This window comes from Hemicordylus capensis, chromosome 4, assembly GCF_027244095.1.
Source record: "Hemicordylus capensis ecotype Gifberg chromosome 4, rHemCap1.1.pri, whole genome shotgun sequence".
Taxonomy (NCBI): Eukaryota; Metazoa; Chordata; class Lepidosauria; order Squamata; family Cordylidae; genus Hemicordylus; species Hemicordylus capensis.
In genome coordinates, this window is record NC_069660.1 from 271409611 (window position 1) to 271547752 (window position 138142).

General features: G+C 44.6%; 1 protein-coding gene across 3 annotated transcripts; it reads left to right on the top strand.

Moving 5' to 3' along the window:
- The first annotated feature begins 30377 nt into the window (after positions 1–30377).
- Positions 30378–121213, top strand: HNF4G (hepatocyte nuclear factor 4 gamma). Of its 3 annotated transcripts, none has more exons than XM_053244336.1 (10): positions 30378–30530; positions 83123–83294; positions 91762–91856; positions 97905–98011; positions 99835–99990; positions 101568–101655; positions 105933–106085; positions 110405–110641; positions 115878–115997; positions 117223–121213. In XM_053244336.1, the coding sequence occupies exons 2-10, from the start codon at positions 83149–83151 to the stop codon at positions 117339–117341; spliced, it is 1221 nt and encodes a 406-aa protein (XP_053100311.1). In that variant the 5' UTR covers positions 30378–30530; positions 83123–83148; the 3' UTR covers positions 117342–121213. The 3 variants fall into 3 exon arrangements, with proteins under 3 accessions (XP_053100311.1, XP_053100310.1, XP_053100312.1); XM_053244335.1 differs by lacking the exon at positions 30378–30530 and adding an exon at positions 39100–39212; XM_053244337.1 differs by lacking the exons at positions 30378–30530; positions 83123–83294 and adding an exon at positions 90119–90258.
- The last annotated feature ends 16929 nt before the right edge of the window (positions 121214–138142 follow it).

Below are 138142 nucleotides of genomic sequence, written 5' to 3' on the forward strand. Positions count from 1 at the left end.
TGGGGTGTGGTGTGTGTGTCCATCCAAGTTCAAATCCCCATTCAGCCATGAAACACACTGGGTGACTCTGGGCCAGTTGCTTATCTCTCAGCCCAGCCTACCTCACAGGGTTGTTGTGAGGATGAACATAACCATGTAAAGTACCTTGGGCTTGAAGAAAGGGCTCGCTGGGAGCTGCAGAAAGGCAGTGAGGCCCCTCTTTCCAATAGTGGCCACACCCCTGCGCATGACATCATCTGCGGGGGCGTGGCTGGCATGTGCTCATGCGTGCACACAACAATATGAGGGAGGGGGGCGCAGCAAGAGTGTTGGTGAGCTCCCTATAGCTGTGGGTCTGATGCAGTAGTAGGCAGCTTCCTAGGTTCCACTACAGGAATGACAATAAAAACATGTTGTGCAACATCCAGAGCCTTTGGATGGAGCGGTGTAGAAATGTAATAAATAAACAAACAAACAAATTTTAAAACATGTAAGAGATAGTTCAGTTGAATAAGTCCCAAAATTAGAGGTGTTGAGGCTCGAGCCTGTTTGAAGGCCAGACTGACAGTTCTGCCCCAATTACAGTGGTTGTGACAACTTGACACAAAAAAGAAAGAGGCATTTTGAACATGCTCAAAAGCACCCTCTTCATCATTCACGTGTGTGTTCCGTAGCTGAGCTCTGACACTGAAAACAGGCCTTGTTTTAAGGCCTGTCTCCAACTGAGTCCAGAGTTTGCAGTGGTTTCTCTTCATATTTACTCTCACAGTGTTAGGAATTTTTAAAATATATGTTTCATTACTTTCTCCCCTTCAGAGACAGCCATCCTTATTTTTAACTCCCTTTTTCCATTTGGAATTTATGTGTATTTGGTTTTCATTCACTCTGTGTAGGTCAAATGTCACCTTTATTCTTATCCTCAAAGGGAGGGGAGGTTTTCTGACCCACTTGGGTAATTCTGGCCTTCACAGTAAGACAATGTGCCAAGGGACTCACAGTTTTAAGGGGAATCCTGTTGGCAACCCCAGCATTTGCAGTCTTGTCAGTACTGGAGATCCTCAGCGTTGTTCTCCACATAGTGGGCAATCCATCAACCTCTCTCCTTCCTGACTATTGTCTTACCCTTTTTCACATTCTGATGTTCATGTTACATTCTGGTACCGGCAGAATGCAACACTATGAGGCTATTCACACGCACGTGCAAAAACAAGCGAAAAGAGCCTAGCCCAGTTTTGCATGATTCTGGTGGCATGACAGCAAACCCACCTCCAACGCCTACCCTCAAAATGGAGTTAGGAGAGCGAGCGTTTTCCTAACCCCGTTTTTTGGTTCATGTGTCATCGGTGGCTGCTTGCAGCTGTACACTCACACATTGGAGCTCTGGGGGGCAGGGCAGCGTGTCCTGGCATCCTGACCCTCGGAGCTGCCAGCAGCAGCTGATGCTCGACTAGGGAGGCAATCTTCCCGCCAAGGAACAGCGGAACAATCATCTGTGGGGAGGTGAGCGCTTTCACGGTGCCTCCCTGCAAACCAGGTAGCCCTTTCTCCCTGCCTGTGAGAAAAGGTTCTGTGTATATTTTAAAGTAACTCTCGCAATTCTCACAGACTAGGGCAGCCCAGCCTGGGTTAGGCTGCTCGTGTGGAGCACCAGGATCGCTCCCGGTGCTCCACTAACTAACCCGTGCTGAGTGAACAAAGAGGCACCTTTTTAAAGTGTTGATTCTCTATATTTAGCAGCGGTAGAGCAACTGGCCTATTCCAACCCCAGCACAGCATCCCTCCAGTGGCTGCTGCTGGGGTCTCTTATGTTTCTTTTTTAGATTGTGAGCCCTTTGGGGACAGGGAGCCATCTTATTTATTTGTATCTATGTAAACCACTTTGGGGACTTTTATTGGGAAACGGTATATAAATATTTGTTAGATTCATATTCCTTAACCCGGCCTTCCTGCCTTGCCTAACCCTACTTTTTGCCCTGGCCTTTAGCTAGGGTTAAGGGCATGAACGTACCCTTAACCCTGCCTCTGGGCTCACGTATGGTCCCTGAGCATGCACCGAGCCAGGCGGCAGGAGCGCCCAGATGAGAGAGGATCCCTCAATGCACTGTGCTCCTGGCATGGTGCACCCAGGGATGCTGTAAGACTTCCTCCTCCAGCTCCCTGCTCTCTGCTCTGCCACTCATCCTGGTGTTGCTTGTGTGGCAGAGTCAACGAGGGAGGGAGATTGTGTGTCCTGCTCCTGCCTGCCATCCCACCAGCTCTCCCCCACTGATGGCGATTTGGGTCATGAGTATGACCTCATTGAGGCGGGTCTCATGATCCGTGAAACCTGCTTTTGTAACAACTGTGGGGAGAGCGGGCTAAGCCCGTTCTCCCCGCAGACGAGCAGGCAGGGAGCCCTGGGCAGCCAGATTAGCCGCCCACACAGTTGCCAGCTCCATGACAGAACCAGTGGGGGGGGGAGTGGGAGCCGCACGGCCCCCGCAAGCCCCAGTATGCCCTGTGCAAGCATACTGTTTCCGGGTCCAATTCAAGGTGCTGGTTTTGACCTTTAAAGCCCTAAACGGTTTGGACCCGGGATACCTGAGGGACCGCCTGCTCCCAAGGGTTGCTGCCCACTTGACAAGGTCATCTGAGGGGGCCGACAAAGAGGGAGGCTCGGTTGTCATGCACGTGGGACAGGGCCTTCTCTGTTGCTGCCCCCAGACTCTGGAATGCTCTCCCGGTGGCTATTCACTCCTCGGTTTCCATCACAGCTTTTAGAAAAAACGTAAAATCTTGGCTTTTTGCCCAGGCATTTATTTGATTCTCTGCTGCTGCTTCTTATAATCTTTATTGCTTTTATGCATTTTGTTTTATTTTTTTTAATCAGATTTGTTTAATATTTTTCCCCCACTTAATATTTTAATTGTGTCTTTTTTACCATCTTGTGTTAATTTTTTTTTTGCTGTAAACCGCCTTGGGATTGCTTTAATGAAAGGCGGTATATAAATTTAACAATAAATAAATAAATAAAATACCGGGGAGACCCCCAGAGCCGGAAGGCGGCTTTTCGCCTCCGGGCCGGGGGGTCTACTTGTGAGTAGGTGCAGCACGAAAGCACGACGGGGTTACTCACGATCCTAAAAAGCAGGTGTGCTGGAGCACTCGCTCCGCAAACCTGTTTTTTAGCAGGGGTTCTCGAGTGGGTTACCCGCTCAAGAACCACCGGGCTCAGCTGCAAGCCCGATGGTTCTTACGGTCAACAAAAATCGGGCTAGCCTCTGCTAGCCCGCTTTTTGTTGATCGTGAGAATCTCCCCATTGTCTTGTCTAAGGACCAGCTTTTCCCATATGAACCTGTGGAGTTTATGATCTACCACAGGAGCCCAACTTTCTGGCCTGCCATTGACAGAAACAGGGTCTTTTCAGGTATAGCAACACAATTGTGAAATCCCTTCCCTGGAAAATTAGGTTGTCTTTTCTTTGGTCTTCTTCAGATGGGAACAAGTATTTTAGCCTACTTTCCAGTAGGCTTATGAGATCACCCAGCATTCTCTGTGTGTCCCCTGCTATCAACTTCTCAACGTCTGGACCAATATGAACCCAATCGGGTACAGTTGTAGGGACACAAGGGGGCACTTCAATGTCATACACCCCAATCCAAGATGGTGGACGTGTAAACTTGTGAGATGCAAGTGGGCTAACTTGTGAACTGCCTAACTGATTTGAACCAAATTGCAATGACCATGGTGTAGCTCATGGGATGATGGAAGTTGTAGTCCAACCACATCTGGGGACCCAGTCTTGAAAGCCCCTGCTCTTTGGTTTGAAGTTATTGTAATGTTATCAATGATAAATGGTTTAAAGAAGAATGCAATACAAACTAGAACTGTTCTAGTTTTTATTGCATTGTTATTCTTTAAACCATTTATCATTGATTTAGAAAATGGGGCACCGATAAGTAAAATAATTATATACAGACCCTGACCCATCATTGTGGCATGCCTTGCCTGTCAACAGAGCAGCATGCTCTATAAAAAGTTAAATCTTATCAGTTTAAGTAGAGCATATACAATCCTTTTAGCAACCATCAGTGACATTTTTAATGTAGCACTGTTTATTCAGATCACTGTTATTTATCCGTGTCATCTCAATAATAGATTTTCAATGGCACAAGAATTTAAAGCTTATATTGCCACCTTGTGTTGGCTGAGGAGAATCACAGTTGGTTTTTTTCTTCTCTGTATCACCACTAAAGGTAAAGTTGTGCCTCGAGTCGGTGTTGAGTCGCTGTGGACTTCTGGTGACCACAGAGCCATGTGGTTTTCTTTGGTAGAATAAAAGAGGTGTTTACCATTGCCTCCTCCCGTGCAGTAGGAGTTTATGCCTTTCAGCACCTTCCTATATGGCTGCTGCCCGATACAGGTCTTTCCCATAGTCTGGGAAACATACCAGCAACCTCTTGCTTCCTAGGCAAGTTACTTCCCGCTGCACCATTAGGTGGTTACGTATCACCACTAGCTATGTAATATATATTTTGAGGGTGTACTCTCTCTGTTAAAATACTTCAGAGCTAAACTATATTTTTTTCTGCTGCCATTAAAGGTTAATTATGTCTGTGATTATGGGATTCAGTGCAAATGCTCAGAACTTGGTCTACAATCGCAGAATGAATGGTGGAATACTGAAGTAAAAGGCTGAATGGGGAAAGACATCATTTTCATACACTCACTCTTAATCCCCCCCCCATTTTTTCTGGTAAGTTTTTTTTTTTTTAACCACATCAGAGAGATGGCTTGTAGCTTAGCTTGTTCCCTGCTGTGATCATCTTCTAGTCACAGGGAGATTTTCATGTGGAGCAGCATTCAAATATAGTATCTCCCATCTGTTTCCTGAAGTAGAAGAGTCTCTTTTACCACCTCAATCTGCTCAATGCATTAACAGGCCTTATTAATGCTTGTGAGTGCTAATCGCTTTCTTAGTATTACACTTATCCTGCAGCAGCTTCACTGGTTCCCAGTTTGCTTCTGGCCCAGATTTAAAGTGTTGGTTTTGACTTTTAAAGCTCTACACAGTTTGAGGCCAGTGTATTTGTCAGACTCCATTCAGCCATAGGAATCTGTCAGGGCCATCCATTCTACATCACAGGCCCTGCTGTCAGTACCACCACCAGTGTGTTCTCTCTCTTTTTTTCTCTCCATCTGTGTGCGGAATGATATTTGTTCTGGAGAACAGTATCAAGGCAGTGTGTGCACACATGTATTCAGAGTGGGGCCTTCCTGATTCAACCTGAGTGGGATCTAAAATTAACTGAGCAGACATCAGAGAACATGTGAATGCACACCTTAGAGGGAACAGTGCCCACCACTGAATTGGATTTGGTTAGCAGGGACTAGGGACAAGGCCTTTTCAGTTGTGGCCCCTCAGCTTTGCAACACCCTTCCAGAGAAACTTCACTGAGCCTCCTCTCTTAGGATTTTTAGAAAGCGCTTGAAGACCCTAGATGGAGGGATCCTTTAATGTTTTTATCTGCTGGCTTATATGCTGGGTTTTTAATGTGGTTTTAACTGGGATGTCAGGGTTTTTTAAAAACTGAATTTTAGACTGCTCTGCTGCCTGTTTGTTTTGAGCATTATGTTGTTTTTATTTGTATAGCTTGTGAGCTGCCCCAAGCAGTACTGTGCTGGAGGGGCAGGAGATCAATATTTTAAATATATAAATTATGAACAGAAGCAGTTATAAGAATTTCCAGATATAAGAAGCAGCTATAGGAATGTGGGTGCACAGGAGAATTTTGTACAATGCTTGGATTTGCACTATTTATTCATGCATTTTTCCAGATCTGAAGCCTGACCTATCTCGAAGACCCTGGGTGAGTAATATCCTGAAGGCATACCAAATGGCATCAAATCATCTTAAATTCATTCTGATTCGCTCTTAAGCATGGCTTGCAAAAGGCAGCCCAAACTGGCAATGCTTTGAAAAGGTGTTCAGGCTTGGACTTCGGTGCATCCCTAAAAGGACAGAGGGCCAGTCTGGATGATCCTTCACATGATTAGGAACTGAAGATTTCAGAGCCACAGCTAAGGCCTTGATAATGGCAACTGAGGTGACTTGCCTGCATGGTGACTTGCCTGCCTGGTGCGAAGGTTGCGGACATCACGCAGCATCTAGATAGACTCTTAGGCAGTGCTGGGGAGGAGTCAGCTGTCGTGGTGCACATTGGCACCAACGATGTAGGGAAATGTAGTCGGGAGGTCCTGGAAGCCGAATTCAGGCTGATAGGTAGCGTATTGAAGTCCAGGACCCCCAAGGTAGCATTCTCACAAATGCTACCTGTTCCATGCGCAGGTACAGTGAGACAGGCAGAGCTGAGGGGTTTCAATGCACGGAGGAGACACTGGTGCTGGGAGGAGGGGTTTAAATTTGTTAGGCACTGAGATACATTTTGGGGCAAGCAAGGCCTGTACAAAAGGGACAGGCTGCACTTGAACCAAGATGGAACCAGACTGCTGGCGCTTAAAATCAAAAAGGTTGGAGAGCAGCTTTTAAATGATGCCTGGGGAACAGCTGATGGGAGCTGGGCAGTATCCCATTCGGCAAAAGCCATCCTTTAAAGTGTGAGGGGGCAAAGGATGCAGATAAAACAGAAGGGGACAGAGCAGAACCACATAAAGAGCATACAGAAGCCTGTGCCAGCTGGTCAAAGAGTCAAAAGAAAGACAGCATACACCAGGGAAGAGATTCAGTGTATAGGTGCTTATATGCCAATGCCAGAAGCCTCTAAGACAAGATGAGTGAGCTGGAGTGCTTGGTTGCTAACGCAGAAATAAATATAGTGGGTGGAACATGGTGGAACAGTCAGAACCAGTGGGACACTGTTATCCCTGGATATAAACTCTATAGAAAGGACAGAGAGGGATGCCTTGGAAGTGGAATAGCACTGTATGTTAAAGAAGGGATGGAATCTAACAAGCTAGAAAACCTAGGTGGACCAGAGTCCTCCACAGAAACCCTGTGGGTGACAATACAAGGCCTGAAAGGGAATGTGCTACTGGGGACGTGCTGTCGCCCTCTGGATCAAAACACTGATAGTGACTGGGAGTTGCAGGAGGAAATCAGGGAGGCGTCAAGGAGAGGCAGGGCTGTAATAATAGGTGACTTCAATTACCAACACATAGACTGGGTAAATTCACAGTCAGGTAATGACAAAGAGGTCAGATTTCTAGATACGCTAAATGACTGTGCCCTAGAACAGTTGGTCTTGGAACCAATCAGAGAGAAAGCGACATTGGACTTAATCTGAGTGGCACCCAGGACCTGGTGCATGATGTCAGCGCCATCAACCCTTTAGGGAACAGTGACCATAGTGCTATCAAATTCAGCATACATGTGGGGAGAGAATCACCAAGGAAGTCTAACACAGAAATTTTGAATTTCAGAAGAGGAAACTTCTCCAAAATGAGGAGTATGGTAAAAAGAAAGCTGAAAGGGAAAATCAGGAGAGTTACTTCGCTCCAGAGTGCATGGAGTTTACTCAAAACCACAATACTAGAAGCCCAGTTAGATTGCATGCCCAAAAGGAGGAAAGGTACCACTAATTCCAGGAGGATGCCTGCATGGCTAATGGGTAACGTCAAGCAAGCCATAAAAGGGAAGAAGACTTCCTTCCGAAATGGGAAGGCCTGTCCAAATGAAGAGAACAGAAAGGAACACAAACTCGGGCAAAAGAAATGCAAGGGAGGCAAAAAGAGAGTTTGAGGAACATTTAGCCAAAAGCATCAAGGGGAATAACAAAAACTTTGTTAAATACATCAGAAGCAGGAAACCTGCAAGGGAGGCGGTTGGACCATTAGTCAATGAGGGAGTGAATGGATTATTCAGGAGGATATGGAGGTTGCAGAGAAGCTAAATGAGTTCTTTGCATTTGTCTCCATGGCAGAGGATACTGAGCATATACCTCTTCCTGAACCAGGCTTTTTAGGGATGGAGGCTAAAGAACTGAGTCAGATAGAAGTGACAAGAAATGATGTTCTAAACTGTCTGGAAAAACTGGAAACTAACAAATCCCCAGGGCCAGATAGCATCCATCCAAGAGTCCTCAAAGAACTCAAATGTGAAATTGCTGACCTCCTTGACAAAATATATAACTTATCCCTGAAATCGGGCTCTGTACCAGAGGACTGGAAAGTAACAAATGTAACACCGATTTTCAAAAAAGGATCCAGGGGCAATCCGGGAAATTACAGGCTGGTTAGCTTAACATCCGTTCCAGGCAAATTGATGGAAAGCATCCTCAAGGATAGAATTGTAAAGCATATAGAAGAACAGGCCCTGCTGGGAGAGAACCAGCATGGCTTCTGCAAAGGGAAATCTTGCCTCACAAACCTTTTGGAGTTCTTTGAGAGTGTCAACAAGTGTGTGGATCAAGGTGATCCAGTTGACATAGTATACTTGGACTTCTAAAAAGCTTTTGACAAAGTTCCCCATCAAAGACTCCTGAGGAAACTTAGCAGTCATGGGATAAGGGGACAAGTACATGTGTGGATTGCTAACTGGTTGAAAGACAGGAAACAAAGGGTAGGTACAAATTGATAGTTTTCACAATGGAGGGAAATAGGGTCCCCAAGGGATCTGTACTGGGACTGCTGCTTTTTAATGTGTTCATAAATGATCTAGAAGTAGGGGTAAGCAGTGAGGTGACCAGATTTGCAAATGATACCAAACTCTTTTGGATAGTGAAATCCAAAATGGATTGTGGGGAGCTCCAAAAGGATCTCTCCAAGCTGGGGGAGTGGGCAACAAAATGGCAAATGCAGTTCAATATTGGCAAGTGTAAAGTGATGCACATTGGGACGAAAAACCCCAACTTCAAGTATACACTGATGGGATCTGAGCTGTCAGTGAATGACCAGGAGAGGGATCTTGCAGTCGTGGTGGACAGCTCGTTGAAAGTGTCAACTCAATATGCGGCAGCTGTGGAAAAAGTGGCCAATTCCATGCTAGGGATCATTAAGAAGGGGACTGAAAATAAAATGGCTAATATTATAATGCCCTTATACAAAACTATGGTGTGACCACACTTGGAGTACTGTGTACAATTCTGGTCACCACATCTAAAAAAGGACATTGTAGAACTGGGAAAGATGCAGAAGAGAGCAACCAAGATGATCAGGGGCCTAGAGCACCTTTCTTATGAGGTAAGACACCTGGGGTTTTTGAGTTTAGGAAAAAGATGACTGCGGGGAGACATGATAGAGGTCTATAAAATCATGCATGATGTGGAGAAAGTGGATAGAGAGAAATTCTTTTCCCTCTCACATAACACTAGAACCAGGGGTCATCCCATGAAATTGATTGCCGGGAAATCTAGGACCAACAAACAGAAGTACTTTTTCACACAATGCATAATCAACTTGTGGAATTCCTTGCCACAAGATGTGGTGACAGCCAACAACCTGGATGGCTTTAAGAAGGGTTTGGATAACTTGGAGGAGGAGAGGTCCATGGAGGAGAGGTCTATCAACAGCTACTAGTTGGAGGGCTATAGGCCACCTCCAGCCTCAAAGGCAGGATGCCTTTGAGTACCAGTTGTAGTGGGGAGTAAGAGCAGAAGAGAGGGCACGCCCTCAACTCCTCCCTGTGGCTTCCAGCAGCATCTGGGGGGCCACTGTGCGAAACAGGATAGTGGACTAGATTCGGCCTGATTCAGCAGGGCTGTTCTTATGTTCTTATGAGGCTTGGCACAGAGGATCTGTTGACCTCTTAGTTGTGAATGCACATATCATCATTGGGGTGGAGACTGGCAGGGTGATTGGCATAAAGGTTAGTGAGTGGAATAAGAACAGCCCTGCTGGATCAGGCTCAAGGCCTATCTAGTCCAGCATCCTGTATCAAACAGTGGCCCACCAGATGCCACTGGGAAGCCCACAGGCAAAAGGTATGTGCATGCCCTCTCTCCTGCTATTGATCCCCTGCAACTCGTATTTAGAGGCATTGTGTCTCTGAGGCTGGAGGTGGCCTATAGACACCAGACTAGTAGCCATTGATAGACGCGTCCTCCATGAATTTGTCTAAGCCCCTTTTAAAGCCATCCAAGCTGGTGGCCATCACCACATCCCCTGGCAAAGAATTCCATAGATTAATTATGCACTGTGTGAAAAAGTATTTCCTTTTGCCGGTCCTACATTTCCCGACCTTCAGTTTCATAGGATGACCCCTGGCTCTAGTGTTGTGTGTGAGAGAGAAAAGGTTTTCTATATCCACTCGCTCCACTCCATGCATAATTTTTACACCTCTATCACGTCTCCCCGTAGTCACCTCTTCTCCAAACTAAAGAGCTGTAGATGCTCTTTAGAATAAACTAAGCCTTATTTTACATCCACATCCTTTAAAAACATCAGCTTCAGTACCCATGAAGGCTCGCCAGATGAGCAGTATGGAGAGCCAGAAGGGTTTGGGTGGGGAGAGAAGGCTTGACCCTCTCGCCCCACACACCAGCATCCAGCCCTTCCTGGGTGTCTGGATTGGCCACCCAAATGATTACTGGCTTCGTCACAGAGCTGGCTGAGGTGGTGGGGATCATGGGCCGCCTGGCCCCCAGAAGTCCCAGAATGCCCCATGCAAGTGTACTGGGCATTCTGGGGAACCTCCCAGTCAGGGGTCTCCTTGTGATTCGCCGTGGCACAGAGCCACACTGCAGCAGCACACAATCGTTGAAACGTGGTCAGCAGAGTGCTCCATCCCCCACCTCATTTGGGGGGTGGGATTAAGTGGGCTTACCACCAGGAGCGCGCAATTCCCAGTGGTTCACACACGCGCAGGAAACTGGTTCACACACGCGCAGGAAACACACGCGCAGGAAACTCTCTTAGCCCGGTTTCCTGCGTGTGTGAGAATAGCCTCAATATCTGTATATAACCGCTGAAAGGAAAATCCTAAGTTTTCAATACAACTTATCTTTTAAGTAATATAATTACAAAATAATTGCACAACAATGATTTGTTTTGTGTTAAATCTTACCAAGTTCCTGGTTGGTACTTCCAGGCCTAAAGCCAAAACCATCCACTAATTGTTGGAAATTCTCTGTGGTGATAGAATCCCTTTCTCAATATAGCAGAGTGCACAGAGGCACAACACAGCGGTAGATTAGTTAGGCATGCGTGTGTGCTGAGAGTAAAGTAACTTGGAGCCAACTCATAGTTTCAAATCAATATAAAAGGCATTTATTAAGGAACTCCATTAGGATCTCAAATCTATCTATCTATCTGGATGCAGATGGATTCTGCATCCTCTCTGCACATATGGTGCAGGGAGAGGAACTTGCCATGTTGTAAGGTAGACGGCCAGGTAGCAAGAGAGAGAGAGAAGGAAGGAAGTTGAATCCCCTAAGATTAGCAATCTACATTTCAAAGGGATAGCATCAGAGCAGTGGAGAAGGGATGACAAATATCTTGACCCTCTAGCCCTCTGACTAGTCTGTCCTCCACTGTCTGAGGCAAGAGACAGTGCAAAAGTCCTTTAACTTCCAACACTAATAAGGCTGAGAGGGTTGTAGTTATCCTAAACTAAAGGAATTGTGGCAGTGGCGGGACATGTTGTTAGGATTTAGTGGGTTCCAAACGTTTCCCAACCTTGCTCAAATGCTATGCTTTACCCTTTGCTAGGTAACTACTTTCTTTGACTTCTATATAGGTGCAGGCTTACATCAAAGCACTAAGAACCTTGCAAGGGAATACCATGTCCATTTTTTTTAACCTGTAGCACACATTAAGGTTATTCACATGACCAGGAGGCAGGGAGGGCGGGCAGGCAGGGGAAAGGCTGTGCAGAACCTACCTTCCCCACCCTGCAGACAATCTGGAGAATGCTGCTGGGAGTGGCGTGGCTCATGCTCCAGATCAAGGGTTCTCAACCTTGGGTCCCCAGATGTTGATAGACTTCAATTCCCATAATCCCCAACCAAAGGCCATTGGGGCTGGGGATTATGGGAGTTGAAGTCCAATGACATCTGGGGAACCCAAGGTTGAGAATCTCTGCTCCAGATGATCTGCACTGCTCTAAAGAGCATGGATCTCGAGAGGCTGGGATGATGCATCCCGGCTTCAGCCCAGCCTGGGATGAGCGTGGTGCATTGGGGGATACCCCCATGAGATGGGCACTCTAGGCGCTCGTCTCTGTGTCTGCTCGGGCAGCCTGCGGCCCGAGCAAACACATGATCCTGGCCTCAGGGTTAAGGGAGCTCTTGCACCCTTAACCCTGGCTGTTGGCCAGGTACAAAAGCCGGGTTAGGAGGGCTGGCAGCACCGGGGTCTGTGCTGATCTCAGCATTTCACATGCATAGCCTAACCCAGGCTAGGCTGCCCTGCGTTAGGCTATGCGTGTGAAGAGTCTTCCTGTGGCTGCTAGAAATGGCCTCTGCATGATTAACCAGGTTAGGGGTCATGAGCTGTTTATCAGAGGGAGCCTGGCCACCCTCCTTTTCAAGAGCCTCACAAGCTGTGACAGGAAGATACTCTTCGGGGGCATGTCTTGGCAGGAGCAGCCCAAGATCTTTGGAGGACTGAGGCAAGGTGCCAGTTGCTTCCCCTCTTCTTGGCTCTGACAGCATTGCCTTATCTGTTCTCTGCCACTGCCTCATTCATTGCAAAGAGCCACACCATTTTCTTTGCAAAGAGCCCCACCAAAGAGCCACTCCTTGGTGCACTGTATTTAAAAATGAGGAGGAGGAGGAAGAAGGGTTCTCCTCCACAGTACCTCTTCTGCTCCACCTTCCCTCATTTTCAAACACAGTGTGCTGAGGAGGAGAACATGGTGGCTCTTCACACAATGTGGCCAAGCCAGCTGGTGATAGATGGGAGGGCAGGTGAGGCACCTGTGGTTGCAGGCTGGGGGTGAGGGGCACAGCAGCCTCTGTCCCCATCCTTGATAATCATCCTTGATAACCTGAAATGATACCTCAGTTCATCTCATTATGTGGCAAGCCCTATGCCTTAGAACAGGGATTCTCAACATTGGGTGCCCGGATGTTATTGGACTTCAACTCCCATAATCCCCAGCCAAATGCCACTGGGCCTGGGGAATATAGGAGCTGAAGTCCAATAACATCTAGGGGGACCCAATGCTGAGAATCCATGTCTTCAAAGACAGACACAGCTACTAATCCTTTATGGATTGCTTTGGTCCTCTGAGGTAGAGGACGCCCTTGGGAGGAAGATAGAGGACTCAGGAAAGGATCCAGTCAGGCAGCTCTGTAAACACAAACACCTACCTACCTCTTTCTTGGTATTGGGGTTTTCCATCCTTTCTGGCATCCACCTATTTGGATCAGAGCTGTCACAGAGCAGCCAGGCGCTCAGGTTTATTGTGAAGTGCAGTTTAACACCAGACAAAGCATTTAAGTCAGTGATATTTTTATTGGCAGAACACAGAGACATAAGCATCTCAAACAGGCAATTCAGAATCGCGTGAGAAGGCTACCCTCTTTTGTGGGGAGGAAACCCGAAAGTGCTTACCTCCCTGCAGACGATCATAGCCAGGGCTTGCCTCATCTGGCAGCTCCGGGGATCAGATGAAGGGAAGGTTCACCGCATGGCCCCCAGCAATGCACCGCATGAGTGTGCAGAGCATTTCTGGGACCCCCCCTCCCCAAGTATGCCTGCCGTGGCTGCAATCAGACACACGATCCCGTAACCCATTTTTTTAGCACTCTCGTGCCCAGAGCCCGGATTAAGCGGCAGGCTCCGTAGAAACTGGGCTGGGCTCCCTTAGCCTGGTTTCTGCTGCTCATGAGAACAGTTTCAAAAGATAAAATTTCATTCTCCCCTCTCGTCTAGCTATGCATTGGTGCTAATTTGGAGCACTGACCTTCAGACAGTAAGTTGGTGGGAAACTGCATACTCACATCTGTTTATTGATGGATGATATTCTCCATGTGTCTTCCATGAACTTGTGTAGAGTCTTGAGAGAGCACCTTGCACCCTATGTCCTGACCTAGACCTTAAGATCTTCTTTGGATGTAAGTTTGGGGCAGTATAGAAATATTTTATATACATACATACATTGATACATACATACAGTATCCCTGCCAAATGAGGTGAGGTGGGTGGCTACTAGGGAGAGGGCCTTTTTGGTGGTGACAACCCATTTATGGAATAGCCTCCCTGGGGAGGCTCACCTGGGACTGCCAGTTTGTTCTTTTATATGCCAGGTGCCTTTTTGTTCACTCAGGCTTTCTAAAATGTTTTTTTTTAATTATTCTGTTTTGTTTTGGTTTTTAGTTTTTTCCTTGTGATTTGTTTGTTGAGTTTTATGTGTTATTATTCTTTTTTTTTTAAAATGTTGCATTGTGAGCCACCCAAAGAACAATTTGTTATGGGATGGCTAACAAATAAAGTTCATTATTACATGATGTGCCCCTCCTCTCCATTTCTGCTGAGGGTGCTCTAGCTCAGTCCATGACAAGTATCTTGGTGGGGGAGCGGGGGCAAAGACAAGAAGTCTTTTCCTACTACAGAACCTCCAGGCCTGGCCTAAGCTAAGCCCCACTGGCAACCAAGATTGCTCTTAGACCATCCTTAACCCTGTGACTTGCAATAAAAGTAAAGTGTGCCGTCAAGTAGATTTTGACTCCCAGTGCCCACAGAGCCCTGTGTACAGCACCAAAATTCCCATCTGCCATGATCTGCATTCCTCCCACTAAGCCCCTGCCCCTTGCCTTCCTAGAGCCTCTGCCACCTTTGCAAAGCCCTCACTCACCTGAACTACCCCCTGTCCATCCTTGCAAAAGCCCCTGCTTCACCCTTAGTTGGTGGCAACAGCTGCTCCTCTGCTGCTCTCTTTGCTCCTCCAGTCCCACCTTACCTGCCTTTTTGAAAGGCAGGAAGTAGGACACATAGCAGAAGGAAGTGTGGGCTCCTCTTCTCTACACACTGCTTTCTACTCCATGTCCTCCTGCCTTGCCTTGCAGGGAGAGCAGGACTGCAGGCAGAGGAGGAGCAGAAGCACTGCTAACAGTGCTGGGCAAGGCAAGGCAGGCATCAGAGGTGGTGATCTGGCAGAGGTGGCAAATTCACTGCCTACACCAGTCATGAAAACTTCATCACCAGTTCTCATGAACAGGGTGACTCTGAGAGCCTCACATAGCTTCAGACAAGCAAAGTGCTCATCAGTGTGCCACTGCTCCTATGTCAGAATACACAAAGTGTTGCATTTAATTTCTCTCACAGAAGTCAATGGCAGATTCACTTCCATGGGCTACAGTTAAGAGGCTGCAGTTAGGAACACTAGTTAGTTGTGCGTTAAGCCTGCCCTCTAACTCTGACATAGTGATGTGCATGGATTTTTTGATTCGATTTGTGCCAAAATCAGTTCACCCCTGATTTGTGTTGTGTGCAAATCTGTCCCCCTGAATCACCCCAGATTTGATTTGTATTTGATTTGATTTCAATTTGAATTGATACGAGCCACTTATAAAGGTCCTAGGGGCACCAAATTTGGATGCTGGATAGGTCCCCATGGCTGCTGCCTACCACCCAAATTTCAAGGCATTGGGGCACTTGGTTGATATTTAATGATTTTTTTTTTTAATTTTTACTGATCTTGTATATTTCCACCATAGGAAATAATGGGGATTTGAAGATGCCCTATCCTAGCCTTAACATGGATCCTCAGCTTTAATTTTTCTTTTTTAAAGTTAAGCTCCAGCCCTTGTAGAAGTGGAGTTATGTAACAAAATGTGTGGTCATTATTTTTCACGTTTGGATTCTTTGGTGTCTAATTATCTTTCCTCATAATGAATCCCTATGAGGATTCATTGCACACCTTCATTTCTTCTGTTCATTTTGACTGTCATTGGACAGTGCCAGCTGTCAACTGCCATGTGTCAACAACACCCCCCCCACACACACACACACTGGGGTACTCAGTTTACTTTTTAGCAATTTTTGAGGTGTTTAGATACTTTGGTGTGTAATGAATCCTCATCTGGATTCATTATGAGGAAAGGTTATTAGTCACCAAAGTCTAAACACTTGAAAAAAATCCTAGAACATAAACTGAGCAGTGCCCCACTGCTTTGGGAGGGGAGTATAGCTGGCACATGGCAGTTGACAATTGGTACAGTCCAAAGACAGTCAATATGAATAGAAGAAATGAAGGTATGTAATGAATCCTCATAAGGATTCATTGAGGAAAAGTTATTATACACCAAAGAATCCAAACACTTGAAAAATAGTGACCACGCATTTTGTTCCGTAACTCCACTTCTACAAGGGTTAGAGCTTAGCTTTTTTTTTTTTTTTTTAATGAAAGCTGGGAATCTGGGGAAATTCATAGGAGGAATCTGAATCTTGAATCGATTTGAATGGAATCTGGCGTGATTCGATTTCGACCTGAATCTAGCCAATGGACCACATGGGGTGATTTGTTCTGTCTCCAAATCACCCGAATCAGCTAGATTTGGGTACAAATTGATTTGTACCCAGATTGATTCACACATCTCTAGAGTCTCAGGATCTGTGGCTAGGGTCAGGATAATGTTACACCTAAAGGGGATGAGGCACTGCCGAGTAGGGATGTGAGAACTGATTCCAATTAGAACCAGTTTGCACTCAAACCACCTCAGTTTGAGTGGTTCAACCTTGAACCAAACCGAACCCGAAATCGAACCAAAACTCTCAGGCCAGTTTGGGCCCAGTTCGAGGATGGGGTGTGTGTCAATTTTTTCTTTTTTTCAATTTTTAGTTTTAAAAAAATGACTTACCGCCTGGCAAATGCAGCAGTGGCCTTTGGGAGGTGCTGTGGCAGCCAGGGGGGAATATCTCCAGTGACTCCCCCTCCCCCAACTGGCCTGTACTGGGGCCTTCAGCCCTCTATGAGCGCGCAGCAGCCTCTAAAATGGTTTGGGGAAGCCTGGTGGGGAGAGGCCGGCGGGGAGAGGGGGAGACATCAGAGACACCCCCCATGGCCACCACAGCACCCCCCCAAAAAAGGCCACCACTACCCTTGCCAGGCAGTGAGTCATTTTAAAAAACTAAACATTGAATACACACACACCCATCAAACCGGGCCCAAACTAGTTCTAATTTGAACCAAACTGGGCCCTATTCGAGGGGGATCAAAACTAAACAAACCGGTTTTGTGCACATCCCTACTGCCAGGCATTTGGCATCTTGAGGCGACGTGGCATTTAGCATCTTGCCTCGGGTGTCCCAAAAAATCGTGAGTTACCACTGATCCAGGGTTTCAGACAAGGTGTCTTTCCCAGCCCTAAGTGGAGAGGCCAGAGATTGAATCAGAGGAATTCTTCATACAAAGCATATAGGTACGAGCCCCACCCCCAAGAAATACAATAATTGTAATATAAAGAGCTGGTTCAGATTATCCTTTTCCAGCCCATGTGATTAAATGGAGCCTAGGCAGAGAGCACACCCATCCTGACACCTTTCGCAGACGTTCTGGTGTCCTCCCAGCATAGTCTTTTTATGGCTTGGTGGGGGGAGTGAGTTTTGTCTAAGCCACCACTCTGCGTGGGATCCAAATGGTTGTTTAAACTTTTAATCATGTACTAGAAAAGTACTGTCCAAAGTGGCCCCCAAATTATTGTACAGTAGAATAATAATTGTAACTACATTAGTATTCCTGAAGAAAATCTGTGTAGGGCTGCTACCTTTTCAAAAAGGAGTACGCAAGAGGAATTCAGACATTGCTCACTCGCCCGTTATGATATTTGATAACTCATGTGTATATGCACACATTTTAAACTGTCTGGCAGGGAGACTGAGCCACAAAAGGCAGGTGCAGAAACATGATTGTGTACCCGTATCGGCATACACACCAGAGAGTCTGAATTAGCAATGGATCTCTGATGGCATAGATTAATCAGCCGCAATGTAAACATGTGAACTGCCCCATGAGACACAAATATGACAGCTAAGAACAGTTACTTGGAAGTGCTCCTACTGAACGGCTGGGTGAGCCATTAAAGAAACAGCTTTTAATGGAACTGTTTCGCATTCACCCCCATTTTACATGCAGAAGACTGTGTATATAGAGCCCTGGGGACAAGGCAAAATATTAATCCAAGCGAACACAGGAAGTTGCCATATACTGAGTCAGACTCTTGGTCCATCTAGGTCAGTATTGTCTACTCTGACTGGCAGCAGCTCTCCAAGGTTTCAGGCAGGAGTCTTTCTTTCCCAGCCCTACCTGGAGTTGCCAAGGACTGAATGTGCAACCTTCTGCAAACAAAGCAGATGCTGTACTACAGATCTATTCCCAATAGGAACATAGGAAACTGCCATATACTGAGTCAGGCTATTGGTCTACCTAGCTTAGTATTGTCTTCACAGACTGGCAGCAGCTTCTCCAAGGTTGCAGGCAGGAATCTGAAAGCTAGTGACACAGGGGAGAGGGGGCCTGTGTTCATCTCTCTCTCTGGAGGCCCCCCAGAGTGTGGGAGATAATGAGAAAATAGGGAGGGGTGGAGCTCAGGGGCCTTCAGGAGCTGGGGGGGGCCGTGTTCTTTGAACCCTTATGCAGAATTATAGCTACACCCCTGCTAGTGAGCGAGGTAAAACATTCAGGGAAACCCACTCACATTTCTTAAAAGAGTGTGTGGTAGCCAAAAGAGTGTGGCAGGGAGTAAGCAAGCTGTTAGAGTGGCCCGATTTGGAAAAACAGACTTGGGAAGAACTAACCTCGGGTTTGAGCGATAGAACCTCTTTTCGAGGTCCCAGAAAGAAACCTTCAAGGAAACGGGACGGAACGGGTGCCCTCATACTAGGGAATTGGAACGTTCCCCTTCTCGTAATCAGGTTAGTAAACCTGTATGTCATTTATGCAAAGCTCCTGCATAGGAATAGGGAGGGAAGACGCGACCAAGAGGTTCATGCAGATGAGACAGTAAATCTCTTCTGGAAAAGTTTGTATGGTTATGTGCAAAAAGACAAGAGTATCTCTTCTAAACAGCAATGGGACAAATTGTGGAAATGGACGTTGGACGTAACCCCCCCCCCCGCCCGATTACCTGATGTGCCTTGAGTTACAGTGCTGCCTGCATATACTTACCCACCCTTGAGTTACAGTGCTGCCTGCATATACTTCATAACCTTGTGGGTTTCCAAATCCTTGTGTGTAAATCTTTGTAGATATATCATGTACAAACAACCACTTTGTATATAATTGTGCTTTGGCAACGTACTGTATGCTTTGGTAGTTTGTTAAAAAAAACTTGTCCTATCAAAAAAAAATCTTGTCCTATCTTGGACAAGCCAGGGAGGGAATTTGAAACTGTCTGCTCTTCCCAGAGCAGCTCCATCCCCTGAGGGGAATATCTTACAGCTCTCACACTTCTAGTCTCCCTTTCATATGCAACTAGGGTGGACCCTGCTTAGCTAAGGGGACAAGTCAGGCTTGCTACTACAAGACCAGCTCTCTAAAACCAATGGCTTGGTTTGACAGATCTCTTATATATGGCATTGCCTCTGTGTTCTTTAACTTGTGTAGTGTGATCCTAGCAAGTTTACACAAGAGGAAGTGCTATTGTTTAATGGGACTTCTAGTAAATATGAATAGGATTGTAGCAGCCTCTCCCACTGAATGCAGTGGGGTATTGTCAAGCAAACATGCATCAGATCCTGCTGCATGAGGGCAAACATACATGCTTACCTGGGAGTAAGCCCACTGAACCCAATGAGGCTTCATGCAGAAGACCTGGCACTGTTTCACTATGTTATTCATTGGACTCTTAAACAAGAGGCAAAAGAAGAAAAGAAAAATCAATGAGAAGACCAGCCAATGCCGCCATAAATACATGATTTCCATTCGAATGCGCAAGCTACTGATGGGTGTCTTCGAAAGGATCAACAAAGCAGCCCAGGGGGCGGTTTAAGAAAAACAGGCTTGTCGTTTCCCAAAGTGTCCACTAGATGGCATGGCTAGGTTTTCGAATACCCTGGATGTAGTGGGACATTTTGCTTCCCTGGCTGCTGTCACACACTTGAACTTACTGCTTTCAGGCTGATGAACTGCTTCGTGACGGTTACAACTCTCGAAGTTCACGTAAGAGATTGAGATTCGCTCTTCCCTTTCCCGAGCAGCTGCCAGCGATAGAAAATAGAGGCAGCAACTCTTTCCAATATATCTTAGGTACAAGGTGTACATAAAAATGTTCTGGAGAAGGAATCTCCCTTTCCGTCCCTGCTAAAATATTCCGCATCCAATATTAGAGCCCTATGCAAATACAGCTCTCCATCCATCGCGATCCGAATCGCGTTCACCTGTAATAAGTCTTGATCTCAGTGTACAGAATTTACATGCATGAGATGTGCTTATATTCAGAGACATTAATCTACAACATAGTTAATACTGGGGATATTAACTTGTTTTACCTAAAAGTAAGCCTTGATTAAATGAAGGTTTTTATCTCCATAGAAGGGTGTGAACTTAAGCTCACGTTTGCAGAAGTAAATGCCACTTAAACCAAGAGGGTTTACTTGCAAGTAAGTAGAAGGGTTTTTTTCCCCACATTACACAAAAGAAGGTCGTATAATTCTGGACCGGATCTGTTCAGATTGCAGGCGAGGGTAATATATTTGAGTATGTAACATTATATAAATATCAGCCCCCTGCATGTAGTAAAGAAGCGCCTCAGGGAGGGACCTGTGCTAACTATTTCTCTTTGATCAGCTTGCTTATGTTCGTGTGGTTTGTTTTTTAAACAAAGGGACCTTCAAAACTATGCTTCCACACGTGCCGCCTGTAGAGGCCAGGATACGAACCACCACGCAACTGATTTCTTCAAACTGCAATAAATGTGTAAAACAGTGTATTTCAAAGCAGGAGCGTCTCACCTCCGTCCTTTCCCTGTTTGCTGGGAGATTCGACTTGAATACAATGGGCAGGATCTAGACTAAATTAGCCACAAGCCGGCCAGTGAAAATGAATGGGACTTAAACGAATCGTGACTAACTTGCCTCATTTAGTTCAGTGGTGGTGCTTAGTCCTGATTACGCTCGTCTCGTGCCTGTCCGACCGACTTCTTCCCGACTCCCGAGTGTACGTTGCAAACTAGCATTCGGCTTAACTAGGTTAGGGAACGCACCGTTACAAGAGATCACATCCTGAAAATATTCCCAAGAACCAAGGGGATATTTAAGGAGATTCAGGAGAAAGAAGCCCACTGCCGGTTGCGAGGCGAACTACACCCAGCAAAACGCAAAAGCCGCCGTCACGGGGGTTTGCGCTGGAGTCCCGACCCTAACCCTATCCGCGGCGGGGTAGCGAGTCTCCTAACCACGTGACTTCCTGCCCAACCGAGCCGAGGCAGGGTTTGGAGCAGAAGCCACAACGCCCACAGATAGTTGCCTAGGCACCTCCGGGTGCCTTGAACCAGCCTGCTCCTGCTTGCTTTATTGCCCCTGCTATAAATGGTCGTAAAAGCTGAAAGGCTTGCCCGCGGCCCGGCAATTAATACTTTCCGCAGGTGGAAGGCGGTTTCCATCCAGTATACTGAAGCGGTTCAGGGGCTACACGCTGCAGGGCGGGGGCCTTGTCCGGGACGGGGAGAGAGGACACTAAACCCTTTACCAAAAACGCCCTTCCAGAGAGATCTCACTCAGCGCCTTTCCTGATGGAGTGGGGTCAGTGCGGGAAACGACGGCCCTGGGCGTGAGCTGCCCACCCCGTCGCCCCCGCCCCATTTCCCACCACTGCCGCCCGATCCTGTCCACATTCACTGGGAAGCAAATCCCACCAGAGTTCAAAGTCAGTGTGCGCATAGAACTGTAGCCCTAACCTTGTCACTCAGTAGCGCTTAGGAGGAGGGAAAGATGCATCCACACTTGTGTAGACTAGAGAATGTCAAGACGGTCAAGTAAGAAAAGTGATAACAGTTTCCAAGAAAACAGCCCTGGAACATAGGAAACTGCCATATACTGAGTCAGGCCATTGGTCTATCTAACTCAGCATTGTCTACACAGACTGGCAGCAGCTTCTCCAAGGTTGCAGGCAGGCATCTCTCTCAGCCCTATCTTGGAGATATATCATGCACAAACAACCACTTTGTATATAATTGTGCTTTGGCAACGTACTGTATGCTTTGGTAGTTTGTTGGTTCAATTAAAAAATCTTGTCCTATTAAAAAAAAATTTAAAAAACCTTGTACTATCTTGCAGAAGCCAGGGAGGGAACTTGAATCCTTCTGCTCTTCCCAGAGCGGCTCCATCCTCTGAAGGGAATTTCTTACAGTGCTCACACTTCTAGTCTCCCGTTCATATGCAGCCAGGGTGGACCCTGCTTAGCTAAGGGGACAAGTCATGCTTGCTACCACAAGACCAGCTCTCCTCCCTGAGAATTCCTCCTCCTGCCAATTCTTTTCACCCCGACCCACCTTTGCAAATGGTGGCTTGATCTCTCTCTCTTTGGGCGAGTGAACATCTGGCTGGCTGGAAAGGTGCTCCCTTTCTGCCGACCCTTTCCACGTTTACATCCTGTGCAGTCATGTGCGATGGACTCCAAGTAAGTGTGCCTGGGATTGTGGCCTTAGCCTTTCTGTCGGGTCTTAAACTGGTTTCCTGGAATTAAACCCTGATTAACTCGATGGCACTAAGGCTTGCTAAATCGGGTCTTCTGGATTCCTACCTATACGGTGATAGTAGTAATAGTGACCGAATGGTGAGTGCAATCCAGACCGAGACCCAGTTTGCAAATGTAAAGTGTTCCGCAAATTGTAGGAATGAACATGGTCCCAGTTCCCAATTGTAGGAATGAACATGGTCCAGGAGGAGAACAACAACACGGGACATTATTTGATCATATTCGGTGTTGTCGATCGAGTTCAATTTCTTATCCAAAGCGGCTGCGATTGCCTCCTGTCGTTTACAGGTGTTTAGGAAACAGATCCATTTAGTGGAAATTAATCCTTAGTAGTCAGATACCAACAAAATAAATTCGGTGTAATTACGGTCTAAGCGTATTTATCTGGAAATAGGGAAAATCAGACGGACTGAGTTTCACTTAGCTGTTTTAAGATTAATTTGGATTAATTGGCCGTCTTAATTTCACTGCTGGTCTGATTACCGAGATCAGTTTATTGAGAGAACGGGGACAACACAGCAAGAGAAGAAAACGCTCTTGCTTGGAATTCCTTTGTAATCCATGGGGTTTACTTCCAAGTAAACACAGTCCGCAGCTCCCACTGATTTCAATGGGCGTTTAGTCAGTTTTAAGGCAAGAGATTAGTAGATACTACGCTGCCCGATACACCTTTTTGAAACATGTGTCCTGCCCAAGGAGAAGTGAAGAGACTCGCAGTCTCGTTTCTAGCAAACTATTAAGCCAGGGAGTTCTCAAGCTTGACTCCCAAGATGGTGTTGGACTACAAATCCCATTATCCCCAGTCACTATTTCAAGAGTACAACTCCAAACCCTGACTTTTCTTTCTTCGCTTGCAGCTAGGTGTTATTTTAAAATAATAGTTTAAAAATATATGTCTGGAAATAAAAGGACAAGACCTGATCAATGGCCCCGGATTCTGACCTCTGTCATTTAGCAGCTCTTCTTCCTTCCTTAAAGCGCCCGATAACATAACACACTTTTTTTTAATGTTCTTGTATCCTTGCAGCCTGAATCTATGCCGTAGTAAGCCCCACGAACTGCACTGGGATTTATTTTTCAGGTAAATGTGGACAGGATTGCAACCTTAAACCGCTGTTCTCGAACCTATGGAATTAATACTGCAATCCTTTGCCCACGTAAAATCCTACTGGAGGCTTCCTGCTTTGATTTATAGTTTTCCTTCTGAGTCAATGTGGATTATAAATTCGGCCTCAACAGCGCTGGGATGCTCGGTTTAAGACGCTTCACAAACCGTTTGGAATCGGGTCTTTGATCTGGAAGCGGTCTGCACCCCACTGAAAGCAAGTCCCATCTGGGGAGATTTATTTCCATCTTTATTTAGGGTCGTGGTGTCATGCGGTTCCACTGGCATCCTTATCCTAAAGCAGGCTTCTACCACCAATAGGACACCTTCCAAGTAAGCCTGGTTTAAGAGTGATATATAAATCTGCTGAAGTCGTGCTTTCAAGTTGGCCGTGCTGCAGAAAAGATAAAAATGGTTGCCACTGGTGGGTCCCCCACCCCGCAAGTGCTTTTAAGAGCTGCCTGGTAGACAAAATGAAACAGGGAAAGATGTAGCGTCTGAGAAGAGATGAACCTCACCTCTTGAGTTTCTGCCTGCCGTACAGTGCCTCGAAAATGGCATGTGTAAGGACAAAATAATTGGGCAGCATCCAGACTACGTTGGTCATGACTAAGCCCCCCTGAAATTAATGGGACTTCATGACTAAACTTGTCTCGTTGGTTGCAGTGGTACATAGCCGTGACTAATGTCGTCTCGTCTGGATGCTACCCGTTGGACTTCAATAGAGATCTTACTGCTTGGAATGGAGTCGTGAAACAGCGCGGGATTTCGCGTGGAAAGAAGCAAGCCCCATTGTCAGGAACGCGACTTTTCTTCCAAGTCAGTCTGTTGGCACCGCAAGCCTACACACATTTCCTTGCTAGTGAAGTCCAATTGATGTTAGCGGAATTTCCTTAAAAGGGGGGGCTTAGAACCCCCGTATTTCCATCTAAAAGGGTTAGGATTAGGGGGGCAGGCTGAGCCATAATAAATGCCTCTGAACATGTGCAGTATGCCAAACTTCTGCACCCCTGAGATCTCTGGGACGCAGAAGGAGCGTGTTTCCCAGAGGCTTGAGCAAGTGGCCACCTCGTTGACCCTGCAGTTTTGTGCAGTTACATGGGAGGAAGGCCCTGCTTCTGAGTAAGCACGCCTAAAGACTGCGCGGCTAAAGAAATGAATCAGAGCTCCACCATGAAAGCGTTTCCTTAAAGGGAACCGTCTGGTTGATTCTCCCCACAGCTTGACTGCCCAGTGGTCCCTCCGAGGCTCGGACTAAGCGAAACTCGTTCTTTGAAGTAGGAGGGTTTTCGCGAGAACGCACAGCTGCGCGTTTAGGATCGGTGCCAATAACGCCAGGCTTGCCTGGGATTTGTTTTAAGCCGTTTTGCAGCTGCCTGGAGGCGTGTTTACTAGAAAGTAAATCCGACGGAATCAAATGGGACTTCTTCCTAAGGATTGTGGAGTGGATTGCCGCCCACTGAAGTCAGCGGAAATACCTTGCAAGACGAGAGGACGGCGACACACACACGCATTTTGATTCTCATGGGGACGGATCCCTTAGCAGGGCGATCCATAGGATGCACTTAATGGCAAACTATCCTATGGCGAGTCGAGAGGGACGCGTTATGGCAGTAGTTCTAAAGCAGGGGTTTAGTGCAAGGAGGAACTCAGCCTGTTTAAACAGGAGGAACTGCCGCTTTTGTCCATCTTTCCTTAAAGTAGCAAAGCCAGTTTGGGGTGTAATTTGTCTAAAAGCTAATCGCTGGCATTCAACAGGATTTAGCAAAGCTGTGATGCAAGAGAGGAAACATGACACGCCACCGGTAAGCACAGAATGAGCACGCCATCCTAAAACCCCGTCGCGGGAAGAATAGGAAGGCGGAGAGTGGGTGGGGAAACCTCGGGAGATCAAATAGCTGTTTACTTCCAGTTCATTCCTGCTCCCACCCGTCGATAGGGCTGTTGTGAGGTATGTTCAACAACACGAAATGAGTAAGTGGGGCTGTTTTATTTGGAGTTAGCTAGCTTGTCAGCGACACAGCAGTACCAAATACAGGGGGAGAATCCTGATGAGGAGCTCTGTAAGACTCAAAACTTGCATACTGCTCTGCACAAACAAAAATGGATAAGCTGTTCCAAATGAACGAAGTATTCTTCTGCTTAGTTTTCTGGGCAATACAAGTAAACGGTATAGCAAACAGTGAAACCATGCATATATTGGTTTCCTACAACATGCTCCAGTCAGATGCATCTTTTCTGGGAATAATGCCTTCCTTCCCAAGTTCGAGAATACTTACCTAAGGACGACAAATCATTCTGCCATTAGGCACTTGTGCGGATCTTCAGCACTTTCATTGCTCACCAAGTTTTCTTGGAAACTTAAAACTGATGCAGAAACAGCAGTCCCGAGGGACCTCAAGGACACTTATTTGTGGCATAAGCTTTCTTTGGGAATCTTGCCATCCAGCTATCTGCACAAAAATGTGGGGTGTGTGTGACATTCATTTTAATAAAATTGTAGCCATGCTCTTGTCCTGCACATATTTCCCCTCACTTCCTTCTGTCTCCTCGCTCTTCATATAAGCACAAATGGCAGATAAAGGCAGAAAGAAAGTTTGTGTGTGTGTGATTTGTTGCCACCTCGTTTTTATCCAGTTCTTTGTATCATTGGAAAGTGAGGCTAGAAAGCCCAGCAGGCTGGTTCAAGCCCTAATGGTGCTGAGGTGGTTTAGTGAGCCATCTCCCCAGTGTTACACAAGAACAGCCCTGCTGGATCAGGCACAAGGCCCATCTAGTCCAGCATCCTGTTCCACACAGTGGCCCACCAGATGCCTCTGGAAGCCTACAGGCAAGAGCTGAGGACATGCTGTCTCTCCTGCTGTTGCTCACCTGCAACTGGTATTGAAAGGCATCTTGCCTCTGAGGCCTAGTCTTTGAATCTGTCCAAGTCCCTTTTAAAGTGGCCATCGCCAGATCCCATGGCAGAGAATTCCATAGATTAACTGTATACTGTATGAAAAAGTACTTCCTTTTTTGATCCTAAATTTCCCAGCCTTCACTTCACATCAGGTAACCCCTGGTTCTAGTGTTGTGAGAGAGGGAGAAAAATTTTTCTCTGTCCACTCTCTACTCCATGCATAATTTTATACACCTCTATCATGCCTCCAGGGGTGCTTTTACCTCTGGATTTCGGGGTCATCTTCTGCACTTTTTTCAGTTCTACAATGTCCTTCTTAAGATACAGTGACCAGAATTGCACACACTACTCCAAATGTGCTTGCACCATAGATTTGTATTGAGGTATTAAAATATTAGCAATTTTTATTTTCAACACCCTTCCTAATTATCCATAGCATGGCATTGGCCTTTTTTGCAGCTTTCACACACAGAGTTGACACTTTCAAGGAGCTGTTGACCATGGCTCCAAGATCTCTCTCCTGGTCAATCACTGATAACTCAAACCCAATCAGTGTATATGTGAAGTTGGGCTTTTTGCCTCAATATGCACCACTTTACACTTGCTTACATTGAACCACAGTTGCCATTTTGTCACCCAATCACCCAATTTGGAGAGATCCTTTTGCAGTTCCATACAATCGGTTTTGGATTTTGCTACCCATTTAGTGTCATCTGCAATTTTGGCCTCTTGACTGGTTTCCCCAGTGTCTAGATCATTTATCGACAAGTTCGAGAGCACTGGACCCACTTCTTACCTCACTCCATTGTGAAAACTGTCAATTTATTCCTACCCTCTGTTTCCTGTCCTTCAGTCCACACACAGATCTGTTCCCTTATCTCATTACTGCTAAGTTTAGTCAAGAGCCTTTGGTGGGGAACTTTGTCAAAAGCTCTTTGTAAGTCCATACTGTCAACCGGATCACCTTTATCCACATGCCTGTTGACACTCTCAAAGAACTCAAAAAGGTTAGTGAGGCAAGACTTGCCCTTGCAGAAGCCATGCTGGTTCTCCCTCAGCAAGGCTTGTTGTTCTATATACTTAACAATTTTGTCCTTAAGTATGCTTTCCATCTATTTACCCAGCACAGAAGTTAAACATGCAACATGAGAAGTGTTGCACCAAATTGTCCCCTACAGCTATCCCAACCCGCCAACCTGAACTTAACACACACACACGCCTTTGCAACCCTCTCATGAGCCCTTGCAATCCCACCACCCTTCCTAGCCATGGGGATGGTCCATCATAGCAGAGCATCTGCTTTGCATGCAGAAGGTCCAATGTCCAATCCCTGGCATGTCCAGGTAGGGTTGCAAAAGACTCCTGTTGGTGAGCTGCTGCATCAGTACTGAGCTAGACGGACCAATGGCCTGACTGACTCTGTATAATAAGGCAGTTTCCTGTGTCCCTTGTAGCCCCTGTATGCACCCTTTCATGCAACCTTTCCCCAGCCCCTAACTTGGCGGCAGTAACAAGATTTGAAAAGGTAGGTGCACGGAGACGACCCCACACTTCCTGACCTGTAGGACTCCAGAGAGGGGGAAAGAGTAGCAGATATACTTCTGTCACGGCAGGCACTGAGCCATCAGAGATGGCCTTTTCACCACCTGGGATGGCTGCCTCACCAAACTCCATTAGCAGGCCAGCTCTGAGCCCAGTAAGACAAGAATCTGGTGTCCGTTCCTATGCAGGTCACAGCAGCGTCACAGAAACAGGAGTCCTTCTACCATGCAGAACACAAATGGAAACAAGTTTCTGTCCAAAGAGGAAAAGATCCAGTTGGAGTGGGTGAATTAGTAAAGCAGAAGGAATAGTGTACATATATGCCTGAAGAGTAACTATTCATTTCCGGATGTAAACTAGGCCCTCCTAGCCTACAGCGAGTCCATGACTGATAGTGTCCAATCTGGAAATGAATTCCAACTCAGCAGCCTTCACGCTATAATCAGCCCTTTTGATACTTCTCCCTCTTTTTTGCTGTTTCAAGCCTATTACAGAATGTGCAGCAAACTGAAATGCTCCCCCTTGGTTCCTGAGTCCTCCTGTTTCTAAAGGGCCATTTCTTCTCAGAAAAAGCTCAGTTTGGCCAATGTATATGGCACGTTTGAACATACAGAGTTGCTTTATACTGATTCAGTATAAAAAGTGGACCATCTAGTTCCCTATGTGTACATTGCATGTGCAGTGCTTCATGTGCTCTCTGCTTCATGCGCTTGAAGCTACAATCACTCCCCCATGGATGTAGACATTAGCCAGCCTTAGAGTTCATAGAATTCTTCAGCCACTTTGTTTTTATTTGCATGGGCACAAATCCAGCCCAAGTTAAACCCTCTTAAATCCCATTGATTGGAAGGGGACAAATAAGGCCATGCTCAATTACCTCCCATTCAAAAAGGTAAAATGTGTACTTAACTTGGGCTTGATCCGTTCCTTTTTAGTGTGTCTTTTATATAAGATCTCAGAATAGGGCTACAGTGCTTTACTCAATAAAAGGTAGGATAGGAAAGATTGTGCCTTCAGGACTTCTAGGGACCAGAGCCATGTGGTTTTCTTGGTAGAGTACAGGAGTGGTTTCCATTTTCTGCGAAACACACCAGCGGGGATTCGAACCAACAGCCTCCTGCTCTCCAGGCAGGTTGCTGCCAAATTAAAGTTCCCCTGGAAGGCAGTGCATTTACGGCTGCATTTTGCTTAAAAACTTGCCAGCCTTAGTAAACTATACTCCTCGACCAGTGATAGGTAACACAATTTAGGTTCAGCTCCCCCTCCCCGCTTTTGGTGTGCGGAGAGGAGTCTAGGAGCTCACACAACCTGCTTAAAACCACGATCCCATCCATGCTTATTCGGGACAAAGCCCAGTTCAACTCGGTGTAGTTTATGCTTGGATAGGATCGCGCAGCGCGCTTCAACTTTCCACTGAAGACTGACCTGCCTTTAAGTCTGTACAAATTTACTTCCAGGTAAGAAATGTTAATCCCAAGAGATCGTTATCTGGCTTCCTAGTTAATTATCCAAAATCTAAAGCTTAGGATGCTGTGCTCATCACGAGGCTGTAAACTTTACTGAATTCAGCCGGATCTAATTCCGCGCCAGTATGCATAGGATCCGGCTGCATGTCGGTCTGAAAGCACGAATACTCCCATTTAAGGAGCTTGTGTGGCTCGTTTCTAGTTTACACTCCCGAAGCTACTGGTTACTTTATCGGGCTGCCCGAGGTCCTCCGCAAACTGACTAGGATGTGCGGGTCAAATAGAATTACTTCCAAGTAAACAAGCTGCATAAGCTTGGGCTGTAAAAACGAAACCTGTCAAGAGCCTAAGTCTGCCTGAAACTTTTAAGCCTTAACCCTTTAATCTGTGACTACTAAAGAACAGGCGATTGCCTTCTGGGTTTGAAATTGCGCTCTGCACATGCTCACAGACACGGCCGTTTCCTTTCGACACGTCCCAGCTGAGCTCTGGCGGGCCAGACTCCAGCCTGAAGCCAAGAGCAATCCTATTCGCTGGCTTACGATTGTGATTTATTCTTTAACGGGAAAGGGGTAGCGGCCATGCACAGCAACCAGCGAGGTAACTTAGAACCCAGGAGTGCCTCCCAGGCGTGCTTGGAGAGAAGGCTGTCCGCGGCAGCAGCGGCTGAAGCTTTCAGTTTTCCTTGAGGCTCTTGGTTACTGTTTAACATCCCCACCCACGTTTCAGTTTGTTTAGTAAATCGATCTGATGCTGCTGGGACTCCGGCTCTTGCCCCGTCGCCATTGAGCCAAGTTATTATCCCCTGCTCTAGGGCACTGGCTCTAAGAGGCTTGGCGAGCAAAAGCCAGGGGCCGAAGGGGGGCCGAGAGAGTCTGGAGAGGAGGCGTGGAGAGATGCTGCGGCCGCCGCCGGCGGCAGTCTGACTTGCGAGAGCGCTAAGCAGCGACGACTCTGCCCGGCAGGTAAGTTTCCTTGGCGCCTCCAGGGAGACAGAGCGGAGCTTTGCCACCACCCTCGTGCCGCCCTTCCTGCCCAGAACCAGGCCTGCTCCAGCCCAGACACTCCCGCACTGGAGGAGCGCGCCCCGTTTGCAAGCCACGACAAGCGGATAATCGGGCCATGTGGAAAAGAGCAGTGGCTTCTGGGGCGGGGATCACGTGCCTGCCTCGCCTTGTCGGGGCCCTGCCTTGTCCAGGAGTGGCTGACGTTGTTGCGCCCCGCTTAGTGATCGCGGACTGAGCCCGCATAGCAGTCCTGCGTGGGCCTTCGTGGGTCTTCCTTGCCGGCTCTTGCCTTGGAACCTTGGTTTCTCCTTCTGCAAAGGCCTGTGCTAGTCCATGTTTGTTTGCTCAACCAGTTGTATTGAAACCACGTTCAACTCTCTTCATTCTTTAAATCGTTAAAATCAAAAACACTCTCCGCCCCCCACAATAAATTAGATTGAAAGAGATTCATCACCCCGCTCACTCCTCGCCCTCCGTGCACAAGACTGGATGCTCTTTCTCTCACCCCAAGGCGACAAACCACGTGAGGCAACAACTTTTGGAGGGAGGAGTTTCACGGTTCCGAAACAGCCTGGTTCAGAATTGCTCCAGACAGTTAAGGAGGTGTGGCCTGGAAAACCTTGCTGTTCCTTCCTTGTTTATGTACCTGTGGTTTGTCATCTCCAAGGGCAGCTCCAGAGTGGGAAGGGCAAGCACAGAGTTTGCTCCCCTCCCCATCGCCCTGATTCGGTTTCAGAAATGTTGTTTATGAGGCACAGTTTGCCCACTTTGCCCCTTATGTGCCCCCTCAATTTTTTTCCTGGTGCTTCCCCTGGTTATCTTGGGACAAAACGATTAGGGAAACACCCTCAGAACAGATGAAGACTGTTGGTAGTCCAGGGGTTGCATACACACAATGATGGAGAAGTATTTCACTAGGTGTGATGATGGCCACAGATGGCTAGGGGATTAAACAAATTCATGGAGGAGAGGTCTGTCACGAGCTATTAATCATGGTGGCTATGTGAAACCTTAAGATTAAGAGGAGACATGAATCCCAGCAGGAGAGGGCAATTGCGCTGTCTGCAACCAAGTAATTGGCTGCAGGCGCAGAGCGGGACTGCCGGAGGCCTGTGTGCGCCTGCAGCGGCCCCGCCGACCACGCCCCCATTAGGGGTGTGTCCGAACCGGTCTGGAGGCCATTCTAAAGGCCTCCGAACTGTCCGGACCGGTTCGGACCTGGCCGGTCCGGGTCCGGGTGGGGGGTCTTTCTTTAAGGGCGGGGAGGGCTTACTTACTCCTCCCGCCTCTTTGCCCCCTCCAGCGCCCATATTTTACCGAGTAATTGGGGCGCTGGAAACCAGCCGCCCCCGCCGCCCCCCGCGAGCAGATTAGGGCCAAAGCTACTACTGTCGCCATCTCCCGCCCTCCCTCCCTCCCAGCCGCCCGCCCGAGTCCTCACCAGATGTTGTTTTAAAAAAGAGAGGAGCTTGCGAACAGAGCTCCTCTCTGCAAAGTCCCGGACGCTACTGAGGCTTTGCGCGTGCGCCGCAAAGGATGCCTGGGAGTTCCGCCGGAGGCCCGGTCTACCCGCCGGGACGAGGCCGGGTAGACCGGGCCTCTGATCGCCAGAGCCGCAAAGCCTCAGTAGCGTCCGGGACTTTGCAGAGAGAGGAGCTCTGTTCGCGAGCTCCTCTCTTTTTAAAAACAACATCTGGTGAGGACTCGGGCGGGCGGCCGGGAGGGAGGGCGGGCGGGCGACGGCGGCAGTAGTAGCTTTGGCCCTAATCTGCTCGCGGGAGGGGCGGTGGGGGGGGGCTGGTTTTCAGCGCCCCAATTACTCGGTAAAATATGGGCGCTGGAGGGGGCAAAGAGGCGGGAGGGGTAAGTAAGCCCTCCCCGCCCTTAAAGAAAGGCCCCCCTTCGGTGCCGGTCCGGACTGCTCCGGACCAGGCACATCCCTAGCCCCCATGTCTGACATCAGACACAGGACTAGCCACTCCCCCGTGTCTGACGTCAGACACAGGAGACACATGGTCTGGCTCCTGAATGGAACCTTGAGGCTCTGTTCGAGAGCTGGAGTTCAACTCCCAAAGGGGCCGTGCGGCCCCTTCAGGAGTCAAACTAAGGCTGGTGCTGCTTTCACAGCGCAGCCAGGTGCAGCTCTTCCCTGCAAATGCAGCGCCAGCCTTTTAATTCCTGAAGGGGCCGCACAGCCCCTTCAGGAGCTACTTAGGCTGGCACTGTGTTTGCAGCTCAGCCAGGAGCGGCTCTTCCCTGCCTTAGCAGGGAAGAGCCGCTCCTGGCTGGTGCTGCAAACGTAGCGCCAGCCTTAGTTTAGCTTCCGAAGGGGCCGTGCGGCCCCCGCTCGGGAGCTAAAGTAGCATCCCTGCATCTGACATCAGATGCGGGGGGCGTGTCGGGGCTGTGAGAGACAGCCCCTGATTGGGCGTGGCCCGGGTTCTTTGAACCCGTTGGCCCAATGGTGGCTCCGCCCCTGGTTGGCTGTTAAAATCAAACCAATATGTGAAATTCAGCCTCCTCCCAACACACTGCTTCTTGGTCTGGATTGTGCTGCTGAGCAGTGTGGAGAGCCTAAGAGGGTTCTGTGGAGAAAGCGGGCTTGATCTGCTCTCCCCATAGACAAGCAGGCAGCTTGCTCTGGGTGGCCGGATTGGCCGCCCACACAATTACCAGCTCCATCATGGCCCCCAGAAGTCCCAACATGCCCCACGTGAGTGTGCAGGGCATTCTGGGGAGCCCCCCCCGGATGCTGAGAGGCTTTTTGTAGCCTACCAGTTGGGCTACTTGTGAGTCACCACACTGCAGTGACACACAATCAAACAAATGGGGTTAGCGGAATGTACGCTCCACCTTGGCAAGTAACCTTGGCAATTATGCGGGCTGGGCTCTGCGCAGTGGAAAGTTTCCACCGCACGTGAGAATAGCCTCCTTGTCTCCTTCCCACAGCTTCTCTTGTACTTAGGTATTATAAGGTTTCTTCAGTCCATTAACTTCACTATATCCTGGGACCTCTTCTCAGTCCTCAGCTTGCTCCAGAGAGCTACTTCTGTCCCTAGGGTCTGCTTGAAGCATTAATCCCAGCTAAACAGTTAGATACACTTTTTCACAGTGTCATGATGAGAAAACCGTACGTAATGAAATCCCCTCTTTGGCACCAGTATCAAAGATGCAGAAGACTTGCTATCTTTGCATCTGGTCATCCTATTTATAGTCTTGAAGCTGGAAGTGACTGACCACAGCTAGGGGTGTGCGAACAGGTTCGGAACTGAACCGGTTCAACTTTGAGCTGGTTCGGTTCGATAGTGTGGGGTCTTTACGAACCACGCCCGGTTCGGCTCGACCCCAGACCGAACCTCCCATGCCGTTCGGGAGTTTGTGGACCAAATAGTCATGGGTCATGACCCAGCCACACAGGGGCCATTTGCGCATGTACAGTGGCCTCCAAAATGGCCACCGCACTGAGGGGAAGGCCTGGAAAGAGCTGAAGACTGTCCAAACTGGACAATGGATGAATTAATGGAGGCCGGTGGGGGGAGGAGGAACCGCCACGGACCCCTCCCGCTGCCTCAGAGAAGCCCCCCTGGAGGGGGTAAGCAGATTTTTTTTAAAAAAAAAAATCTTTCAACTATTTGGTCTGCACCGAACCGTGTGTGTGTGTATGTGTGTTGAGGGGGTGCCGGACTGAACCGGCCCGGTCTGGGTCTGGACTCGAACCGAACCGGGCCAGCCAGTTCCTTATACACCCCTAATCACAGCCAGGATCACACACACTGATCAGTGATAGCAGTGTGCTAGAGTAAGCATTATCTTGTAAATTACTGAGAGAGAGATTTGAAAGTTAGTCCTGCTTGTGTTGCTGGAGAGTCAGTGTTCTTTAACTTAGTGGAAATTCTGTGTAAGAGCAGGCAATTATTTATTTATTGGATCAGTGGGATTTAGTTCAAAGCAAATATCTTAAGAATTCAAGACCACCTCTGACTGTGTTAAAAATAATTCTACATTTCTAAGTTACTGATTTTAGAAAATGTTCTCAAGTCATGGGGAAAATCTGAAGCTCTGCATTTTTTCTAGATACATTTACAGCCCACTCCTTTGCATTCAAAAGTCCTATTGTATTCAGTGGGGCTTACTCCAAGGTAAGGGTGTATAGGATTGGAGCCTCAAAGTATGATTTTGCATTTCATGCAATGTACACAAAGGGGGGGGGGGAACCCCATGAAATATTCAGTTAATGCCAGATATGAGGAGAGTATTGTGAACATGTATTGATTATCCCATTCTCCTTTTCTCCTCTTTTTTGATGTGTATAAAGGGAGTTAAGGTGGAAAGCTCTTAAAATGCTCTTTTGTAACCTGCTCCATACTTCCCATAATTCCTCTGTCGCTCTTCAGCTTTGAGGGGGGGAAACCCAGTTAAAAATGCTGTTTTCATTGCCTGGTACTCAATTCCCTGTCCTTTTCTTCCTGTCTCACAGATGCATGGCAGCTCTGCCTGAGGCTCACCTCATACACATTAAAAAAATCAGGTGTAGGACAAGATCCCAATGCAGTTATCTTGTTCAGAATGTTATCTTTCATTTGAGTGGCTCGTACAATCGGAGCATAGAAAAAACATCCCACTCTGACTTCTTATTCCAACTCTCTTCTCAAGTCTTATTCATTGCAATAGGGATGTCCAAGAACAAATTATATTACGATTTAATAAGAGCTCTTTTCACATGTTCAGACGAATGTGTGTGCTGGAGTGTGTTGGTCGTAGGCACTGGTTCTGCCCTTTATGTGCATGTGGGGAAGGTGTGAAAGTACATACATATGAAAAATCGCAGTAGTTGATCCTTACCTATTCAGTGGTCTGAAGCCATGTAGACATCACCTGTTTGCGTATAGTTTGCATATTTATAGGCTTCTTTTATATCTTCACCCAAACATGGTATGGGATAGATGTCTTTAGGCTTTATCCTACTCCTCTCCATATGTGCATTCAGCTGAACATGTGAAAGGTACTTCAAAGTATAGTATATACAGATTAGGCCTTTCTTGAAGCAAATGTTTTGTTTATTGTCTAGTACTGAGCTTACAGTGAACAAGGAATTTCCTAACTAAGAGCTGTTTGGCAGTGGAAGGATCTGCGTTGTGCAGTGGTGGAGGACTCTCCTTCTCTAGTGGTTTTCAGAGGTTCGATGGTCATCTGTCAGGATGTTGTAACAGATTCTGACCTGTCCTGAGCAGGGAGTTGAGCTAGAAAATCTTCAAGGCCCCTCAAAAATTCTGTGATTTTATGATTTTAAGTTGTATCATTATAGAAGATAATTCTAGGTGATGTGTACTGGTGGGCAAAATGTGGAGGTTATGGCATTTGGGGAAGGAATTGTGCAATTGTATAGTTTGTCAACGTGAGCGTCACATCCCAAATTCTGTAAGTTAATATGACCTGTCTGATCAGTATTGGTAGGTAACAGTCCCTGCAGCACAATTCCATACATGTTACTCAGAAGTAACCCGACTGTGTTGGGGTTTGTTCCCAGAAAAGCATGCATAAGATAAACTGTATCGTAACTCATTGTTCCAGTTTTGTTCTTTGAAATGCACCATTTTTGTTTTGTTTTGTTACATTACAGCTGTTGTGTGAGAGGCCACTGGAAAGGGTTTCAAACACTCAGTTCCTTTTGCACTCTGATGCAGCTGAATTGAAAACCTGAAGCTGAATAACTGAAATAATGACAAGATGCTGAATTAAAATGCAGCTCCTGTGGATTTTTGGTGCAGCTAGCAGACATTTCAATAATATGACTTGTGAATAAAAATCTAGTAGTGCCTATCCAATTTCTAGCAGTCCTTCCCTGTTCCCTTCATCTTTTTCATTCAATATAGTTACATAAAAGCGAAGGAGGAGTTGGGCTTTAATAATCCAGCATTTTGCTACCGTTTGCTTTAGAAAAGGTCTTTATGTTCTTCTATTATTATTTGTCGTCTTCTGGACGACCCAAATGTGTACAATGGGTTGCAGTTTAAGACTGCAGTCCTAAACCACTTAGTAAGCAAACCCCTTTGAATCAAGTGGGATTTATTTTTGGGTAAAATTGCACAGGATTGTGCTGCACAAATCAAAGATACTAGAATACTATAGTATGGGAAATGACTGGATGCTCTGTATGTGTTTAGGTTGTGGGGGGAGCCAAAGGGAGAATTTGGTGAGAGTTGCAAATATTTAAGATGATGTAAAATGTAAAATGGAGAACAATTGTTTATTATGTCTGTTGTGGCAGAGCCACAGCCATGGAGTGAGGGTGAATGTTTGCTGAAGTCTGGCTCCCTCAGAGATAAACAAGGCTCCTGAACTCTTTAACTTAATTCCCTCCCGCCTCTCTCCATGAATAACTTTTGATTCATTTTGCCAATAGTAATGATAACATACAAGAGATATAACACAACAAGGAACAATAATTACTGTATACACCTACAATATGAGAAAATAAACAACTAAGCTTTGACCTCATTTCAGTCATGGCAGTCTAAGAAGAAATAAAAATGCAAATACAAAAGAACAATGATTAAACATCAAACTTTGTTAATAAGCAATAACAATTCTACAGTAAGGGTAAAGGATTGCCTTTTTTTGTTTAATATTTTTGTTTAATATTCCACTAATTTCTAACACATCTGCATTCTTCAAATATATTTAAAAGAGTTTCCCTTTGTTTGGAATGACTATACCAAGTGACCACTATCTTTTTGTGTGGTGGATATTCAAGAGAAAATGTTCAGGTTTGGAAAAAGTAAACCCACTCTTGCCTTATAGCAGAACCCTTTGGCCACTGTGGCTGGGGATTATGGGAGTTGAAGTCCAACAACATCCAGGAACCCAAGTTTGAGAGCCCATCTTAGAGGTTTTTCAAGGAAGCACTCGGCAGGTAAAGGTCAGAGATAATTTACGTCATGCCTGCACAACTTGTGAGACACCAAACCAAACTGTACCCTCTAAACTGAATGCAGCCCACTTTGCTTTATAGGCTGTAAAGGACCAGAATAATGTTGAGCATCTTTGCTGGTGCCAAGCACTCTATCTTCCCCATCTTGATTTGGGCCTCAAAGACCAAGGAGAAATATGGGTGCATAGAGGGCAAGTAAGCGAGCACAATCTGTGACATTACACAACACAATTACAGATCACATAGCGCATCTGTTGGGGGCATCAGCCTTAGGTTCCAGGGGCGTAACTATAATAGGGCAAGAGGAGATAGTTGTCTGAGGGCCAATGCCTTGGGGGGCCTCCTAGAGGCAAGACGGACTCCCCTAGCCACACACCCGCCTGGGCTTCCTTCAGTTCTATTCATCCTCCAAAACTGATGTGAGCGTTAAGACCTGGAGCTACCAGAACAGCATGTCTTTCTCTAGTACCATTAAATGACTTGCATCATCCACAATTTACAAAACCTTTAAAAAAATAATTTAGGATGGTGTTCTATTGTGGCACAATAGGATATATATAACTATGCTTTTTGTTACCACTATACCACTATTCAGCCTCATTTAAGATTTCTTTACTTCATGAGCTGAGCTTCAATGAGGGGGCCCCATTTCAAAATCTTGTCTCTGGGCCCCCTCCAACCTTGCTACGCCCCTGTTAGGTTCTAATTTCCCAGCTTTGTGGAGCCTGAACTTAAAGGAGGTAGCCCCTCAACGACCCTCTGTTCTTAAACTGGCAGATATTTTGAACATTGAATTAGTTAACCATTATTTAAAGCTTTGAAAGCTTCCCCCCCCCCGCCCCGATGATCAACCTGCCCTTGGTGGTAGCATGGAGTGCGCTCCCACACTGTCTGCCCTACTCTGTGTAGCGCGGAGCAGGGCGGATTGCTCTGAGACTGGGACACGTTATCCCAGCCTCTGGGTATCCCACAGTGTATCCCGCACACTCAGCGCACAGAAATGGGGGGTTCCCCCAGGGGACGGGCATTCTAGACTGACACATGATCCTGGAAGCTGGGTTAAAGGAGCATTTACTCCCTCCATCTCAGCGGCAAGCCTGGCTTCGGCATTGAGTTTGGCGCCACAGCATAGCCAGGATCCATGCAGATCCCGGTGGTTCTCACGGGCAGACAAGCCTGGGCTTGGCTGCTCATGAGAACAGCTTCAATATGTTTCTACCCTGCCTTTTAAAAGTAGAAATCTTTACAGTGGTGGTGAAGCATGGTTAGGATTGCACTGGTAGGTTTGCTGACCTTAAAGCACATGATTTATCTGGCCACATAATAGCAGCTGAAAGGTAGAGATCAGGATGATGTGAGCTTTCCTCCATGATCCCTGGGTCATTGATCTTCCAACCTTATTTTTCAGTCATATTGATGGTAATTTTATAGGTAGATATACCACTTATACAACTGTAAAGATCTGATGATTAATTTCCTTTTGATGCCTTGTTTAACTGAACTAATCAGCTGTACAGAAAGCCTTCCTTTGCATCCCAAGTAAGTTGAAAATCAGGTAAAGAGATTCCCTATTACAGTGACGCTAAGCATGAAATGTAAGCAGGGTTGCATATCCTGTATCTGTTATATGGAACCAGTTCTTGTTGCTGCCTGATTTATTGTTTTTGATAGCTGCATTGTTCCAGTGCTTATGCAAAGCCCCATAGCAGGTAAGGAATGCTATTTTGTGCGGCGTTTGTGTGTGATAGATGCATCTTATCATAAAGATGAATTTTATAATCTTTTATGAGGCTGTGTTTCCCTAGAAAATCACCCTGGTAACGTAATATGGAGTCTTATGCAAGAAGTACATATCTGCACCTCTTTTATTGTGCTGCACACTATATTATGACTAAGGCTGAAATCCTATGCACATTTAGTGAGAGAGAATAAGCCCCATTGAACTTAGCAGGACTTAATTCTGAGTGAATATTTATAGAATCAGGCTATGAATGTTTGATCGTTTTATAAAGCACAGATGTGGTAGCATAATTGGAAATAATTGGTAGATGGCTACATCCAAACCAAAAATTGTGTTGAATCTGTGGGTCATTTTGGAGGTATTTTAATCTGTAATTCAACAGCCATGATGAATCAGGTTTTTCACTTTACATTTTCATTTTTATTTTATTTTTTTTAAAAGTAAAATTCAGGTTGGAATAACACATATAATGTCAAAGCTGAAATCTATCAAGCCGAAAGAGCTGGGCTACATTTTCAAACCTTTTCCAATTGTCAATTTAAGTTAATTGAAAGCGAAAGGTCTTGGTTTCAGGATTGGGCCATTTAAACACAAGCGTGCGGCTTTCATTTCGTAGAAGGGCAATCTCCCTCCACACACGTATTTTTAAAAGGTTCATTCATAATTCTCCCTTCACACTTCTATTGGAAATGACAGAATTCATTATTTTTGAGCTTCAAACTATTTTCCTCCAACTTGGGTGATGAATTGTATGAGATTTACTTCACAACATGACATGGCAGCCCTTGAGATTTTAAAATACTATGGGCTTGCTGCCTGCCCTTTGTAACTCCTCAGGAGAAAGAGAGGAGAGAACTTTAGTCCAGACTCTATGTCTCACGACTCCCTAAGTAACAGGGAAAGATTTCTGTGACGTGCTTGCAACAGTTTTAGGATTCACAGGGCCTGGCACTCAGTGGAACTCGGGCAGCCTACAGCCTTTGAGAGGCAATGATTCTGGCTTGATTCTGCTGTGTTTCTAGCCGCAGTAACCAAATGGCTATTTTCTTCCCCCCCCTTCCATATATTCTGACCGTACTAAATATAAATGTTATTTCATAACATTTAGTTCGAAAAAGTCTTGTTTCTGATAGAGTGGGAAATGCTCAAATTTCTCTTATCAAATGTTAAAACATATTTTTTTTTCTTCAGATCTGAAGACACCTTCCGATAATGCAGTCAGTTTACACTAGAGCTGTGCCAGGCCCTGCAAATTGTTTTAAAATAATATTTTTGGTTCACATTTTTTTGGATTGGGGGGTTAGTGGGGTTCAGTGAGGCAGGGAGGGTGAACCTGAGACGTGTGTTGGGAAATTCTTCAGTTTTGTGTGGTGGGGGCAGGGGGGTGGCTTACTGCTAGTTGGCAGCATCAGCAGGTATCTCTACCCTTCTACAAACTTTTTTTTGCCACCCATCTATGGGTGCTGAATTTTTCCCTGGCAGCTGACTATATTCTTCTGGAAGCACTGGGGCTTTTCCTGGTGGTTGGCTTCGTTTTGTTTTTCCTAAAATGCCTAATGCTTTTATGATATACCTTTAACACCTGGAGGGGAGGGGGGAACTCTATTGTCTGTCTCCAGCCTCTATGGACAATCTTAATTAAAAACAAACAAACAATCAATCAATCCTGGGAATTACTAACTGGTATTTTCCATCAAGGCTTGCATGTTTGGAACAATTTCTCCCTTAAGGAGGCAGAAATGCAGCTGACATTTTGGACAGTTTTTAAAAAATTAAAATAAGCTTAAAGCAGAGGGCTCATATTTGATTTCATGGTTGAATCTATCAGTTCTCAGGGCCAAAGTACAATTCTTGTGAAACTACGAAACTATTCACAGTTTCACCCTGTGCCGTTTGTTTGTTGGTTTGTTTATTTGTTACGACCATAGCCAATGGAATGCTCCCAAGGGAAGCGTCCCTCCCATGATTCGTTGCAGTTTGGCGAGCGCTATTTTGTGGGCCACTGCCGTGCAGCAGGAAAGGCTTAAATACCCCTCCCAGCCCCCCCATGCCACAGTCCGATACCCTACTTAGCTGCTGTTGAACTTACAAACATGCAGCGCCAACTTACTTGTTTAATGTGCAGTTTGGGCCTTGTTCTCCTATTTGATTCTCCTGTTTGATTCATGTAAACAAGTGCATTTCGCAACTTGGGTGCTTGTCCTTTAGAAACTTGCCTGAGATCAAGTGAATCTCTAAAATGCTCAACATATTGCAAAACTTTCAGTGCATTCAGTGTTTAAGTTTATATGTCCCATTGTTCTGGGCTGCCCACATACTATGAAGAAAGGAATCTGACTCCTATTCCCTGGATTCCAATCCATTGCTAACTGCAATCAAGGAAGTGAAACTGCCCAGCCTCTGCGGCCGAAAACATAAAGGTCTATGAACACAAAAAAAGTGAAACCAACAAGACTATACTAGTGAACTGAAAAGTATGTACTGTATTACAATAAGGGCCTTTCCAGACGATCATGTCATTGTTCAATAAACGTGCAGTTGTGAAGCATTCAAATATCTATCATCCAGCTATCTTATTACATGAAAACTGCATTTTACTGGCATTCAAACTGTAATATTTTATTAGTACCAGGAAAGGATGTTTCCCCATTGATTACAGCTTGGAATATTTTGTGGTTGCACAAGTGTGGGATGTGGTAGCATCAGTGTCAGGCATTTTAGCTAGTGCTTGTGGCATTACAGCTGCTAGGCAGTTCCTGCCCGTGACTTGTAATAATCTTAAACAATATTTTAAAAATGCATAGTTGCCTTGTGTACAATGTTAAGAAAGAGGAAGGCATTCCAGATTGAAATCCAGCACAAACAGAAGCAAGACATTCCTTGCTGGGGATGTGCGGACCGGTCTGGAGGTTTGGGGGTCTGGTCCGGAGGTTTGGGGTTTGGGATCGAACCGAACACACACACCTGGTTCCATCCAGACCAGAACCAAACCCCCGGACAAGTCCGCAATTTTTTTTAAAAAATTAAAATTAATTTTAAATACCTCTAGCCCCTTCGGGGGGCTTCTTGTAGTCCGTGGGGGTGGGGGTCCGTGAAGGTTCCACCTCCTCCCACCGGCCTCTTAAATCATCACTGCGGGCCCGTAAAATGCTGCTTTCTGGCCCGTTCGGGCCTCTGTAAGTGCGTATGGTGGCCATTTTGACTGCTGCCGTGCATGTGTAAATGGCCTCTGTGTGGCGTGGCATGGCCAGGGCCTCACAGAGGTCATTTGTGCATGCTCAGTGGCCAATTTTTAAAAATATTGTGAACCCCCCTGGACCGGACCAGGGGGTGGGATTCGATGGGGGCTGGACTGAACTGGTCTGGTCAGGTTCGAGTCCAGACTTGAACTGAACCGGGCCAGCCGGTTCCATGCACATCCCTATTCCCTGCTGTACCACCATATCTTAGAAGTGTTCATCGATCACAGGAACATAGGAAGCTGCCATATACTGAGGCAGACCATTGGTCTATCTAGCTCAGTATTGTCTTCATGGACTGGCAGCGGCTTCTCCAAGATGGCAGGCAGGCAGGAGAATCAAACTTTGGCATACAACATCAAATGCAGCAATCCTTTGGCCATTTTGTGAATTCTTCGCTTTCTCTTTTAAATTGGGTAGTAGGTTGTGATTTCCTCCCGTTTCCAGTACTTTTTACATTTGGACCTTGCAGTAAATGGCCAATCCTTCTGCAATATGGCAGTCCTTTTAGCTATACCACTGCATGGGAACAGGATGTGTTGCTGTATTAGAGCTATTCTAGCATCCTGGTGCATCTGAACAAATGGACCTGATACTTGACTTGCAGCTCACTGTGTGAACTGACTCTGTCAGAAAGCATTGTGCTTATGATAATATAAAATGTGGTCTTTGCTTTCAGATAGCTCATTCTCACACAAACACACAGGCCCCACATGGCACTGCAGTCATCAAAGTGATGGGCATGCATGTGTGAATTTGCCATGCGTTCATTTGTAATTGGCGAAGGCCCTTAGTTTATAGCAGGCGTGTAGGAAGCCAGCGGTGGCATGGGTACAACTTGCTGGCGGCAGCCTCTAGGCACCCTAACCACGCCCCCTGTGTCTAATGTCAAACAGAGGGGGCATGGCCATATGCAGAAATGGGGCCATGTGGCCCCATTCGCAAGGCACTTCAGCCAGCACTGGGTTTCCAGCCCAGCTGGGAACGCTTTTCCCTGTCTTGAAAGGCAGAGAGACATGTTCCCAGCAAGCAGCCTGGCGGGGAACTTGTCTTTCTGCCTTTTGAGGCAGGGAAAGGCATTCCCAGCTGGGCTGGAAACCCAGTGTTGGCTGAAGCGCCTTCTGAACGGGCCCCCGGGCCCCATTTCTGTATATGGCCATGTCCTCAGCATCTAACATCAGATGCAGGGGCATGGCTAGGTTGGATGGGGTGGCTCCACTGCTAGTGGAGGCCAGGTTCTTTGGACCTGCCCGCACAGTGGTGGCTCCGCCCCTGGTTTATAGCAACTTTAGCATTAGTGCTGAAGCTAACAAGGAGGAGGGTTTAATAATGAACCCAAATTCAGAACATAGTGATTCATGGGAGTACAGCAAACATTGCACTGCAAAATTATCTGGTAACTCCCAGCATGTTTTCTCCTCTTCAACAGGATAATATCAACTTAAAATAAACCTCCTTTTACACTCTTCAGGGGAGTTGTACATGCAACTCTCCAACACTTTTGTTTGTTTGTTTGTTTGTTTAATTAATTTATTTAACATTTTTATATCTCCCAAAACTTGAGTCTCATCCACTTTATGAATGAAAATAAGGACATGCCTGTGAATGTAGGGTGGCAGGGCCAAACAACACACAATTCTGACTACAAGCATACTGCAATGGAAGCAGGTAATACAAGGTGCATACAGAGCACATTATTCTGGATTACAAAAACAGATGAGTCAAGTCTATACCCTATCACATTCCACAGATTTAAAAAAGGATGCAACTTCTTGCAAAAACTAATTCTCATATCAGAGATTACTTCCTAGGCCCTTCACTCAGTATTGCACATTGTTGAAGACTGGATTGCTATATACTGTGCATTGCATAGTGCCTTAACATTGTGCACCCATTCACATGCAGGTGCACTAGAGGCATTGATTGATTGATTGATTGATTGATCATTCAATTTATATACCACTTTTCATTAAAATAATCTCAAAGCAGTTTGCAATATAATTCAAACAATGCATAATTAAAATACAAAGGTACAGATGATCTCAAAAATTAAAATACACAATACAAAGCACAGATAATATAAGTATAAAAGTGATCCCTATATAAAAATTTAATAACCCATAAAATAATAATAATACATAACACAAAGCAGCAACAGTGAAAAACAATACTCTCATTCAAAAGCCTGGGTGAAGAGCCACGTCTTTCCTTTTTTCCTAAAAACTGTCAAGGAGACTGAGGAGTGGATTCTAGCCGGGAGAGCATTCCAAAGCCTGGGGGCAATGACTGAGAAGGCCCTGTTCTGCGTGCTTGACCACTGAGCCTTTCTCACTGTTGGCATGCAGAGCAGAGCCCCCTCTGATGATCTGGTGAAGCGGGCAGAAACCCTTGGGTGTAGGAGTTCCTTCAGATATCCAGGGCCCAAACTGTTAAGGGCTTTAACGGTCAAAACCAGCACCTTGAATTGGACCCGGAAACAAATTGGTAGCCAGTGCACCTCTTTCAGAGTGAGTGTAATATGATCCCAACGGGCAGCTCTGGATACAATCCTAGCTGCCGCATTTCGCACTAGCTGCAGTTTTCGAATATTCTTCAAGGGCAGCCCCATGTAGAGCATGTTACAGTAATCCAGCCATGATGTGACTAGGGCATGGGTTGTGCCGTACTGAGAAAGGGATTCAGCTGACACAGAGATATGGTGCTTCCACCCACTTGGAGGTTTGAGTTCTAGAAACCTGGGGTGATAGCTGAATCCTGAAAAATGACAACTCTACTTTCGCAACTCGTGTGAAAAAAAAAAAACTTGAACAAGAGACAAAAATAGGGACGAAATAAGGGATTGTGATTTATGAGCGACAGGTTCCACAAATTAGGGACTGTCCTTGGTAAACAGGGTCAGTTGCAGTCTATGACTGTATAAGATCCATTTCCTACAGGAAGTGTCACTTTGTCCCTGGAAGCATTCTTTCAGTGTTTTCTAATGTGGCTAAGGAATGGGAGTATGTGCTGTATGTGTGAAGACTCTTTAGATTATCCATAGCTGGATAGAAATCTGATGTGTGCAATGAGATTGTCAGTGGCCCGTCTTCTCCCACTGACGAGAAGCATTTAATTCTGTTATTGGTATATGACATTCTAGATCACTGTTGAAAATCGATAAGCTGCTAAAGGTCAGCCTTACAGCTTGACCTAAATCCATTTAGAGCCACTTTATATACCTCATTAGTCATGTAATTTAAGGGTAAAATGCCTTACCCACATACTGTTATACAGTGTCATTAGTATGTTTATTTTTATTTTTCCCGTCACAAAGCATCTTGATAACTGTGTATGTGCCTGGTGGTCTCTAGACACTCACATTTACAGAATAAATAGATCAGAGATTTTCACATTGTGGTCCAGAAAGCTTTTCCTGGTGGTTTGCAAACAACTGATGGATGGCTTGATGGTATATCTTCTTCCTTATTTACAGAGGCTAAATGGTATTAGCAGAAACTAGAAACCCATTTAAATATGTTTTCCTCATATTATCCATATGAGTAATTGCTGTAATTTCAAAGTGAGCTTATGCACTTGGACATGAGAAGAGAGCTTGCAGGAATGCCTGTCTAGGAAATAATTCATTGTGCAGTCTCAGCACAGGAAAACCTTTGCAAATGTGGGACTTTTGAAATGGAGTGTAAATTTGACTGCAGATTTAAAGCAAAGCTACCAGGGAGTTCATTAGGAATTCTACAAAAAACACTCCTCCAGTTCAGTATTTCCAGTTGGTAATTATAGCTCACTCTTCATGTGTTTTAAAAATAATTCTTTGTAGACACCTTTTAACGGATAATGGTTGCTCCTTCTAATTCATATTCTCAAACTGTTTTAATAGGAGGGTGTATAGGATTATGCCAAAGCTTTTCCTCATTTATTATGGTCACTGCCATAATAATAAATGATTCCCAGTTTCTTGATATCTAGTATAACTTCCTTTGTGTTGTGACATCACAAAATTCTCTACCCATTGTTCTTTTTCTACCCATTGTTGATGGCAGGGTGTAAGAAAATATGATATAACGAGATAGTCACCTCATATACACAACCATGAATACCCAGATCAGAGGCTGCACCCTGGTATACATGGTCATGTGAATGAGGTGATTTTGTCTATGATGTAATGACGTAATTTATATTCTATTAGGTGCATAGTTTTCATTTTCAGTGATAGCCACTCATTTATCAGCACACTTAATTTGGCCTTCATGTTACGTGTTGTTAGTAACTTCTCCTCTCTTTATGCTTCAGTCCTTTTGATTTTAATTAATAAAAATTACCCTATTCTTTATGTAGTCTTTTTTCATTACATTGTGGTGCATACTGTGAGACATGTCCTAGTAACCTCTTGTTACTGTAATGTATTTTGTGTGGTATTGCCCTTGGGTCTGAAGTTTGGAAACTTCAGTTCAGAATGTGGCAGCAAGGTTAATATCTGGTGTCAGCTCCATGGAATACATACAATGTGTTTGGTATGAGTTCTGCTATTTGCTGACTCTTTTTTCCAGGCTAAATTAAAGGTTGTAGTGTTTACTTAAAAACCCTTTATGGTCTGGGCTCATATCAAGACCTTTCACTTTTAAAAATAATTTATTATTATTAGTTTAATTTTAATATTTCTCTTTTAATTATAACTCGGTGAAAGCAGTTGTTGAAAAGTGGGCTATACATTTTCCAAGAAAACAACTAATATAATTTGAATATGACAAGTATTTATATAATGCTTTTCCACAACAGTGGAATACTTCTAAATGCTGTAAGGGCAGGAATCTGGTTCAAAGAATTTTGCAGTCATGTTTTCTTTATTCTGATTCTAATAGAACCGTCAAACAGAGACAGTGCATTATATTGCAATTCTTGTGTATCATTTATGCAGTATCATTAGAAAAATGTCATTGAGTAAAATAATCCAAAGCCAATATTTCTTCCATGGAAAAAGGAGAGGATGCTGTATGCACATTACTGTGGCAAAAGAGTTTATTGGGACTTTGGTGAAAGATAGGAGGCTAGGGTGATGGGGGCATCATCATCAGGAGCAAAACTGGAGAAGAGGTCAGTTGTGGTAGTGAAATGGTTAGATATATGTAGGTTCAGCTACCAGACCTCTGAATTCTAAGTAAAGTTGTTGGTGTGCTGCTTCTCCAAGCTGAGGCTCAGAGAAGACATCGGGGGCTCATCAAAGCCTGCCTTAAAATCCAGGGGAGATTTTCAAGACCAGTTCATCTCTGAGTCCAAGCTAAGATACGTTTGCAGGCATCTCTACTCCCATTCTCAGGAGCCCCCCCCCAATCTTTTACTTATTGGTGTCGGGGACAGTGAGCAGGGAAGGAGGGAAGGTTTTTGTTCTTCCCTCCCATCTCCCTCTGAAGCATGCCAACAAGCAGTGGTAATGGGAAGTGGGAGGAGTTTTCTTCATCTCCTCCATTGATTGCCCTCATCCGCATGTTAAGGGAAAAGCTGTGGGTCACTGCACCTTTTCTCCCTGCATGCTGACAGAGGAATAAACCCTTCCCATTCCTCTCCTGGCATGCTACAGAAGGGAGGGAGGCAGGTGTGTGTGGAATGAACAACTCCTCCCCATTCCCTGTGCATTGCTCATTCCTAGTACATTCCTCCATTTTCCCAGTGTGCTGCTGCTGGTCCCACTGATGCCCAGTAAATAAAGGGCAGGTAGGGTGTTTTGGGGGAGTGGGGCTGACAGTTAGTCCTGGTGGGGAGTGTGGTCATTTTTCAAGTGTTTAGACTTGTGTTTGGGGTGGCATAAAAATATGATAGATAGATAGATAGATAGATAGATAGATAGATAGATAGATAGATAGATAGATAGATAGAATAAATGATAAATAGCTAACTGATCAGGTACCTTTTTAAGTGCTGCACCTTATTGATTGATTGATTGATTGATTGATTTAATATACCACCCAATCCACGGACTCAGGGCAGTGTACAAAGCAAGAACAGCGTCTGAGACCAAAAAAGAAAGAAAGAAAAGATTAAATGAAAGGGCAAACGCCTTGTGGAAAAGAAATGTCTTCAATAAGATTTTAAAGGATGAAAGAGAGGAGGCAGACCAAATCTGTGGGGGGAAGAGAATTCCAAAGTGAAGGGGCAGCGAGAGAGAAAGTCCTTCCACGGGCCCTAGTACTATGGACCTCTCTGAGACCAGGGACTAAAAGGGGCAACCTGAGAAGATCTCACAGGGTGGGACAGGACTGGCCGGGAGAGGTGGTCCTGAAGGTAAACAGGCGCTAAGCCCTGAAGGGTTTTAAAGGTGAGAACCAGCACTTTGAATTGGACTTGGAAGCAGATAGGTAACCAGTGTAGCGACCGCAAAAGAGGTGTCACCCTGTCATGTCTTCTAGCGCTCATAAGCAGGTGGGCTGCCACATTCTGGACCAACTGAAGCTTCTGGGTCATCTTCAAAAGCAACCCCAGGTAGAGCAAATTACAATAATCCAAATGAGAGGTGACAAGGGCATGAGTTACCGTTGCCAGGGCCTACTGGTTGAGATAGGTCTGCAACTGGTAGACCAGCCAAAGCAGGGGAAGAGCAACTGGCCCTATCCAACCCCAGCACAGCATCCCGCCCAGGGGCATAGCTATAATTGAGCAAAAGGGTTCAAAGAACATGGGCCCCCAGCTCCTGAGGGCCCTCCAGCTCCACTCCTCCCTATTTTGTTCATTATCTCCCTCACTCTGGGGGGCCGCCATAGAGAGGGATGAACACGGGCCCCCTCTCCCCTAGCTATGCCCCTGATCCCGCCAGTGGCTGTTGCTGGTGTTTATCTCTCTCCCCCCACCCCAGTTTGTGAGCCCTTTGGCACAGGGAACCATCTTATTTATTATTTATGTTTCTATGTAAACCTCTTTGAGAACTTCTGTTGGAAAGCGGTATATAAATGTCCGTAGTCGTGTGCTGCAGGTAGTGTTTATGACTGAGGAAGGCTCCCTTCCTGGACCAAGGAATGGAGGGTATGGGTGAGTTGAAACCTAGGTGAGGGGTGAGTGGTCACTAACTTTTAAAAATTCTAACAACTTGCTGTGTTTTGGTCTTTTTGTGCCACAACTCTTTCCTCTGGATTCTACAGAACCCATTACTCTGTGTGTGTGTGTGTGTGTGTGCAGAAAGCTATTTGCATATTTGAATTACTCCCATGCTATGTATAGTTGTGTGCCAAGATGGCAGTGGAGATATATAGTATTTCTCAGAAGATCTTGTTGTACTTAGTCCGCCGCCCCCACCCCCCCGCCACCATTGTTGTTAACTCTGCAATAGCAGAAATGGCTCCATGCTTCTGAAGCCCAGATTTGTTGATGAATCAAAGAGAATTTGCAGAACCTGTGAGAATGGGACTCCTAGGATTGGTTGTGGTCCACTTTCTCATTTGTGATTTTCTTTTTTCCTTCCCTCCCTCCCTCCTTTTCATTTTGTTGGAGATTGAATTTTAGAAAGAGCTTTGTTCCAGACAGTAGCTTATGGCAGTGGGTTGCAGAGATGAGATTTCATTGAATCATAGAACTAATACACAAACAGAAAATATGTGAAAATTGAAATGACAAGGTAGAGTAGCTCAGTTGTTGAGGTAGATAAAATAACTAGGTTTTCACGGAAATGACAGTGTGATGGCACACACACACACACACACACACACACACACACACACACACACACACACGAACTGGATTCAGCTTGAGCCTCAATTGTGAGTTAGTATGCTTATATGTTGCAAACACTTGCTGAAATGAAAATAAATATGACCCCCCCATTCCCCCCTCCCAATGGATCCACAATGTGGCTACTATTTCATTGTATAATACATTCACAAAGAATTGGTGATAGGTAGCTAAAATGTAACTGTTTTATTATTCTGTATGGTTTCTCCATTAGATCATTATGTCCTTCAATTCAGTGATGGAGAATATGTGCTTGAAAATGGGTTTTCACACATGGACTATTTGCTCCGCTAGTACAAGAGGCTGTTCTACGTGGGTGAAATCTGCAGTCCGCAGCCTTGCCCTGGCACTGTGCCCAATTCAGAGAGCAAGTTGGGCTACACTTGTGCAGCACTTCCCTCCCAGTTCATTGACTTCGAGTCAGGGCCCCAAAATCATGTGCTGTGGGAAGTACATGACTGGATCTGCCAACTTAAAACATACATACATACACACACACCCCGGAAAATCAGCTGTCAGCTGGTTCAGAATAAGCCCCTCCACATGCAAGGAGGACCCTGCCACAGCAAGAACGTGCTTCTCCCGTTGTTGCTAAAGGACATGCTGATGCTATCCTGGTACATCTTCTAATTGCGTACGAGGTGTGCTCATCTAAATCACCCCTCTGCATCCACTCCAAAACTCTGTTTAAAATCATGTTTAGAACATGTAAAGAGGAGCGATTCAGATGAACAGCCCTCACACGTAATTAGAGGACATGATGAGGTCTGATGCTGAGTTTATTTTATTTCATTTTTAAAAAACATAACTGTTGTTTTGTTCACATGAAAACTTAAGTCAATTAAAATTCGTATGACTAAGATTTATTCTTGGTGACAGTCCTACTTAGGATGTGTGCAAAGGTTGCTTAAGAAGGTTTACTGACAGGTTGGTTTTTACTTTTACTGAATACTTTCTGGAGCTGTTAGGGCAAAAAATAAATTTTTTAAAAATGCTTGCAAACTGCTATGTGGGGAAAAAATACTATGAAATTTTAAGTGTGCTATTCTTATGCTTGGAATCATCAGAAATAATTATTCTGAACTTACTACTCCTTAAAGCCAGTTCCTCACACCATTGCATGCGTTAATTAGTGAAATCCAGACAGTGCAATGAAGGTAATAAGGTATGTTTTTGTATGAGTGGAAGTTTTGCTGTTCATTCTGGAGGTTTATGGTTCAAGCAGGGCAATAAGCTTAAATATTTTGTGAGATTCTTCAACACTTTGTCTGTTTGTACAGGCACACTTGTGTTGCTGAATGTTTCTCCCTATTTTGCATAATTCATTTTTGCCACATGAAGCCACTTTCTTTTCTTTTCTTTTCTTTTTAAAGATTCAGCTAGTCTCCATTCTTATCAGGCTGTGGGGCTTTCCAGTGTCAAGATACTTAGGTGGAGACTTCTCAGAAGAATAGAGAACTTATCAGTATTTGCTTAGCATCTATTGCCTCTTCTGCCATAAAAATAGCTATATTTTCTATGGCAGTCATAAACGTCCAGTCATAAACGTTTGACTCGCTGGACGGTCCAGCGAGTCAAACTTTCCTCAAACTACTTTGAATATAACTTCTTTAAAAGAGCCAGGAGAGGGGAAGCTGTTTCAGGAAAATATTTCCAGTCTCAAAGCACTTCTGTTTGCTTTTTTAAAAAGCTAATTGTAGGAATTGTATTATTTCTAGGGTTTTAAATCTTGTATGGTACTTCCTAGCACAAAAATAGGCCAGATGTAATGCTCTTTGAGGAAAAGGGATTGGGAGAGGGGCAGAGAATAGCACACTTTTTCTCCACACATTTTCCTGGATTTAATCAGGGTTCTAAAAGGAATTTTCTAATGTGCTCCTGCTTCCTTGAGCACAGGCAGTGTTATGTCTGCCCTGGGAAGTGAGTCTTATTATCAGTGGCCAACATGATGAGCAGTCCTACATTGATTCTGGGGACCCGCCAGGCAGGCACGGCTTGTGAACTCACCTCCGGAGGGATGGGGTGGCGGGCGGCTTCTTTAAGGTAAACGGAGCCGGTGCTCCATGATGTCCAGCAGCCCCCGTGGCGGGGAATCGCCTCCGCCACTCACCTGGCTCCCACGGAGGTGAGCCCCCACCAGCGGCCAGGTGAGTGGCGGAGAAGAAGGTGAGTGGCGGTTAAAGAAGCTGCCCACCCCCCCCCGTCCCCCGGAGATGAGTTCACGAGCCGCCCCTGCCGGCAGGGCTGATGTAGAACTTGAAAGGAAGCCCTGATTATGTAGTGTGATGGAGTTTCTTTGTTTGTTTGTTTGTTTGTTTGTTTAGAAATATTTATATGTGTGAACATGCATTCAGAGTGGGGCCTTCCTAATTCAACCTGAGCAGGATCTAAAATCAACTGAGAGGACATCTGAAAACTTGTGAATGCGCACATGTGCTCATGCCTTAGAGGGAACAGTGGCAACAGCCACTGGAGGGATGCTGTGCTGGGGATGGATTGGGTCAGTTGATCTCCCCCTGCTAAATAAAGAAAATCACCACTTTTAAAAGGTGCCTCATTGCTCAATTAGCAGGAAACTAATTTTGTATGTCTGTGTGAAATATACAGGTATAAAAGTATACAGTGTACTGTGCTTGATTGGCCAGCAAACTCGCCTGCCCTGACCCCATAGAGAATCTATGGGGCATTGCCAAGAGAAGGATGAGAGACATGAGACCAAACAATGCAGAAGAGCTGAAGGCTGCTATTGAAGCATCCTGGTCTTCCATAACACCTCAGCAGTGCCACAGGCTGATAGCATCCATGCCACGCCGCATTGAGGCAGTAATTGCTGCAAAAGGGGCCCAAACCAAGTACTGAATACATATGCATGCTTATACTTTTCAGAGGTCCGATATTGTTCTATTCTTCAATCCTTGTCTTCTTGATTCCATGTAATATTCTAATTTTCTGAGATTGTGGATTTGGGGTTTTCATGAGCTGAAAACCATGATCATCACAATTATGATCATCACAATTATAACAAATTAAGGCTTGACTTATCTCGCTTTGCATGTAATGCGTCTGTCTCATATATCAGTTTCACCTTATAATTTGCATTACTGAAATTAATGGACTTTTGCACGATATTCTAATTTTCCGAGTTTCACCTGTATACATTTCATATATATTTTGCTGTTATTTAGCCTAGACTACCACTATAAAGGTAAAGTTGTGCCGTTGAGTTGGTGTTGACTCTGGCGACCTCAGAGCCTTGTGGTTTTCTTTGGTAGAATATAGGAGGGGTTTACCATTGCCATCTCCCGTGCAGTATGGATGATGCCTTTCAGCATCTTCCTATATTGCTGCTGCCTGATATAGGTGTTTCCCATAATCTGGGAAACATACCAGCAGGAATTCGAACCAGCAACCTCTTGCTCTCTAGGCAAGTTACTTCCCTGCTGTGCCATTAGGTGGGGAAACCTGTAACTGAGTAGACACCATAGGAAAAGTTGTTAAATAAGTTCAGTTACAAGTTTCCATTCCATGTGTGAGAATTCAGAGCCATGCACGTACATACACTTGGAACTCACCAGCATGCATTTTAAGCGGAGGATGCAGGATTGAGCCCGAAAGTGTTAGTTTATTAATCAGTAGAGGCCAACTTTAATTAGTGAGGCTGAGAATTAAGGGCACTTTTTGGTTAGTTGTTCACGGTATACTATGTATTGCTTTTGGTGTGTTTTGTAATAGGAAATTGGGGGGAAGATTGAAGATATGGTTCCTGTCACAAATTGTAGCATTTGTTTACTAAATGTTTCTAATGTCCTTTAATACATTAAAAACCACAACCCTGTATTGAAGAATTGGTGAGGTGTGCATTTATTTTAAATGAATTAATTAATGAGCTGGTATGTTAAAAGGCAGATGTTTAATTAACTAACAGGAGGTTTTTTTTGTTGACAGATGAACATTTATACATCTTCTGTCATCAGATAGTGGCACATCTATTCCTGTGGGATAGATGGCGTGGTAATTTCTTTGCAAATTACCACCAATATGTATGTATATAACCAATGAGAGTACTTACCGTATTTGCCCGAATTGAGGATAAGAGGACTCTGAATTTAAGACTACCCCCTTAAAAAGTAAAGGTTATACCTGCTTTACAGGTTATATTTGTATTTACTCAAAAGGAACAGGACTCTGAATTTAAGATGACCTCCTGATTTCTAATATCAAAAAACTTATTAAAAACCTAGTCTTGGATTCAGGTAAATACAGTAATTGCCAGTTGGCATCACCTAAGAGTGTTGGTGTTTGCACCACCTAATAAGAGGCATTCTCCCCTTTTTGTGAGAGAAGGGAGAATACTTCTTTTCAGAAGGTGAACTGCTGTGACACATGCATACAAAGGGTTTAGGAAATCCACTTGTCTACTCATCTAAGATGAATGAAAAATGATGCCTGACAAGTGAAAAAAGTCCTGACAAGTAATGTGCCAACATAGCTTGATCCCTGTGTATACATAATCTAGAAGAGAACGTGAGGGAGTATTTTGCAACAGAATTATTATTTTGGCTCATATGAAGATTTAAGCAATAAATAAATAAATTAAATTAACTAAAACTGACACTATTAATCAATACACAGTTATTTAATCAAGCAATCGCCCCAATATTTTTGTGTAAGCATCCTAGCAGTGTGATACACAGAGAATAATTTGCCTTGTATTACTAGTGCAATACCCTGGCAAGGCCAATGAGGGGTTGATCATACATGCTGTATGCTGGTACTATTAATATCAGACACAGTAAGCAATGTATTGGAAGTGGTGGCTTGTGTCAACGTAGATGACCTTATGGTAGGGAAAAATCAGAACTGCACAATGGTACGAGAGTGTAATTTGTGTGTCACTACAGCACACACCTATGTATTTTCCTTGTCTGTGCATACATACATCGTTGCCTTGAACCACATTCCACGACGTTTAGAAGCCTACAGAGTTGGAAAAAATCCTCAGAACCGGGAACCTGACAGCACTATTGCAGAAGTGTATTATATTCATTGGTAAAGACTCTGTGGAGAGTAGCAGTGGAGTTTGCAGGAAGTGTCTTTGGCAAATGGAGGAGAAATGGGTGCACTTGAGCAGGGTTTTGCCAGATTCTAGAGCAGCCTTGACAGCTGACTTTACTTTCTCATCAGTCACTTTTTACATCATTTAATATAAAACCTTTGCGTGACTTTAATTTTTGAATTCCACAAATGATCTTTTAGAACTGGACTAATGCTTCTTCGAACTGCACATTTGTGTCTGGTTGCACATTTAAACAAGCTCTGCCTCACGCTGCCCAGCATGCCTTAGATGGTTGTGCAGATGCTCTGTCTCATCTTATTCATCCCCTGCTACAGCAGTGCCATATAGCACTTGTGCTTGATGTCTCAGTGATGCTTCCTTTGGTAATAGCTTTTGCTAGCATAGTATCGCCTTTTCACATGCAGCCACCTCCATCCTGGCTCATGTTAACTTCATAATGTGGTATCCACTGTAGCTGAGTCCATCCCATGACGCAAAGGAAATGTCAGACGCTTCAGACCATGTGGGAGCTGGTGCTGTGTCTATAACAAGATTCATTTAAATCACCTAGTAACTTTATTCTAGCACAGAGGTCGCTAGTATTTCAGGGGTGAGATGGGTGTGGGCAAATAGGCTGTGGTGCTTCTTAGCCACAGGCATTGCCTGGTACGAAGGCCTTCATAATTCAGAACCACAGCTAAACAAACAGGTTGGGATATGAGTACTTTAGTGCCCTTCCCTTGCTTTATTGCCCTATTAATGGCTATTGGACTAGGTGTATAAGAGCTCTGGAAATATACACATCCAAGAAGCATACAAGAATGTAAATGTTTCCCACAGAGAGTCTAGCTTTTCTTAATCATGGATGATGGAGAGACTAATTTACCTTGCATAGATAAGCAATGGTTCAGGAGATGAGTTTAAAAACAGGTTCATTCCCTAGTTTTATTATGCTTACTTCTGTGCAGCCATGATTTTTATGCAAACTTCTAGTGGCCCCATTGGGAGACAAGCTGTTATTACAGCCAGGATTTTTTAACTTGCCAAATTTCTGATCCATGTGCTATAAAAGCATTCAGTATTGAATTACCCTCTGTTTTAATTTTTAAATAAAGTACTTTCCATCTTCCTGGATATTTCTAAAATAAATCCAGAATATTGCATTAGAAGCTATACTCCCAGGAAGACCAAACAACAATGGATTAATAATTTTTCAGCTTTCTATTTTGCATTCACTGCAGTTCACCAGGTTAAGGGTGGGAAAGAGGCTCCCACAGTGACAAGATAAGACACTAAGCCTCCCGGAGTGATAGGTTGCCCACAAAATTCTGACTACCTATCCCACAAGGTCCAATGACTGGCTCTTAGAAATATCCAAAGACAAATTGCAGAAAACCATTGGCTGACATCCTACTTGATGTAAGTCCTATTGACCCTAGCTAGTCCTTTAGAGTAACTCTTGAGCAGAACTACGGAGTATCTTCGTCTGAATGGCAGCCACTGTGTTTAACAGAACAAGGCTGTTCTCATGGGCAGCCAAGCATGGGGTGCATGTGGATCCTGGCGCTGCTGCGCTACCAAACCCGGCTCCATAGCCCAGCTGTTAGCCAGGGTTAAGAGCGTCAATTCACTCTTGACCCAGCCTCTGGGATTGTGTGTCTCCTCAGGATGCTTGAAGCCTGAGCAGACACAGAGACAAATGCCTAGAGCACCCATCTCCTAGGGGAGTTCCCTCAATGCACCATGCTCATTGTGCCGTGCATTGAGGGATATCCAGAGTCTGGGATACATCCCAGCCTTCAGAGATCCACACTACCTGACGCAGTGCAGATCGTCTGGGAGCGTGGTTTGTGCTCTCAGCAACATCGTCAGGTGGGATGGTGAGTTGGATCCAGCCTTCCCCCCTGCCTGCCTGGTTGTGTGATAGGCCTCAATATCTGTTGTTTTCCTTCTCTCTCTCTCTCTTTTGCATAACATGCAGTAACAATAGTAGTGCTACCAATACAGATGAATAATTGTCCCTATTTATTTCTAGTTGGTTTTTTGTTTTAAAAGGTTTGTACCTTTCACATGCATACCTGGAGGATAAAAGCAATGAGATAGGCCTAACAATAGTGCATAACTGACCAGATATATAAAAGTTCCCAAGGAATAAACTTGTGCAGTCTGAAACATGGAAGAGAATGACTGCTCCCTTTGTTCTAGTGTACGGAGGACGTTGATAATGGAGACTAGGAGCTCTTTCACATGGGCAGGGGGTTAGGCTGGGTCCAGCTCACTTTCTTCCCCAATGATGAAATAAATGTTGCTGGGAGCAAAGTGTCCTGGCCTCTGGCTATCCCTCAATGTACCATGCAATGAGTGTGGTGCATTGGGGGATTCCCCTGGGAGATGGAGACTCTAGAAGCCCATCTCTGTGTCTCCTTGGGCTGCAAGCCCGGCAGCTGGGTTAAGGGCATGCTCACACCCTTAACCCTGGCTACAGAGCCGGGTTTGGCCATGGCAGCACCGGGATCCACGTGGATCCCGGCACTTCTCGTGGACAGCCAAGCCCCAGGCTTGGCAGCTTGTTGGAACAGCCATAAGAGGCTTGAGTTCTCCCTCTACAATAGACCTCTTCTCTGGCCTTGAGGAAGTCCATATTTCTTGGTCCCAATTTCTCATATGTATAATGGAAGTAATCGTGACATCTCATAAACTAGGTAGCTATAGGGTGGTCACAGCAGAGTGATTGCAATGCACTTTGAAAATTAAGCACATGGTATAATCAGGGGTTACCAGCCTGTGGTACTCCAGATGTTTATGAACTACAACTCCTATCAGCTCCAGTTGCAATTTATCGTGGCTGAGGATGAATAGGAGTTTTAGTTCCGTGACATCTCATGTACCACAGGTTGGGAACCCCTAGCTAGGTGGCCAGATTTGGCTTTTTAAAAGCCAAATTTTGGCTTACGGCCCATTTGACCCACGAGTATGCCCCTTAGGTTCTGGCAACTCTGACCCTAGTACAGATGATTGGTAAACTCTCTTCAGACTTTTTTTGGGGGGGTGGGGGGAGGAATGCTGCATGTTCAGCATCCCAAGAGTGCACCCAGAAGTCCTGCCTTGGTGCTGATGTGCTGAGAAGCCTGCCCCCATCCCTTCCTGTGCTGTCCATGCTTATGGTATTTGTCTGAAGAGGCAGGTGCTGAAGCAAGATGGCGTACAACTGTACAACTCTAGAAACACCCTAGTCTTTCAAACATGGAAACAAGTGCCATCAAGTGTATGCCCTTTGCCTCGTCACACAGATACCATAATCATGGACAGCAAGACTGCATGAAGCTTCTCAGCGCATCAGTTGCTGGGGAGTAACAGCAGGAGAGAGGGCATGCCTTCAACTGCCTGTGGCTTCCAGTGACATCTGGTGGGCCACTGTGCGAAACAGGATGCTGGACTAGATGGGCCTTGGGCCTGATCCAGCAGGGCTGTTCTTATGATGGTGCTTGCTGACAAACTCTTGGGATGTTGTAGACAGGTATATTATCCCCTTTTTTAAAAGTCTAGATAGAAGTATAGTGGCAGAAGCAGCTCCCAGTGTACACCCTGGTTCTATACACCTTGGGACAGAGTTGGATAGATGTGCCATTCACACTAAAATTTTTCTTTTCTTTTTCTTTTCTTTTCTTTTCTTTTCTTTACTTCCATCTGTATCCCACCCCTTCAGCACAATGCTGCTTGGGGCGGTTCATAACAATAATCACTATAGAATAGCATACAATTTTTTTAAGGCAGCAACCAATAAGAAATATACAGTTTAAAAACTTTTTTAAAACTTGGGTTGCCCATGGAGGCAGCTCTGGGATCAGCCCCGATCCCAGAGCTTCACATGAGCAGCCTGACTCAGGTAGGGCTGCCCAAACCTTGGTTTGGCTGCTTGTGTGAACAGCCTCTGTGAGCTCATTTTAGAAAATTATTGTGAGTTTCCTCCCAGTTCTGTAGCATTTAAATGGAGCAATTCCTTCTATGTTGGTGGAAAGTTTTGTCATTGCATATTTTAATATGGGACACGTTTTTCAACAGGCATAGCATTCTCCTGGTTACAAAGTAAGTACAAACTGGTTCTTTGAACCAAGGGAATGTAAAAGGAGAAATCAGTTATTAAGAGATGCCCTCCTCTCTATAAATAGTTAAAGGAATTGCCACCAAGGGGTAGTCTCACAACAAACTACAAATACATGTTCAAAGAGCGTCTTTTCATTTTTAATGTACAGAGTTCACGTTTTACTAGAAACGTCTGATGATTTTCTTTGAACATAAGAAGTTTCTAACTTCTTCTGAATCTTGAGTTGTCCCTTTGGAAGACGCTCCTACATTTTCAAAGGTAAGTATCAAAGTTTAAAAAAAAAAAACCACCTCTGCACAGATGATAGTGGAATCATTGGAGTCTAGGCTTGGAAGGAACCTCAAGGGTCAGCGATTCCGACAATTTTCTCAGAGGAACATATATACCAAAAACATTTCTAACAGATGCTTGCCAAGCACCTCCTGAAAGACCTCTGGAGAGCAAGAGTCCACCATTGCCATTAGCACGTTGACCAGCATATCTGCAGGTTAACAGGAGGTTCCCTTATGTAACATTCAGCTGAGATCTGCTTTGTGTTTTGAAGAGCAGTGTAAAGCAAGCTGGCAGTCTGCCTAGTGCAGACAGGGAAGTGAAGGTGACGGTGACAAATAAAAAAGTTGAAAGAAGACCTCTAATGACAGAGTGGGAAGGTGATGGGTGAGTAAGCCAGCCATCAAAGAATGTATGAAACTATGAGGTCATTCATACAAGTGAAAACTGTGTCCTACCCAGGTTTGGGAGGCGTGTGTATTCCCAATTTCTGGTTGTATGGGTGCAAACAACTAGGTAGAAGGAGGGAGAAGTGATTGTGTGGAAGCAAGGTAGGAGGAAAAGCTACCCAGGATTTCCTCCTACCTTGCTTCCACATAGTCACTTCTCCCTCCTCCTACCTAGTTGTTTGCACCTATACAGCCAGAAATTGGGAGCACACACAGCTCCCAAACCTGGGTAGGACAATTTTGGCTTGTGTGGATGACCTCTGTGGTTATCTATGAAAGGCTTTGAAGAAGAAATGGAGTTGGGAATTTAAAGGAAGAGGAGGAGCTGGTTTTATGGCTATAGTAGTGAAGACATGTTTTTCTTAATGTTGTTAACATTTATGTCCCATTCACTTCCATCGTGGAAATCAAAGTAGAATACATAGGGTCCCAGGTAGTATTCCATCTAGGCAAAGACCTGAAGGCATTGATCATGCCCTGGGGACACATCTGAGGTCACAAAGATGAGAGGGCGAAAAGCAGACAAATCAGGTCTGTGAGAAGGAGAGCAGTGGGAGAGCTGGTGTGAGGTTCTGACCTTTGCTGCATGGATCAATGGACACTGAGAGTATTGTGGGGTTGCCAGCTAAATCTAGTTTGAAGGAAGAATGGAGTACAAGAAAAGGATCCTAGGCCTAGTAGGGATTGATCCTCCTGCAGGTAGATCGAGGACCTGAGGCAATAAGTCCTCAAAGACCTAAAACAGAACTTAAAGGAAAAGCACAGGCTCTTTACTACAGCAAGCAGAACCTAGAAGAGTTCAGTTTGTTTACTGGGCTTTCTTTCTCTGCATGTGGCAGAAGGTCTCAAGCCCCTTCTGCATAGGATTGCCATATTCAAGCCCTCCAAATCCAGGCATCCTAATTTGCATAGTGTGCAAATTAGCCTGCAAATAAATAATACCATGCTAATTTCTCTTGTCTTAGAGAGCACCTTCTCTCTTCTCTTAGAGAGTGCCTTCTTCTACATGATCTCCACCGCCCGTTAAGGTCATCTGAGGAGGTCTGTCTCCAGTTACCACCGGTTCGTTTGGTGGCGACTCAGAGGCGGGCCTTCTCTGTAACTGCTCCTGGGCTGTGGAATGCACTCCCAGCAGAAATCCGCAATCTTAATTCTTTATTGACCTTCAGGAGAGCCCTTAAAACCTATCTGTTTGGCCTAGCCTTCCAAGGTTTTAATTAGTTTTAATTGTTTTAATGCTCTAACCTGGTTTTCAGGGTTTTAATTGTTCTTATTGTTTATTTTTTAAAAAGATGTTTTAATTGTTAATTGGTGTTTATATTTATACTTCTGTTTTAATTGTTGTTGGTTTTAATGGTTTCTGTTTTAATTGTAAACTGCCCTGAGCCTTTTCGGAAGGGCGGTATAAAAATCAAATCAAATCAAATTCAATCAATCAATCAATCAATCAATCAATCAATAATTTTGCAAATTAACTGATGCACTGTCCAGTTGACTTGTATTTGCCCTGGATATCTACCAACAATAGTTGGAGAAGAACTCTTTACCTGACCATTTACCTGATCATCAAACACCCAGATTTTATATCCAGCATTTTCTAATATACAAGTTCAGTTTTTAAACCTTGTCTAATTAGCTGTGTGCAATACGGTCATGGATTCCTCATCAACTGCAGACTACCAACCCACTCCATTTTTCAGTACCTAAATATGCTATTTTTTGGTGAATAAATATGCTATTTATTGTTTGAAATATGCTAATTTAAATTAGCTGTTTATTGGTGAAGGTGAAGATACCAAATAATACTGTTGAAGATACTAAATCAATGCTCATGCTGAGAAGCTGTGATTAGAGAATTTAGATCACCACTAAATTCTGCAACTGACCCTACAAAATTGGTGCTAGGGAGACAGGGAGAATTCATGGTGGCTTAAAGCAAAATTAAAAAAAAACACGCATACAAAACCAAAATATCTATAGAAAATAGATATAGAAAACTACACTAAGTTTGAGATATTAATAGCAGCAATAGAACAAAAAATACACTGAGCTTTTCATTTAAGGCTACAATCCTAGAAAGTCTAATTGAAACCTGTGGTACTTCTAAATAGACATGCATAGAATGGATTGCACTGTAAAGCCAAAAACCTTAAACATTACTATACACAGGTAGGCAGTGATTTACATCAAAATCAAGCTGTCCTCTCAACTGCCCTATAGGGATCCCCTGCTGACAAAAAAACAACAACAAAGGCAACATTCCTCAGGGGATTACTCATTATGAACCCCTCCCAGCCAGCCTCTTGTGCTTTACCTCTAAGTCCAGTGGTTGAACAAACAGAATAATGACCTCAGGTTTTGCTCCTTAACTCTGCTTCTACAAGGGCTAGAGCTTAGCTTTTTATTTATTTATTTATTTATTTAAATGAAAGCTGGGAATCCAGGCAAGCTAATGGGCTAACTGGGTGCTGGGGAGCAAGCTTAAAATCCAGTAAATACCCGGAAATCCAGGGGAGATGGCAGCCTTACTTGTGCATTGGACTGAAATGGGCTGGGAATGCTTTCATTGGTCAATGCCTGGCAGGCCCCAAGACTGCCCCTTACTGTGTATTAGACATCCAGCCGGGTCTCACGATCTGTGAGACCCGGTTCTGCAGGGTGAGTGGGGAGAGTGGGCTAAGCCCGCTCACGAGCGGAGAGGGAGCCCTGGGCGGCCGGATTGGCTGCCCACAAGATTGCCGGCTCAGTGACGGAGCTGGCGGGGGCTTGGGAGCTCGGGTGCCACATGGCCCCTGCAAGCCCCAGTATGCCCTGCGTGAGTGCGCAGGGCATACTGGGGAGACCCCTAAGCCAGGAGGCTGCTTTTAAGCCTCCCGGCCGGGGGGGAAGGGCTACTCATGAGTAGGCGCGGCGCAAAGCCGTGCTGTGGCTACTCACAATTCTAAAAACCAGGTTTGCATAGCGCTTGCTCCGCAAACCTGGTTTTTTACCAGGGGTTCCCGAGCGGGTTACCTGCTCTGGAACCACCGGGCTCGTGGCTCGTTCTTACGTATAGCAAAAATCGGGCTAGGCTCTCCTAGCCTGATTTTTGCTAATTGTGTGAATGGCCCCATCACTTGAGAGTGAGTTGGCAGTTCCTTGAGGAAGGATTTGAACTGGATTGTTCACCTTGAATATCCCCCCTTTTGCTTTGGTTTATAGACACCCCCAGTTTGGGGAACTACGGCCATTACTTACCTTTTACTTGCTTGTGGATCTGGTCTTCTCTTTAGTCTTTAAGGTGTCAAATCACTTTACCCAGATTCAGGTTGGAGTCCATGTGGCATGAAATGTGTCCATGTGTAACAGGCTTACTTATGAGAAGCAGTTGTGCAGGCCACAACTTGGATTGGGACTACATCCTGAAGGTAGGGGACATTTGGCATTGGAGTAAAGTTTTGCCCTATAATTTGGACTGCCAGCTATGGCCAAATTGCGGCCCTGCGTGGTTGCTACGTATGAATAAACGTAACCTGTAACCTCACAGTGACATATTTTAATGCCATGTTAATTTTGTTCCAAAGGCAGTACATAGATAGCAACCATTTCCCTGTAGCTTATCCCCACACTGCCCCAGTAACATTTGTACTGAGCAACCACATACTTAGTGGGACCAGTAGCATAATCTTCTGAACCTTGCATTGTTCTCTCTTCTAAGTTGGTGATATTTGAGTGTTAAGGAACTATGTTATTGGGTTCACTTACATGGTTTCTGAATACAAACATTATTGGACTGCAAAAGTAAGAAGCTACAGGAAAGAAACGGGTAGTGAATGAATTCTTATACATAGAAGTTATTTTGCTGTTTGAATTATGACAATTATCTAGTTCATAGAATCATTCAACTTTGTTTATTGTGGGTTACTGACATTAGTGATTATGTGAACCCACACCAAGTTGGTTTATGCCTTGAGATTAATCTGAGATTCGCACCTTGGCCTGGGTTCACAAAATCATGCTAGTGTTGGTAGCATTAAGCCTAGATCTGAATAATTCTGTGTACCAGGCCATAGTGTTTCTTCTTACATATGTTTTGTTCTTACATATGTACAGAAGGGGCATATATCTCCAGTCCAGCATACATACATCTTTCCTGGTTGTGCAGATGCCATACTTAATTCTCAGATATATGCATTTTATTTACATATATGTTCAGGCAACTCATAAGCTGCTTGTTACTAACTTTTTCAGTGAAAAAAGGAGACAAATTACAAAGGTGAGCATGCACACTGAAATGTATTTATACTGTGGATAGTTTAGTTTTATTAAGCAATCCATGCTGACTCCTTTTAAGCAAGATTTTGATGACCCAGTTTTGCTTCTAGTTAAAATTTAAAACTTTTTAAAGTAACTGAAAAATAATGGCTTCCCTGCCACCCACTCATAAATTACAGGGACTCAGGGAGGTGGGTCTCACGATCCGTGAGACCCGCTTTTGGCGCTCTCCTCACAGATGATCTCCGTAGGAACCCTGGGCGGCCGTATCGGCTGCCCACACGATTGCCAGCTCCGTGATGGAGCCGGTGGGGGCTGGGGAGCTCGGGGGCCGTGCGGCTCCCGGAAGCCCTAGTATGCCCTGCGTGAGCGTGCAGGGAGACCCCCGGAGCCGGGAGGTGGCTTTTCGCCTCCCCTCTGGGGGTCTATTTGTGAGTAGCCGTGGCTCGGAGCTGCACCATGGCTACTCACAAACAGGGAGCCCCGTTTTGCGGAGTGCTCGCTCCGCAAACCCGGGCTAAAGGCAGGGGTACTTAGGCGGGTTACCCGCCTAGGAACCACTGGGCTCACAGCCGAGCCCGGTGGTTCCCACGATTGGGAAAAATTGGGCTAGGTTTTCCTAGCCTGATTTTTCCCGATTGTCAGAATAGCCCCAGGGGCGTAGCAAGGTTGGAGTGGGCCCAGAGACAAGATTTTAAAATGCCCCCTCGCACTGAAGCTCAGCTCATGAAGTAAAGTAATCTTAAATGAGGCTGAATAGTGGTAACAAAAAGCATGCGCATATATATATATATATATATATATATATATATATATATATAGCCACAGTAGAACACCTTCCTAAATTATTTTTTTTAAGGTTTTGTAAATGGTGGATTTTGCAAGTCATTTAATGGTACTAGAGAAAGACATGCTGTTCTGGTAGCTCCAGGTCTTAACACTCACATCAATTTCAGAGGATGAATACAACTGAAGGAAGCCCGGGCGGGTGTGCAGCTGGGGGAGTCCGTCATGTGACTTGCCTCGGGGGGGGGGCTCCCCAAGGCATTGGCCCCCAGACAACTGTCTCCCCTTGCCCTATTATAGTTACGCCCCTGCAGGGACTATGCTAGAAAATGTAGAGATACATAGTTACTAGCACCAGAAGGACTTAGATTGTATTTCTGGTGCAGAGTAACTGACTAACTCTGAATGGTAGAGTTCATATAATTTAATGTGATTTAACTTGATACGACTGAAGGAAAATACATTAGCCCTGTGTGGTCAATGTTCAAACTGAGTACAGTGTACTCTAGTACAGAGGAAAAGGAACACACGGACTAGCTCTGTCCCTTGATGCTACCACATTCTGTAGCCATGTCCCCAGCTCTGCTTCAGATGCCCCCCTTTGTCTGCCGAGGCAAACACTGTACCTGATGAGAGTTTCACCCTGTGATTTGGAATCTTGGGCTGCTAATATTCCAAGTTACAGAGCAAAAGTGACAGCTTCCCCCATGCATAGCATTTGCCACTGCAGACAGCATAGCGTGGTGGTTAGAGTGTTGGACTAGGACTTTGAAGACCCGGGTTTGAATCCCCATGCAACCATGAAACTCACTGGGTGACTCTGGGCCAGTCATGTATCAATCAGCCTAACCTACCTCACAGGGTTTTTATGAGGATAAAAATAACCATGTACACCACTCTGAGCTCCTTGGAGGAAGAGCGGGATATAAGTGTAATAAATAAAAAAAATTGTATCTAGTGAGCAGGAACATGACTATGGAGTGTGCTGGAAAGGGTAGGGTGAGGGCCAATTAATGCAGACGTCTTGATATCACTGACTGAGGCGATTCTCACAACTGCAGGAAAGCAGGCTAAGGGAGCCTAGCCTGCTTTCCTGCAGCTGTGTGCTGCAACGGCAGCCACATGGCTCCCGGCAGCAAACTGCAGCAAGTACCCCCCACCCTTAAATGAGGTTAGTGGAGTGAGTGTTCTGCTAATCCCATCTACCCAACCATGAGTTGCCACAGTGCAGCTCCACACCGTGGCAACTCATGAGTAGACCCCCGGCCGGGAGGCTACAACAAGCCTCCCGGCACAGGGGTCTCCCCAACATGCTTGGACTTCTGGGGGCCAGGCAGCCCCTGATCCCCACCACCCCTACCAGCTCCATGGCGGATCATCTGATGGATCACCATCACCCCTACTGGCCCGGTGCTGGATTGTCTGCAGGGAGAGCAGGTCAAGCCTGCTCTCCATGCAGAAGCCCTGCAGGCCCTACACATGGATTGTGTGTGGATCCTCAATGACTTTTCACTAGCCTGGTCTACACATGTAGCAGAATGAGATGGTAAAGCAGGCTGCACCAGTTGACAGCAGATGGGAGAGAACACCTCCTTACATTGGAAAAGCCACTGAAATAGAGAACCAGCACAGTTGGCAAAAGACATGGGTCCCCAGATATTGTGCGACTACAGGTTTGACTATTGGGGCTGGGGTTTATGGGAGTTCAACAACATCTGAAAACCCAAGGTTGGAAACATCCATCCTAGGTCATCTAGGTCACATGTATGTGATGTATACAGAGCTGGCAAAATTTCTGTGGTAGTGGCTACAATGTTTCTTTGTCCATTAATATAGGCATCAGAAATAGGAGCAAAAGGTTCTGGTAAGAACTAATCTGCCTACTTTCCTTTCACTATCCCTACAACTGGATTAAATTTGGTCCAGATCAATTAGGCAGTTCACAAGTTAGCCCACTTGCACCTCAAATGTTTACTTCTATGTCTTAAATGCCCATCATCTTGAATCAGGGTGGATGACATCATCAAAAACTACACCATTGAGGTGCCCCTATGTGTGCCTACAACTATACCCAATTTGGTTCATATTAGTCCAGGCATTGCAAAGTTGATGGGGACTCACACACACACACACACACACACACACACACACACACACACACACTCACTCAAGTGATTTTGTGAGCTTACTTTCCTTAGAAAGTAGGTTAAAAATGCAATTCCAATCTGCAGAGTGATTCCACAGTTCTTACAACATTTTGAAGTACTCTGCTCTGAGCATGTCTATAAAATATGTATTGTTAACTAGTGTCCCATATAAGAGGACATCTGTAAATGATACACTCTATCACTACAATGGCAGCTTGTAAAAATCCAATCATGGTCTGAACCAGCCATTAGTCCACACTACATTTACAAAAGGCTATGAATGCGCCAATGGGATGATACAAAATACTGCATTTCAGCTGCTTGGAAAATATAACAAAAGTGCAGCATTGGTGAAATTCTGCAGAGTCTGTGCTACAAATCAACATTAAAATGTGTTGATTTAGAAAGGAATCAAACTTTGGTCAGAGAAATTTGGTTAATCGAAAATAAAGCAGTGGAAAATCTCCAAACGGAAATATTTTAAAAGTATCTTATTCCTTTTTGTAGCTCCATCTTCAATCTCAGCTTTTCAGCACTCTCCATTTTTTTTAAAGAGCAAACATTAGTATTAATTTTCAGTGCAAAAGGGAGCCATAACTATTTTGTGCTCTGAAATTATATTATGAAATTGTTGTTTCTCAAGGTAAATGAGGATAAGGTGTGTATAAAACTTATCTAATCATCTACATAAAATGTTCTTTATGACCAACCACGAGTCAAAGTTTTCCATGAAGGATTATTAACGAACTACTAATAACCTAGCTATTCTTCAACAAGGAGGTGGGTTTTTTTGTCTTATAAAAACCAACCACATTATAGTATTTATCTTGTATTTGAACTCTCTCCTTCTTTCCTCCCCCTTTTTTCATTATATCTTCTATGAAGTTTTTCAATTGAGAAAGAATAGGTTACTTGGTCTAAACAATATTTAACCAACTGTACATGTCACATGCTGTTTAACTAACTATAAGTCAGCAAATCTCCACTGGATAATTGTGAATTTATATCCTAACGATTTGTTTCTTTGCCTCATAGAAAGTGAAAACATTACGACAATTCTGATTATATAAAAATAACAAATTAAAATACAGGGGTGTGTGTGTGTGTGTGTTTGTGTTTGTGATAGTGGCACCTGTGGTTTTGCGTATCCATGAATGGGTCTTAGAGACCTGGTTTCTTTATCTACGGTATAAAAATAGGCTAAAATGAGCCTATTCATTGATGCTGAGTGGCCAGAAATGACCAGAAATAACTTCCGGTGTCACTTCCAGCCACCATGTATGTTCATGGGGTCAGAGGTGTAGCTATAATTGTGCAAATGGGTTCAAAGAACCCAGGCCCCCCAGCTCCTGAGAGCCCCCTAGCTCCACCCCTCCTATTTTCTTCATTATCTCCCTCACTCCATGGGGCTGCTGGAGAGAGGGGTGAACACTCTCCCCCTGCTACACCCCTGCAGGGGGGCATCCCTGCACATACATCGACAAAGTGTCCGCTGCATAGTCATAGTAAGCATGCATAAGATCACACTGCACAACAGGCTTGTAAACCTTGTGACCGCCAAGACAAATACCTGTTTGTATAGACTTAGGCCAACAAGAACGTTTATGAAACTCCTGGTGAGTTGCTGAGGGTCTGTGTTCAGTTGATGGTTTACACGTTGTACATTGTTTAGTGTTCTAAAAGTTCTAATTATTGGACAGAAAATAGCATGTCAACCCACTCCTTCCAAATAGATCTCACACTTACATCTAATGCATGTTCTAGATCTGAGTAACTGATATCTGCCTTTCCCTCGAATCTGTTTATATCCATTTAAATACTTTAGCTTTTTTCAGAAGCTGTGGTGCGCAGGGGTCATGTATCACGTGTATCTGATCTCCACCTGTTGGATATAAAGTTTGAAAAATCCCTTGCTTGTTCCACTTTATGTGTGGAGAACTTTCTCTATATGATTAGGAACCTTGACTTTTCAATGGCTCCTGAGAATACCAGGGTGTTTGGGTCCAAGGATGGACTTGCAGTCTGGGTAGGTTCAATAGAAGTGCCAAATGTCCAAGTTGGCATCTTATAGCAACTACATACACAGTCCCCATGCCATGACCTAGTATGTGAATTGGTCCTAAGTAACATGGAATATCATGTGAGCAAAAATATCAACTTGTTGCTTTTTGTAACTCTTTTAAAAGTTTTTCAGGAGGTGTTTAAAAAGGATTTGCCTTAATTACCCTTTCAGGTGCAAGTAGTAACATGATACATTTAATTCTCAGTGACTGTTCGATTTTTCAAGAAAGTGTTTATAGAAATAACCTTGATTTTTATTAGCGTGTGTTCTATTTTATATCCTGCTGATCAGGGTGATCAAATCTATGCGAAAACAGGACAATTAGCACACTAAGGAGTCATAGATAAGATAGGAATGCTTTCTGATAGCATTCTTATCAGCTGGTAGTGAGCTCAGAATCTTAAAAGTAAAATGCAGTGGCTGGCAATATAACTCCCAGTACAGGAAGATAAATATGACTTAAAGTAAAACTGAGACTTAGTGAGATTACTCCCAGAACTGTAATGTAGGAAACATAGAACTTGTTCAAAAAGAATACAGTTGCCCCTCGCTTATCATGGGTTTCCCAATCACAGATTTGAATATCCGCAATTGGGAAATTGCCACCACCCTCGCCAACCGTGACCCAGGTATTTGCAGTTTGGTGCCATTTAAAAAAAAAAATTGGGGCAGTTTTGGAGGGGATTTCTGGGGGTCAGGGGTGATTTTAGGGGGGGTTGGGGAAATTTGGGGGGGTTCAGGGCCATTGCTTCTAGGAGTCAGGATCATTTCTGAGGGTCAGGGTATCATTTTTGGGATCAGGGGGTGGTTTCTCTATTCCCCCCCTTATTTTCAGGTACATTGTGATCCCCCTAACCCCCTGTTTCCCATGCAAGTCAATGTCTTGCCTGCTGCGAATTCACCAACTGCGAGGGTTTCCAGGAACAGAACCCTCGGGGTTGGCGTGGGATGATTGTAGATTCAACCAAAAAGTGATTTGATCCTAACCAATAGGGAAGAGTTAGTCAATAAGGCTGAAATAGTGGGAAATTTCAGTGGAAATGATGGTGCAATGCTAAAATTCTAGAGCTATTAGAAAACATAATCAAACACATACCTTGGATTTTGGGGGAAATGAAACAGATTTTAATAAGCTCAGAGAAGTGTCAAGTGGGAGTCTATGGCAAAATAAATGTAATGGGGAAAGAACCAAGATGGTTGGATGTTCCTGGGGAAAAAGTTACTAAAGGTGAAGTTAAAAACAATTCCAATGAGAAAGAAAGAAAAGGAAAATAAACATCTAAAAAAGCTAATGTGGCTGCACAAAAAGCTTAGTGATGAGCTGGAAATTTAAAGTGGGGGAACGGGACATGTATAAGAAATGAAAGAATGGACAGGTGAGGCCACCAAGAATAAATATAGATGAATAGCTGAGATATGTATGGACAATTTAAGTTTGAGGATGGGGCCGTAGCTCAGTAGTTGAGTATCTGCTTTGCATGCCAATGGTGCCATGTTCAATATGTGGCATTTCCAGGTAAAGCTGGGAGAGACTGAAGCTTTGAGAGCCACTGCCAATCGCTGTGGACAATATGGAGCTGATCTGTATAAGGCAGCTTCCTATGCTCCTAAGGAAAACTAAAGCTCAAAATGAGCGGAGGCTGGTGAGAAATACTAAGGACCACATAAAGAGCCGTTTCGGATCCGTTAGAAGGAAGAGGGAGGAGATGGTAGTTCTCTGTTCAGTTAGGAGCAGATAGCCCCTTTCCCAACTTGGTAAACCCTTCACATACCTGAAGGGCTGTCACACAGAGAAAAGGAAAAGCTTGTTCTCTGTTGCCTTAGGAGGCAGGATAGAAATGAATGGGCTTAAGTTACAGAATGGTAGATTTTAATGGAGTATTAGGAGAAATTTATGAATGGTAAGAGCAGCTCAACAATTGAATCAATTACTGGAGGTTGCCATGTAAGAGCTGGACAGCCACCTGTCCCTGCTGTGGACTTCCTCCATTGAGCAGGGGTTGGTCTACAAGGTCCTCTCCAACTTTGATTCTATAATTTGCACAGCCCTTCTTCTAAAGGTCAAACTACACGCTCAAGAAAACAGAGGACTGGTTTGGATGAGACATCCTCAACTGATATGACTAAAACAGGGAAGTACCAAGTGTGTGCCTGTCAAACCCTTCCATATGTCCCTTTATTGTGTGTTCATTGGAGCTCTATACGTGCTCCAAATACTAAGTTAAATTCTTGTTTGGCGGGCAGCAGCGATATAGGAAGATGCTGAAAGGCATCATCTCATACTACGTGGGAGATGGCAATGGTAAACCCCTCCTGTATTCTACCAAAGAAAACCACATGGCTCTGTGGTCACAAGGAGTCGACACTGACTTAATGGCACAACTTTACCTTTACTTTTGGAGCACATATAGAACAGCTGTTTGGATGAAGAGCTCCTCCATGCAATAAACGGATGGACCAGGAGGGTGTCGGCAATTAAAGGACTTATTTAATTGCATGAGCTGGGGAGGTATTGTCTGAACCAACTCACAGATATCTCAGTCGGAGAGTTGAGGGTGGGGGCTGAACAAACTGGTACATGGCAAGCAAAGTAAGAGTAGAGGCTGCTTGGAACAGAGCAATGCACAACATAATGAGGATAAACTGAAGCTGAATCTAAGCAAGACGGAGGTGCTCCTTGTTTGGGGTCATAATCAGGGGCGAGGCACCATTGGGCAAGCAGTTTCAAAGAACCTGGGCCGTGCCCAATCAGGGGCCGTGCCTTGTGGCCCCAACACCCACCCGCGTCTGATGTCAGATGCGGGGGTGCTGGTTTAGCTCCTGAGTGGGGACCGCAGGGAAGAGCCACTCCTGGCTGTGCAGTGGATGCAGCGCCAGCCTAAATCTAACTCATGAAGGGGCCCTGTGGCCCCTTCAGGAGTTAAATGGCTGGCGCTGTGTTCGTGGCGCGGCCAGGAGCGGCTCTTTCCTGCCTTAAAGGCAGGGAAGAACCACTCCTGGCTGCATCACGAACATAGCCCCAGCCCCAGACTAGCTCCCAAAGGGGCCACACAGCCCCTTTGGGAGTTAAATGTCCGGCGCTGCAAATGCAGTGCCGGCCTGACACACACTCCTGAAAGGAGCAGCAGGGCTCCGTTCAGGAGCTAGACCATGCCCCCCCACATCTGACATCCGACATGGGGGCGGGGTGAGTGGGGCAGCCACTGCGGCCGCCCACAGGCTGCTGGCGGTCAAGCTTCATGCCTGGTCATAATCTGCAAGATGGGATAGAACTTCCTGTTCTGGACAAGGTTACACTCCCCCAGAAATAACAGCTTGGGAGTGCTCTTGGATCTGGGGGTCAGCATGGTGCCTGAGGTTGAGGCTGTGGCCAGGAGCACTTTTTACCAGCTGCGACTGATTTGGTGTCCTCCTGTTCCTTGAAGAGAATGACCTGAAAACCAGGTATACCAACTGGTAATCTCCAGGTTGGACTACTGCAATGCACTCTATGTAGGGCTGCCTTTGTATGTACTTTGGAAACTTCAGTTAGTTCAAAATACGGCAGCCAGATTAGTCTATGGGGTCTGTATAATTAGTAAAATTCCAGGTCAAGGGAATCCACATGGTTAGTTATTGTACAACAGCAAAACGCACATGGGTGTCATGGATAATATCAATTTTATTTTAGACATGACTTTTAGTTATGGAAACTGGAGCTGAATTTTTCACCAAAGTCTGAACTGATAAAACAATCAATATTTTAATAAAAAAAGCTTTTGAAAACATATTGTTTCTGTCCTCTTCTACTTGCACTCTCAGAGGACTTTGAGTCGGATGCAGCTTTCATAGTGAAATCCTGAGGGATCCTAGCCCATTACCTGAAAAAGATTTGCTCAGCAGCTGTAGTCTTTTCAAGTGAAGATTTGCTTTCCTGGTTTATTTCAAGAAAATCTTAAAAATGCTGTTTGAAAAAAAAAAGTTAATAAAGTTTGGAGAAGTGTAAAAAAAGACCCTTCAGAAAAAAGAACTAGAACAACATTCTTATTCCTGACATTTCTTGCCATGAAACATTTTAATGCTGAGATCATAACCCTGACAGCTTGGTAAAAGTCCCGGGAATCATAATAGTCTCTTCTCTCTTCTGCTTCATGGTGTGCCAAGGATATTTGTAGTTATATTGATCACTGTGTGAAAGTCTGCAAAGCAGAGAAGGAAAATACATAGCATAATCTAGTTTTTTATATTTGGTTTCACACATTAGAGCAAGATGTTTTATTTAGAAATAAATATTGTTGCTCTAGGAGAACCAAATCCAAAAGTCACCTAAATAAATTGCAACCTATTTATGGACATTTGATAATCACTGCTTCTAGGTGGTGGCTTCACTTCTGTCATCCTCTAATGACTTGTGCAACAAACCACTTCCTCCTCACAGCGTTTGGACAAAAATGCTGGGAGCCTACCAAGCTGGCGACTTTCTTTGATAGCATTTTGCGCTATTGTGAATTCTTCTCAAGCCAATTGCAGACAGACATGTCTCAAAAAGAAAGACACCTACAAGGCAACCTTATAAAGCAGCCCTACTTTGAGCACTAGATACAAGAATCATTGAGTTAAGCTAGGCCTGCACACATATCCAGAGATGTGACAGCATGAAGAGGAGTTTGTGCCAATATAACCACAGGGGCATCCTGGGTACCACAAGTGGAGTATGTCTGTCATTCTATGCAGTTCCATCAAATAACTGATAAAGAATAGATGGATAGGGTTGCACTGGAGTTAGGGATGTGCACGAACCTGTTTGGAGGCCCTTTTATGGATGTCCAAGCAGGTTTGAACACTGGCTGGTTCGAACGTTCGGCGGGGTGGGGGGTAGGACTTTAAGGGCGAAGGAAGGTGCACTTACCCCTCCCCTCGTTTATCTCCCGCCAGTGCTGGAGTTTAGTAAAATGGCTTGGGGTGGCAGCGTACCTGCCTGCTGCCTCTTCTTCTTCTGCTGGAAGTGGCCGGAAGTACCAGGCATGCGTGCACTTGCTGTGCCCACACATCATATGTGCGCATGCACGCTGGTACTTCCAGCCACTTCTGGCTGTAGGAGAAGGGGCTGCAGGGAGTTACGCTGCTGCCACAAGGCATTTTATTAAACTCCAGCACCGGCTGGGGGGGGGAGTGGGGGGAGGTTTAAGTGCACTGTCCCCCACCCCTTTGAGCCACCCCTGCCCGGTTCTGTGCACATCCCTAACTGGAGTATCTAGCATGACAGTGTGGACAGTATTCTTAGGGCAATACCAGTGTGGGCAACCTGCCTATACAATACCCTGTGCAGGCAAATTGTTATCCGTCTGGCCCCATCATTCCATCCATCTTCTACAGCAGGCTTGTACCACGTGACACTACAATGCAATAGATTTTGTCACTACGGACAAAGCATATCCTAAACATTGGTGTGCTGATTGAACTACTCATAGGCCACATTTGCACATAATGAGGACCCGTAGTTGAATAGACCAGAGGTTATGCAAGGGTTATGTCTGAATGCATGGAAATGGAGTTTGGAGCAGCAACGAACCTGAGGTTTCAGATTTGTAACTCCAGTCTGAAACCCTGGGTTGTAGTGAGTTTTGTCACCACAACCAGAGGTTGGACGCAACCTGCAGTACGTCCGAATTCGGAACCACAGGCGGTGTCCCCTGGAACGCAGGGAGTTGAGGGAGGAAGCAGCTGTGGAAACTCTTATTGAAAAGCGATATATAAATATTTGTTGTTGTTGCTGCTGCTTATGTTTGCTCAGTCTGCTGTCTAGGTGCAGAGTTCTCAAGGCCCCTGCTTCTTAATGGTAAATCCATCTCCTGGTTAGGTTCACCATACACACAGTCCTCTGTCCTCCTCCCCCATGTCTGCTCTCCCCAGCCAGGCCAGCAACCTCACCTCTTGGCTCAAGGCAGAGCAGCCAGATAGCTGCCCAGCCAGCCTCTTTGCATGCTGGCACAGTGGTGCACACATGGTCTGCCACTCTTGCTGTTCTCTCCAGCTACAAACATCTCTATACCACTTTTCAACAGAAGGTTCCACAGTGGTTTTCAAAGAAAAATAAATAATAAGATGCTCCCTTGTCCCCAAAGGGCTCGCAGTCTAAAAAGAAACGGAAGGTAACACCAGCATCAACCACTGAAGGAATGCTTTGCTGTGGATGGATAAGGCCAGTTGCTCTCCCCATGATAAATAGAAGAGATTCACCACTTTAAAAAGTGCCTTTTTACTCAGTTAGCAGGGGTAGCTGCTAATTGAGTGAAGTTAGTTAGCTAACTGGTAACTGCTCATTGCCGCCGCCACCACATGAAGGAAGCAAGGTGCCCCTATCCATGCTCCTGCATCACATGGCTCTGCAACCTGCCACTGAAGGAGAACCTCCCCTCTGGCTTCCCCATTGGGTGGATGGTCAGTAGGAAGGGGAAGAAGACAGAGGAAGAGAAGCTGCTCATGAGAGCAAAGTGTTCTGTGTGGAAAAAATGTTCCAGCTGCTCCCCAGAACGTTGGACACCACAACACCTGCAAAAAAAAGTTGTTTGGTCCCCAAAATAATCTCTATTCCTCCTAATGCAAAAAAGAAAAGAAGAGAAATCATTTGATCTCCAAAATACTTGCATATCCTCTATAAAAGTCCCTAGTTGTCAACCCTACTGAAGAGAAACAAAGGCAATCTTATTTATTACCCCAGTGAATTAAATGTACTGCATATATTAATTTAAAGTATTTGTATGCATAGATATTGAATTGACTGAAAGATAGCACACACACAAATTGGGGTGAGTCCGTTTTGAGCAAGAACAAAGATAAAAAGAGCTATTCCAGGCAATCAAAAGCTTTGTGCAGGTCCAACAACATTATTACTGTAGCTGTTTTGTTTCAACTATATTTATAAAATGCTGAATCGTCCTAAATGTCCCTCATGATGTTGAAACAGCATGGATAGTCATTTTTTAAAAGTGTTAGAATGGTTGAAAGAATGGAAATTGAAGGTATGCTGTTGCTGGACAGAGTAGTTTGATTTGCTGCGCATAGTCCTATCAGATTTGCGAATGTAGTATCTTACAGGAACTATGAAGTTTTGGAAAGGAATTGCTGTTTGCAGCTTATAGTATGGGCAGTCATTTTACCATTACTTTCCAAAACATCCTTATAGATTTACTGGTGTGGCTGATGGGTTTCTACTTTTTCCTTTTCTCTGATATATGTTGTATCTGTATCCAAGAGCAGGGAGGATCTGCTGCTTTATTTGTCAATATATCATCTTCTGTGAATCCTGAAGAAGAGGCTTGCTAGAGCTAATTTTATGTCATCTTTCAAAGTAGGAGACACACAACTTTGAATGAAAATGTGAATTGCCAAGAAATGTGGCTAGAGTCACAGACACATTTTAAAAATATAATTGTGTCCAAAGACACAGAATCTAGTGTCAGGAGAACAGTAATTAACAGTATTTTCAATTTTAGATTTTAAACGGCATTACAATTTTTGTTGTTGTAGCCTTATGACTTAAGCAAAAATAGTGTCTGTCCTGGTTCTCATTTTCTTTCTCATTCTTCCCTTCCCCTCCAAACTGCCTGAAATGTGTGCTTCTGAAAAGCTAAGTGGGATGGTTGTGACTGTGACTACAACTCCCAGAATCCCAGCTGTATTGGCTTTTGTTTGGGGATTATGGGAGTTGTAGTCAACAACATCTGGGAATCCCTGTTAGAGGGAACACTGGTTGTGATCTCAGACAGCACTATCTGGAGAGTCAGATTTGGCTCATGGGCCTTCAGCTGCAATGTTCTTATACTGTGTAGAGACTTCTGTCATACCCTGAAGTCAACTTTTTATCTTTCTCCTGTTTTCTGAGTTTCCATGCAGAAACATTTGGAAAACTACGCAATCCATTTTATGGAATGGAGAAGAAGTGTGAGGCATGGGAATGTGTTGAATATGTTGGGCCAAACTTGAGGGGGGGAAATCAGTTCAGTGGCAAATTATTTTATGAGACTCTTGAAGGTATATGACAGCAATGCACTTTTGTTGCCTGGGTTCCACAGAAGAGATAAGCTGCACTATAGAAAAGAGTATCTCTTGAGGCCTTTCACATCTATGAATTTCAGCTTTGATGGAACAATTTTGAATATATGCTTAGAAGTACTTCTACTCCTGCCATGCGGTTGATATTTTTTACTGGTGTGGTTTGCTTCCTCTCTCTTTCTTATGAATCTAGCATTTGTGTTATCACTGGTTTAGCCACTCTGTGCCAGATCAACAACTTCAAATGTCTTAAGACTCTATTTCTCCAGTTGAACAAGGTTCAGAATACCATGTTAACTATTAATGAGGTGTAACAAATCATAGTTTTACAGCTTTGGGTGTAATCTTTATGGGGAGTGGATCATACAAAAAGTACATTGCCAAGTAATTCATTACTTGAGTTATCATACATATGTGGTCATTTGCCAGAAAATGTTTCTAGTACATGAAGCAGGAAGGATCAGAGGATCTAAGGAGAAACATGCTTTCCCTGTAGGAAAGCTAGTGCATTTCTTTGGAATGGGTACACTTCTAATAATTATGCACCTACTTCTTTCACAGAGGATGCCAAGAACAGATTTGGGTTTCTGGTTCCCTCCCCCTCCCTTTTTGTGTGCAGTGGACAATGTACGAGTCAAGCCTTTTTGCATAAGCCACTGCTTTATATTAAGTCTGACCATTGGTCCACCTAGCTCAGAATTGTCTGCTCTGAGAAGCAGTGGTTCTCCAGGGTTTCAGGCAGGAGTCTACCTGAAGATGCTAGGGACTGAACCTGGGACCATCTGCATTCAGAACAAGAATATTGGCATTTCCCCATAGTAAAGGTGTGGTTCATAGTACAGCATTTTACAGTAAAGATTCTATATGCCATGGCAAAGGTGCACAAGCTTGAGTGCACATTTCTTCCTCACACATCCTATCATATGTGCAGTGTATGCCCTGTGGCACACGATGAACTTGACGCAATATTACAGCTCAAGCATTCAAAGATTCTCACCAATCCCCTCTTTCTTTTGCTGTCCCTATATCCCCTCCCCCAAATACAAATGGAAAACTCTCAGGGACGTAACTCTGGAGTAAAGGGGGCTCAGAGGGAAAGGGCGATCAGTGAAAATTCTCCCTCCCTCCTTGTGTTCTACTGTTTGCCCAGTGATTAGTTGGGGACCTGTCCACAACATCTGGACTACCCTCCTAAGGGAAACAGCCTTTCCTCATGAAAAATGGCAGATGTAGCATTTCTTTTTTAAAAATTGCTGAGTTTGGAGAGACAGTGTGACACCCCTGTTGAGATGAAGGGAACAAACAAACAAACAAACAAAGCATGATTCTTGAAAGCACTGTTAAGCTTTCAAGCTGAAAGCTTGAAAATAACATTTAAATAACAGCTGAGGTCCCTTACATCCTCTTCTACACACTAGGGCAGTTCACACGATCAAGAGCAGGGTAGGCAGGGGCTTAGCTAGAGGAGGGGGACCTGTGTTCGCCCCTGTCCCCGGCAGCCCCCTTGGTGTGAGGGAGATAATGAATTAAATAGGGAGGGGTGGATCTTGGGCCCCCTGCTGAGAGTAGAAAAAAGCCTTCTCCCCAAGTTTGGAAGCTGTGCACACTGCTGGTATTGGATCGGACATTGTTAAAAACAAGGTTGGAGGTGCTGGCAATGACTGTGTGCTAATCAACAGCTGGGTCAGAGGGCTTGTCATCCAACCCAGGGGTGTAGATAGGGGAGAGGGGTCCCATGTTTTCCCCGGAAGCCCATCAGAGTGAGGTAGATAATGAAGAAAAGAGGGAGAGATGGAGCTGGGGTGTTCTCTGGAGCTTGGGAGCCCAGGTTCTTTGAACCCATCCGCTCAATTAAAGCTACGCTCCTGAGCCAACCTCATTCAGTAGCTGGATACAGCTGCTGAGTAGGAGGGAACCTTCCGACTCAGCTGCTGCTTACCTCATGACCATGAATGGCACCTTCTACCTTATTTTTAACCAAAGATATATATAAAATCAGATCCTTTTTATGTACAGTGTTTGTTTTCAAAGGATGAAGAAGTTAACCAGTTAGAAACTTTCTTCAAAACATTTCAGGAAGCATCCTTCAGTTATCACAAGAAATTGCTTTGGTGTCTCATAAAAGTGGGGGAAAGATAGAGGCAGAATATGACATGCTGAAGGTTTTTTTTAAAAAAAATAACTCCTCCCATTGCGACCCATATGTGACACAGTTAACATTTGAGTTGTCAATCACTGATTGCCAGCAAAACACAGTGGGTCACATCTTACTGCACTGGAGAAGAGAAGCAGTCATTTCCAAGGTTCACGGTCAATGATGAGGATCTCTGAATCAGTCCTGGACATGGAAATTGCAAACTACAGTGAAGTCTTAGACCCAAGCTACACTAGTTTGGAGTTTGAAACAATGCAAGTTTTGTATAGCAGCAATGGTGAGTATAACTCTTTTAATAAATGAGGAACCAACTGAGTTTATGAGTGGGCAAAAGAGAAGAAGAAGAAGAAATTTATACTATAAGGGGTTGTTAATGCAATGGAGCTTTGTTTTTAAGGCGATAAATCACTTTATCACTAAATTAGTCACATTATTTATAACATCTTTATGGGTCAGAAAATAAAATACCAGTTCTGTGTACTAAAACAACTGCATCAGCCAATTCATCAAAATTAGAGAAATGCTCTGCATTTATTTTATTTACTGTAAGACAAATGAGTATCTAGCATTGGCAGTTTGGGAACAAACGCATATTTTTAGACACAAAATTTAAATTGGCATTTAAGATGGAAATATCCAAGAGGGGAAAATAGGCGACTCCACAGAAATGTCTCTTGGTCTATACTAGCAGCTGATGTGTTTAATATGCAGGATATTTCCAGAGTGTCAGTGTCTAAAATGGAGTGAGCTGTTAATCACAACCACTTTCTACAAGCTAATGTTTAGCTGAGAGAATCTCTTGGTATTTGACTAGAGTAACATTTTAACTTCAGTGGGGTTTGAATTGTCTATGCAAAGAGTTTTTGTCCTAGCGCAAGCCAAACTACTGAGTCAGATACGAAGCAAGCAGAATTTAACTTTTACATACAGAATGGATCAGCTTGTTTGGTCAGGGGATAGAGAGCAAATGGGACGATGCTTTGTAGGAAATAGGTGGATCTTTTTTGGTTATATTTTTCTGTTGAGAAGTATTCATCCTTCATATATCAGATCAATAAATCTGGAGAAAAATTGTAGTAATGCAGCTTTTACCTTTTTCAATTATAAGGAATATTCAACAGCCATGCTGTTAAAAACAAATGTAGATTTGATATATTGGTCTATTTATTGTTGATTAGCAACATCGGGGAACAAAACCATTTAATAAGGGAGAAATTATTTTCCCAGGCGTAAACATGTACATTCCTTTTGCTTTATTTCAAATGTTCGCATTGTGTGTATGTATGTATGTATGTATGTATGTATGTATGTATTGAAATTTCTTCTATACCGCCTCCTCCAAAGACTCTAGGCTGTGAACAACAGAAATACCAACAACAATCACTTCACTGAGCACAGTTTCTGATGCACCTCCATGCTTCTTGGTCCCTGTCCCTTAAGCAAATCTCTCATTCTCTCCCCATTATATTCTCCCCCTTCCCCAGTTCATTACAAAAGTACTATAAAAATCAGATTCTACACACACACACACACACACACACACACACACACACACAGAGTGTGAACAAAAAAGCAAACTATTTACATTTATACAAATCCTGTATGTTAGTGTAAAAGGTAAAGTGTGCCATCAAGTCGGTTTCGACTCCTGGTTCCCACAGAGCCCTGTGGTATTCTTTGGTAGAACACAGGAGGGGTTTACCATTGCCTCCTCCCACACACAGTGTGAGATGATGCCTTTCAGCATCTTCCTATATTGCTGCTGCCCGATATAGTACCAGCAGGGATTCAAACTGGCAACCTTCTGCTTGTTAGTCAAGCATTTCCCTGCTGCACCATTTAAGGTGACATGTTAGTGTAGAGAATTTAGAATTTAGCTTTTCATCTTAGAGAAGTTAGGAGGAGTTTGGATCATAGAATTCTAGGCCTGTTCAAATTGTTCCAGCTAGGTTGTCACACAGGTGTTATAAAACAATGTTATATGCAGTAAGACACCCCTTCCCATCTGACACCCAGAAACCAAAGGTTGCACAGGTGGTGTTCCTTGCTGCAGTAGGATTGCCCAAATACATGCACTGTAAAATGGTAGATTCTGTGAAGAGAAGTGAGTGAAGTAAATAGTCACTGCTACATGTTGCTCCTTCACCAGCTGGAAGTGCGCCTGTCCCCTTTCATAGCAAGGCATTTAAAAGCCAACACTGTACCTTCCTAGAAGTAGGGAGGGGAGGGAGTTTCAGAATGTTTTAAAATTGCTACTATTTTTGTTTGTTCTTTGCTGCATATTTGTGGCTTCAGAATTGGGAAAGGGAGGTGAAGAAAAGCTCTCCCTCGCACAGTAACAGCCTATGTGTTGTGAGAAAGCTGCATTATTGGATAGGGGAATAAAAGCAGCAAGAAAATATGAGTGACGGAATAGAATTTGTCATTTTTCACTTGCCCTCTGTTTCCTCAAGTGACCAGTACTCAGATTGTGAGCTCTTTGGGGACAGAGATGGATAGCAATAGCAATAGCACTTACATTTATATACCGCTCTATAGCCGAAGCTTTCTAAGCGGTTTACAATGATTTAGCATATTGCCCCCAACATTCTGGGTACTCATTTTACCGACCTCGGAGGGATGGAAGGCTGAGTCAACCTTGAGCCCTTGGTCAGGATCGAACTTGCAACCTTCTGGTTACAGGGCAGCAGTTTTACCACTGCGCCACCAGGGGCCCTGATCGCCATCAGGGATACTGGTGGAATTGCTGTAAGCTAGCCTGAAACCATGGGGTAGCTCAAGGTAAACAGGCACACTTGGGCAGATGCTTAGAAAATGGTTTAATAGAAAAGTGGGCAAAACTTTATTAAATAAATAAGTATTGTCTGTGCTGATCACCTGCATGGGGAGAATGAACCCAGCCACAAACCCCTACTGGTAATCGGTACTTGCTAAGCCATGGGCCCTCATATTTGGGTTTCTAGATGTTGTTGGACTACCACTCCTCCCATTTTCCACAGGGATGATGGGAGTTGTAGTCAAACAGCCTCTCGGAACCCAAAGTTAGAAACCCCTGGTTTTAAGCTGACCAGAACTTTTTATCAGTGAGATCGTTGCTTTTTTGCTTTAAATAACTATGCGTAGATCGGGCTTCCTGACTGTCCTTCCTTACAGAGAATCAGTAGGGTTTGGTAGCCACTGTCAAGTTATTTGAGAATTTATATATGATGATTTTTACAAGTCTCCCAGAAAATGTTGCCTTACAGCCATGTTTTGTTATTTAAAATAACAGACCTTCTAGCCACTAGATACACTTACAGAGTTGGGCAATTGTGTCAGTATCCTAACTTCTATTTCAAGTCTTCAGGTTTAAACAAAAAGCATTCATTGTTATGAGCATCATAAATTCTGACAACTGAGCACAATAGGTTTGAAAGCATTCATTAGAATAACAATCAGAGGTAATTAAGCATGCTGTGTTTCCTACAGTCTTTAAATGGTAAATGCTAATTAAAAGAGAAGGCCAGTAAAATTTCCAGGACTGTGTAATTTATCCTCTGCTGCCAGACTTTTTTTTCCTTCCCAAGGCTTTACTCCTAATTGTGCACCTTGTTCTTATCTCTGATCAGACAGTTGCTCAACAGAACCGCTGAGTATGAACACTGCAGACAACGGGGTCGTTGGCCTCTGTGCAATATGTGGGGACAGAGCGACTGGGAAGCACTATGGTGCCTCCAGTTGTGATGGATGCAAGGGGTTCTTCCGACGCAGCATCCGAAAGAATCATGTCTACACCTGCAGGTATGAGAAAGATCAGATTAAAGGAATACGGGGCTCTAATTATGTATGAGAAATATCTGCATCCTGTCCCTCCTTTATAAAATTATTATTAGCAGTAGTATTTGGATGCTGCTTTTCAGTGCATTTTTTTCCAAAGTAGTTTACATAGAAAAACAATAGTAAGATGCCTCCCGGTTTTAGCTTACAGGCTAAAACAGTGTTCTTCATTGATCAACCCTATGTGCAGCCACCTAATTTATTGCTTATTAGGCTTGTGTGAAGCTTCAGCTAAAGCTGAATACTCTGCGCAGTCCCCCTGGCACCAGTCAGAGGTGACCATTCCCATCTGCACTGCTGCACTGTGGCCAGCACTGGCGGGGCGCTCCTTTAAGAGAAACGGAGTTCCCTTGAACCTCTGGGCATATGGAGTGCAGAAAGTGTGACCTTTCTCGTTGTTTTCCCCACAGAGCTCTTAAGCGAGGGCTCAGTCTCTCTTAAAAGGCCCTCTCAGCACTGAGGAAAATGCAGGACTGTGTGGAAGTCAGCACAGTGGGAAATGGCTCTCACATTGAAGTTTTTTTTGCCAAAGTGGCCCCCACTTGAAAAATATTGAAGATCACCGGTCTTAGCCCCCCACCCCGAACAACACACACACACACACGGTAGACACCAGCAAAAGCCCCTGGAGGGACTCCATGCTGGTGCTGAAAAGGGACTATTGCTTTCCTACTCTTATCTTAAGAGTGGGTATATAAGAAAATCACCATTTCAAAAGGTGCTTCTTTGCCCAGTTAGTGGGTGGATAAAGTGAGTCTGGTTTCCAGAATTTAATATACAGGTGAACCCTGGTATCTGTGAGGGCTCTGTTCTCCACTAAAATAGCGGAGAACAGAACAGCGGATGCCGAGACATTGAATCAATGGGACTTGGGAGGTTAGGTTCATCATCATCAATTTTATTACAGCCATTGGTCAGCAGAAATAGAAGATAGAGGTTAGGTTTCTGGAAACTTTGGAAACTGCTGAAAATGTTGAAAACAGGCCCCCCAATGGGAAAAAATGGCCTTACTATGCTCTGCAGGTCTCTGGGTGTCCAGCTATACCCCACAAAGATTCCAAATCTGGCTTTCCACACACACAAAAATCACGTTTTTTAAAATCAAAGTTTATACAAATGAGCCACAAAATGGCTGCTCCTTTCAAAATTGTGGCCATAAATTACCTCAGAGGTAATTTCGAATTAGGGATTTACTCAAAATGTGATTCAGCATCCAACTTGCGGGCACATCCCTTTAAAACTGAGGGCTTACACAGCCCCATGAACATAGAAGTGAGAAGGTCCATAGCTGCTCCTCCTCCAATTGCCGCTATTGCTGTAATCCCAGCACTCCCCCCAACTATGCCTGCACACCAGTGGGGAATCTCCCATCTTCCCCTGCATGATGCCGGCATGCACATGGCCTTTGCACATGCGCAGTGGTCCTTTGCATGGTTAGCAACCATGCTGACCATACAAATGGCATCTGCAGAGGTCTTTGTGTGCTGGCGTCGTGCAATGGCAGCTGGGGAGATGCCCCGCTAGTGTGCAGGCTTAGCTGCAGGGAGCACCAGGATTATGGCAATTGTGGTGATTGGCAGAGGAGCAGGTATGTACCTACTCCTCTCTGTGTTAAAGGGGCTGTTTAAGCCTTTTGTTTTAAAGGGATGCCCGTGATTTGGATGCATTTTGGCACATTGTGTTTGGGCAGATCCTTATTTCCAGCCACCCTGAACCAGTAGATACATGGGTTTTTCTCTTCACAAACCTTCCCCCCCCCACCTGCATGTATGCCAAGGTTGGGTGTCAAGGGTGAGCATGTACCAGAACTCGTGGTTCAGTTTGAATTGTAATGCCTCCAGTAATGCCTCCGGGCATGCATGGAGGCCACAACCGCATAGCCACCATGTGGGCGACTTGGTAAATAGGGAAATAGGGACCTCCATGTGCTTGGGCAATGCCAGGGAGAGAGTGAGTGGCCATGCCGGCAGTAATGCCAGATGGTAAGGAGTACTTTACATTACTTTTCTCGCTGCCCCCCTCCACCCCAGCTCCCTTTGATGTTGAATTGGTCCACTCAAACTGCCAAACTGGCCCGGTTCGATACGAACTGGTTCTGCATCAGAGGGCTCATGCACACCCCTAGTGTAAATTACCCAACCGTGGATATGTGAAACCACAGATTTTGGAGCCGCAAATGGAGAGGTTCACCTGTATAGAGTAAAAACAGATGTAATATTTAAAGTGAAGTCCAGCCATAAAGTATGATTCCAGCTTCACAGTTAGCATGACAGACATAAATTCTATCAAGTTGAGAGAGAGTTAGGTCGCCTATCAGTGTTACCCTTCTTCTCTTGCTTCAGTCAGGCAGTCCACCTTTTATTTTGTAAATCAAGAATGTTTTAGTCTTAATCAAGCGCATGTCATAAATATGCTTATTTGTTCACTTTATAAACTTTTAAGGTGCATGTTTTTTTATTGATTCATATTGATTCACTTTGCATCATTTAAAAAAAAACAATTGTGAAACTGGACAGTATCTTGGTGACATCATGGTGACATCACAGCAACATGGATTCAAGCTAGCCAATCAGTGCTCTCCACAGCCAATAATTGCTGGAAATTTATAGGACAGTTTTCTTTCCAAGAAAGACATGGAGGAAATATTATGTTTGTTCTGTATACAATGAGTGTGCTTTCAAAGTGGCAGCATTACTCTGCCAAAGTCATATCTGGCCCATAGATAAAAACAATGCCTAATTTAAAAATAACAAAACATCCTAGTTTAGTCAACTGAGGCCAGGTTATGTTTAACTCCTAAAGTAGTTTAAAAACATGCTTAAACAAAAATTGTATATCAACAAACAAACCAGTCAGGATGAGCATGGTGAGTTCTTCAAGGGAAGAGTTCCACAGAACTAGACTTACTGGTTCTGTGAGTGTAGTGTGTTTGTAGGGAGCTATCACCTGGAAAACATTCTCCCTCAATTATCTTATTTGGCAGGAGGATGCCAATACATAAAGAGGCATTACTTAAGGCAGGAGTTCCCAACCTGTGGTTGTCCAGATGTTGCTGAACTACATGATGAGAGTTGGTCTTGTGGTAGCAAGCATGACTTGCCCCCTTAGCTAAGCAGGATCCACCCTGGTTGCATATGAATGGGGGACTAGAAGTGTGAGTACTGTAAGATATTCCCCTCAGGGGTTGGAGCCGCTGCTTTGGGAAGAGCAGAAGGTTTCAAGTTCCCTCCCTGGCTTCTCCAAGATAGGACTGAGAGAGATTCGTGCCTGCTAACTGGGAGAAGCCACTGCCAGTCTGTGAAGACAATACTGACCTAGATAGACCAATGGTCTGACTCAGTATATGGCAGCTTCCTATGTTCCTATGGAGTTGTAATTCAGCAACATCTGGAATACTACATGCTGGGAACCCCTGATTTAAGGTATAATCCCTCCAGTATCAATGGCTCAAGTTTCATGAGTTTCATCTTCCAGTTTCCGTCAACAGTCCTAGATCTCATACACCAAGTCAGATCTTCAAAGTAATTGCAATTTTTATCATTCCCCCTTTCTGAAATGTTATCAGTATCTATCTATCTATCTATCTATCTATCTATCTATCTATCTATCTATCTATCTGTCTGTCTGTCTGTCTGTCTGTCTGTCTATCTATCATATTTATATACCATCATCTCTCTAGATGGTGTATACAATCCAAGTTACAATATAAATATAAAATAAAAACAATTAAAACACTTTCACAGAATATACAGCAGCAGCAGCAGCAACAACAACAATTTATATACTGCCTTCAACAAAAGTTTCCAAAGCGGTTCACACAGAGAAATAATAAATAAAGATAAAATAAAATAAAGATAAAATATTTATCTTGTCCCCAAAGGGTTCACAGTCTAAAAAGAAATCTAAGATAGACACCAGCAAAAGTCATTGGAGGTACACCAGCAACAGTCACTGTGCTGGTGGTGGATAGGGCCAGTTATTCTCCCTCTGCTAAATAAAGAGAATCACCACATTAAAATGTGCCTCTTTGCCTGTTAGCAAGGGTGGAATATAAACAATTAAATGGATTCAACTTCAGATTGTTATCCCTCATCCAGCCTATTACTGGCTCCAGGCAAGCATTTAGGGAAGTTATGTCATTTCCTGATGATGCTGATATGGAGAAATATAATTGGGTGTCGTCAGGATGTTGATAACACTCTGCACCAAATACGGATGTGCCTGAAACACGATTTGGCATCTAAATCGTGGACATATCCCTTTAAAATTGAGGGCTGACACAGCATCTTCCGCACAGAGGGGAACAGGCTCCTCCTCCGATCACCGCCATTGCCATAATCCCAGCACTTTCCACAGCATAGGCGGAGGCCATGTGCATGCTGGTGTCGCAGAGCAGCATCTGGGAAACGCCCTGCCAGTGTGTGGGCATAGCTGGGGGGGGCACCGGGATTGGAGGAGCAGACATTATGGACCTGCTCCAGTCGGTGTTAAAGGGACTGTGTAAGCCCTCGGTTTCAAAGGGATGTGCCTGCATTTCAGATGTCGAATTCAGGGGCATAGCTAGGGGAGAAGGGACCCGTGTTCACCCCTCTCTCTGCCGGCCCCTTGGAGTGAGGGAGATAATGAAGAAAATAGGGAGGGGTGGAGGTGGGAGGGCCCTCAGGAGCTAGGGGACCCGGGCTCTTTGAACCCATTCACTCAATTATAGCGATACCCTGGCCAAATTGCATTTCGGCACATCCCTACTATTGTGCCCTTTTGCTCGCTGTTTCCCTGGGTCTTCATTCCAGCCCTAGACTGACTCTCCCCTTACCTGCTACTTCTGTTGCCAGTTCTGGAAAACCTCTCTCCTTACTCTGTGTGCACAGCTGCCTGCAGCCCAATGGTGGAAAGTTGCAGCTTAAGATATGTAATTCACAATGTCTCTTCCAGGAACTTCCATGGTGATGGAATATGTGTCCTTTACTCATGTCAAGTGGATCTTTCTAGAGCAAAAGGCAAGATCACTGGTGGAGCAGGACCGCTGGCGGCCTGTGTGTGGCTGCCGCCGTGGCCCCGCTGACCCCGCCCCTGCGTCTGACATCAGATGCTGGGGCTAGCCTTGAGGCTCCATTTGGCCAGAGAGAGTTGCCCATGCGACCCCTTCAGCAGTTAAACGAAGGCTGGCGCTGCCTTCGCAGTGCAGCCCTGCAGGGAAGAGCCACTCTTGGGCTGTGCTGCGAAGACAGCGCCAGCCTTTTAACTCCTGAAGGGGCCGTGCGGCCCCTTCAGGAGCTACTTAGGCTGGCACTGCATTCGCAGCGCGCAACTAGGAGCAGCTCTTCCCTGCCTTTGCAGGGAAGAGCTGCTCCTGGCTGGTGCTGTGAACACAGCACCAGCCTTTGTTTAGCTCCCGGAGGGGCCGTGCGTGCGGCCCCTCTATGGGGAGAAGACAGAGGATGGGAAATGGCGTCTGACATCAGATGCGGGGGGCGTGTCTTGCGGTCCCTGATTGGTCAGCGGCCTGGGTTCTTTGAACCTGTTGGCCCAATGGTGGCTCCGCCCCTGGGCAAGATCGAAATAAAATAATGTAAATATCTTGTGTACCTTTTTGCCTTTTCAAAGCTCTACTGTTGGACGGAATCCTTGCTGGGGGAAAATCCTTGCTGAATGGCAGTCAGCATATTCTTTGCAGCCACCATTTACAATCCTGGGCTAAACAATTTCATTTGCAAATGACAGCGGATGTAGATATTGCTCTGAAAGCAACACTCGCTGGGAGCTCTTCACTGCCCTACTGTCCCCCGTTATATATTTAGTTCTCATACCTCAGTTATTTCCACCCCCTCAGGTATTACTAGATCTGTTGCTACAAGGTGCCCTCTAGCATTTTCTTTTATCTCTTTCTCATTTCTCAAGAAGGTTTCCCAGAACTGCTGCCAAGGTTAAAAGGTACTCTCTCTCCTGCTATTACTATCACTTGACTTTGGTCTCTCTTTCTTCTGTTATCTTGAGACTTTCTGGCCTAAACATATCTATATATACGTTAATATTGAAATGGATGGAACGTTAGCATGTATCACCGTGCACTTGACGTCTGCAGTTGTAGCTGTAGGATGTTTTTACACTAAAGCCATTTACCAGCCTGATCATATCAGTCCATGTTAGCTGTTGGAGTTCAACCCATTGCACCATCATGGCTAAAGTGAATGGCAGAGAAGAAATGTCCAGCTCCACCCTGGCCAGGGCAATCCCTTATCTGGTTTTGGAATTATATTTTGGAAGTATGTTTCTCTTTACTCTTTGGAGCCAAGCTAATGAGGGTCTCAGAGGTAAGATGGCAGAGATCAATAATCAAATCTCCCATCTCTTTAATTTGTTTATAAAAAAGTAGCAGTAGGAACTACTGATTTGGGGGAAGACTGCAGTGCTGTGGGGAGGAAGGGTGCCTCCCATGCCACTTTCCTGGATAATTCATAAATAGGGATAATTGCATGGAGTGAATTACATTTATTTTCTTAATGCAGGAAACAGCAGCTTTCAGGGAGGGAGGGAGGGAAAGGATTAACTATCTCTTCTCACAGCACTGCAGCCCCAGTCCATATCAGCCCTCTTTATGGTGGCTTTTAATACATTTGTCCAGGGATGTAGCTATAATGGGTTCAAAGAACTCAGGCCCCCCAGCTCCACCCTTCCCTATCTATTATCTTAATTCTCCTGGGTGTGCCTTGGAATGTGCGTCCCAAAGCCCAGCTGATTGGTTGGGTGACGGATGCGCCTGATTGGCTGAGGCGCACCCAGAAGGATTGGTTGCTGTGGCGGCCCGGCCGTGGAGGCCAGAGATGGTGGCCCCGGCCCAGCCACAAAAGAAAGGGGGGGCAGAAGTGGCAGTGGGGAGGAGAGATGGCTGGGCCTGGAAGCAGAGACTGGGGCAGAAGATGGGGGAGAGGTAACCATCGACCCCAAAGAGCGCACAGATGCTCTGTGTGGGGTCGGCTAGTTTTCTTCATTATCTCCCTTACGAGGGGCTGCCGGGGAGAGGGTTGAACACGGGCCTCCTCTCCCCTAGCTATGCCCCTGAATTTGTCAGCATGGATGTCTTGTTGTCTCATCTTGTTTGGCCTTAATATATACTTCTAGCTCCAGCATAAGGATCACACTTGTGTCCTTGCACCAGGATAAGGGTGAACATAATAGAGGTTTATAAAATTTTGAAAGGAATAGGAAAAGTAGATGGAGAGAATTTCTTCTTTATCTCTCATAATACTGGAGTATTATGTCATTAGTCATCCACTGAAACGTATCAACAGCAAACTAGGCAAAAAGAAATACTTCTTCACCAAACTAATTAATGGTGTTAAAATGGAAGGCTTTTGATACCAAAAAACAACCCTTGGCATGTTTATAGTGGAGTTAATAGTTAATTGAGTGTTTGAACTTTTTTTTTGGTGAACTGTTCAGAGAGCTTTGATCACAGAATGGTATATATTAAATAAATAGAATAAATTTATTAGAATTAAATACATAAATACAATGTTGAAAAGATTAATAATAATAATAATAATGATGATGATGATGATGATGATGTGCCCAACAATATGATTATAGCAATAGCAATAGCAATTGCACTTACGTTTATATACTGCTCTATAGCTGGAGCTCTCTAAGCGGTTTACAATGATTTAGCATATTGCTCCCCAACATTCTGGGTACTCATTTTACCGACCTCGGAAGGATGGAAGGCTGAGTCAACCTTGAGCCCCTGGTCAGGATTGAACTTGTAACCTTCTGGTTACAGGGCGGCAGTTTTACCACTGTGCCACCAGGGGCTCTGGCAGCTAACTTAGAAGGCATTAAAAAGGATTTAACAAATGCATGGACTATTGGTCTATTAACAACTATTGACCATGACAATTAAATAGAGCCTCCACATACAAAGGCAGTGTATCTCTCAATACCAGATGAAGTGGACAAAAATAGCCATTGCCTTCATGCCCTGCCTCTGCTTGAATAGCCCTTCATGTGCTGCCCTCATGCCCTGCATTTCCAGAAGCATCTGGTGGGCCACTTGAAAAGAGAGTGTTGGATTAACTGGATCTTTGATCTGATCTAGTAGGGCTGCCTTCTTATTTCTGATCATGTACACAGGCAGGATAGGATGAAGAAAGATTCATCCTAAACATACCCTAAACCAATAGCACAATTTATATGCCTTACTTTCCCAAGATGATAAATAACCTAATGGGATTTTACTTGCCCATCACAAGAAATTATTCCCTTTAGAAGAATGGCAAAGAGAAATGTTTCAAGTCTGATTAAAGAAAAAAATACTAGTGAAGGTTAATAGTTGGAGACATTGTTTTGACAGTTCCCATTAACTGTTTCAGTTGTGCTAATCAGGATCCGCCTGTACTTGTACTCTAATATATTTACCCTTGATTCTGTCCAACAGATTTAGCCGGCAATGTATTGTTGATAAGGACAAGAGAAATCAATGCAGATACTGTCGTTTAAGAAAATGTTTTCGTGCTGGGATGAAGAAGGAAGGTAACTTTTGTTTTAGCCTTCTATTAAGGGAAAAACACTTTATATCAATTAGCAGGAAATAAAATCTATAAGCAAAGAACTAATGAATATATATCTGCAGTACCTATCAAGAAAAGATATTTTTATGGCAGTAGAAATTTATCTCTAATAAGAAGTTGGCTTGCTATGTAATTTTTTTCTTTGATTAATGTTAAGATTTGGGACAAGGGTAATTTTTTTAAAATGACTTTTTCTTTTAGTACTATGATAAAAGATACTGGCTGACATCCAATCTAAATAAGTGCTTGTGCAGCATTTCTGCATGAGCACTTGGGGTGGGTGTGGGGGTATATGGCTGATTTTCTGTCTCCCCTTCCCCCGAAAGCCAATGTTGACCCATAAAAATATGACTCTGAGGGTCACAGAGCCCTTAGGGACATATTTTCAGGGGTCACAGTTGGCTTCAGAGGAAAGGGGAGATAGACTAATATCTTCCCTCCCCTGGAGTATGTGATGTGCACTAGCTGCATGAGCAGTCTGGATGTACTTTTTAGTTAAACTTGGGTAAAAGTAAGTAGCGCTGTTCAAGTTACTGGACACCCAATGTGGTCTCACAGAAATGACGGATTTCAGCCAGTAAGACCTGAGTAATATGTGAAATACCCTACTCATATGTGAAATATCTGGATAGCCTTAGAAATGTCACTCTCTTGGCCTCAGATCTTCTATGAAATGGGAAGATTGATGATTGATTGATTGATTGATTGATTACATTTGTACACCACCCCAAACTTTCGTCTCTGGGTGGTTAACAATAGTCTCTGGGCGGTCAACAATAGCAATATGATATCTTATGATGTCATAAGATAAATCTTCTCTCTGCAAATCTTTAGAGGAAGCACAGTTGATCAATATCCTCTGAAAATCTGTTGGAAGGACTTTCCCCTCTTGAGCGGATCCAGTCTCTTCAGAGTCAGACACTGAGTTAGTAGTTAGGGCTAGGGTCTGACACTACCACTGTCATAGGAACATAGGAAGCTGGCTCAGCTTAGATGGATAGCGAAGATGAAACTGTCTCACCAAGCAAGAGCATGGACTTCTACTGCAGACTTCCAAGAGTGGTCTTTAGGTGCTTAGCCCTTCAGGTCAACAAGATACTGCAACAGTCTCTGATGGGAGTCAACAATTTGAGCAACCACAAACTCTTCACCTTGCTCCAATATTGTGCAGTGGCAGGGAAGAGGGTATCCTTTCTCGGTCTTCGTCAGGTGTGGCTGGAAGTGAAAGAGACCAATGAAAAACTGGGTGAATTTTCATGGTGGGAGGCAGCTGAAGGTAGTAAGTAATGGGCTCAGTGACATGAGTGGTGGCAAAAGTTTGGGGGTTCATTAAAAAAATGAGACACACCCCCATGGCCATGAAGAAGCCCCCGGACTGGCTGGTGGTGAGTTTAATTACATTTTAAAAATATTTTACTTCTTTAAAACGAATGCCCCCAAACTGAACTGGGTGTGTGTGTGTGTTCCGGGGTGGCAAAACCGAACATGCCTGTTCTGGTTTGAGTCCAGTCTGGACTCGAGCCGAACCGGGCAACCCAGTTTTGTGCACACCCCTTTTGTAGTTCTGATATAGATGTGCAGTGTCTCTGATATAGACACTGCAGGGATCCTGGAAAGGGGGAAGACGTCAGGAAAGTAGCAGGGGTTGAATCTGTTAGTAACAAGGAAAGAGGAGTGGCAGACTGAGGATCCAATTTGTAGATCTAGCATGCGAAAAAGTTCATGCCAGAACTTGGATCTGTATTTGGGGCTGTGATCAGAGATGAGATGTGTGGGAGAGCATATAGGCAGAATATTTGTTTCAGAAATAAGGTGGCACTTTCTTGGGCTGTCGGGGATCCTTGACAGAGGCAAAGAGTGCCATCTTAGGAAGAGTATCAACTATCACAGGAATAGTGGTAAAATCTTGAGAGGAAGGCAGGCCAGTAATAAAATCCAATGTGAGAACTTGTCAAGGACCTTGGCAAGTGAGTAGGGGAAGCAACAGCCTTTCGGATTTTGGTCTTTGGCCTTCAGATCAACAACAGCCCTTGAGAGGTATTGAGCTTCTCTTTGGGGACTGTATGGCTTCTCCATAGTTCTTGGAGTCTGGCCCAAGTCTGGTGGTTTAGGGATCTGTTTGCTGCAAGGTAAATTAATTGTGGCAAGATCTTCATTCGGTGTAGTCACTGGATTTCAGAATCACTGCAGTGGGGAAGGGAGCTGTGCCTGCTGTTGAAGGTATTCTTGCTGATAAGGCACCTGCTTATTTGTTTAGGGAAGAGAGCTGGTCTTGTGATAGCAAGCATGACTTGTCCCCTTAAGCTAAGCAGGATCCACCCTGGTTGCATACGAAAGGGAGACTAGAAGTGTGAGCACTGTAAGATATTCCCCTTAAGGGATGGAGCCACTCTGGGAAGAGCATCTAGGCTCCAAGTTCCTTCCCTGGCATCTCCAAGATAGGGCTGAGAGAGATTCCTGCCTGCAACCTTGGAGAAGCTGCTGCCAGTCTGTGTAGACAAGACTGAGCGAGATGGACCTATGGTCTGAGTCAGTATATGGCAGCTTCCTATGTTCCTATGTTTTGAGTACTGGACCAGCAGGAGAACTGGAAATGGAAATGGAAAAAAGACCAGTGTATTTGGTGCTGGGTCATTTCGTGCCAGTCTGAGTCTGGTGCTAACAGACAGCCGAAAACCAAAGGCACTGGATTGGCATGATAGGCTTCTTTCAGGTGGTCGAACACAGCCTTTATGGCCAGTAGTTCTTTTCCCCATGGCATATAGTTTTCTTATGAGGGGAGATAGTTTCCATGTATAGTATGTGTATGGTGGTAATGCACCTGTAGGTTCAGGTCTCCAGAATAACACTACCCTCACAGCTTGAGGCTAGCTGGATCTCAGGGGATCCTGCTAAGTCCTATTGGACAAAATAAATGAACTACAATTTGGGAGGAAAACCACCACCCTTCCCCACCCCAAACACTGGTCTCCAAAACACTGGGTTTTTTAGTGCATCCTTTTAGGAACGCAGGAAACTGCCTTATACCGGGTCAGACCATTGGTCCATCTAGCTCAGTACTACTATTATGAATATTTATATATTGCTTTTCAACAAAGGTTCCCAAAGTGGTTTACATAGAGAAATAAAAATAAAGATATAAAGATGGATCCCTGTCCCCAAAGGGCTCACACTCTAAAAACAAACATAAGATAGACACCAGCAAAAGCCACTGGAGGGATGATGTGCTGTCTACCAGATTGGCAGTGGCTTCTCCAAGGTTGCAGGCCGGAGTTTCTCTCAGCCCTATCTTCGAGATGCCAGGGAGTGAACTTGGGACCTTCTGCATACAAGCATGCAGATGCTCTTCCCAGAGCAGCTTCAGGAGAATATCTAAATAATATCTATAAATAAATAAATAGTTCACCCACCCAGGCTTTTCATTAGATATTGTTTTAATTGTGTTTTAATAGTTTTAACTTTTTAAATTTTAATTGTTGAAATATGTTAATCTTTTTATTGGTTGTTTTTATTGTCCTGTAAACCGCTCAGAGAACTTGAGTTTTGGGCAGTATAGAAATATGCTAAATAAATAAAGATAATAATAAATATCTTACAGTGCTCACACTTGTCTTCCATTCAAATGCAAACCAGGGTGGACCCTGCTTAGCAAAGGGGACAATTCATGCTTGCTTGAATTGAATTGAATTGCTCTTCCACAAGACCAGCTCTCTTCCCATATTACTTTTTAGATATAAGTAGATGGCTGCCATTTACTCTGAGTGGGGGGAAGAATTACATTTGGGGAGCAGCATTGTGGTAGGAGCATTCTCACCATCTTGGCTCTGAAGGATTGAGGAATCTTAGTTGGCTTCCACTGGTTCCCTAAACAAAACATAATTCATCTCTCCAGGAGTCCACAAATGTTGAATTTCATGTCAGAGTGAGGTAGTAAATTCAATTGCTGATGGACTTGGGATGGAAAGACTCTCTAGCGGTGTACTACATACTTAGGTTTCTCCTCACAACAACCCTGTGAAGTAGGTTAGGCTAAGAGAAGTGACTGGCCCAGAGTCACCCAGCTTAGTATCATGGCTGAATGGGGATTTGAACTTGGGTCTCCCTGGTCCTAGTCCAGCACTCTAACCACTACACCACGCTGGCTTTGGAGTGCTTCACTTTGCCACTGCAGATAGGAATATTGTCAAGCTTGCATGTGTGTCAGAGTGTGTGTGTGTGTCTTAGTTTCTTACAGAAGCCTTGTTCCAGATCTGACACACTCCTGCATTCTTTCTAGCTAACGTTCCCCAAACCTCCCAGAGGGCTTGCTTGGCATTTTCTAAGCACTTCTATATCTGTTTTGTTAACATACATTACATCCTTTGGACTAAAATCCAGCAATCCCCTTTAAGTTTGCAGAAACCTGGCAGAGTTCCCTTTCTATCTTCCCATGTCCACCTCCAACACGCTCTCCAGAATGCTACTTGTGACGCCTAGTTTGTGAAGAGTAACAGCAGATTTGTTATTGTAGGGAAGCAGAATAGCTAAACTAGTGCTCCTGGTCTCTGAGTTCTTCGACTTGGTTTCATATACTATGAACCCTCCATTGTTTCTGCTGGAAACACTGGAAGTAGAACTGAACCACTGCCCAGAAGCAGTTTCAAACCATTCCACAGCTGTTCTTTCATGCTACACCATCAGGGCTCCCTTTGAAGTACAGCAACGCAGGATCCCTAACCCCAGTGTTCCACTGTGTTGAACGTCTGCCACAATGTCATCATCTTTTCACCATAGGCTCTTCACTTTTCTTTTTTTTTAAAGGTCTCAAACTGATTAGTAGGAAATGTTTAAGATTAAATACATGCAGACAACACATTCAGTTCTGAGAAACATCTCCTCCCCACCGCTCTCTTGAAAAAAATAATACTTTTTAATGCAGTCCTACCATTTACACCAGATGATCAAAGTAGTTAGATGCTGATCCCTCTGGTACAATTTTATGTTTAAAGCTTAACTACAACTACTTTTGTTTTTTAGTTGCTGAGTTAAGGAATGGAAAAGATAGCATTTCTACAGTTAAAAGGACTGGAGCATCATTCCTGACTCACGTCTACATGACCATTTATCACTTAGTGTTTATCACTATACGACATTTCTTATTATGACCTTAATAAAAGGCCCATCAGTGAATGTCCTTGGCTAAGAATCTAGTGCACCTTCATTATAAAGTGTGTTCATTCTTCATATAAACTGCAGAACACTATATAGCGTACAGAACACATTTTTTATTGAAGCATTCACACTGCCTCTCAACTTCTCCAATGCAGATTGCTTTCTTAAAAATAACAAACGGATCATTGGAAATACAACTGCTGCTCTTATAAAGGTTATGAGGTTTTGTGTGGAGTAAAGAAATGTGTTGATCAGAACTATGCCTTTTCTGGCATTGATGTGACCTTGGCGATAAAGCAGGTTCAGGATATCTGATAGGTAGCTTTATTTCTCTCTTTCATTATTTTGTTTTAAAATGTACACTGAACAAGGGGAGAGTTTCTCCCCATGCTTTGGGACACTAGCCACCCAACTTTCCAGTTTATGGGGAGAAATCTCCATTGTCAGTGTTTGCTTCTGTCCATAAGCTCTCAGTATAAGGAGAGTAAATGTGGTTGAGCATGTTGACATGGGTGACATGGCTATTTCCTGGCATAGCATGAAATACTCCAGCCCCAAATCTAAATAGTGCTGATCCTAAGTAGAAATTATTTTAAAACATTTGTTATATGCCAATACGAAAAGTTACAAGTTTACTCTTACTTCCTCATGACTGTCTACAATAATGTTGGATGTTGGACTATGGAAAAGTTGGCCATGGACATTATCTCAAGGATTCATCAGAGAGAAATTGTAACAGGTTATATTGGCATTATAATAAATGCTCATGAAGGTTCATAAAGGTTGTTAATAACACTTCTGTTATATCTGTTCATGGACATGGTTACATGCAAATAAATTACAATTTTCCCCCTCTCAGCTGTACAAAATGAACGGGACAGAATAAGTACAAGACGGAGTACCTCCGACAGCAGTAACATTCCTTCTATTAACACATTATCGCAGGCTGAAGTGCTTTCTCGCCAGGTACAACAATCCACCATGAATGCCTAATTGGTTACCTTGACCTTTGAATGCTCTCTGACCACTATTTATAAATGTGTCTATCCTTTTGCATTTGTAATACCAAAAATAATAAAGAAAGCTTTGCTCAATAAAATAATAATTTTGTTCATTGTATTTTATAATAATGCTTTATACATCTTTCCCTTTCAAAATAGTTAACTAACTGGCTTAGCTAAGGCCATTAGTCCCATTAAATGTAATTTATAAGGAACCTTCTGAAACGTTCTGCAACCACTTTGGCGTGTTCCAGTTGAATGCCAAGACTAACAATTGAGAGCCCAACTCTAAAAGCCTATTCTAGCTGCAGCAGGGAAAACAGAGCTTAACAGCGGGCACGGGGAATATACTGTTGATCAATATATGTAGTAATCAAAGTTTTTAAATCATCTAGAAAAATCTTCATGCAGTTTAGAAAAAACAATATTTGCACTTGTGTTTGGTGTCACTTTGTTCTTCTGTTCCAAGCTATCTCGGCTTTCCCCTTTCGCAAGATCTGGTCAGATCACTCCTCTTTTGCTCTACTTAATATTCCTTTATTGCTTACTTGTGCTGGTCAATGACCGCAATAAAGATTATTATTATTATTGCTTACTGTTTGCTGATGTCTACCTTTTCTTCTCTACAGTAGCCATAGGCACATACAGGTTGAGTATCCCTTATCTGGACTGCTTGGGACCAGAAGTGTTCCGGATTTTGGATTTTTCCAGATTTTGGAATATTTGCATAATATTTGGAATATTTGCATAACATTTGGAATACTTGCATAATGAGATATCTTGGGCATGGGATCCAAGTCTAAACACGAAAGGTTACTGTATTTTATTTGAGTAGGGAGTGGAGGAGGGAGGCTTTCCCTTTTCCCTCTAGTGCCAAAGCGAGAACATAAAAAACATTAAAAAGCTTCACAATAAAAACAGAGCCGCAACTAGAGAGAATTACAGACAAAACCCCTGTCACTAACAGCCTTCTGAAATAAGTAAGTTTTGACTGCATGTTTAAAAGCAGTAAAATTGGGAATCTGCAAGAGAGTGAGCTGAGGCGTTTTGTTTTGTTATGGCGCACACCGTGGTGGTTTCCAGATTTTGGAGCATTCTGGATTTCAGATGTCTGGATAAGGGATACTCAACCTGTATCATGTTCAAAATCATACAATCTGTGTACAGTGTACACACATACAGATCTGTACAGACATACAATTCATACTCAGTACATGTACAGCGGTACACATCCTATACGTACCTTGCATCTGAGTGGTCTGTATCCAGGTTTATAATGAATTTATAATGAATGCATGTACAGCCATTCACACAAAAACATGTGCACATGTTCAGACATATGCAATGTAATGTCTGAACAAGACTAGTCCTTTTGCCCTGTTATGTGGCTGGAAAAGTGACTATCAAGAAAAGCGAAGTCTCTGTTGTTGCTCAAGTGCATACGAACATTATATAGCAGGGCTGCACAACTTTGACCCTCCAGCCACAATGGCCAATACTCAGGAATGATGGGAGTTGTAGTCTAGCAGCTGGAGGGTCGAAGTTGTACAGCTGTGCTATATAGGTTTATTGTGACTGCATTTTCTTATCATAAAGCCATCTTCTATGCCTATACTGGTGTTTGTTGTTTTTTTAAAAAATTATGCCTATACTGTTAAAGGACTTTGACAATATTATGGCAGAAGAGGTAGGCACATAAAATTTGTTGGCAAATATAGCTGCAATTTCATTATAAAGACTACTGTAATAATTAGAGTTCTTCATTATGTCTTTCTGTCCTATGACAAGGTCCCTATTTCAAGTCCTGGTTCTGGAACTGATATCAATGTTAAGAAAATTGCCGGTATTAGTGATGTTTGTGAATCTATGAAACAACAACTCTTGGTTCTTGTAGAGTGGGCGAAATATATTCCAGCTTTCTGTGAACTGCGGTTGGATGATCAGGTATGAAATAAGGAATTGGACAGCCTCTATTATCTTGCTAATCTGTGCGACATGATTGCACTGTGTGTAACTCTCTGTCTCAGCTTAGGCCTCACACCATTCTGTGCTATTAAGCTGAAACCATGACCAGCAAGCCCATGCTGTGGAAGAGATTGGTTCTGAAATCTTTACAGGGTTGGATCTAGAAAAAGATTTTGGTCCAGAGAAGATAGGGTCCTTAGTGGGGCAAAGCAAGATGAGGTTCCTGAATACCACACCACATCAATTTAGGAAGGAAATGAATACATTTACAAACAAATTCAGGATAGGTAGAAGATGAGGCCTGGAGAAGCTTGGACCCTGGGAGAGAGAAGGACGTTTACAGAGAATCTACCTTCTATAAGGCCACAATCAATGAAATGCCAGGCTGGTACTTTATAAAGGAAATGGCAGCAGCCTCTTCTTACTTCCTTTGGAAAGGCCTGCTGAAGTCAAGGACAGAAGGACAACTAAATTAGTCCCTGGTGCAACTGAGAGAGAGAATCTTAAGGACTCCGTTTTTCATGAGGTCACCAGCTGGACTGTGATAAGCTTTGGGGATCCAGTTGGGCTTGGCTCACTTTGATCCCCTTTGCCCCAAAGTGAAGGACTGTTGGGGCAGTCTAAGGGGTGGTCAAAGCAAAGCAATCTGGGCTGAAGAGGTTCAGACCTCTCACTCCCCCATCCCTGAAACTAGTTAGCAGGACTAGAGGGGTCAGGAGAAATGCCTCTGTCTTTCTTCTTCAACCAGTCAAGGGAGCAAGCACTTGCTTTCCATGGCTTGGATGTGCAATTACAAAGAACTTATTTCCCCATGGAGTCCAGGGAATGGCATGGGTACTCCTGGTATTTGTAGTCTTTTCTGAAGCTGTGGCCATTGCTGAAGCCTCAGAAAAGACTACGAATCCCAGGAGAAGCTGTGCCATTCCTGGGACTCCATGGGGAAAAGGAACAAAAATTCCTTTTGAAAGTCAAGCTGCCAAAGGCAGCTGCTTGCTTCCTTGTAGCAAGGGGTGAAGGGCAAGGAGAGATGCTTTTTCCTGGTGCATGCCAGTCCTGGTAAGTACTTTTAGGTGTGAGTTGGGGGGCAAAGCAAGGCAGCCAAAAGGTTCAGTTCTAAGCAAAGTGGGGCCCCTTGAGGTGGTCTGAAAGGGCCAAGGTGAATAATGAAAATGGGGGACCATGGAGTGTACACAGGAAACAAAGGGGAAATTGAGTGAACTCTTACCAAAGAGATACGTTCCTAGTGCATAGTTCAAGTAGAAACCTGTCATCAGATTATGGATTATGTAGACCAGGGATTCTCAACGTTGGGTCCCCAGATGTTTTTGGACTTCAACTCCCATAATCCCCAATCAAAGGCCACTGGGACTGGGGATTATGGGAGCTGAAGTTCAAAAACATCTGGAGACCCAACGCTGAGAACACCTGATGTAGACTATGAACTGGGAGTATTGTTTAACACAGGAGCAATAGCTAGTGTGGGTGAATCTGTTTGTCTAGAGAGAGACTTGTTTTATCTTAATGCTGCTATGGTTCTGTGTGCATTCTTTTTGAAGGTTGCCCTGTTAAGAGCCCATGCTGGAGAACACCTGTTGCTTGGAGCAGCAAAACGCTCGATGGCTTATAAGGATATTATTCTTTTAGGTAAAATACCTTGTTTTTCTCAAGGCCTTATTTTTTGCCTTACTTTTAACAGACTTTACCTGACGGAAGGCTGGTTTTAGTGTTGGTTTCAGTGACTTCCCCCCCTGCTGTTCAAGTGTTTTATTGGGCCAGTTCAGACATCACATGGAGTCAAGATTTAACCTTGGCTTTGTGTGACAAGCCTTGGGAGCATGCACTCCCCCACTTCCCTGCCCACATGACCCACAAAGGATACTACTTTGATTGTGGTAGAGAGGACCTAGGATTAGTCAGGATGTCCCAACAGTGGCTGCAGTTGCACATAATGGAAAACACCTGGTCCAATGCACCTGAGGGCCACCCCCGCAGATGTTCAAAATTGCCTTCAGAGAGGGGGGGAAACTAACTGTGTGGGCTTCCTTCTGGCACCAAGGACAGCCCCAGCAGCCAATCACAGCTGGAGCAAGGGAGGAGCTTCTTCCCTCAACTCTGGTTACAGCTCACTGTAACTCCAATTCTGCCTTCAGACATAATGCTGCCGAATGGAAACCTCAGGTAGGAGCAGCGAAACTTGCTACAACCTGAGGGTTGAAATTGGCATTTGGGAAGGGAAACCTTGGTTACTTTTTTTTTTACAGAACTACGGTAGCACACATTTGGACATCCAAGAAATTCAACCTCAGGCTGAAACCTCTGGTTTCCCGTTACATGCAAATGCAGACAGACTGTTGCAAAAATAAACCAAGATCAAAACTCAGCTTCAAACCTTGGGATCAGATTGTGATTTATTTTGCAGTTGATAAAATAAGCCAGGATCAGTCGGTTTAGATCAGGCATCCCCAAACTGCGGCCCTCCAGATGTTGCTGAACTACAACTCCCAGCATCCCTAGACACAATTTTTTGTGGCTGGGTATGCTGGGAGTTGTAGTTCAGCAACATCTGGAGGGCCGCAGTTTGGGGATGCCTCGTTTAGACAGTGAGCAGTTTATAACTGCAGTTGGAAGTATAATTCTTCGGACTCGCATGTGGCCAGGGGAGGGAGGAGCACACTCATTTGCACGAGAGATGGCGTGCAAAGCCAAGGTTTAATTTTGTCTCTGCTTGGCATTTCAACTGGCCTATTGTTTTTCTTGCCTATTCTTTGACAATTGTTTGTAGTTTGGGTTTTAAATATTTATTGTGTTTATTATCTTAATGATTACCACTTTGTGTAATTTAAAAGCTGCAAATAAGCAAATGAATAAATAATAACTATGATGCCATTTTGCTGTTGAAGATGCAATGGTGCTTTGACCCCTTTCTAATAACCCATTTGTGGCAGTGCATCTGTCACACAGAATTAGAGGAGAGGCATTTATGGAAATACAAGACTGTTGAGGTTTAGTATGTGTAGCTGTGGATAAGGGATACTCATAGTATATAGGGCAGGTTCTCATGATCTGTTTACTGCCAAAAGTTGAGGAAGAAGTGTACCCTGTGAATCTCAGTTGGGTGATCATGTGCCGCATAAAACCACATAAAAACAGGGTGGATCTTCGCTCAGCATGGCACTGAACTGACATTTGACCACCAAAAATCAAATCTAAGATTTGTGATTGTAGTTAAGTGTATTTAAGTGTTGGCTCGGAACCATACCAAGCCAAGATTCAACCTGTTTTTACATGGCGGGATTCACAGGCTGGTCTTGTGGTAGCAAGGATGACTTGTCCCCTTAGCTAAGCAGGGTCTGCCCTGGTTGCATATGAATGGGAGACTTGATGTGTGAGCACTGAAAGATATTCCCCTCAGGGGATGGAGCCGCTCTAGGAAGAGCAGAAGGTTCCAAGTTCCCTTCCTGGCTTCTCTAAGATAGGGCTGAGAGAGATTCCTGTCTTGGAGAAGCTGCTGCCAGTCTGTGAAGACAATACTAAGCTAGATAGACCAATGGTCTGACTCAGTATATGGCAGCTGCCTATGTTCCTATGTTTCTATGAGTGCATGCGCTACCTCCTGCCAACTTTCAGATTGGCAAACGGATCTTGAGAAACTGCTCATAGAATGCCCCATCCAGCAGCCTTTGTTCCACCCCATCAGCAGACAACTGCTTCATGCTCTGATTGGACAGGGCTGTTTGGGAGGCAGGGCTTGTTGGATATTTGGTCTGGTTTCTCCTCTCCTCAGTTTGTTACTCCCTTGCTTGCCCTCCCTCCTGTCCCTAGGGGCAGAATGGGCTATGCTGGTCATCCTTTTTGAGGCCGAGTAGGAATATTTGGCCCTTGACTGATTGGCCTTGGGCATTTTGAAAGAGCGGACTGGTCAATCATTCCTCAGAGGCTTTGCAGCTTGGGGACCTTGGTTTACCATGACACCTGCTTCAGGGCTTCACAGACCTTAAAGGCTGCACAGCTTGGTGTATGTGAAGCCCTAGAAGTTGCCCTGACCCTTTTGGGTTGACAATGAAGGAGATGAAGCAGATGACTACTTCTATCCTTGAGTCAGGGTGTGTTGCCCATGCAAGGCACGGGGAAGGACTCTCAAGTCTGAACCTGGCCTTTGTTAGGCCTACGCTGTTGGGTGTGTGTGTGGAGTTTATTCCACTCTCAGTTTGCTAATCTGATTATCAATAAAGTTGTGGACCTTTACCCAAAACTAATTGTTTGTTTCTGTGTTTTACTTGCGGCTGGGGTGTGGAGGAAAGAGGAGTTCTTTACAACCACACAATTCATTGTGAGACAGTGCGATTGTGCAACAGGATTGACGATCGGATTGTGTTCTGCCACCAGGCTACTTCTCTTCCATGTGATGGACATAATGTATTACAGTATACACAAACTTAAGAGTCCAACATGCACATTCAACAATCCTTACCCTTTGAGGTTAGGGGAACTGTGTACCTCAGGCTATACCTTAGAATCTGTGAACATACATGACACTGTCCACTATGTCCAATTCAAGCAGGCATCATGTTTAATATACCCCTTTGGCAATACATATGATGTATACAGAGAGAACCATTTTCCATGGTAAAAGTACTTAGAACATGCTAACTTGTTCATCTTAGCAGTTAAATACTGACAAAACTAATATGTTTTCTTTCATTTATCATATTTTATACCGCCTAGTATATGTGCAGCTCTAGGCAGTGCATAGAATTTAAAACACAACAAATATAAAACAAAGTATAAACAGTTAAAATTTCACACACAAAAAAAGTAATCTCATAAGATAAAAACAAATTAAACAGTCTTTAAAATTAATTTCAGTTAAAAGCCCGAGAAAACAGGTGTGTCTTGAGAGTCTCCCGAAAAGCAAACAGAGAAAGAGATTTCCAAAGCCCCGGGGGCAGCCACAAAGAAGTCCTGGTCCCAAGTCACCATCAAATGTTGGTATTTCTGTTGTTCACCACCTAGAGTCTTTGGAGGAGGCAGTTTATAAGAAGTTTAGATAGATAGATAGATAGATAGATAGATAGATAGATAGATAGATAGATAGATAAGCTGACTACAACCGTAACTGGACCTCTCCAGATGATATTAGTAGGTGACAGGGTTCATGACAAAGGAAGCGGTCTCTTAAGTACCTTGGACCCAAGCTGTTGAGGGATTTATAGGTAATAACAGTAACAGCACTTTGTATTTCGCTTGGAAACATATCTGCAGCCAGTGCAGTACTTTTACAATTGGTGTTATATGGTCCCTTCGGGTTGTCCCAGTCTGGCAGCTGCATTTGGTACCAATTGTAGTTTCCGGTCTATGTACAAAGGCAGCACTATGTAGAGTGCATTACAGTAGTCAAGCTTACAGGTTACCGTATATGCACCACTATTTTAAAGTGATTTACCTCCAGAAATGGAGGTAGTTGACATATCATCTGAAGCTGATAAAAAGCACTCCAGGCCACTGCATCAACCTGAGAAACCAGAGAGAGTTTTGGATCCAGGAGAACTCTCAAGCTACATACCCCATCTTTCTGGAGTGTAACCCCATCCAGAACAGGCAGATTGGGTCCCGACACCACCACCCTTCCCTTCGCCATCCCAGTCAGTACATCCATCTTATTTGGATTTGTTTTTATAAGAATTTGTATTTCAGTCATGCACAAATGTGTGAACTGAAATAGCATTAAGCACAATGACATGCTCATACATTACAGCCATCCTTGGTCAGCACAATACACTTAGAAAGAAACATCGGTATGTATAGAGAAGGAGCTTTGTGAACATATTCATCTGTGCAAATGTGTTGTTGAAAAATAGAAACTGGTTTTGAATGTTTGGTCTGCTATAATAGTTGCTAATACTTTCATTTTGTTTCTTAAGGTAATGATTTTGTAATCCATCGCAACAGTTCTGAAATTGAGATCAGCAGAGTAGCAAACCGGATTTTGGATGAGATCATTCGGCCATTTCAGGAAATTCAGATTGATGATAATGAATATGCTTGTCTAAAAGCAATTGTCTTCTTTGATCCAGGTGTGTGTCTATTATTATTTCCCCCCCAATCAGAAATGGAATAGAGATAATGGGGTCAGGGTAGCAGGGTTAGTGTTCATTAAGGTTTTTATATTCTCTTGAAAGGTTTTCACTCAGGACTTCATTAGAGACGGTATAATTCACCTGCCTTTAGATGAAAATAAGTTTTTCTGTGCCCATGCTTCCCTAGATGTGGTTCCTAGATCTAGTTTTCTGAGACTAGCCTAATGTAGAATCCAATGCTAATTGGTGGAGAACACAATATGTTATCTATATTCATAGTCATCTTGGCTGGCAACCCTTGGGTTCCCTGGCTTGGTGAAGCCAATTTAGCTGGGGCATTTTCTGAGGCCCAATGGCTATTCCATGGTGATCCAAACTCTCTCTCTCTGTGTGTGTGTGTGTGTGTGTGTGTGTGTGTGTGTGTGTGTGTGTGTAGGCTTCTGCCAGCATGTCTACACCTGTCTCCTCTCTCCGTTAGCAGAGTTCCTTCAAGGTTCCTCCTTTGCCCCCTACTGGCCAGGGACATATCTAAAAATTGTGGGTCCAATGGATCCATGGTTCTGCACCCCTCCCCCCATTCTCCCATCCACATTCATACATTCCAGAGAGCAGTCTCTCTACAGTCAGCAAGACTGCAGAGAGGCAGGGGAGCTGGCTGTGCAGGCTTCCTTCTTTCCTGAAGGACAGCCCACACAGCCAATAGGAGCCAGAGAAGAGCTTCCTCCCTTAACTCTGACTTCAGAGTGGTGAAAATGCATGCCAGTGTCTTTATGTAGGGGTATATATGGCACAGGCAAACCGGAGGCTGGGACAACAAACTATAAGAGAACAGAAGGTGACAAATGTAGTTTGGGGAGGGAAACTGTAGGACCACTTTAAGAAATGTAACTGTAATTCCCCGGGTTCGTACATTCAGGTTTGGGACCTCCAGTTTCCCGTTATGTATGAACCAGGCCTTAATTAGTGTCTGCTGCTGCTGTCATTACCATGCACAACTCTTTAATCTCTAGCATTTTGACCTATTGTGCAGCCTGACCAGAAGATATGACTAGTCACTTATTTTCTGCAGCTTAACTCTAGGAATAGCCCGGCTTTAACTTGAAGGAACATAGGAAGCTGCCTTATATAATCAGGCCACTGGCCCGTTTTGCTTACTGTTGTGTACTCTGAGAGGCAGCAGTTCTCCAAAGTTTCAGGCAGAAGTCCCTCCCAACCCCACTGGAGATTGAGCCTGGGAGCTTCTGGATGCAAAGCACTACCACTGAGCTATGGCCCTATTCCAAATTTAGATGGCCGTGCTTTTGTAGCAGACATCATTCAAGTGATCTGCATTTATTTCTGCATTTATTTATTTATTTGTTGAATTTCTATTCTGCCTGATATAGAAATCTCCAGTCAGTGTACAAGTTGAGACATAATATAAAAACAATATGAAACAGTTAAAATTAATAAAACATAAAAATCTTTAAACACATTAAAATTTCAGTTTCAGTTGAAAGCCTGGGAAAACAGGTAGGTCTTCTGGGTCCTGCTAAAAAGAAACAGAGAAGGAGATGCTCTTATTTCAGCAGGGAGCATATTCCAAAGCTCCAGGGCAGCCACAGAGAAGGCCCAGTCCTGAGTTGCTACCAAACGAGTCAGCAGCAACTATAGCCGAACCTCTCCAGATGATCTTAATAGGCTACAGGGTGCGTGACAGAGAAGGCACTCTCTTAAGTACCCTGGACCCAAGCCATTGAGGCCTTTATAGGTAATAACCAACACTTTGTATTTCGTTTGGAAATATGCCAGTGCAGTTCTTTTAGAATCCGTGTTATATGGTCCCTTTGGGTAAACCCAGAGACCAATTTGGCTGACTCATTCTGTATCAGTTGTAGTTTCCGAACTATGTACAAAGGTAGCCCCACATAGGGTGTATTACAGTAGTCAAGCCTAGAGGTTACCGGCATATGGACCACTGTTTTAAGGTCATTTGTCTCCAGAAAAGAACATATCTGGCATATCAGCCAAAGCTGATAAAAGCACTCCTGGCCACTGCCTGAGAAACCAGGGAGAGTTTGGGATCCAGGAGCACTCCCAGACTAAAAGGAACTGATCTTTTAGGGAGAGTGTGTCCCCATCCAGAACAGGCAGATCTATCCCATCTCTCAGATCCTGACCTACAGACAGTACCTCTGTTTTGTTTGGATTCAACTTCAGCCTGTTATCTCTCATCCATTCCATTATCACCTCCAGGCAAACTTAGGGAGGTCATCTCATTTCCTGATGAAGTTGGTGTGGAGAACTAGATCTGGGTGTCGTCAGCATATAGATAGCATCCCAGACCAAACCTCCTGACTATCTCTCTCAGCGGTTTCATGTAGATGTTAAAAAGCATTGGAGACAGTATGAGGCCTTGTGGAACTGTACACTTGACTTTAGCTCTTGCTTTGAAGAATAACAGTCTCCAAAAAACACCTTCTGGAATCTGCCAGAGAGGTAGGAATGGAACCACTGTGGAACAGAGCCACCCAATCCCACCTCCTTCAAGCGACCCAGCAGGATACCATGGTCAATGGTATCGAAAGTTACTGAGAGATCCAAAAGGATCAGCAGAGTCACACTCCCTCTATCAATCGCCAGTTGGAAATCATCCATCAGGCCAACCAAGGCAGTCTCAACCCCATAGCCCACCCACGAAACCCCATAGCCCACCCACCCCATAGCCCACCCACGAAAGCCAGTTTGGAATGGGTCTAGATAATCTGTGTCATCCAGAACTGCCTGGAGCTGAGAAGTGACCACATGCTCAGTTACCTTGCCTAACCAAGGAAGATTAGAGACAGTTCTGTAATTAGCCAAATCTGAGGGTCCAATGCAGGCTTATTCAAATAAGTTCTCATAATAGCCTCCTTAAGACAAAGAGGCATCCTGCCCTCCCTCAGAGAAGCATTTATAATATTTACCTCCCTCCCCCCCGATTTAGGGGAAGGGCAGCAAGTTACTGTAATGACCATTTGTGGTAGGGGAAAGAGGATACCTTTTTACATTCACTTACTCCTGTACTTTTAATAGCCTGCTGTGCAGAAATTAAGCAAGTGAAACTTCCCCTGTCATTATCCCCATGCCACGGAAAGCGTCACCAGTTACATGTCTATTTGCTAGGGCTTAATCCTGGAATCTGTTTTCCTCACCAGAACTGATTCCTGGAATATCCTAAGTGATAAAGGAAATGGACTTTGAGCATGCATAGTATTTCTTCTTTTGCTAATGAGCAACCACACTCTATTCCCACACTGAATTATTTATTTCTTTACTGAATTTGTAGACTGTTTTTCTACACTCGTACCCAAAGTGGAACAGAATAGCTTTAAAAATATAAACAATTGTTAAAACTCCCTCTTCCTCTCGCTAACGGGTGCACCAGGGGTCAGTTGGTCAGAGAACTTCTGAGGCAATATATTCCACTGCTGTAGCTTGTGTTCCCAGAATATGAATGGCCTCAGGGATATACTTCCGCTCCCCAAAATGGCCACTCTAGGCAGAACAAGTATCACTGTTTCAACCAACCTCTGACTTCTCTACTTAGGCACTGTTGTTCTTGAGGCACTGTTGTTCTTCTGCTTTTGCCTCAAGGAAATTAAAGAGCAGGTTTCCTTTCAGGACATAGGTCTATGATACAAACCTGATCCCTGGTACCTCTCTTTTCCCTATGCACTTTTACCAGGGAGTAAGCCCCATTTAACTTAGTAGGATTTACTTCCAAGTACACATGCATAGGATTAAGCTGTATAATAGGGATGTGCAAATTGAATTGGCTACAAATTAATTTGTGCCCGAATCTAGCTGGCTCGGGTGATTTGGAGACAAAACAAATCACCCCTGTGGTCCATTGGCTAGATTCGGGTACAAATCGAATCGTGCCTGATTCGATTTGAATTGATTCAAAATTCGGATCCCTCCTATTAATTCCCCCACATTCCCAACTTTCATTTTTTTTAAAAAAAGCTAAGCTCTAGCCCTTGTAGAAGTGGAGTTATGGAGCAAAATGTGTGGTCACTATTTTTAAAGCAAATACAAATCAAATCTGGGGTGATTTGGAGGTGGTAGATTTGGATACCGAACAAATCAGGGGTGATTTGTTTTGGGCAAGAATTGAATCAAAAAAATCAATTTTGCACATCCCTACTGGATAAATAATTCTTGAGGTCCCATAAATAGCAATATGGAAAGCTGCTCCTTTTTTTTTTTAGTGCTTTGATGTTCTGTGGGTGAATCCGAACATATTTCTGGTTCTGAATAGTCTCTTGTGAAATGTTTTCTTTGTTGTTTTGAAGATGCAAAAGGACTGAGTAATCCAATGAAGATCAGGAACATGAGGTTTCAAGTCCAAATCAGTTTGGAGGATTACATCAATGACCGTCAGTATGACTCCAGGGGAAGATTTGGAGAGCTTCTGCTACTTCTGCCGACTCTCCAGAGTATTACCTGGCAAATGATTGAGCAAATACAATTTGTGAAGCTGTTTGGAATTGTTAAAATTGACAGTTTACTTCAGGAAATGTTACTAGGAGGTAGGTTTTACTGGCCTGCTTTCTGTTTCATTGTTTAAATGTGTAAAAACAGAGAAGGTTGATGCTAGTTGATTCCTTTCTCCAACCATTGGCCGGAGACATCAGCAAGTTGTGAGTTTGAATAGACAGTACTGGGCTAGATGGAGAAATGGTCTTGCAAAGCAGATTCCCTGGTTTAAAGCTATATGAGTTTAGAATTTTGGGGTCCTTCTGGAACCCAAGATTGAGTGCAAACAGTACTGCTCTGATTGAGTTCATAATACAGGAGTATCCCCCATCTGTGGGGGTTCTGTTCCCACATATTACCACAGGTAACAAAATCATGAGTCTATGGGATCATGGGGGTTAGGTTCCCAGACATAAAAACAGAACAAAACAAAATTGGCCCCAAAATGTGAAAATAGGCCAAATAAATTGCCCTACCATGCTCACGGCACTAAACTGGTTTGGGTCCAAGGATGCTCCCCACATTTTTGGATCGTCTGCCAGCCTTGGCTGCTTGCAGCTGAGGCTGGGAGACTGCGGGGCTCCCAGCTAGCATTGGGAGGATCCCCATAATATACCACACACTTACACAGTGCATTATGGGAGTTCTGGGGTGCAGGGCAATGCCCCCCAGCTCCTGACCCTCCACTCTGCTTAAGGGGGAAGCTATAGGTCTGGGTACACGATATCTGCACCCAGACCAGCAGCCCGGATCGTTTGCAGGGAGGTAAGCATTTCAAGGCTTCCTCCCCACTCGCTCTGTAGCCCTTTCTCACCGATCATTAGAAAGGACTCAGAGTGTAATCAAATATGTTGTAAAACCATAACTCAATGTAATATCCTCTATAATAAAAGGCTTGGTGTCCGTCCGTGGACGGACACCAAGCATGTGTCTGTGCCTCCGATGGTCGTTCTGGGCATGCGCAGAGCGCATGCGCAGAACGGCCAAGGCAGAAACGGACAAAGGGACCAGGCGGCCATGTTGGCCGGGTGGGAGGAGCGGTGGCAGGCCGAGGAGAAGCCGCCGCCGCCGGGCAAGCCGGCCGAGGGGGCGGCGGAGCCGCCCCCTAGGCCAGAGGAGACAGCGGGGGAGGCTGAAGAAGGCAGAGGCGGCGGAGGAAGCGGCCATAATGCCCCCAACTCTGCGGACGATGACAACGCCTCCATGGCGGTTGCCGTTGCCCTGCTTCGCCCACCGCCAGAAGAGGGAGAGTAGGAGGATGCGCTGCCGGACTGGCTGCGCCTCCTTCGGCCGCGCTGAGCCCCGAAAAGAGCTGCCGCTTCTGACCTGAGCCTGAGCCGGCGGCGGCAGCAGCGTCAACAGCAACAACAGCAGCACGGGAACATTCCGCCACCTCGCTATGCCCGCCAGCCTCGAGCGTGGGGAGGGAAAAGTTCTTCCATAAAATGGTAATCCTAATCCTAATACTATACCATCCAACCCCCCCCCCACTAGAGCCCATTATTACAATGGGCTTACACATACTAGTAAGTAATATTATGTCTGAGCCCATCCACTGTTTCATCCAGACTAAGTCCCCTGCTAACTCGGCAAAGAGGCACCTTTTTAATGTGGTGATTCTCTTTATTTAGCAGCGGGAGAGTAACTGGCCCTATCCACCCCCAGCACAGTACCTCCAGTGACTGTTGCTGGTGTCTATCTGATGTTTCTTTTTAGATTGTGAGCCCTTTGGGGATAGGGATCCATCTTAATTTTTATTTATTATTTCTCTTTGTAAACCACCCTAAGCCATTTTTGGAAGGGTGGTATAGAAATCAAAACAACAACAACAACCCCCAGTGAGGCACTAGAAGTTTTTTCTGAGGTGTGAATTCTCATTCTATCATAGCAAATGAGATTTTTTTCAGTTAAACAACTCTCATGACCCCACTTTCACTTTTTCACACCTCAATTACTATGAATAATATGAGGAAGTAATCAATTTAGCACACTTCACCTTATGAAGACAAACCTCATAAAAATAAATTCGCCAAAATTCACCCCTCTGCCCAATCACTCTTAAATTGGGGATGGGTGGTAGCCTCCACCCATTAGGCACTATCTACCAGCCCACCCCACTCCTTTGGGGCAGATCCACTTTCTGCCCCCAATCTGCCCCAAAGACACCCAAACTTCAAATATTCCCAAAAAATCAGGCCTCTGCCCAATCCCCCTGAAATTGGGGTGGTAGCCTCCACCCATTAGGCACTACCACCCCACCCCACTCTTTTGGGGCAGATCCACTTTCTGCCCCCAAACTGCCCCAAAGTCACTAAAACTTCAAAAATTCTCAAAAAAATCACCCCTTTGTCCAAACCCCCTGAAATTGGGGTGGTAGCCTCCACCCATTAGGCACTACCATCCCACCCCACTATTCTGCCCCAGGCCCCACTTTCTGCCCCAATATGCCCCAATCTGCCCCAAAGACATGAAAATTTCAGAAATTTCCCAAAAATCAGCCCTTTGCCCAATCCCCCTGAAATTGGGGTGGTAGCCTGCACCCATTAGGCACTACTACCCCACCCCACTCCTTTTGCCCAGATCCCATGCTATGCCCCTGAACTGCCCCAAAGTCACTAAAACTTCAAAAAATCGCCAAAAATCAACCATGAACCGGATCACCCGAATTTTTCGGGTCCGAAATTCGGGTGATTCGGCTCGTGCCCGAAAAATATCGGGGGACATCGGGGGTGATTCGGTTCGGCCCCGAATCACCCGAAATTGTTCATTTCGGGCACAGATCATTCTGTGCCCGAAATTTTTTGCACATCCCTAATGGATGGATAGATAGATAGATAGATAGATAGATAGATAGATAGATAGATAGATAGATAGATAGATAGATAACAGCCAGTGAATTAAAAAAAATTAAATCCTTAGACCACAGTTGTGGCTCGAGAACTACCATTCATTGTGAGATTTTATTTAAATAATTTAAGTGTTTCTCTCTGGGCTTGGCCACAAACTCAGCAGAGATGCTTTTGTTCAGAAGATATGGTCTTCCTAGGTATTTACTCTGATGACTCCCAAGAAAATGATCAGATCCTTAATGTAAATCACCAAATAGTTTATTAGGACTCACTACAAATCAAAAGAAAAGATGCAGCAGTAGCAAGGTAAAGTTTAGTCAGCCTGCTGACAGTGTTCAGCTTCCAGTGACGATCTGATGACCATGTACAATATAACACAACTAGTGTTTTCAGGCCTGTTGTAATAACGGGTGCTAGTAGGGGAGAGTTTCTTCCCCCTGCCCCACCCCCTCTCGCTTTTGCCCCCCCATCCTGCCCTCCCAGCTGCCCGAGACCTCTTTACCCGAAGCAGCCCGCAACAGTCGGGCGAACTAAAAGCAGATTTTGCGAAGAAGAGAGGAGCTGGCGAACAGAGCTCCTCTCTGTGCTAAGCCTCTTTCCGAACTGGTGCTTTGGGCGCAAAGGACACCTATTGCGTCCTTTGCATCCATAGCGGCAGTTTGGGCATTGGCTTAGCATAGAGAGGAGCTCTTTTTGCGAGCTTCTCTCTTCTTTGCAAAATCTGCTTTTAGTTTGCCCGTCTGTCGCGGGCTGCTTCGGGTAAGGAGGTCTTGGGCGGGTGGGAGGGTGGGAGGGCGGCTGCGGCGGCGGCCGCAGAGGCATTCTCATGGGCCATTTTGGCCCTTAATCATTTGGGGGGGGAGCGGGGAAGGAGAATTTGGGCAGCTGGGAGGGCGGGAGAGCGGGTGGTGGCGGCGGCCGAGGCAGGAAGCATTGGGGCAAGGGCAATTTTGGAGCCGGGCTAGGGCTCCATAGTTTTCAAGCCGCCTGTCTCCGTCTCCTCCGTCTCCGTCTCCTCCGGCCGAGGCGGCGGCTCTGCTGCCGCCTCGGCCAATCTCCTCTGCCACCTCTTCCCTGGCTTTTTCACGGCGGCCGCTTCTGGCCGCTCAACATGGCCGCCGGGTGCTGGTGGTCGTGTCTCCCTCGGACTGTTCTGAGCATGCGCTCCGTGCATGCCCAGAACGTCCGAGGGAGGCACGGACACACGCTTGGTTGTCCACGGACGGACACCAAGCCTTTTATTAGAGAGGATCACTTTTATACCATTTCCCTGGTCACAGCTGCTTACTTCAAATTTCAGATGTTTTGAAATCTGGCTTTCCCTAGTTTGTCCTGTTCCACTACGTCATAGCTTGTTTATCACTTGTTCCCCAATTTTGTGTACCCCTAATTGGTCATTCCCTCCTGCTCATGTGCCTGATACATGTTGCATTCCTTTACACCAGCTATGTGTGAGCTGTGGTTTCTTGTATTTCTGTGGCAATGTGGAAATTCCACCAGTCTTCAGCCTGAGAGGCCATGTTGTAAATCACCTTACTTTACTACCCGTTTACCTTACTTATGAATTTCCCCAGCCCAGACAGCTTTCTGACTCACAAATTTCTGTAAGGTCACACTTAAGCACAGGGACTGCATCTCTTATTCAGTGCAAAAGTTTGATCAAGTCAAAGCTTTCCTTATCAAGCTATAGCTAATACACTACTAATAACAGAAACTGCACAATAAAATCTCTCAACACCACGAACAACATAAAATAATACCTCTTAGCATAAATTGTTATAGTTGATGCATTATCTTTTCCATGAGTAAAGTGTAGGGATGTGCACGAACTGAGGTTTGTGCACTGGTTTGGTGCCAAATCGGTTCAGACAAAGTTCAAACTGGTTTGGCGCCATGGGGAGGGCAGCGGTGAGCAGGATCTTTTTTAAAAAGGAGAGCAGGTCCTTACTTCTTTCTGCTGCTGTATGCAGTTTCCTGCTGCAGCAGCACTTGCTTAAAGTACTCAAGCATGGTGCCAGCACACACATGGCATCCATGCATGCACGGGCCCCATTTGCGTGGTTAGCATGGAGCTGCTGACCACTCACATGGTGCCTTTGCATGCTGCGCATGGGTACTTGGGACAAGTGCCACCACTGCAGGAAGCTGCATGCAGTGGCGAGGATCTGCTCTCCTTAAAAAAAAACCTGCTCCCCTCCCCACAGCACCAAACCGGTTTGGACCTCAGTTTGTGTACATCCCTAGTAAAGTCTCTAGTTTTTGGCATCTGCTATTCAAAAGCAAGTAGTGAACATAGTTGCAACGTGTTTCCTGTGCCAACATATAAGACAACTAAGACCTTGGGGAACAGGTTTTGGAAGCAACTCATCTAGACTATGGAAATATTTGGAATAGCAGCGTGTTCATTTGAGCTGATGCATGCTTGGGGTTTTTGTTTCAGGTACATCTAATGATGCCACTAATCTTCACCCAGCACATCCTCATCTAGCCCAAGATTCACTCACTGGGCAAACGCTGCTTATCAGTTCAGTGACTGCTCCTGTACATACCGAACAGATTTGTAAGTTTTTTCAAATTTATCATTTGACTGTAACTCCTGAGGATTATTTTTATTTAGCCGGTTAAGAAAAGTTAGTGCTATATATAATTTTTGTATTAACATTTTTATTATTTATAGTCACATCAAGGTTGTGAGTATTTCATGATTGCACACCTGCACAGAATTTGGTATTAGACACAACATTCAACTTCCTGGGAATATCAGTTTTCATTTTTTTTATATCTAAATTTATGTAGATATAGATATATATTTTACTCAAGTACATTATTAGTCAAGGCTGTGAAGGTTATGGCTGTGCCAAATTTTCATCTGCAAACTTATCAAGGAGAGTCTTCATGATTTCTGATACCCTGCACCCCCATTGGTACAGTTCTTGTTTCATGGTGCAGCTTCAGTGCCACGGGGCCTCCTCTGGCCTCCTTTTCTGAGTGACCTAAGCTAATCAGAGATTAAATAGTGAGCACACGGGTGTCACAGTGCCATGTCCAATCAGATCTGGCTACATGATGATGCCATTGAGGGCTAACAAACCAATGTTTTGACCTCACTGTTAGAGGGGTGGGAAAGAACATTGCCAAGGGAACCAAGTTGTACTGCTTTGTGTTCACACTAAATTGGGTGTGGAGAAGGGACAGAATCTCTCTATTGCTGAAGAAACCATGCTGCACTGGAGAGATATAGCGTTCAGATCACCCACAGAAAATAAGTACAGAGGCAGCCAGTGGTGCATCTGTTCCTCTAGTGAGCGGAAACTGGAAATTAGGTACATTTTGTGTCATGCAAACATGACAATGTTAGGTGGAGAATGTCAGGTCCCCTCTGCCACCCAACACTGTTAAGCCAACGTCAAATGTTAGTTACAACTGTTGGTTTGACAGATGAGTCCCAACATTCTCCACCCACCATTGATGGGTTCATATGACATGAAATGTGCACAACTTCCAACTTGTGTTGGGAGTGCTCGCACACTGGGAAACTCTAGTTCCCTCCATAATTACTTTTTGTGGATCATTTGATCCTGCTCACAGAATGAACCCAGTTGCGTTGGTAATTGGAAATTTTCAGGACATAGACATTTTGCCTACTTTACCCCCTCCCCACAATTGCTAGAGTGGGTGTTGCTTTTTTGCAGCAGATGAAAACATTTATGAAAATCATCCTTCCATTTGAGCTCAGCTCTAGGCTTGATTTGATAATTGCTAATTTCTTTCAAATTCTTTTCCAGCAACTCCCGAAACTCCATTACCTTCCCCTCCACAAGGCTCTGGCCAGGAATACAAGATAACTACAAATCAAGTTATGGTTATTTCACAGCAATCTCTTCCAAAACAGAAGCCATTGTGATACTGACCAATGATAATTTTTTTTGGTAATATGAGCACTGAATTAAACCATTGTGACACTGGATGTTGGAAAACTCAGGACAGATCACAGATCTGCTATTAAAGAGACAAGCAATGTTCCCTTTGGAGAAGGGGTTATTTTATCACTTTTGCTAACTTTTAAAAGAAACCCTGAATTCAGATTAATTTGTGGATACTAGTGAGTGAATTTATATTTTTAAAAATCTGTTCATTGTTTGCAATGCCTTTGAATCATAATTGAAGCCTTTTAATTTATTGTATTTTTGTACCACTAGTCATCTTTAAAAGTTTAAATGTTCCTAGCAGGATGTAAAGCCTAATTGCAACAACATTATAATCAGACATTTAGGAAAAATGAAATGGCAAAGCAAGCAGTCCAACAGTTAATCAAAGCAGGTGTCTAATTTTCTTGAGTATACGATGGCACTTGGAAGCCAAAATACTTCCTGCAAGCATCTGATATGGTGTGTATGTGTGTATGTTGTGCAGAACATTCCTATGCATGTTTACTCAGAAGTAAGCCAGTTGTGATACACCCAGGTATGTGTGCATAGGATTGCAGCCCTAAACTGAAACCTGAACACATTTTTGTGGAAGCAACTCTCACTAATTTCAGTGAATCTTTTAAATAAGTGACTATATTTATGGGAGGTGGCCTCAGCAGTACTTTTTCTTCTTCATTTGCTTCTGTTCATAGGAATAACCGCTTCCAAAGATATTTTGGTAATATTGCAATTATTTATAAGTTACTTTAAGCTACTGAAAAAATAGGCCAAAATGTTTTAAATACTTTTAAAAAGTAACTGAGGGAAAGTTCTTTTTCTGAAATAGGAAAAAATGGTGTGTGTGGGGGGGGACCTATTGCAAAATATGTTCTCTTTCAAAATGAGTCAAAGCCTTTTAAAAGCAATCACTGGCATGGCGTGCAAGGATAATGTAGTTTCCCATATTGTGGCAATGAGAGATCTGTGGTAACACTGGTAGCACAATTGTCCTCTCCAGCAGGGCCATTGCTTCTGGGTCCACAGTAGCAGCACCTCAATACCCTCCTGTCCCCGTTACCCTTATGCATCACATCAGCCAGTGTTTTTAAGTAGTCCTGTTGCAGCCACTAGTATGCACAATTGCAAATCTCTTACATACAATACCCAAAGGTAGTAAGGTTAGTGATGACATGATAGCACTGCTACTGCATTAAACTCGATTACTTTATTTACTAAGAGCAAAACCCTTAGGATCTGATGTGTGAAAAGTGCTTTCAAAGAGTGCACAATACAGAATGTCAAGGTATTTATTCCAGGAGTGCAGTCTGAGAATCTGCCAGTCATATTGCTCTGCAACATGGTTCCAAAGCCTTTATTCAACAATATTTTGACTTTGCTTCTCACTGCCTCGGGTTCTTCCATTTTCTGATTGAAGTGTAATCAACTTTTGAATGTTTGAATATGTACACATCAGATAAGCTAACATCAGAAAACTCAGAAGAGCTTCTTATAATTCATGAAGTTCACAAAGCTCAAGGTGAAAGTTCAGAACCAGAAAGTGGCCCTTACAACCAAGATTCTGAGAAGAAAAATAAACATGCTAGACTTCTACTTGGGTGGAGCAAGTCCCAAAATCAAACAAATGAATATGGTTAAGGTAGCTGTTTTGTAATTAGTATGAAGTTTACAGCCCTATTCTATCCAAGTTTACTTAGAAGAAAGTCTTCTTGCGGTCAGCCAGGCTTTCTACCAGATAAGTATGTTTAGGATTGTGACCTGTGTATGACACTAATATATCGTTGACCTCTTCCATTGTATTATAAAGCCAGGATGGCCAATCTGAGGCTCTCCAGTTATTGTTAGACTATGTCAGTCAGTTAGTCAGGTTTTATTTACGGTCCTAGACCAAACAACTACAACTCACATCATCCCCACCAGTGTTCTCTCTAATTTTTTTCATCGGTGAAAAGATATTTTGTTCTGGGTGGCAGTATCAAGACAGTGTGTGTGCACCTGCATTCAGAATGGGGCATTCCTGATTCAAACTGAGCTGGATCTAAAATTAACTGAGCAGACATCAAAAAGCTTGTGAATGCGTGCACGTGTGCATGCCTTAGAGGGAACACTGATCCCCAGTAACAATAAATGGTGTTTAAGGACAATGGGAGTTGTAGTCCAACAAGAGTGGATAGCTCAGATTGGCCTTCCCTTTATAAAGCTTTAGCAGAATATCCAAATAGATTTCTGCTAATGCAGATGACATTCTTCAGTTTCTGCCCAAGAATGCTGATGTCTTCATACTGTTTCTAAGGCCGGCTAAGAAAACCTTTTCTTTGTTTACTAGTACTGCAGTGTTTTGTCTTCAGCTTCCGTTTCTTCTCTTATTCTCCCAACGGGAAAAAGCTAAGATATATGTACCTTAAAGTGCATCAGCTTACTTCTCCGTTGTTTAACACTGGGTATATTTATAATTATTGTTCTAATAAAACTAAGGCATTTATACTTTGACATTTCATAAATATGCCAAACATTCAATTTGTTTGTTTTTAATAAAGCAAGTTTAGGTTTGATAAGAAAATATTTCATATGTTTCACTTTCCCCCAAAACTTCTGCTTTTTTGAGGGGTGGGTGGTGGTGGTGGGAAGCAACTGGGGAGATTGGAAAAGCTTTCCCCATGGCTCAGTTTTTACACTTCTAGCCCTTCTGGTGTTACCCTGCATGGCATGGGAGCAATCGCAGCACAGTTCCTTCTCATGCTGTCCAGCTAATGTCAGAAGCCCTGGACCACATAAGAAGAAGTAGAGAGGAGAGCTGGTCTTGTGGTAGCAAGCATGAGTTGTCCCCTTAGCTAAGCAGGGTCTGCCCTGGTTGCACATGAATGGGAGACTAGAAGTCTGAGCACTGTAAGATATTCCCCTCAGAGGACGCTGCCACTCTGGGAAAAGCAGAAGGTTTCAAGTTCCCTCCCTGGCTTCTCCAAGATAGGGCTGGGAGAGATTCCTGCCTGCAACCTTGGAGAACCTGCTGCCAGTCTGTGAAGACAATACTGAGCTAGAAACACCAATGGTCTGACTCAGTATATGGCAGCTTCCTATGTTCCTATGTAAGTCCATGGCATGGGTTGTTTCCATGCCATGTTACCCTTTAGAAGTGCTGATGGAGGAAGTACCCAGTTTGAGAACATTTCCTACTGGGATTGCAAATGAAATTTCTCCAAAGTGAAGTTCAGAAGAGGATTTCTGGATTCTTCCAAGGAGAAGCTGAAATTTGAGGCAAATTTCAGATTTTCTCCTGAAAAGAAACATTGGAGAATTTTCTCAGATTATGTTTTCACATCCCTGCCTCCTATGTAGTCCTGATGTTACCTGAGCAGTGCAGCAAGAAGGTAGATGGGCAACATTTGTGGTGCTTAACAATGTACCTAATTCTAAGATGCATGATAGAATGACTTCATAGACTGCCAAAATATACTATACTTACTGCACAATCTTAAGCATTTTTCCTGAGAAACAAGTCCCAAGTAAATGTATATAGGATTACAGGTTCAGAATGAAACCCTTACCTTTTTCTAACTCTGAATATTATCTGTTTTATATAGTACATGTCATTGTTTAAGCAATAAGTATATTGTAATTTATTGAGAATCGGATATATTTTCTAAGTATAAAATTATTTTTTTTAAGTCTAATTGCAAAATCAAAATGACTGGCTTTGTTAAAATGACATATTGTGCTGAGCTGTTTGAACTATGATGTAATATATGAATGTAGGCTGAGTAGGCATGAAATGGTTACTGCAAATATTTTCAGATTGACTGTTTTTCATCAATGCTCAATAAACAGTTATTGAAAACATATGAAAGTTAAATGGGCCTTGAAGTAACTTTTTTAAAATTCTTTGCATAATGTAAACAGTGATGTTGCTTTTTAAATTGGCTGTCATAGCCATACGGAGAAATAATTAAACTATATTGAAATCAGATGACTGCATAATAGTTCTAACAACGTCAACTAGAGCCTTAATTAGGCTAAATTCCTCCTGTTCCTTACTCTGAAGTCCCTAGAATTTCTATGAAGTGAGAGTGATTTGAGGAATGCAGCTATGGCACTGTAAATCAAAACCTTTCTTTTAAAAGTCTCAGCTCGGAAAAGAATATATTATTTAATCCCATAATTTTGGGGAACAAAAGGTGATTCCCCCCCCCACCTAACCGGACAACAGTATTGCATTTTAACTCTGTGTATTCACTTTCTTAATTTAAAAAAGGAAATTTAACATAGCGGCAATTTAATAATGCATTAAAAAAAAAAATTTAAACCAGCCCTCTATACACATAGGGGCCATTCCCACAACCTAAAGTGTGCCATTGAGTTGATGTCAAGGCTTCTCAAACCTTGCCGTCCCCCAAGACAATCCTTTGCTGCTTGGTGGGAGTACGCTTCATGCTCCCACATGATTAGCCCTGCTCCGTGTAACAAGGAGGAGTGCAGATCGCTCTGAAGATGGGACTCATTGTCCTGGCTTCTGAAAATATGAATACGACAGATATATACACCACTTTTCAACAATCCCACAGTGCAGTGCCAAGCGCAGTGTACTAGGGGATTTCCCCAGGAGACTCACCATTGAGATCGTGCAGAACCCGGAGGTTCTCACGGACAACCAAGCCCAGGCTTAGCTGCTTAAGCCTCATAGAGGTTATTGACACAATCAAAAGCTGTGTTCTACCCAGGTTTGGGAGCTGTGTGTGCTCCCAATTTTTGGTTGTGTAGAAGCAAGGTAAGAAGAAAACCTGTGTCAAAGTGATGGTGTGGAAGCAAGGTAGGAGGAAAAGCTACCCAGATTGAACATCCACATCTCCTGTCATTGCATTGTTTAAATATTACTCTATAATGGTATTTAGAACATACAGTGTAGGCTGTTTGAAAATTTTCATTCCCCTCACATGCAACCATGTAGAGTGACATACTAGATGGGGTAGAGATGTGTGTGCCCACAGTCCTCCCCATGTGATTTGGTAGGACTGGTCAAATGTATCATCTAAACCAATTGTGGGAACATTAATTAGATATAAAGAACTATATAGGTACATACTGATCAATTATGTGGAGAGTATAAGAATGGTACAACATGGACTGTAGGGATGTGCAAAAAATATCAGGCACAGAACGATCTGTGCCCGAAACGAACAATTTCGGGTGATTCGGGGCCGAACCGAATCACCCCCGATGTCCCCCGATATTTTTCGGGCACGAGCCGAATCACCCGAATTTCGGACCCGAAAAATTCGGGTGATTCGGTTCATGGCTGATTTTTGGCGATTTTTTTAAAGTTTTAGTGACTTTGGGGCAGTTCGGGGGCATAGCATGGGATCTGGGCAAAAGGAGTGGGGTGGGGTGGTAGTGCCTAATGGGTGCAGGCTACCACCCCAATTTCAGGGGGTTTGGGCAAAGGGCTGATTTTTGGGAAATTTCTGAAATTTTCATGTCTTTGGGGCAGATTGGGGCATATTGGGGCAGAAAGTGGGGCCTGGGGCAGAATAGTGGGGTGGGGTGGTAGTGCCTAATGGGTGGAGGCTACCACCCCAATTTCAGGGGGATTGGGCAGAGGGCTGATTTTTTGAGAATTTTTGAAGTTTGGGTGTCTTTGGGGCAGATTGGGGGCAGAAAGTGGATCTGCCCCAAAGGAGTGGGGTGGGCTGGTAGATAGTGTCTAATGGGTGGAGGCTACCACCCATCCCCAAATTAAGAGTGATTGGGCAGGGGGTGAATTTTGGTGAATTTATTTTTATGAGGTTTGTCTTCATAAGGTGAAGTGTGCTAAATTGTTTACTTCCTCATATTATTCATAGTAAAGGAAAGTGTGAAAAAGTGAAAGTGGGGTCATGAGAGTTGTTTAATTGAAAAAAATCTCATTTGCTATGATAGAATGAGAATTCACACCTCAGCTCCCCCTGAAATTGGGGTGGTAGCCTCCACCCATTAGGCACTACCACCCGACCCCACTATTTTGGGGCAGATCCACTTTCTGCCCCCAAACTGCCCCAAAGACATGAAAATTTCAGAAATTTCCCAAAAATCAGCCCTTTGCCCAAACCCCCTGAAATTGGGGTGGTAGCCTGCACCCATTAGGCACTACCACCCCACCCCACTATTCTGCCCCAGGCCCCACTTTCTGCCCCAATATGCCCCAATCTGCCCCAAAGACATGAAAATTTCAGAAATTTCCCAAAAATCAGCCCTTTGCCCAATCCCCCTGAAATTGGGGTGGTAGCCTGCACCCATTAGGCACTACCACCCCACCCCACTCCTTTTGCCCAGATCCCATGCTATGCCCCCGAACTGCCCCAAAGTCACTAAAACTTTAAAAAATCGCCAAAAATCAGCCATGAACCGAATCACCCGAATTTTTTGGGTCCGAAATTCGGGTGATTCGGCTCGTGCCCGAAAAATATCGGGGGACATCGGGGGTGATTCGGTTCGGCCCCGAATCACCCGAAATTGTTTGTTTCGGGCACAGATCATTCTGTGCCTGAAATTTTTTGCACATCCCTAATGGACTGTGTGCATGCACAACATAATATATGAATAAAGTGTGCCATTGAGTTGATATGGTTGTCTTTGGTAGAACACTGGAGGGGTTTACCATTGCCATCTCTCACACAGAATAAGATGTTGCCTTTCAGCATCTTCCTATATCACTGCAGCCCGATATAGGTGTTTCCCATAGTCTGGGAAACAGACCAGAGGGGATTCGAACCGGCAACCTCTGGCTTGCTAGTCAAGTCATTGCCCTGCTGCGCCATTAGGTGGTCTAATTTATGAATAGGGTTAAAGTATTGCTGGGCAGAGAAAGTATGGACATGGCAGAAGAAATGAGAGACCCATAGCTGGGGGGAGGACCTGGGGGGGGGGCTAGGATGGGCCAGCCCTCTAATCCCCCCACCATCTTTTTAACAAACATTTATTTTTAAATAATTGACTGTTACTTGCACTTAGGACTGATGGGGGCCAGATAAGATGCCCCCAGAGGCGGCTGGTGAGGGTGCTGCTGTGTGTGTCGGGCGGGGGGATAGCAAGGGTATACTAACCACAGAGATGGCCTATACTATGCAAAATGGCTTATACACTATGCTGACCATGGAAATGACTGCCCCTCATGTGCAGAAGCCAGATGAGTTCAGCAGGCAGGGCAGCCACTGCACAGACTGCTGGGCAGGGCGCTAGCACTTCCGGCAGCTTCCAGATGCTGCTAGTATCAACTGGCAACATGCTAGTAGCAGCTTCCAGGTGGTGCTAGTATCAACTAGGTACCTCTCGCCACCTTGCCTCTGGATGCCACCCCCTACTTTTTTGGGCAGCCCTCCCTAAACCTTTAGGCTGACAATGGGCCTGGGAAGTGACCAATTGGAAAATGGGGGAGGAAAGGCCAGGAGCAAGTTAAAGCAACTTGGTCTCTACCAAACAGCTCTCCAGGTCAATGCCAGCTTTCTCTGGTACTTTATTACTGAGTACTTTCTCCAATTTTCTTCTGAATTTTTCATCTGCAGCTGTCATTTATCAGTAGATACACTTTCTGAAGTTGTCATTAGGGAGCAGAAACCCATCTAGTCGCAAGAGACACTGATCACTGCACTTCCAAAGAGTTAAAGGTCCCTCAATGGGCTCTGCTGATTGAATTTGCTGTGCTCAAAAGAGCAGGTAAATATAGCATGGTATAGTGATAGAATGGAGACATGCTGTAGGGCACCAATGCAAATAAGCAGGTGCTGGGTTTTGCGCAATCCACTCTAGAAGTGAAGGTCCCTAGTGGATTATATGTTCAAATATCCTACTTAGTGTAGTAATGGAAAAGGAGTATGGAACAAGGTACTCCTTTCTTTATACAATGATTTAATAAGCACATAATGTGTCAAAGATGAAGCAATCAGGCAACAGGAAAGTGATTTTAGAAGCTATAGTCAAGACTATTCAAAGGCAAAACAAATTTCCTCCTTCCTGGTTCTTCTTTAAATTGTTGATGATGATGGTCATAGTTAACATTTTACACACAGATTGTGTCTGTGGGTGGGCAAAAGAATTAACAAAACATCGCCCTTGTGCATTTCACATATATTGCCCATTTAACTTCTTCTAGAATGTGTTATTTGGCATCAAGAGTATTGGACATGAATTATATTTTTAGGGGCCATATATTATCCTTTACCATTAGTACACGGAGGAAAGGCAACACTTTATTTTATTTATTTAACATATTTACATACCATTCAAAACCTCTGCTTCTAGGTGGTTCACAACAAAACAGTAAAAATGAAAACAAAATTAAAATGTTAAAACGTTAACATAATTTAAAAATTAACACAATCTTAAACACCATACGTCTAATTAAAAGCCTGGGTGAACAAATGTGTCTTAAATGCCTTCTTAAGTTATCAGAGATGGGGAGGCTCTTATTTCAGCAGGGAGCACATTCCAAAGCCCTGGGGCAGCCACAGAGAAGGCCCAATCCTGATTAACTGCAGACAAACCTCTCCAGATGATCTCATTGGGAGGTGGGGCCCATGGTAGAAGATATTCTCTGAAATACCCAGGACCTAAGCTGTTTAGGGCTTTATAAATCATAACCAGCACCTTGTATTTTGCCGGAAAACATATGTAGCCAGTGCAGCTCTTTTAGTAAAGGAATAATAAGTTCTCTCCGAGATGACCCAGAGACCAACCTAGGTCTCTGGGTCATGACCCAGAGACCAACCTAGGTCGCATTCTGTACCAACTGCAATTTCTGGATTACGTGTAAAGGCAGCCCCATGTACAACATGTTGCAGTTGTCCGGTCTGGAGGTTGCCAGCATATGTACCACTGTTTTGAGGTTGTTTATCTCAAGAAACAGATGCAGCTGGCATATCAGCTGAAGCTGATAGTGCCTCTGGCCACCTCAATCTGGGATACCAGGGAGAGATTTGGAATCAGAGGCACCCTGCCGACTGCATACCTGTTCCTTCTGGGGAAGTGTGATCCCATCCAAAATCAGCAGATCAAAATCATTTCTCAAGTTTCGACCCCACACAATAATTACCTCCATCTTATCTGGATTCAATCTCAGTTTGTTATGCCTCATCCAGCCCATCTCTGCCTCCAGGCAGTCATTTAGGGAGGTTATGCTTTCTCCTGATGATGTTGACATGGAGAAACAGATTTGGGTGCTGTCAACATAATGATGACACCCTGCACCAAATCTGATGATCTCTACCAGTTTCATCCAAGATTGCCTGCACTCATGGGTATTAAGAAGGAATTGACAGAAGCAGTTGTCTGTGTTGGACCCAGAAAATGAAGGTTCGAACTTAGGCTCTACTTTCAAAACATAGAAAGAACTCCAGCCAAGTCATTGACCTAACTGAAAATCACTTCTTAGAATTGACCATGCGTTTAACATAGCTTAATCATTCATGTGTCCATTTCTGAGCGGGAAAAGAATAGGCTCCTCTTCAATATCCATGTAATAAGATCGTCTTGTGTAAATATGTGAAGAGTCCACATCCTGAAAAGCAAAACCTCAGGCATGTCAGGGTATAAGGACTTATACCAAGTAGGGATGTGCATGGAACCAGCGGGAGCCAGTTCTAAGGCAGGGGGTATAACTTTAAGTGCGGGGGAGGGTACACTCCCCCCCACTGTGTTTCCCCCACCAGCATTTGCTGGAAAACCAGTCTGGCGGGGTGGCAGCGTATCTCTCTTCCGCCTCGTCTGCTCTTCAGACCGGAAGTGACAGGAGTAGCGTGCGCACACACACTCTACTTCTGGTCCGAGGAGTGGACAGGGTGGCAGGAAGGTATGTTGCCACCCCACTGGACCAGTTTTCCAGTGACTGCTGGAGGAGAAAATGTGGGGGGGGGAGTGCACCCTCCCCTGCCGTTAAAGTTATGCCCCCACCTTCAAACTATCTGAACCGCCCAGTGTTCAAACCTGTTCGGAGGCCCATGAAAGGGCCTCCGAATAGGTTCATGCACATCTCTAATACAAGGAACTTCCAACGGAGATACGTTGCGTCCTGTCCCAAGATTGGATATAAAAGATACTACAAATGCTACCTGTTCAGAACCTGCCAGAGTCACCAAACTTTGTAGCCTCATCCATCTAGACTGCTTCTTCATCAGATTTTATTTTATAACAACTCCCAACATTCGAGCTCAATATGTCAACAATGGAACTGCTGAACTTCCCTCCAAGTCCTCCTTGCTCATTTTTTGTTTCCATCAAAAGCATCACCATTTACCCTGTCTCACTTTGTAAAATACTGGTAAGCTTACAAGTCACGATCAATTCCTTAAAAATGCAATAGACTTTGTAAATGAATCAGTTCTGCAGTCTTTCACTGCTGTTGTCCTCTATATCTGTTCTGTTGAAGTATAGCAGCCGTTAGATCAGAAATGGTTGTATTCAGTGGGTCAGAAATGTTCCCCCAACGTTTGTATAAATATACAGTTCATGTATATCCATTTTGTAGGGAACATCTGACTTGTGAATTAATTGCAAGTAATAGCATATATGAAACAAATGGGCATTCTGGAGTAGGTATCTTTGATAATGATAGCCTTGTCAGCACTGGCACTGCAGCTTGTCTGTGTTGGGGGTTGTAATTTTTATCCCCCCGGTTAATTAGCAGAACACCAAAGAAGCTACCCTCTCCAGTTACAGAGTAGAATGTAGAGTTTTGTTGTTGTAGCTATTTAGAGAAGACACATGGAGATTCTTGTAGAACTAAATACTAAGTATTTATTGATGAAGTACATCTTTGGATAGGAAAGACCTAATCCTTAATCTAAAGAACTACATAATGGTAGGGAGAGAGATAGATGTTTCCATCTGCTGTCTAAGAGAAACGGAAGGGATTCTGACTCTCAACAGGAAATACCTGAAGAGTCATAGCAGGGATCATAGAGTTGAGACAGGTAGGACAGCTAGGGAGACCCTTACTCACTATCTTTACTCCCAGTGCCCATAGTGGTCATTAGGATGGTTGGTGCAAAAGGTTGATGCACTGGAACTCCCAACAGTCTCAGGACTTGATTCCTAACCTGTGTCTCTCCTGAATGGTCTACCTTTGCAGTGCTGCAGATCCCCCCTAAGCATTTGAGGACTTCCCCTCCTCATTTTACTGAACTTCCCATGCAGAGTCTAATAACCCATATCTTCAGTCTCCGAAAACAGTTTTCTATTCCCAAAAGTGTCTCCCCAATCCTCACCAAAAAAACCCATAAGAGCAAAGAGTTGTTCCTCAGGCTTTTCCTTTGTCCGCACCCATGTACTGTTGTAGGTGTATAATCATTTCAGGCTACTGTGAGCAAGAATCCCCCTCCCCTTGGCCTCGTGCAGAGGGGAGGGAGTTTGTCCCAAGCCCTGCCCTGCACGAGGCCCAAGAAGCGGGCCGATTGGCCCCTTTAGTTTTGGGGGCGTGGTTTTGGCCGGGATTTGCCGATCCATGCCCCAGGCTCCTCAGTTCCTCCTGGGCATTCGTCGGGGAAGGAGCTCCTGTTGCGAGCTCCTTCCTAGTGCACAGTTCAGGTGGGGATGCCTGATAGCGGGCAAGGGGCGCATTCGGCGTGGCCTTCAGGTCCGCCGCGGGCTGCAGAAGGAGGCAATGGCAGCAGCGGCGGTAGCAGCAGCATTCTGGTCTGGGGAGCGGCGCTCGGCCGTTCGGCCCCCTTGGCGGTGTGGGCCCGGTCATTTGAGGGCTTTAGCCCTCTGGTTTGTTTCGCCCCCCTCCCCTTTGTGGCCCCTTCGGTGGTGTGGGCCATTCATCTGGGGCTTTAGCCCTCTCATTTGTTCCTCCCTCTCTCCTCCTTGTTGCTGGGTATTCCTGCCTGTTGGGGCCTTTGGGCCTTAGGGTGGTGGCCATAGCGGGTTTGGGAAAGCATCCTTGCATTGTTGACTCTCACTGGGACTTTAGGGTTTGGCAGTTGGGCTGTGGCTGTAGCTGGGTGGTTCGTTTTCACACCGGGGTGGCAGAGACTCCTGCAAGGCACATGAGGCTACCAAGCGCAAACCGGTCGAGAAGACTTGGAACAATTGGCTGTCAGGCTTTACCATTTACATGGGGGTCATAGTGCAGGCTCAACCGGCTCGGGGCCCAGCACTTTTAAAATACATGGACATCATCCATAGGGCAGTTTCTGACTTTGCGGGCTCCTCCTGGATCCGCTTTGATGAAAGTTTCCGCATGCGGGCCACGTTGGATCCCACTTTACCGTGGGATGCCCTCCTTCAAGAGCTATGGCTAGTAATTATGTCCCCGGCCCGTCCGGTAGAAGGGGACCGGTCAGATAGCGGACATATGCTTTCCAGACCACTGGGGATTTCGCCCGCCTCAGCTTCGGGCCAACAGTGGGTTCAACCCCACTTGGTCTGCTGGGAATACAATAACAGTGGCAAGTGTTCCAGGACACCCTGCCGCTTCAAACACTCGTGTGGGCTATGCGGGGCGAAGCACCCGAGTACCACTTGCCCCAGGGCCAGGTTTGGGAGTCCCGGATCTAAATTCCGGCCAGGTGGCAACAGGAAGGGGGGCCCCCGACCCCCTGCAAGTAAAGGGACCCAGCCCCATCAGACTTGAGGTGCTTGAGCGTCTGCTGTTGGGCTACCCCGATAAGTCCGCTTCAGCCTATTTGTTTTATGGTTTCAAGGAGGGGTTTAGGATTCCGTCCTCCTCCCGCCGGGAGTCAAGCAGGTCCCGCAACCTTAAGTCCGTTGAAGGCAAAGAAGCGGTAGTGTTTAGGTAAATTAATAAAGAAGTTGCGGCTGGTAGGGTTTGGGGGCCTTTCGATAGCCCCCCTTTTCCTTGTTTGCGGGTGTCACCCTTAGGAGTGGTACCTAAGAAAGTTCCAGGTGAATTTCGTTTCATTCACCATCTCTCGTATCCCAAAGGGTCGTCTGTCAACGACGGCATCCCCAAAGTTCTGTGTTCAGTGCAGTACACGTCCTTTGACGAGGCAGTCCGGATTGTCAGGGGCCGGGGAGTAGGGGCTCTTTTAGCCAAATGCAACATTGAGTCTGCCTTCCGCCTACTGCCTGTTCATCCAGATGACTTTGATCTTCTGGGTTTCGCCTTCGCAGGAAAATTTTACTTTGATCGGGCCCTGCCAATGGGCTCTTCTATTTCTTGCGTGGCCTTTGAAGCCTTTAGTACATTTTTGGAATGGGCAGTGCGGCGGAAGGCTGGCTTGGTATTTACCGCTCATTTTTTAGATGATTTTCTTTTTGTTGGCAGGGGCAATTCTGGGGAATGTCTGCATTTACTACGCTCCTTTACGGAGCTGGCAGAGGAGCTGGGAGTTCCCCTAGCCAAAGATAAGACGGAGGGGCCGGTCACGCAGCTCTCCTTCCTGGGGATTGAGTTGGATACAGTAGCAGGTCGTTCGAGGTTACCACAGGCAAAGCTAGTGGTCCTTCTGGACCTGGTTAGGGCTTTGGGGCATGCCTGTAAGGCTACATTGAGGGAATTGCAGGTCGTAGCGGGGCACCTCAACTTTGCATGCAGGGTGGTAGTCCCTGGGCGTGCTTTCCTCAGGTGTCTCTGTGATCTAAGAGCCGGCCTTCAGGCCCCTCATCACAGGGTTCGGATCACTGAGGGAGTTAGGGCTGATTTGGCTATGTGGGAGTCCTTTTTGCTGGACTTTAATGGAGTTACCTTTTGGAGGAGCGAACAGCTCCTTGAGGCTGATTTACAAGTCCACTCAGATGCTGCTGGGGGGGGGCTGGTTTTGGTGTTTACTTTAGGGGCCGCTGGTGTGCTGCCCGCTGGCCTGTAGATTGGGTACAACAAGGGATTATCAGGGACTTGACATCCTTGGAGCTTTTCCCCATACTGTTAGCAGTACATATTTGGGCTGACGAGTTTTCTAACTCGTCAGTTAGGTTCTGGTGTGATAACCAGGCAGTGGTCCAGGTTATTAACACTCAGACTTCCCACTCCCGGAGGGTTATGGAGCCCCTGATGGTGCAGTGGTAAAACTGCTGCCCTGTAACCAGAAGGTTGCAAGTTCGATCCTGACCAGGGGCTCAAGGTTGACTCAGCCTTCCATCCTTCCGAGGTCGGTAAAATGAGTACCCAGAATGTTGGGGGCAATATGCTAAAATCATTGTAAACCGCTTAGAGAGCTCTGGCTATAGAGCGGTATATAAATGTAAGTGCTATTGCTATTGCTATTATGGGGCTGGTGAGGGCCTTTGTGCTGCAGTGCCTTCGGGCCAACATCTTGTTCCAGTCCCGCCACGTGCCGGGGATACGGAACGACATAGCTGACGCCCTGTCTCGTTTCCAGGTGAACAGGTTCAGGGAGTTAGCGCCCGAGGCAGCACTGCACCCGGACCCCATGCCTGCCTTTCTATGGCATCTTGGCAGGTAGAAGCCCAGTGGGCCATAGCGGCTTCTTTGGCACCCAGCACCAGGGCAAGCTACGCGCCTAAGATTGAGGCCTTTCCCCTCTTTTGGAGGGCAGAAGGCTTGGCGGAGGTTTGGCCGGTACCGGTTAGTAATTTACAGCAGTTCCTGGTGCTCTTACATAGGGCCAGGCATGCTGCGTCTACTTTAGGAGGCTACCTGGCCGCGTTGGCTTTCGAGGACCAGGTCAGAGGGGTCGAGCATTCTTCCATTGACCCTCGGGTGCGGCGAATGTTAGAGGGCTGGTCTAGAGGGTGTCCTGCAGGAAGTGACAGCAGGCGCCCATTTACATTAGATCTAGTAGCCACCATATTGGGCCAGTTGCCGGGCTGCTGTGGGAGCCCCTGGGAAGCTTCTCTCTTTCGCACAGTGGTACTGGTCGCCTTTTTTGGTGCCTTCCGTCCCAGGGAGTTGTTACCACGGAGCAAGGGCTCTCCCAGGGACTACTGCCTGCGCTTCTCTGAGCTGTCCTTTTCGGAGGGGGAAGCCCGTTTGTTCCTCCGCCATTCTAAGACCGACCAGAAGGGTAAGGGACAAGTCATTCGCTTGGCAGCAGCCAGCAACCCTCTGCTCTGTCCAGTAACGGCCTTGCAGCGTTATGTGGAAGCGGGGCCCGCCCCTGGGGGATGCTTGTTTGTGCACAAGGATCAGGCCCCCCTCACTCAATACCATTTTCTGGCTGTCATTCAAAAAGCCTTGACAGCAGCCAGGGTCCCATTGGAGGGACTTACCTTGACCTCATTCAGGATTGGGGCTGCTACCACCACTACTTGCATGGGTCTGCAAGAGGATGTCGTCCAAAGGATAGGGCGTTGGAAGTCCATGGTGGTCAGGCGCTACATGTGCTGAATGCGGGCAGCATTCACTGATACTGACACATTGTTTTTCTTGGCAGGTGCTGGTGGAGCAGCGGCTCCGGTCCGGGTCCTGGTGTGTGACCATTCGCTGGTCTTTTGGGCCTTCAAGTGGACCAGCACCTCCCATTGGGGCACTCAGCTGGGATTCGGAAGGAGGGCCTCGGTTTATAGGTTAGAGATGTGGGGTATGCTGTGGAGTCAGCTTCTTCCCGCCATCCGGGTCCATTTAGTTAGGTTTCCTGCGCCCAATGTTATTATCATTCATTTGGGCGAAAACGATCTAGGCAGGCGGACTGCCCTCTCTATAGTTCGGCAAGCCTCTTCCGACCTGGTGGTTTTGCAAGGGTGGATACCTGGGGTTCGGATACTGTGGGTCAATTGGTTGCAATGCAGGGTTTGGCGGGGGGGCTCAGTCTATGCTGGGCATGGAGAAAGCCCGACGTAAAGCTTCGGCAGCAATAGGAAAACTGGTGAAAGCAGCTGGGGGGGAGGTGTTGCTGCAGCCGGGTCTGGCTGCTCGTTTTCTGGAGTTGTTCCACCCTGACGGCGTTCACCTTTCTGAGACTGGGTGTAACCTGTATCTGAGCAACATCCAGAAGGGGCTTGCCGAATTTTTGGAGAGGTATGGGGCAGGGAGGTCAAGCAAAGGCTAACCTCCCTGTGTGGCAGTAACAGTGCGAGTTGGGGGGTAAGTTGAGGGATAGAACATCGGTGAGCACCCTTGGATATTTAAAGGTTGATTGGTCAATTGCTCCTTTGTGGCCTGTGCGGCACGGGGAGAATGGATTGCCATGAAACCTGCTTCAGGACTTCACCAAACTTTGGGCTGTGCGGTCCGGGGTGGGTGAAGACCTTGAATTGTCCTGATCCCCTCTTCTAAAGGGGGGGTTGGCTTTGAAGGAATTGGGCGGGGCGTACCTGCCTGTTTCCTGAGCCAGGGTGTGTCGCCCAGTAAGGTGCTGGGTAGGACGTCAGAGTCCTAACCCGGGCCTAGCGGCCCGCACTGTTCTCTGAGGGTGATTAATCACCTGGTGTTCCAGTCCGCCATGTCTGTTGTTTCTGTTAATAAAGTTGTGGCCCTTTTTGCACATAATATGTCTACATGTCTCCTTGGGCTGGGGTCTGGGGACAAGGGTCTTTTTCCCAGGATTATTTGGGACAATTATCATTTCTGGGATTTGCTGGAAGGTTTTACAGTAGTGGTAGTAGTGAGGAGATGTGATTGTTGTCCTTCACTACCATCTCTGTGCCTTCACTACTATCTTAAATCTTCCAGCCATTTCTGAAAATGATCATCATCCCAACCAGACCTGGAGAAAAGGTCTATTCACAAAACAAAAACAAAAACAAAAACCCTTCAACAACGCAAGCTCACTGACCATTTTTATTTCATACTACAATTCTTCTAAGCTGTGAAGGAAAAAAGTTATTCTTTTAATTTATAATAAAGTTTACCCAGATATGGATATGAAAGGACAACTTTTTTTTAATTATAAAGAGTGTATATTAAAATGGCAAAAGATCATTTAATGTTTATTTGACCTTGCATAGTTTAATTAGAATAGGCACATTATCTGTGGATATCTAACCATCCATATTACACTCTGCTGATGCACCTGAATAGAAATAAGATGACAAGGAATATTGAAATGATAGCCATACAGCACCTGGTATAATTGCTTTTTTGAATCACTCAGCAGCATAGCCAGTGGCCACAGTTTGACTTCTAAGTTTTGGAAAGAAATCTGCATATTCAAAGGACAGGCAGAAGGAGAGAAGCAGATTCAAGATCAGGAATTCAAAAATAACTTTGATGTAGAACAAGTACATAAATGTAGAAGCCGAAAAATTACTACTGGGGGTGGGTGGGGGGAGGAAGTGACTTAGGTTCAAAATGTTTTTGTGCATCAGCCAAAATAAAATCAATACACATAGATTCCTATCAGAACCTGAGTCAAGTCTTCATTCTCTGTTTCATTTGTTTATATCTTTTTACAATTTCATATTTCATTTTTGCTCCCACCAAATGCATGCAAAGTGAAGATCCCTGTGACAATTGGGCAAAAAAAAAAATGAAGTTCAGCAACAGTATATTTGATGACCCACTGGTGAGTGTGTGTCTGGCTCATAGAAATGGTAGTGTGCAGTCTGCACAATTATTAAACAGCGGACCCACTGATATCTAGAAGTCAAAGCAGATTTCTATTCAGTCCAAAAATACTAGCTTTCTTGACTTTGATTACAAAATATGAAAAAAGGAGATCTTTTCAAACAGAAAAATAGCAGTGATGAGGCCTGAAAACTGAATGCAGTGACAAAATGCTATTCAAGCCTTGTTGCCCTTGCTATAGGACACTGGCAACAAAGACTTATTACAAATATGACAGAACAGCTCCACTAATTTTTAGCACAAAGATAACTTGAGGGGAAATTAATAAGGTAGCTAAGTAATCAGAAATCTTCCTTGAAAGGAAGCAGCATTATTGAAACAGAACATATTAGGGCATTTAATCACATCCATCTTGAAATTATTGAGTTTGGATTATTTCGCCTGCATAACTGAAATCAACAGGTCTTGACAGCTACTTTTCCTGATAGAGATGAAAACAATAAGCAATTTTTATATCCTTGAAGATGTGAAAATAGTTGTAAGGAGTTCATACTGTGAAGTCTTACTATGCCACTTTTATCAGAAGGAAGAACATAATTAGGGATGCACAATCTTGTTGTGGCTTGTGTCATACTCCAGTCGCAAATGAGGAGCAACCTTGTGACCACCTAAAAATGTTATCTCCTTTTTTGCGAAGTTCTAATTTGCTCAATATTGGGCACATTCACATTTACACACTATCTCTTGTAAATTTTAATGTGGGATGGGCAAGGCAACATTTTGCAAGCATTGTGAGTCATGATGGCAACCCCCACCTACCCAATTTACACTTTTGTTAATCAAACAATTTACAGTTTTGTTCCGGAGATATTTATTTATTTATTGCCAAACACTCTTGGACTTATTCACTTATCTTATATTTGCTTTTGTGAAGGTCACCGCTACCCTATTTGAATGATGGGACAGAGTGCTGCTTTTTACCTTTAAAGCCTTGAATGGCTCAAGCCCAGTTTACCTGAGAGAGCGCCTTTCTCTACAAGATCTCCACTACTCATTAAGATAACCAGGAGAGCTTGATCTTCGGGTGCCACCAGTGCCCTGTGGATATGAGAGGGTTATCTTGCTTGGGGGCCTTCAAAAGAGCCTTTTTAGCCTAGCTTTTAATGATATCTCATTTTAGTTTTAATTTTAATCTGCTTTGAAATGGCTTTTTATTTTAATTGTTATGTTTTTTATTTTAATGTAAACCATCCTGAGCCATTTCAGGAAGGGTGGTATATAAATCAAATGAATGAATAAATAAATAAATAAATAAATGAAAGAGGCATGTCTCCCTACCCTTGACCCAGCTTCCTCAGGCTTCCATGAAAAGAGTTGACCAATGTTCTTTAAATTTAAATTTAAATTAGAATATAAAAAGCAAAAAAGTTGAACAACAAAAAAAGAATTCAGAAAAGAATAACAATTGCTTGGAGATCAAGTAGAGTTTTTATAAAAATCAAGTTTTGACATGCAGCAGCAGCAAGTGGCTATGTTGGGTGAAGACTAGCAACCCAGATTCAAAAGAAGCACATCTATCTTGCCTCATAAGAAAGGTGCTCTAGGCCCCTGATAATCTTGGTTGTCTTATTCTGTATCTTTTCAGTTCTACAATGTCCTTCTTTAGATGTGGTGACCAAAATTGTATTCAGTACTCCAAGTGTGGCCGCACCATAGTTTTGTAGAAAGGCATTATAATATTAGCCGTTTTATTTTCAATCCCCTTCCTAATGATCCCTAGCATGGAATTGGCCTTTTTCACAGCTGCCGCACATTGAGTTGATACTTTCAATGAGCTGTACACCACGACCCTAAGATCCCTCTCCTGGTCAGTCACCAACAGCTCAGATTCCATCAACGTATACTTGAAGCTGGTTTTTTTCGTTCCAATGTGCATCACTTTACACTTGCCAACATTGAAGCGCATTTGCCATTTTGTCGCCCACTCCCCCAGTCTGGAGAGATCCTTTTGGAGCTCCTCACAATCCGTTTTGGATTTCACTAACCTGAATAGTTTGGTATCATCTGAAAATTTGGCCACCTCTCTACTTATCCCAACTTCTAGATCATTTATGAAAAAATTCAAAAGCACTGGTCCTAGTACAGATCCCTGGGGAACCCCACTTCTTACTTCCCTCCATTGTGAAAACTCTCCATTTATACCTATCCTGTTTCCTGTCTTTCATCCAGTTAGGAATCCACACATGCACTTGTCCCTTTAACTCAAACAAACAAACCACCCAAAAAATAAACTACCGTTCAGAGCATGGAAGGTCAAACAATGGCTGACATTCTAACTGAACTACCTGACCGAAATCCTACGGAATTTAAGTAGTTCTTTGGTGGAGGAATGACTAGCAACTGTTCTTCCAGACAGATTTTCCTCTCCCCCTTTTGCTCCCCCATTCACCAGACCATACAGAAAAGCATTGGAAAGTATTCATTGCATACTGTAGTCCTAGTGTTTGTATTACTCATGTAAGAAAGCCTCTGTTGTTTAAAGAAGCCTTGTTCACTCACTCCTGTACTCTCAGAACAAGCTGAAGTAACCAGTGCAGCCAGGTAAGTAGGAGACTCTTCCAGCCTCCTAAAAGCCTCAGCTTCCTTCTTAGCTAGAAACTGGACTGGGTGAGTCCATGTGTGCAGCGGGCTGGGGGTGCAGGGTCACCTCCCCTGCAGATTTTCAGTTGGCCTGGTACTGAGTTCTCTCCCTGACTAGGGATGTGCTCGAAAGGGATTTTGCATTTTGTTTTGAGCTTGAAACGAAATGCAAATGGCTGTAATGTTTTATCAAAACAGCAGTTGACTTGGCTGTCGCCTTGGCAACAAACTCACCTATGAAGCCTGCTGGTTAGCCGTGGTTAAGGGCGCAAGCACACCCTTAACCTGGGCTAACTGCTTGTGTGTTGGTGTGGCTGTTCCCAGCTGATGCTGACACAGGAGTGGGCTCCCGGTTGTTGACTGGGATATCCCTAAAATGCACAGTGCACTTACATGGTGTATTATGGGATATCCAGGTGTCCCGGCCTCCAAACCTCCACACTGTCTGGGGCAGCAGTAGCTTGTCTGGGTGCACTATCTGCAACTCTGCAAGATCACCTGTGGGGAAAGTAAGCTGCTATAGCCTTCCCCACCACTAGGGATGTGTGAGCCACCTCAAGGTCGAGCCAGTTTGCTATTGAACTAGATCTGTTCAATGGCTCACCCTCCAGGCAAACAGGGTCCGGTTCAGTTTGGTTCGGCTCAACTTTGACCCAAACCCCCAGGCCAGTTCGCGGGTTCTAAATGTGAAATACACACACACACACACACATGCACACACACATGCACACACTGGGTACACATTGTCTG

Excerpts from the sequence above, each read along its gene's own strand:
- HNF4G (XM_053244335.1), top strand. Across the intron at positions 101,656-105,932 it reads TAAGGATATTATTCTTTTAG|GTAATGATTTTGTAATCCAT; the intron begins GTAAAATACCTT and ends TTGTTTCTTAAG. Across the intron at positions 110,642-115,877 it reads TCAGGAAATGTTACTAGGAG|GTACATCTAATGATGCCACT; the intron begins GTAGGTTTTACT and ends TTTTTGTTTCAG.